The sequence below is a fragment of the Camelus bactrianus genome, chromosome 11 (genome assembly GCF_048773025.1).
Source record: "Camelus bactrianus isolate YW-2024 breed Bactrian camel chromosome 11, ASM4877302v1, whole genome shotgun sequence".
In the NCBI taxonomy this organism is placed as follows: domain Eukaryota; kingdom Metazoa; phylum Chordata; class Mammalia; order Artiodactyla; family Camelidae; genus Camelus; species Camelus bactrianus.
Genome location: NC_133549.1, coordinates 84,578,892 through 84,700,787, shown reverse-complemented (window position 1 = coordinate 84,700,787; position 121,896 = coordinate 84,578,892). Strand labels below are relative to the sequence as shown.

The following is a 121,896-nucleotide window of genomic DNA, read 5'->3' as shown; positions in this document are numbered from 1 at the left end:
TTTGAGGACATTTTTCTGCCTACCACATCACCCAATGTGATATATCATAAGGAGTTTGTGGTGAGAGTGAAAAGTGAGATAATTATATTTTAAAAACAAATAACTCTGCGCCTTGGTTTTATTTACACCTGAACTAAAGATGTCAATTGAGTGGTCAGGGTTCATACAATGCACACCTATGGCTGTACATTATCTAGATCTATCTGTCTAGGGAGGGACCAGCTGAGTTTCTTCTACAAAGGGGTCACTCTTGGTGGAAAGTGGGCAGTGTAAGGCAACAGCAATGGAGATGCAATGGGTCCTGGGAAGCCAGAGAATTGCAGTCCTGGCTTCCTGCAGGGGCTGAGAGGGGTGAAGCTGGAGGGGCTGCTTAGGGCTGGAACACAGGGCTCAGAGCCCCTGGGGAGGTAGGTGCAGAATGAAGGTGAGCATCCCTGTAAGTGAGCAGCCCTTCCCAATCACCCTCCTTCTTTCCCAACCTCCGCCCTGTCTAGGTGGCTCTCAGCTCTAATGACTCCAGCTTCTCACTTCATCCTTGTTCAGGACAGTCATCTTTCCCCAGACTCTCATGCTCTCTCCCTAGACTATTGGGAATGTAGGGAAATTTTGTTACTTCCCCAAGATCTGGTCAAACACGGGCCCAATTGGAGCTTATTTTTCTCTCTTGAAAAAAACCAGTCCAGGTTTATTGGCCCCAAAGTGTGTATTTCATACATGATTAGGACTATTTTTTTTCCAAATTAACACCTTTTACTATAAATACAGACAACTTGATGTTCCATCCCTAAAGACTTTAGTATGAATCTTTAAACACTAAGTGCATTTTCCTACAAAGTCGAATCCACATTTTCCACTTAACAGAGTTAAAAATGACTCCTTCATACCAACTAATACCCAGACCAAAATCATATTTCCTCATTTCCAAGAATATTTTTGGTGGGTTTGTCTCCACTGGGTTTCAATCCAGGACTGCATGCTGAAACTGATTGTGATACACCTCGACTAAGAGACCAGAATTTGTGCAGACTCTGGTTCACATAGCACTAGACTTCATGGAGATACTTTTTGGAATGTCTCAGAAACTGTACTTTAATCCTTAATTACACTCACAGCCTCAAATTTGGGAACTTAGTCTTTAAAAAAAAAATACAACAATGACACAGTCCTGGTGGATTGATCACCAATGGACAATCAATTCTGAATATTTTCATTAACTCCTCTTCAAATCCTCCCACAGCATTGACATTGTGAGCAGCCACCCCTATCTATAGTGGCCAGTGTTCTGTCTGGAGTTCTTCGAACTTCCATAAAACCTCTGAAAGTGTCTATGCTTATGAGTTAAGTGCAGGTGACTTGTGGAGTCTTAAATACTTGGGATAACTTTAGAAGTACCAGCCAGCATAGGATCCTGGACCAGCCCATGGCACACCATTAAAGAGTTTAGAGGATGGGGAACCTGATGGATTTCAGGACAAGTTTGTTCCAGGGTCCAGGGCTCTGAGGATCTGAAGTAACAACTTCTCTAAGGCACTCTGAGATGAGGGTAATTTGAATGCCCATTGAAAATAAAAACATGCCCACATTGTTTTCTGTTAAGATCTTTTCTACAAGCTGATCTCCCCAAAAAAGAAGAATTCTAGGCTAGCCTGAGGAGTCATTTTGCCAGAGATAAGGTTTCTGGGTGGGAGTCAAGGCTGCTGAGAACATGCCAACCTTTGTTGCTTGGTTGAGCAGTTTCTTGTTCATGGTGCCCAGTTGGCTGCAGAGATGAAAGCTAAGAAGCATTCTGCCCATCAGCAAGGCAGGAAAACACCCGAACAGATACTGCTCAACTGAGCCAGACCACAGTAAGGGTGATTCTGTGATTGACATCTTCCACCAAAACTGCCTCCAAATTATGTTCCGAATCTACAAGCCTGTCTGAGGATGGTGTTTCTGGGCCTTTGGGTAAATATTTCCATGTCCAGATCTGATTAATCTGACACAGTGGTGAGCATGGTGGGAGGCTCAATACAGGGAGACAAAGAGATCAGATCATGAAGGTAGACAGGTGAGCTTAGCATCAGAGAAGAGAACCCAGAACACCCACAGATATAGTCCACAGCTGACTTAGAACGATGGGGCCAGACCCACCTTTCCTGGCTCATCCCTGCAAAATTCCATTAGTGCCTTGGATATGGTGAACAGAAGAAGAGGAATTGAGACCACTAGCAGGCAAGCGCTGTAAGACAGCAGCTTGGAAGGGAAAGATCATGGACTGAGATTAGAAGTTGGGGCAAACTAGGTCCCTTCCACCTCTGGCCAAGAGTTTTGGGTGCAGGCCATTGATTCTCCAAAGCTATAACTTCAGAAGAATTCCACTTGTCTGCCTCCCTCCACAGGCACACTATAAGCATCAGTCAACTCCTGGAGACTATGATGGCCATACTGCCAATCTAAATCCTCACAATGGGATGCAGTTTGAGAGACAGGGAGACATCCAAGATTCCTTTCTTGGCCTTATCCCTCTCTGTGCTTCCACTCCCAGTATGCACATGCACACACACACCACTTGTACACAATTTACCTATGTTTCCCTTCAGTGTGTATTAAGTTTGATTCTCAAAAGAGATTGTTTGTAAGAGAGAAAAACACAAACATCATGTCTAGTTGTGATTGCAAAATCAACATGAGTAAATGTAGTTATAAAGATAAGAGAGATGTTATACAGAGTAAGAATGTAGTCACAAGTAAATACTTTGGGCATGCAAAATGAAAAGAAAGAGTGCTAAATTTTTATTCTAATTGAATATTTGTAGCTCATTTCCAGCTGGCAAAAAAATGCCACAAATGAGATGAGAGATAAAGCATGACTCTCCATTGGAATTGAATGTCACCCACAAAATCTGTTTTTATATACTCACAAGCTATAATAGTACAGATTTCCACTTTTTGTTCTTGACATTTGGAAATTAATTGTCTACACATGCGAAGACTTGAAGTGCTTATATTTAACCGACTAAAGTTTCTTTCTTTTCAGAAGAGTCTCCACTGCTGCTTCATGTCGGGCTTTGGATTGAAAGTCTCCTCTGAGTGCCAATTAAGACCAAACAGACAATATTTTCAACAACTAAATTGACAAAAATTTAAATGAAAGTACATTAAAGTCGTTCTAAACTATGTTAGCCATAGTATAAATTGGTACAATCTTTCTGGAAAGTAATCTGAGATTAGCCATCAAGAGCCTTAGACTCTCCATTTCTTTTTACATAATTCTACTGCCAGGGACCTAGAAGTCTGAAAACATGCACATGTCTGGTGCTTTACATAGACATATGATTCAATACTCACCAATTTATCAAAACCCTGGGTTAGGTCTCTAGCTATTCAAAGAGAAGAATGCCCATGATATGTTGATGATAGATAAAAGTATATGTGTACATGCGAGTTTGTGTTTGTAAGCACCTCTCACTCATAGGCATAAGTACAATGAAAGCAAACTGGAATCGTAAACAAAATCCTACTATAACATATGTACTTAATTTGCAGATGATTTCATTTATTTTGATGGTTTCAATTATTTGAGGTCTCAGAGAATTTATTATATTTTTAATTAGAAATAATAAAGTTATTTTCATTTATGATGCACTTATTGTTGAAAATTCAGAAAATAAATGAGAACTGCAAAACTAAAATATCACCAACAGATACCAAAATAGAGGTAACATCCATGTGTACTTTCTGTTTTTCATTCCAGATTTAGATGGATTAGAAATAAACATGAATGTTCGTGCAGGTAGAGACAGATACATATATGAGAATATACACGACTTGAATTTCATTTTTTTATTTTAATTGATACATAATAATTCATCAAACTGATGTGACTGCCATTATTCAGGCAAAGTTTTTCTTATTGTTAAATATTTAACTTGTTTGCAAATATTTTGAGATTATAATAACACAGTGATGGAATATTAGCGTATGTCTCCTTGTATACTCTCTGGTTAATACTTTTGGATAAAATAGAAAAAAATTGACAAGCTGAAGTGCATGTACATTTAAATTTATATGTTTACATGCTCAATATTGCTAATTATCAGAGAAATGCAAATCAGAACTAAAGTGAAGTCTATCATTAAAAGTCCACAAACAATAAATGCTGAAGAGGGTGTGGAGAAAAGGGAACCCTCCTACACTGCTGGTGGGAATGTAGTTTGGTGCAGCCATTATGGAAAACAGCATGGAGATTCCTCATAAATCTAAAAACAGACCTACCATATGATCCAGGAATCCCACTCCTGGGCATCTATCTGGAAGAATCTCTAATTCAAAAATATACATGCACCCCAATGTTCATAGCAGCGCTATTTACAATAGCCAAGACATGGAAGCAACCAAAATGTCCATTGACAGATGACTGGATAAAGAAGTTGTCATTCTAAGTGAAGTAAGCCAGAAAGAGAAAGAAAAATACCATATGAGATCGCTCATATGTGGAATCTAAAAAACAAAAACAAAAACAAACAAACAAAAACAAAGCATAAATACAGGACAGAAATAGACTCACAGACAGAGAATACAGACTTGTGGTTACCAGAGGGGTGGAGGGTGGGAAGGGATAGACTGGGATTTCAAAATTGTAGAATAGATAAACAAGATTACACTGTATAGCACAGGGAAATATACACAAAATGTTATGATAACTCACAGAGAAAAAAATGTGACAATGAGTGTGTATATGTCCATGAATGACTGAAAAATTGTGCTGAACACTGGAATTTGACACAACATTGTAAAATGATTATAAATCAATAAAAATGTTAAAAAAAAAAAGAAGTTGTGTTATATTTATACAATGCAATGCTACTCAACTATAAAAAAGAATAAAATAATGTCATTTGCAGCAACATGGATGGACCTGGAGATCATTATGCTAAGCAAGGTAAGCCAGAAAGAGAAAGAAAAACGCCATATGATATCACCTATATATGGAATGTTAAAAAGGAGGAAGGAAGGAAGGAAGGAAGGAAGGAAGGAAGGAAGGAAGGAAGGAAGGAAGGAAGGAAGGAAGGAAAATGAAGACACTAATGAACTCATCTAAAAACAGAAATAGACTTGCAGACATAGTAAAGAATCTTATGGTTACTGGGGAAGGGGGATGGGAAGAGATACATTTCAGAGTTTGAGATTTGCAAATGTTAACCACTATATATAAAAACATATAAAAAACAAATTTCTTCTGTATAGCACAGGGAACTATATTCAATATCTTGTAATAACCTTTAATGGAAAAGAATATAAAAATGAATATATGTATGTGTATGTATGACTAAAACATTATGCTGTACACCAGAAATTGACACATTGTAACTGACTATACATCAATAAAAAAAAATCAAAAATAAATTTAAAATAATATTCTGGAGATCGTCTTTGTCAGTTCACCTTTGGCAAAAATTTTCTCCCATTCCATAGGTTGTTTTCTTTTGTTTATGGTTTCCTTTGCTGTGCAAAATCTTGTAAGTTTAATTAGGTACTGTTTGGTTATTCTTGCTTTTATTTCTATGCTTGGGTAGACTGCCCTAGGAGAACATTTTTGAGATACATGTGAGATCATGTTTTGCTTATGTTTTCTTCTAGGGTGTTTATTGTATCTTGCCTTATGTTTAGGTCTTTGATGCATTTTGAGTTGATTTTTGTGTATGGTGTAAGGGAGTGTTCTGGCTCCACTGATTTACATGCTGCTGCCCAGTATTCCCAACACCATTTGCTGAAGAGACTGTCTTGATTCCATTGTATATTCTTGCCTCCTTTGTCAAAGATTAGTTGACCAAAAGTTTGTGGGTTCACTTCTGGGCTGTCTGTTCTGTTCCATTGGTTCATATGTCTGTTTTTGTACCAATACCATACTGTTTTGATTACTGTAGCTCTGTAGTATTGTCTGAAGTCTGGGAGGGTTATTCCTCCAGCCTCCTTCTTTTTCTTCAGTAATGCTATGGCAATTCTAGGTCTATGGTGATTCCATATAAATTTTATTATGATTTGTTCTAGTTCTGTGAAATAAGTCCTGGGTAATTTGATATGGATTGCATTAAACCTGTAGATTGCCTTGGGCAGTGTGACCATTTTAACAATATTGATTCTTCCAATCCAGTAGCATGGGATATCTTTCCATTTTTTTAAGTCTTCTTTAATTTACTTAATCAATGTTGTATAGTTCTCTGTGTATAAGTTTTTCACCTCCTTAGTTAGATTTATTCCTAAGTATTTTAATACTCTGGGTGCTATTTTAAAAGGGATTGTTTCTTTACTTTCTTTTTTTGTTGATTCATCATGAAACTGAAAAAAGCTTGATCTCCAGAATATATAAGCATCTCATGGGACTTAATAACAAAAACACAAACAACCCAATCCAAAAATGGCCAGAAGACCTAAACAAACAGTTCTCCAATGAAGACAAATGATCAATAGACAAATGAAAAAATGCTCAATATCTTAATTATCAGAGAAATGCAAATCAAAATTACAATGAGGTATCACCTCACACCAGTCAGAATGGCCATCATTCAAAAGTCCATAAATGACAAATGCTGGAGAGGCTGTGGAGAAAAGGGAACCCTCCTACACTGCTAGTGGGAATGCAGTTTGGTGCAGCCACTGTGGAAAACAGTATGGAGATTCCTCAAAAGACTAAAAATAGACTTATCATATGACCCAGGAATCCCGCTTCTGGGCATATATCCAGAAGGAACCCTACTTCAAAAAGACACCTGCACCCCAATGTTCATAGCAGCACTATTTACAATAGCCAAGACATGGAAACAGCCTAAATGTCCATCAACAGACAACTGGATAAAGAAGAAGTGGTATATTTATACAATGGAATACTATTAAGCCATAAAAAGACAACATAACACCATTTGCAGCAACCTGGATGCTCCTGGAGAATGTCACTGTAAGTGATGTAAGCCAGGAAGAGAAAGAAAAATACCATATGAGATCACTCATATGTGGAACCTAAAAAAAAAAAAAAAGAACATAAATGCAAAACAGTAACAGACTCATAGATATAGAATACAAACTTGTGGTTGCCAGGGAAGAGGGGGGTGTGAAGGTACAGACTAGGCGTTCAAAATTTGTAGATACTGACAGGCATATGTAGAACAAATAAACAAGATTATACTGTATTGCACATGGAAATATATACAAGATCTTGTGGTAGCTCATGGTGATAAAGTATGCAACAATGAGTATATGTATGTTCATATGTAACCAAAAAATTGTGTTCTACACTAGGAATTGACACAACATTGTAAACTGACTGTAACTCAATAAAAAATAAATAAATATTTTTTATATAATCATAGAGAAACATATACAAATAAATGTGAAGTGCATGCACCTTTAAATTTATATATATATATAATCACCAGTTATTTTTCAGAAAGTTTTAAATCAATGAATGTGCCCATGTACAACATGTTGAGAATAATAACAATAGTAATTTTATAGTAAGTATAGTGTAGTAAGATAGTTAATGCTGTGTAGTACTTACTACATGCCAGGCGCTCTTGTAAGCACTTTGTATGCTGACTTTTATTCTGTCAAGAACCCTCTGAGGCATCATTAATCCCATTATACAGATGATGATGTGGAGGCACGGAGACATTTAGTGACATCCAGCAACGAGAGTTCAAACCCAGGTGGACCTGCTTGTATCAACGCTGTGACCATCCTGCTCTAAGACCTGCCACAGTACAGATGCTGCCCTTTCTCCTCCCTCTGTCCTCACTGTTCTTAACAATCTCTGTTGTCTTTTCTGACTTGACAAGTAAACATTTTGTTATTTTCATTTATGTTTATTTTACTATAAAATAGGCTAAATATATTTTTATATCTCTACTGGCCACTTTACAGATCTTTTCCATTTTTTGTTCCTATTAGGATCGAATAGATACTATTTTTCCTATTAGAGTAGCATCTCTATAGATTAAAAGCAATAATACTGTTTCTTGGATACTGTATTTTTTCTCTTGGTTTGTTCTTTGTTTCTAAACTGCATGTATGACTTACTGCCTTCTACAGAAATTTCGCTTTCTTTTTGCAGTCATAATTATCATTCTTTTCATTTGTGGTTTCTGCTCAGATAATAGTCTGTATTTTATTCTACACACATTTTACTCTAATATGTTTTTAGACACAGTTATTATACTCTATCTGAAATATGAGTGTAAGGTGTGAGGTAAGAGTCCTACTTTTTTCCCAAGCGGCAAAGTAGGAATCCCAACTGTCATTTGATAAGTAGAAGAAATCAATTTTCTTGTAAAATGAATGATAACAAAGTGCCAGAGAGGTGTGACAAGCAAACACAGGGGAGAAATTGTAAGGAAATGAACACTTCTTTAAAATCAAAACCCCATACTCCCAAATAGCACAAGGAAGCCATGCTGCAGAAGAAGGGGAAGTCTAACTGAAGACACCTGTCAAAAAGTGCTCCTCTGCATCCTGAATCTTTCTTCTCCTTGGAGTCTTCATCCAAGTCCCAGTACAATCCTCAGCCACTCACCCACCACTGCATATGGGACACCCATTTAATTTATTTTTGGTAGGGGTGAAACACTTCCTTCTTTTTAATTGATTTTATTCTTTTCCAGGGATTGTTATTCAATATGAAAATGATTATTCTTTTACCTGCAGCAGAGGCAGGCTAAAATTCTATTTATATATACATTTTTTAATTGAAGTATAGTCAGTTACAATGTGTCAATTTCTGATGTACAGCATAATGTTCCAGTCATGCATATACATATATGTACAAATGCTTTTTTCATATTCTTTTTCATTAAAGGTTATTACAAGATATTGAATATAGTTCCCTGTGCTGTACAGAAGAAATTTGTTTTTTGATAGCAGGCTCTTTTCTTTATTTGGTTTATACCAAGGATTTGAGTAGCCTTTTCACTGAAAACTTAATAAAGACCAGAAAAGAAAATGTGGGTAGCCTAAAATAGCATGCTTCTAAGAGGTGCACCTATCCTCAGACCTCAGTTCCTGGAGGAGGCCTGGCACCCTAGTAGATGACTCTCCACATCAACTCTCATAGACACAGTTTGGTCCTTGACCATATGGCCCAGTCCCTGAGGCTGCTTTCCTGTCCCTGTGCTTTGCTCCTCCCTGTAGATAGTCACAAGATCCAGAGGCGGCTCCTCGAGTGTGTGACTCACCTTAGCAGAGCCTGGAGCACCACCTAGGCTCTGCATGGAAGAGAAGCCACATTTCCCATAGGTGGAAGCCAGCCCGCAGCTGGGGCTCATGGTGACTGCCCAGCCCTCTCCTTGGAAGCATCACATTCCCTGTTTATTTCCAACTTGACCTTCTCTTCATATTCCACATTCTTCGCCCATTTGTTTTGTGTCATTTTCCCCTTGTTGACCCATTTCAATTTAACATTTATAGCTCATTTTGTCTTATACCAGCATCTCCAGCATATCTGGACTCTTTGTCAGAGTTTGCGGGTGCCCAGGAATATCCCACTAAGTGATCATGAATGTACAGGTGTTTTTAGAACTAAAGCCCTAGCGTCCTAGGAAAACTGTTTCTCTTAAAACAAGAATGAAACCACCACAAACTCTTTTTAGTTAAATGTCCCTTATAGCTCAGGCACTTAAAATGTTATTTCATTGAATGGTCATACTCATTCTCTGAGGTAGAACGTATTCCCATTTTACAGATGATGAATACTGAGTTCAGAGAGGTTGGGTAACTTGTCCAAGGTCACTCAGCTTGTGTGGTGGAGCAGGGATGCCAACCAGAGGTGACTTCCTCTAGAGCCAATGTTCTTTCCATGATTCCATGTTGCCTCCCTGAATCTCAACTATGAGAATTTGTCAAGATTTCCATTTGTGATGAAGAAGGGAAGGGTTTGTTAACCCATAATGAACAATATCTTCTTTTAGTTTATTTGGCCATTTATGGGTTTTTCACATCTTCAGAGCTTCAGTGAGAGATTTAAATCACCTCAATTTGAATTTTAAACACAGGACTGTTTAAGTCCAATGCACTTCAGGAGGATTGACAAGTACAGAAGACTGATCCCTGCTGCAGGGATCAATAGAAGCAGTAGAAGGGCCCCTTTCTCCAGGCATAAAGAGTGGGCTAAATGAGACATCAGAGGTCCAGGCCCTGCTGTAAGAAGCCCTTGTAAATCCCAGCCTTCCTAGGTCTCAAAGTCCTTCTTAGTAAAATGGAGAGGGTTTGACCATCTAGAGATAACAAGTTAGTTTTAATTCTCATGCCAGTTCTGTGCACGTGGCCATAGCTCCCTGGAATGCTGTGTTGGGAAGGGCTCTAAGGCTTTTAGGGAAGAGTTCTGTGGTGATAATGGAAGCCCACCGATTTGGGCATGGAAGACCAGAGTGCATGCATCTTCCACTCCCCAGATCGGAAAACCACCAAGATTCCTTTAAGCTTTGACATTCATGGCCATGTAAAGCTGCCCATTTGGCCTCCTCTAAATTCAACAGCCTTATAAACATAAGCCCACCTGGACCGTCATGGATATGGGGCATCATGGGACATGAAAACAGGGAGACTGATGAGCTGGTCCTCACTGGGCAGGGGGTGCAGGAAAGGTAATAGGAGAAATACTTTCAGACCCCCTCTTACACTGGAGCTGGGCTGGAGCAGTGGTGCAGCCTTTGGAGCTAAGAACACATGTCTCAGGAATGTCAAGTTTCTTCAGTGGCAAAAACTTGAAGACTTGGGCTTTCACATTAAAACAAACAGAACATCAAGGAGATTTATTGCTTGTCCAACCTGCTCTGCTCCCAAGAGCCTACATGATCTTCCTTTTTCCTGCTATTAGTTTTCTGTGGGGAACTTGGAGAGTACCAGGAGAAAGAGGACCAGGAAAGTGATGACCAAAGAGTTCAACAGGAAAAGGAGAAACCCACGGAGGCCCCTGGAGCTTGTCTCTATTGGGAAATGGCACTTGGCACTAAGAGCCAAGCCATCGTGCCCAGGAAGCCCAGGTCCCCATGGGGCCCGTGGGACATAGTAGCATGAAGACTGTTGAGCAGTCTCTCTGAACTGGGGCTGTTGTGCTGATGGGAATGGCAGAGAAGAAACCTCTTTTGTCTCTCCCCTGCACAAGCCCATGGCTATTCATTAGCTATAGTCCCCATCTTCCAAATGGCCTTCAGGTCAACATGTCCATTGTGCAAATATTTATTAAGTGCCTACTGTGCACCGAGTGTTATGTAAATTCAGTAATCTATTCAATAGCCTACAAGTATCTCAAATCCATTTCATCCATTACTGTTTCTAGTCTGGTCTTCCTCTGCCCATTTTAGTAAATGCCACCATCATCACCCCGTGATCCAAACCAAAAGCTGTGCACCATTTTCTTTCCCCCTCTGGTCAACTCTTTATTACCTAGTCAATCTCTCAGTCCTGCCATGTGGGGAGCAACTTAGAATCTAGCAGAAAGAGCCTTTCAATGGTCTCTTCTCTGTACTTTTGGAGCTAAGACTCAGCCAATCATAGCATCTGCTTCCTCTTCTGAAAACTTCTGATACTCTCTTTTTTTTAGTGTTCTTTTTTTTTAATTGAGGTATAGTCACTTTACAATGTTGTGTCAATTTCCAGTGTACAGCACAATTTTTCAGTTACATATGAACATACATATACTCATATTCTTTTTCACCATGAGCTACTATAAGATACTGAATATATTTCTCTGTGCTATACAGTATAAACTTGTTTATCTATTTTACACATACCAGTCAGTATCTGCAAATCTCCAACTCCCAGTTTATCCCTTCCCACCTCCCTCCCCACTGGCAACCGCAAAACTGTATTCTGTATCTGTGAGTCTGTTTCTTTTTTATATATAATTTCATATGTCTTCTGTTTTTTTTGTTTTGTTTTGTTTTGTTTTGTTCTTTTTGGGTTTTTTTTTAAGATTCCACATATGAGTGATGTCATATGGTAATTTTCTTTCTCCATCTGGCTTACTTCACTTACAATGACATTCTCCAGGGCCTTCCATGTTGCTGCAAATGGCATTATGTTATCCTTTTTTATGGCTGAATAGTATTCCATTGTATAAATATACCACTTCTTCTTTATCCAATCATCTGTCGATGGACATTTAGGCTGTTTCCATGTCTTGGCTATTGTAAATAGTGCTGCTATGAACATTGGGGTGCAGGTGTCTTTTTGAAGTTGGGTTCCCTCTGGATATATGCCCAGGAGTGGGATTGCTGGGTCATATGATAAGTCTATTTTTAGTCTTAGGAATCTCCATACTGTTTTCCATAGTGGCTGCACCAAACTGCATTACCAACAATGTAGGAGGGCTCCCTTTTCTCCACATCCTCTCCAGCATATAAATGATAAATAATACTCACTTTTGATGGGCTTGGAAAGCAACCATCCTTTTCACTATTTGCTCTGGTGCCAACAAGGCTGCGTTCCTGGGGGCAGCAGCAGTGGGTTGACCCCTGTGACTGTGGCCAGCATTGCTGAGGCAGCAGGGCAGGCAGGGCCTCCAGGTGGGACAGCTGTGGCCACAGGGGTCACACCAAACCAGCCCTGGGTCTGATTCTGGCACTTCTTTTGCCTGTGGTTTAGCTTACCTAGTGCCTGATCATTGTCTAAACACTGTTCCATGGTCCTCCTAGGGGTTCTCTGAATCACTTAGCAGCCTTTGCACAAATTCCTTTTCTTGATATAATCAGCCAGGGTCAGTTACTGTTGCATGCAGACAAGGATTTTGCTCAAACAAGTATTTCAGGGTTCTAGGTATCATTTCCTGGTAAAGAGAAGGGAGGAGACAGAACCACAGGTGATGCCTGGGATGTGGTCTTAGTGATAAAGACTGAGACAAAAAAGGCACAGGCTGGGACTATGCAGCAGCAGGTGGATTCCGACAGGAAAATGGGGAATCTAGACAAATGCTCACAGTCGAGCTACAGAGGAGGGATTGGAGCTGAGCTGAGTCCCCAAGAGTCCTGTGAAACTGGGGTGAGACGTGAATATCCAGAGCAGCGAGTCAGTGGGCAGAAGCACTGGCCCGAGAGGCTGAGAACAAAGGCAGGGCAGCCTAAATCATCCTGTAGATGCTCCTGGGTCAAAGTCATGGGATCAGAAACTCGTGGAGCCCCCATCACATCCTTAGCTCCCTTTGACTTCCCTTGGTTCCTCCATGTCTAGATTTACCTTCCTTTATCCTTAGTTCCCCATAAGTCTCGAGCCTCTGAATCATCCACACACAGACTCAGTCATTCCTGGACCTGATGCTCTGTTATCCCTGCTGATGTGGTCATTTCAGGAATGTCAGTCTCTCCCACTGGACTCCAAGTTGCAAGAGGGAAGAACCCATGTCTGCATTGACTCACCACCATATCCCCAGGGGAAGCCAACAGTAGACACTCAATAATCATTGGTTAAGTTATTATCTAAGAGAGGAAAATGCATCGCTATGATGATAACTAACGTAGCCTTAATAGTCCATCCTACAAGTCAGTGAAGTGGTCATTACTGTGCTGTCTCACAGCTGAGATATCTCACACAGGTAAGGTGATGCCATTGGCCCAAGGTCATGCAAACTTGATCCAAGTCTATCCTCACTCCTGTTTTACTGTCTCCTGCCAGCCCCTGAACACAGATGTAACACAATGAAAGGGGCCCAGGACTTGAATTAGGTACCACCCCCTTTCTACCGATTTGACTTTAGGATAAGTTACTCTCACTCTCATGTTCTAATCCATGGCCAAGGAAGTTAGGCTTTCCACAGACTCTTTTGTTTCATCAGCATAAAGTTGAAGAGCTCTACTATTTTCAAGCTGCTCACCCCAACTCAAGCCTCCATTTTTAATTGCCAGGACCCAGTTCAAGTCTTCGTGTCACCTGCTTGGAGTTTGTAAGCTTTTAAACCTTGAACTCCTGGACCAGCTGCTTCTGTATCTTAATTACACATGACTCCACTGATGTTTCTGTCCCTCCCCCCACCCCCACATTTCTTGATGAACTCAGCATCTGCTAGAACCCTGGCCCCAGGTCTAACAAGAAGACAGTGTTACAGTACTGTTGTCTTCTCATGTCAGTATATCTAAGGGTTATTTTGAGTATTTTTAGGATAAGCACTCAAAGATGTGAGACCCTCAGGGGAAAAAAAAAGATGCCTACAAAAATACCTCGTATTATTCAGAGGAATTCAAACCATACGTTTCTGCTTCTTTTACTGATTCTTTTACAAGTAAACCATTAAAATGCACTCCTCTAAGAGCTGTTTGATGTCCCAAGAGCTCCCAAACATTTTACAAGCTGTTTTCCTTAGAACCAAAGGATATATTCAACTTACATAAAAGATGTGGAAATCTGAAAAATTCTTTCACAATCTTTGCATTAGATGCGATAAATTGCAAGCCTCTAACACTCCATTATGGATGAAATTTGTAACTGTTCTTGTGAAACCCCTCTGATTTAGTTTCTGGGAGCATGAGAAGGAATGTGCATGGAGGGAGCCAAGAACTTTGGAAAATTGTGAAGTTTGTAAATGTGGCTTTTTCTGATGCTGGACGTTGCTATGGAGCAGACAGAAAACAACTGAAAGCCAATTTTCCTAACCTGTTCATCCCAAGAATCCCCCCCTTCATATTTTCTTTTACAGGTTTGTTTTTCCAAACAAGTGACATTTCTTTTTCTGTTCTTATCAGAAGATAATAATCATCTCATCTCATCTCATGCAGTGGATTTGAGTCCAGCAGAAAGTGCAGACCCATTCCAGCTGCATCAGCCTGTCCTATCTCACTGAGCCTCAATGCATGACTTCAACTTGGCTCGAGCCAAGGAGCTTATGATTGTTCCATCTCCACTTTCTGGGGGCTCCTAACAGGCATGGTTTCCTCTTCAGGTATTATTTTTCATTCTGAAAAAAAAATACAATAGATTTTAAACATCTCACTTTGTTCAGAGGTTTAGTCTTCATAAATTCCCCATGAATTCCCTTTTTAAAAAATATTTTACTGAGATAAAATTTACATAAAGCACATTAGTTTCAGGTACACCCACATAAAGATTCATTTGTATATATTGTGAAATGATTACCACAGTAAGTCTAGTTAACATGTCACCACACACAGTCACAAAATTGTTTTCTCATCATGATAAGAAATTTTCTCTTAGCAACTTTCAGATACACACACAGTATTATTAACTGTAATCACCATGCTGTACATGACATTCCCATGACTTTTTTATTTTTTAAGTGGAACCTGTGAATTCTCTTAAGTCTTACATATTACTATTACAATAGCCCTGGGACAACCTTCTCAGCCTCTCACCATCCAGAGAAAATAAGCAATGTTCTAGTGGAAAGAAATGACACAGCTGAAGCTTAGGTTCTTTGATTAAAAAATGACTGCACCTTCTACTTTGGGGTTTTCAAGCACAAAACACTTAATGGGGCTCCACAGCACAGTGAATCTATTGTATGAGTATCTGTGATAGAGTCCATAAAGGCATGAGTGACTCTCTAGCCCTAAGGAAGCTGGGGTGAGGTGAGGGCTACTTTAGAGGTGGGCATCCAACTAGCTTATTTTAAAGTTAGCCAGATGGGAGAACTAGCCTTTCAGGTGAGTTGATGAGAACATCTAAGTCTGAAGGAAGAATACAAGTAAGGCTGAACAGGTTTGTTATCCTTTAGGATAAAACCAAACTAGTTAAGAGACTTCAAGAACTGTTTAATTATGTAAAGCAAAAAATAGCCTTGGGCACCTGGTTCTTTTCACGGGGGTAGAGCTGTTAGGGAAAAGTCAGTGCTTTGCCATAATTACTGGTTATCCAATACTTTGCAAAAGGCCTTGCTGTTTTCAGTGCCAGGGTCATTCAATACGGAATACAGCTTCGCTCATGCTTTGGTACAGATGACAAAAAACACAGGTGCTCTTTCGGGCTCCAGCAACGCTCCTGCCCTCATTCAAGTCCAGAGCAAAGGAAGAGGGTGACCTAGTGAACTGGTAAGTCCCGGGTCCTTGAAGATCCAAGAATGTGTCCTTCTGAGCCCAGTGACGAGCATCCACACAGAACAGCACCGAGCCCTTTTACAAAAGTTCCACCAGCTTCAGCTTTAGCTTAATATTCATCCATCCAGTCTAACATCTCTTGACAAAGAAGGAGAAGCATTACAGTTGAGGGCTTCTGCTTTCTGTCTGTCATCCATCAAAATTGCCTTTACTTCTAACAACAGGCTCATACTTTCCTTGAAATTGGGATGCAGAATATCCCTTTAAAAAAAACATGGAAAGGACTTATTGAGATATTCAATGTAGTGGTCACTGCCTCAAATTATCAAAAGTTCAATACAGCCCATGCCATTCTGGTGGGTCACCCACCTCACAGTTGGTGTCTCATGGAAGGGAATCTCACAGAAGCTCTTTTTCTGTCCACAGCCTCAGCCTTGAGTTCCCAGCCTCCTTCATCTGGCACCATCCTCTCATCCAGTTCTCTTATTTCTCATACCTTCTAGACTTCTCTCACTTTTCTTGTGTAAGACTTAGTTCTACCCTCCTACCTAACACCCTCCCAAGACACATGCGTGCACGTGCACATGTACTCACACACACACACACACACACACACACACACACACACACACACACACACACACACAGAGTCCTCTCTGAACCCACCATTTGTGAATGTCCATAAATATCCAGAATGCATTATTATGGTGATGCCTGTTGCTCAGGGAAAGCTGTCACTGGTTTATCCAGGCATCAGATGCAAACCTTGGCCAAGTCATCTTTTATTCAGGTGGCGCTCCCATACACAGTTCCCTGTACTGAAGACTGGGCCCCAAACATCACAAGCATTGCATGTTACTGATGAGCACAGGTTTAGGGGCCAGAGAAGCTTGTGTTCTGATCATGGGAGCACTGCACTGGATCCGTGAGACTTCGAATGATTTCTCGGTCCCCTGGCCCCATTTTTGTTTAACACAAAGACAACTTACTTATCTAAACTGTTGTTAACAAGGATTAAATGAAATTATCCATGCCAGGACCTGACATGGTTGTCCTCCTTTTCCTTCTGTGCAGTCTCAGCCTCCTGTGCCCACAGTCAGTGTGGCACTGCTCAGGGGCAATCTTTTGTGCTTTCTCTTCTCACCCTGTGGTCTTGTCCTGAGTGATGCCATCCAGCCCCACAGCGTCAACATACAACCCACAATCAGGTGATTCATGGATGTGAACCTCCAGCCATGCCCCTTCTCTAAGCTCTTGTCTCAAGGTATTATTTAATTTCCTCTTTGATTTCCTTTTTGACCCATTGGATTTTTAGTAGCATGTTATTCAGTCTCCATGCAGTCACTTTTTTTTCTCATTTTTATTTCTGTGGTTGATTTCTAGTTTCATGCCATTGTGGTCAGAAAAAATGCTTGATATAATTTCTATCCTCTTAAATTTGTTGAGGCTTGTCTTCTGTCTGGAGATGTGGTCTATCCTAGAGAATGTTCCATGCACCCTTGGAGAGAATGTATATTCTCTTTTGGAGTTATGTAATTTCCTGAAAATATCAACTAAGGCTAACTGTTCTATGGTGTCATTTAGTGCTTCCATTGCCTTATTAATCTTCTGTCCCCTTCTCTGAGCTCCGGATGTGGACATGGTACCACCACCTTGATGCCTCCTCCCAGATGACCCAAGAGCTGTCAAGTCAACATTTCCAACATTGAAGGCAACATCCCCCACTCCTGCCAGTCAGCAGTCTCTCTCTCTCCATGAATGGCAGCACCCCCCACCCACTTCTGCGAGGCACAACCCTCATCTCATCACCTGCATTGCTCACTGCCTCTCCAGACACAACCATCACCACCAACTGTCACCTACTGTGATAGCAAAGGGGACCCTCGGGCTGTAAATGGCATCCAGCTCCCCACACTTTCGCTGAATTATTGACTCACTTCATCCACTGATTCTTTGGAGAAATATTTATTGAGTGTCTACTAGTACACTGTTCTTTTAAAATAAGTGAAGCTATATTTTGTCACTTTGATTCTTAGTAGTCTTAAACACTTAATTAAAACATAAATTACATTTGGATAGCATTTTATAGTCTCCAAAGGGTTTTTTCATTTCTCAGAACAACACAGTGGAGTAAGGAAATTCTAGAGACCCATAGACTCATTTTTCATATGAGGCAGCTGAATCCAGCCTACTCAGGGTTACACCACAAATTCCCATCTTGGGTAGGATGGAACCCAGGTGGCAGGTCTCACGTTCACTGTACTTTCAACTCTACCCTGCTTCCTCCTCCAACTCACCAGGGGCCAAGTTAATGGATCCTCCCTCAGAATCTTGGCCAGTGGTTCTCAAATTTAGCAGACATCAGAGTCACAGGAGTCTGGTCAAGGTGCCGAGTGTTGGGCTTGCCTGGAGTGAGCCTGAGAATCTGCATTTCTAACAAGTTCACAGTGATCCTGATGCTGCTGGTCCAGGGACCACACCCTGAAAACCACTGATGTTGTAACAGGGAAGAACAAATCTGACTCCATGTTGGATCTATTTCTCTTACTTTAATCTCTGTATTCTATTGCTTTTGCTACAAGTTAATCACTGAAGGGATGTTGTCAATGAGCTTAAATTATACATAATGGCCCCTCAGCTCCCAGGTATGAGTGTTAAGCTAAAATGCCTTTGTTTAGCTCACAGGAAACATCCTGACCAGGCCTACCTGTGAATGCCTGCAGGAAGGAAGCAATGAACACAACCCCTTCGAAGGCTGAACGGAACCAGGAAATATTTGACTTTACTCCCTCCCTCTTTTAGTATAAAAGAAGCCTGAATTCTGCCTTGGGCAAGATCATTCTTTGGGACACTAGTCCACCATCTTCTCAGTTTGCTGGCTTTCTGAATAAAGTTCCTTGGCCCAACAACTTGTCTCAATTTATTGGCCTGTCACGTGGGCGAGCAGCACAAGCCTGGACTCGGTAGCAATGTGGGCTAGTTAACTCACCTGTGCTCTTTACTGTTTCTTTTCACTTCCTTTGAGGAGAAATTTGACCCTAACTATGTTTTTCTCCCTTGACTCACTTTTGAACAGAAAGGAGCACATTTCTTCTGTACAAGGACCATCTTTTGCATCCCTGATGTTGACAAGAAGATATGAAATTGTGCCCACATGCAAGGTGCTTGGTTCTCCATGCCTCCATTTGACCACCTAGGTGCCTGTCAAACCCCATGGTTATAACCTCACTACCGGTCAGAGTCGTTCAAAACATGGCTGAGAAAAGCAAAGTTTGTGGAGAATTTAGAGACTCTTGCTCTATTTTTCCAGATACTCAAAGATTCATTCCTGGATTGGGCCAAATCAGCTGACACTCCCCTCTGCCACCATCAGCCTGGCCCCACCTGCTCCCATTGGTATCTCCTCCTCTGCACAAGGCCCTAAGAAATACTGGTTTAGTGACTTGAGCACTGGGCTGGGCCATGATGCACACCTGGGGCCCTACAGGAAACTGCCTCTGACAGGTGTGCTACATGTGCTGATGGATACAGCCCACAATGATACACTGCAGCCTTATCGCTGGTACCATGAGGAAAGTCTCCTGTTTGTACCCAGCATTGTAGTGCTTTTTCTGAGCAGAAGGCTTGGCTTTGCCTCAGGGGCACTGCAGTTCTTGTAACTAGTTGTGACTGAGTCTCCTTTTTGGCCACTAGGGGACTTCACACCAGCTCTGTGACCCTCCCTGGAGGTCTACGGACCACAGTTTCCTGACTTAAACGTCTTAATTTCTCCCATGTTTCATTATCACACTTATTTGGGATGGGTGGTGTTTTGCTATGCTATAGGACAACATTTGACCCTTCCTGAGGCTTGGCAGATAAAGGAAGGTAGGTGGAAATGTGCACAGATAGCCAGACAGGCAGAGAGATGAGTGCATAGAAGGCTCACTGCTGGTCAATGGCACACACTCTCCCCATGATGCAGGAGGCAGCTCACACAGCAAAGAAGAAAGTAAATGATCCACTGTCTGATTTGGTTTCAGATCTTCAAGATGTCATGTTGCAGGGAGGGTATAGCTCAGTGGTAGAGTGTGTGCTTAACATGCACAAAATCCTGGGTTCAATCCCCAGTACCATCATTAAAAAATTTAAATTAAAAAAAATGAGTTACCCCCCACAAAAATACATAAAACATATTTTAAAATTTTTAAAAAAGATGTTATGTTGGAAGGGGCTTTCAAATGTGAACAGACACTGGATATGCACTTTTTTCTAGCTAAAATAGCTTAGTAAGTTTGTTAATTCATAAATAAACCTAAAACTGGCTCTGAGCTTTGTGTTTTAATATTTTCTGGTAACTTTGTAATTGGTCCAACCTTTTCCTAAAGAAATCTGCCAAAATATATTATAGCAAATACAAAGGTTTGTATTGGCCTTAGTATCTAATGTAAATATGAAAAAGAAAAGAAATAATTGCATGCTGTTTATCATAGCCGTATTTCTCACAATATGATGAAAAGCAGAATAAATAATGACACATATTTACATGGAATATTAGGAAGTAATCAAAAGTATTGTTCAACAAAACTATAAAGCCACATGAAAAATATAATTTAATATTAAATAAAATCAAAGACATAAAACTGTTGGATATGAGAACCATTATGATAAGACAAATTCCTGGAAGAAATGATGATGGTGTTTATTGTGATGAGATTTAGAGTGATAATTTCATCTTCCCTCTATTTTCCAAAACATTATGGTATGGGGTTAGATTCATTCACTGTAGACAAGTACATTAAATGAAGTTTTAAATGTTACCATTGAGAGAAGAAACTCAAGTTGTTTTAGAGCATAAATAGGCAACCACAGGCCTGGACTCGGGGCACATGCAGGGATATCAGAGGCAGAAAGATGTAAACAAAAGTATAAACTGTGGCTCCTGTGGGCAGCTGCCACCAGGCCCACAGGAGGGTCAGAGAAAATGATTGCCCAGTGTGCCAGAGTCTCCAAGTGTTCATGGGTCGCATCTCACATAGCAGCTGTCATCACAGTCCATAACCTCGTAGAACACTCGGCCCTGCCCTCCAGGCTGTGTTCTATAGACATTTACTGGCTGGACTTCTCTAACACAGAAATCAGCCAATGGCAGCCAAATCACATATTTGAACATGGAGCAGAATTTATCTCATCCTGGGTGGCTTTGATTTTCAGAATTCTGGGAAGAAAAGTATGACTGACTAAGAAGCATTGTCTGTGTGATGGTCACAGCAAGATCTTGGAGAGCCATCCCAGCCTTCAGAACCATATACAGGGAGATGGGTGGTGGGCTGGGGCCTCCTTCTCCCCCTTAGGTGTCCTTCTGAAAGTGACATTTTGAGGCCAAGTGATCCTGGGAAGACCACACACTACATGGAACACAGATGTCTTTAGGTTCCCAATGATGTTCATGGACACATCTCTTTGAATATTTTCTCCTACTTCTCACCAGTAGGGTAGCCTCTGTTATATTTTGTTTTAAAGGGAAGCTTTCTGCTCTGCAGAAAACTCAAAGTTGTGAATCGGCTCTCCTGGACAGTCCTGAGTGGGCTGGAATCTGCAGAATCCACTAGGTCCAGCAACGTCCATCCATGTAAGGCAAATCAGATAGCCAAGATTCCTCATCAAGACCTCACTTTTGATGAGCATCCTTGGCTTGGGAGCTCTAGGAAGATCAAGTCAAAGATAAACTCCTAGCAAGGGCTGTGTTTTCCAAGGGGAACACCTTCTCCTGAAATGAGAAAAGACTTGGAGGCTCAGTCAGTCAACATGGGCCTAGTACTGCCTGACCTTGGGACAGAATGGAGAGAATATTTTCACTACGACTTTCTGAGCCAAGTCCGGGCTCCATGAGCCTATTTCATTCAGTGTTTACCCAGGTCCTTTGCAACCAGAGGTTTATGTTCCAAGTTAAGAATTTTGAAAGCAAAATATCAAGCATCCACCATCTCATTCTCATCCTTCCTCTGATCCTCAGAGCCCTTCCCCAGAAGTCAGGTATCAGCAACCCACATTGCCTGTAAAGCAGTTAATACTTAAACCAGAACAAAGGATGGGTATTATTCCTGGTATTCAACACCTGTAGGATTCAGCCTTACTTCCTGCCTGCAAGCTCCAAGGTACCTACATCCTCAACCAAACTATGCAGCAACCAATGAACTCTCTGGACAGGGGAACACTGATTGCATTTTAACTCTGAGTTTTCTTGAGGGAGAGTGACTTTCTCCATTGTCCTTAGTGAAACTACTGAAACCCTCTTGCTTTTTTTCTAAGCTCCATCTTTCCGGGCTCTTAATCATCTCTGGGACCATTCCCAAGAAGATCTCTGGCTTCTCTAAATCTCTCCTAAAAGCCTTCCTTTTGACCTAAATGAAAGCAAGCTGAAACATTCCTTGGACCCAGAAGTCTCTAGCTTTACATGGCCTGCAATTTTTCAAAAATTAAAAAAATTAAAATTAAAAAAAAACCCACGTCTTTGAGGAATGAGCCAGAGGCATTAAAGTAACTCCCTATGCAGTGAGTGGATTGTCTCCACAGGCTTGATACCTTGGCCCTGCGCTAGACATTTCACATGCTGGAGAAAGGTCTGAAATGTTAATGCCTTGGGACCCTGCCACAGTTTACAAAAAGCACCTTTGCCTTCAAAAGCTTCTGTGTTAACCAAAGGTGATTAAAACCAGGTCCTTGCCAAGGGCGTTCTTTCACAGTTCTGAACAAGTAAGGGAAAGCAGAGATGATTATCTGGCCAGCTCAGTGGAGACTTGCTCCTTTCTATAAAAATATACATGCTGACAGAACAACACTTGTAGATTTACAATTTGTCTGATTTGATCACCTTTCAGCACAGGAAACCTGGCTTGTATACTCCATTAGAGGGGCTGCTGTGGGAGTTGTCATGGGAGACAAGACCCAGCTCGGGACCTGGACCAGAGATCAAGCTGGGGTGTCATCTGGAACATCACCTACAAGATTTGGTTGGAACATCCCAGCCCCTCAGGCAGAAAGGGCCCCTGTCCTCTGTGTTCTTGCAACTCCATGGTGGACTCTTTCACAGCACATCGCGGGGTGTGCTGTGATGTGTGCATCTGTTCACCTCATCCAATAGTTCATGAGTTCTTTGTATTTCAGTGGGAGTCCCGTTAAGCCTTTCCTGAATCATGAATAAGCTTCTCCCTGGAAAACCAAGAGAGCTTCTCTTTCTTTTAAAGAGACATAAAATGGGAAGAATGGGTATCTTCATTTCCATCTAGACACAGCACTGCCTATCCCAGCCACTGACGAGACAGTAGTAGGCATGCCTTAAAGGTGTTGCAGGTTCAGTTCCAGAAAATGGCAATAAAGTATCACAACACAACAAGTCACACAAATCTTTGGTCCCTGAGTAACATATGTTTATGTATGTTTATATTATACTGAAGTTTATTAAGTGTGCAATAGCATTAGGTGTAAGAAAAACTCAGTTGAAAAATATTTTATGGTTAAAAAATACTATCATTTGAGCCCTTGGCAAATTGTAACTTTCTTGCAACAGTAACATCAAAGATCATCAATCACAGATCACCATAACAAACTAATAATAATAATAATAATAATAATGAAAATTTTGAAATATTGTGAAAATTACCAAAATGTGACACAGAGACACAAAGTGAGCAAACGTTACTGGAAAAATGGTGCCAAAAGACTTGCTCAGTCTAAGGTTGCTACAAAGCTTTAATCTATTTTTTTAAGTATATCTGTGAAGCACAATAGAGCAAATCCGAATTAAATGAGGAACACCTGTAATTATAAGACACATCCAAAGACATTTCTCTTTATGGGCAGAGTTCAACTAATGGAATCTAAGCTCATGGATATGGAAGATACACAAACACCAGCGGGGTGAGAAGATGCTCTTGCCCAGGACCTTCAGTCATCCAGTAGCACCAACCTTCCCCAGAGAGGCTTTAGGAAAGGATCTTCTCAGCCAGATTAGAAATCAAAGACATGCAAATTAAAACAACGAGATGCTATTTTCAATCTATAAAATTAACATAATTTTTAAAAATAACAATTTTCATATAGCCAAGTTCTAATGGATACTCTTATACTACTTTATGTGGGGGGGAAGGGGCAGGGAGGAGGTGTACTGGTCCACATTTTCCAAAAATCAGAACATATATTCAATGATTTTGGTCAGAGATATAAACAAAAATATTTGCTTTAATATGTTCACGGGAGCTCTACTGCAAAATAAGACATTAGAAAATGAACTCAGCTATGCAATACATGTGGTGGTTTACTAGTATATGCTAAGCTCTGCAGAAGTAACAAGTACATGCTGACTTTTTAGTGGCTCAATGCAACAAATGTTTATTTCTTACTCAGAGTCTGATGTTATGTTGAGCCTCTCCAAGCAGTTTGTCCCCCAAGCAACAACTCTCAGACCCAGGCTGCTTCCATCTGCCATCTGCCATCCATCGTCACTGATGAGGGGACAGATCAGCCTGGGGAGCACATTTCATGGCTGCATGATGTTCCCTCATCTAAACGTGTGATGTTTCACTAAGCCACTTGTGGCAAGGCAAAGTCGTGGGTTCTCCACATTTCTTCTCCCTGAGCATTTGGGAGATGTGTTTCCAGAACTCCTCTGCAGTTTGATTTTAGACAAGCAGGTCGAATCTCAGACAATGGGATGTGTGCAGAAATGAGGATGGTGCTTTGTCCCTGGGACAGCACTACAGGATGATCTGTCTGTCTCATTGCACCCTGAATTTCATGTTTTTAAAATGAGTTTCCTCTTGCTCACCAAACCCTCAGAGTCATTTTTTATTTCTCTATTTCACATTCCACATAGTCCATTGGCATAGCCTCTCATGTTTATTTCCAAAATACCTCCTGCATCTCACCCTTTGTCATCACCTCTACTCCGGTCCAGATACTGCCACCTCTTCCTGGATTTCTGCAGTAGCCTCCTAACTGGTATCCCTGCCCTTCGCCCCCTATGCTCTAATCCCACACAGCAGCCAGAGTGAATTTGTTAAAACAAGAACCCAGCCATGTCACTCCTCATTCAAAAGTCTTCAGTGGCTCCTCATTAGATGCAGAATAAATGTCTAAGTCATTATAGTTTCTGAGTTGTTCACTGATGTATTTCCAAACCAAAGGAAGGGGTGGGGAGAGGGATCTGTGGAAGGAGTGGAGGGGAATAAATAAGCAGATTTTCAACAGTGTGCTTAATCACCGAATGAGAACACATAAAATGGTCCAAAGGATAAAGTTGTACTCACAGACAACTCACAGTGAGACAGCTCAGAGGGGAGGAATCAGGCAGAGGGAAAGTGGCATTTTTCCTGATGTGAAACTGCCTTATTCACAACCATCCATCTGAGTGTCCCCCTCACAGCTCTGCAATCAACTGAGATTCTCCTACTGTGAAATTAGAGGGTGGATATCATAAAATATGAAGATTTTAAAATTCTTCAGGAACTAAATTTTATATGTATAAGTGAGATATTTGTATTTGGAAAATGGGCTCCATGGAGATGAAGCAGATGCATTGCACTAAAGCACATTTTGGGAGCAGTCTCTTGTATACTGCATTCAACAGAAAAATTACATCAGACGAGCAAGATGGATATCACTAACCTTTGCTGATGCTTGGATACTTTTCAATATGATTTCTTAGTTAATCTTGAATTGTTGACAACAAATTCTTGAGAAGGACATTGGGGGACAGAAAGGCTAAGTTTTTGGAGTTAGATGGGGTACACACCTAGCTAACATTCAATTCCTTGCATCCTGATCTAACTTGAGTTGTCATCGGACTTGTGAGGCATGGCCTTTTGGGAGGTCATGCTCCTTCAGAAAAAAAAAAACAAAATAAAAAAGTGCCACAAGTCTTTGCTTTTCTTCACCAACTATGGCCTAAATACAAGGGGTCTTTAGAAGACAACAGGAATGACAGACAAGAACGAGGTGGAAACAATTAACCCAATATCCTATCAGCTCAGGTGGCTCCAGGCCCAGACACTCCATCTCCATCCACCAAACCATTATGATGGATAAAGAAGGCCAGTTCCTAAAAGATGGACCTTTGAGATTCTAGGTCATGCCTTCATGTCACCTTTTAAAAAGAACCAACTTGAGACCAGAGGGCCTTTTCTGAAATTACGTTTCCTGTCCAAAGTGGACTCTCCAGGCTTCTGGTGAGGACTGTGATCAGTGGGTTCATTGAATACAGAACAGAATCAGATGATGATGGTGTGAGGTTTTAGTGCTGCCATTGCCTTAAGAGGTGGGACCTGTCATCCCACCCAGAGAAGACAGCTACATCTGAAGACCCCTAGAGTCAGTGTGGGCCAGCTCCTCTGCATCCTGCCTCCACAACTTAGCTTTCTGATGTTCTCTCCTAGAGACTGAAGAATGCGGACCTGCTCCAGAGAACTGATGGAGAAGCCACAGCCCCTGTGCTCCTAGATGAAAGCTGCCCCAGGATCTCAAAATCTCACAGATCAGTAGAACTCTGCACACATTAGCTGTGGAATCCTTCAGATGAGAAGCCACTTCGAGTGCAATGGAGATGCATAAGGGAATATCTAAGGTAGAGAGACTCAGGCACCGGGCAGAAGAATAAAACTTTACCTGACTAAATCAACAAACTAAGGAAAGACAAAAAATCATGACTAAGTACAAAGGTAGTAAGCAAAATTGAAGAAATTGATTGATCAGTATCTGTCTTTGAAATCAATGTTAATGAGCTGCATCTCCTTAACGAAGCATAAAGACATTAGGATAATATAAAATTAAAATTGAGCAGTAAGCTATTTAGGAAAAAAAAACATTAAAAACAAAATAACAGAGGACTTCCATTTCCACAATGATAAATATATTTATTCCTATTCCTCCTGCTGAGTACAGCTAAAAATCTGGTCATTATAAAAACAAACATAAGAAGTAGAGAGAAAAGGCAAATTGCCTAGAAACCTCAGAACCCAAAATATGATTTGGTGGTGAGTTTCTTGGGTCTTCTTTTGGTTTCACATATCCCAGACTAAGTTCTAGAGAAGGCAGCATCTGGAAATGCCAATAGGTGCCGAAAACAAGGGAACCCCAAGGAAAGCCTTTTTATAGCCAAAGGACCAGAACTGGGGTAGCATCCCAAGACAGAAAAGTTTTTGACAATAACTGTTTTACTCCAGGCAAACACCATAGAAAAGACTGCACCCCTAATCCCTGCCAGCACAGGCTAAGTGGACAGCCAACACACCCACTCTCACTCGAGTGTAATAAGGCTCCTCCCCAACCCCCTAAGACGATGGCAAAGTAAACTAAGTAGGGGGCATGGGATTTCATCTTTGCTGAGCAATAATGAGCTCCTTCCCACTCCCTAGAGTCCGTGGACACTACATCAGAGCCTGAACTTTAATGCCCACCCAGCAATAGAGGCACCCGTCCCAGTCATGACTGGGATGGTGTCAGAGGATGCCTACAAAAACACAAGATTTAGCACATATCCAGAGTTGCATAACACAATAGCTAAAATGTCCAGGATTTGATCAAGTACACCAAGATTCAGGAAGACCTTAACTTAAATGAGAAAAGACAATCAACAAATGCCAACTTTAAGATGACACAAATGTTGGAATATTCTGATGAGGATTTCATAGCAGCCCTCATTAAAATGCTTCACGGAGCAATTACAAAGATGCTTGAAACAAATGAAAATGCATACATGAAGTCTCAGTGAAAACTAAAAGATGTAAAGAGGAAAAAAATGGAAATTTTAGAACTGAAAAATATATAAACAGAAACAAAAATACAACAGATGAGCTCAACAGCAGAGTAGACAAGACAGAAGAAAGAATCAGTGAATTTGAAGGTAAATAAAAACTATCAAATCTGAACAACAGAAAGGAAATACATTGAAAAAAATAAGAAAAGAGATCCTGGGACAGGTGGGACTGTAACTGAAGAGTTAGTATTTATGTCAATAGAGTCCCAGAAGGAGAGGAGAAAAGGGTTGGGACTGAAAAAATATTCAAAGAATAATGGCAGAACATTTCCTAAATATGGAAAAATATATAAACTTACATATCTAAGAAGCTGAGCAAACACAAACAGAATAAAACCAAAGAAATTCATAGCAAGATACACCATGGCCAAATTTCTGAAACTTAAAAGAAGTCTTAAAAGCAACCAGAGAGGAAGAATGAGTGAGCTGGAGGGGAAAAACAATTCAAATGGCAGTAAATTACTCATCAGAAACCACTGAGGCCAGAAGGAAGTGGCATATAATATAATGTAATACCTAAGCAATCACTAAAACAATCTGCATATAAGATACACTGAAACCCACTTTAGAAAAGTCAAATGGAATTATAAAAAATGTCAACTCTCCCAAAGGAAGTAAATACAAAAAAAAAAAAAAAGGAGAACAATCATAAAATAAAAAAATAAAGTGACACACTTAAGTCCTAAGATATCGATAATTATCATAAATATAAGCAGTCTAAATACAACAATTAAAAATAGATTTGCAGGGTGGATTAAACAAAAAATATGATTTACACACCATCTACAAAATAACTCACTTCAGATACGACATAGGTAGTTTGAAAGTAAAGGGTGACCTGAGCAGGTTCTCAAATGTTGACAGTCTATTTGTTGAAGAAAAGTGCTGCCTTGAACACTGTGCTTCCTGAGGATTCAGAAGATTCTGAGTTGGAAGAGGAAGTGGAAGATGAAATGAAGGAGGTAGAATGACCACTTGAAGTGAGTCCACAGGTCCCTCTGACATCTTTGAAAGGGAGGTTTTATCACGATGCTGGGAGAATAATCAGGATGCCAGCTGAGAGCTCTGTCCCTCCCAAGCTTATTGTCTGGCCCACCAGAAGTAAGTACAAGTTAAAGCACAGTGAATATGAGCACATCCTTGTGGTTTACAAGGTGAAATGACAGGATGGCCGTGACAGCGCTGGTGGAAGGCTCTGAAGCAAACACACCATGACCAAGCTGGAGGCACTGGAATCTAAAAGAGTCTCTCATAAATCAGCGAAATGCCTCTGATCTCATCCATCAAGGGAAGGAGCACTCTGGCCAGACTTCCAAATGTGGGTGCTTAGCAGACTGTCAGTTGTGGGGATATGGAAAGATCTGACTCACGTATCAACATCCTTCAAGGATGTCACCAACTGAGTGACTTTGGATCCTGGAGGTTTTACCACTGACAGTGCTGAATACTACCTGAAAAGAATGAGGGTAGAGAAATCTCCTTTCATGACCTGGAAAACAGCTTACAACAACAAAACACCCTTCCCCAAATGACTAAGGTAAAACTCAAGGATGCCCCATTGTTGACCAAAGACAAGGCTAGACATTGATCCTACAAAGTCTCATTCTTTGCCTCAAACGATTAGCTGAACTGTTTTAGCCCCGTTGATCAGTTAGACAAAATGCTTGCTAGCCAAACTGTAGTTAAGCTTCTCTCCTTCCTCTAGGCCTCTGAACACTGGCCCCCTCTCAGCCTGGGCCAGCATACAGCCTCTCCTGAAAATTGCCTGGGCTCAGGGTAAAAAGTTCTCTAGCCTTGTTACTCTTCTATAAAACAAGCACTTTTTGCCTAACTCTACACACTTGCATGCTTCCTATGGCAATAATCCCTTTCCCCTTGCAACAATCCTTTCAAATAAAGTCTCTTCTTGAATGAATGAATGAATGAATGAATGAATGAATGAATGAATGAAAGAAAGAAAGAAAGAAAGAAAGAAAGAAAGGGAAAAGGATGGGAAAAAAAATGTATCATGCATGTATCAATCCAAAGAAATCAGGAATGATTACATTAATACCAGACAAGCAGACTTTAGAGAATGAAAATTCAAGGGACAGAAAGATACATTACATAATAATAAAAGAGTCAACCCACCAAGAATATCTAGCAATCCTAAAGTGTACATACCAAATCACAGAGCTGCAAAACATATGAAGCAAAGGCTGATATAACTAAAAGGGGAAATTGACAAGTCTACAGTTATAGTTGCAGGCTTCAACAGACCCCCACCGGTCTCAACAATTGATAGAAAAATTAGACAGAAAATCAGCAAGAATATAGAAGAACTCAACAGCATGATCAATCAACAGAATCTAATTGACATATGTATAGAACACTTCACCCCAAAATAGCAGAATATACTTCCTTAAACTTTTTTTTTTTATTGAGTTACAGTCATTTTACAATGTTGTGTCAAATTCCAGTGTAGGGCAAAAAAGTATACATTCTTTTCAAGAATCTAAAGAACTTATACCAAGATAGACCATAGCCTGATCCATCAAACATAACAAACAAATGTAAAAGAATTTAAATTATGCAGAGATTATTGTCTGATGTCAATGGAATCAAAGTAGAATTCAATTTAAAGAAGATAACAAGAAAATCTCCAAACACTTGCAAACTAAACAGCATACTTCTAATTAATCCATGAGTCAAACAAAATAATTTTGGAATAAGTGAGCTCAACAAGGTCACGAGGATAAAATATTAACACAAAAAATTAGTCATATTTCTATAGACCAGCAATGAACACATGGAAGCAAAAATTACAAATACAATACAATTTACAGTGGCTTCCCCCAAAATGAAATACTTAGATGTAAATCTAACAAATCATGCACAGGACTTGCATGCTGAAAACTACAAAACACTAATTAACATAGTTTTTAAAATGAGCTAAATATATAGAGAAACAATCTGTCATGGATTGAATGACTACATAGTAAAGATATCAATTCTCCCCAAACTGATAAACAAGGTTAATAAAATCCCTACCAAATTCCAACAAGAGTTTTTGTAGATAGAGACAACCATATTCAAAAGTTTATATGAAACACAAAGGAACCAGAATAACTAAAACAAATTTGAAAAAGGAGAATCAATGGGAGAAATTTCTCTACATATGATATAGCTTTATTACTCAAGAATATGTTGTATTTTCAGAAGGACTGACACATCAGTCAATGGAACAAGATAAGAAGACCAAAAATAGGTTAACAGTGCAGCCAACACATTTTTGAGAAAACTAAAAAGGAATTCAATGGAGGAAAAATCATCTTTGAAATAAACGCTGCTGGAACAATTAGGCATCCTAGGCATAAAGTTAACTTCAACTTAAATCTCACACCTTATACAAAATTAACTCAAAATTCATCATAGATTTAAATGTGAAATGTAAAACTATAACATTTAAAGAAGGTGGAATAGAAAAAAAAAATCAGTTCCTGATCATGGTGAAGAGTTCTTAGATATGACAACAAAAGCATAATCTATAGAAGAAAAGAATCAATAAATTGTTTTTTTCTTATTAAGTCATATTAGCTGCTTATATATTCTGGAGATCAACCCTTTGTCGGTTTCATTTGCAAAAATGTTCTCCCATTCCGTAGGTTGTCTTTTTGTTTTACTTACGATTTCCTTTGCTGTGCAGAAGCTTTTAAGTTTCATTAGGTCCCATTACCAGAATTAAACACTTAAGCTCTGTAAAAGAATGAAAGGACAAGATACAGACTTGGAGAAAATATTTTCAAACTGCATATCTGACAAAGGTATCATATCTGGAATTTATAAAGAACTCTCAAAACTCAACAGTAATTAAAAAAATTTTTTTACAATTCAAACACAGGCAAAAGACAAGACATTTATCAAAGATACATGGCGAGCAAACAAGCACATGATAAGATATTCAACATCTCTAGCCACTAGCAGAATGGAAATTAACACCATTTCAAAATATACAGCACACCTCTGAGAACAGTTAAAACAAAAAATAATAGCAATACCAAATGGTGGCAAGGATGTAGAGAAACTCTCTCACACATTGCTAATGGAAATGTAGGAATGTGCAGCCACTCTGGAAAACTGTTCAGCAGTTTAAAGAAAAAACTAAACATACCCATTTCACATAATCTAGCAATTGCACTCCCGAGCGCTTATCTCAATGAAATAAATACTTATGTTCACACAAGTATTTATACATGATTGTTTATAGTGGCTTTATTTGTAATAGCCCAAATGTCCTGCAGTCAGTGAATGATTAAACAAATTGTGGAACACCAATACCACGGAATTCTATGCAGGAAAAAAATAACTATTTATACATGCATAACTTGCATCTCAAGGGAATTCTGGGAAAAAAAAGTCGATCTGAAAAGTTCATATACTGTAAGATTCCATTTACATAACAACCTTGAAATAACAAAATTATAGAAATGGAAAACACATTAGTGGCTGCCAGGGGTTAGGGCTGGTGGGGCAGAGGGCGGCAGTGATGAGTACAGAGTTTCAACATAGGGGTGATGTTTATGGTGATGAACTGTACCTGCCATAAAGTGACATATAACCATACACACACATTGTATCAATGTCAATTTCCTGATGTAACCATTGTGGGAAACTGGATGAAGGGTACAAAGAACCTCACTGTATTATCTGCAAATTCCAGTGAATTTATAATTATCTCAAAACAAAACATTAAAAATGGCAAAAAAATACCCCAAAAACCAACAGTGGATTGAAAATGAGGGGATAAGCAAAACCATAACAAGTAGACTACAACACAAAAGAAACAGGGTTACTCAATGTTAAAATCAGATAAAGTAGAAGTTAAAGGCAAAAGCTTTAAATTGATAAACTTAATAATAGCACCAATCATAAAATATATAATCCATAAAAATGTATACCGGTCATTAACCTTTTTATACCAAACAACCCAGGAGTTAAATAAATAAATTAAATAACATTTTATGTAAACAATTTTAAAACATTTAAAAATAGTTCAATCATAGGAGATTTTGATATATTTCTTTCTGTTCAGGTAAAGAAGATTTTAATAATAATCAAGGGAATTTGATTATGAATATATAGAATGGTGTCTATTAGAGTCCTACAGAGAATGTTTTCTTATCTATTTTCATGAAATATTTACAAAAGCAAACCAGGCAATTGATCACAAAGAAAATCTCAATGAATTTCCAGAAGTAGGGGTTGCACAGTAGTGTTCATAGTCATTATTCAACAAAATCAAATACAACCAAAAGATGACTAAAATACCATCTGAAAATTCAAAAAGAGGTCCTTAAGCTATCCCCTGAATCAAAGAGGGAAATTACATATAGATGATTACCTATAATTCAGTGAAAAGGAGACTGTTTCATACCAATGTCTATGTCTCACAACTAACACCATATTCAAGGACAATGCTTGGCTTTAAATATTTTTATAGTTTTAAAAGGCTGACTAAAAACAATTCAACCACAAAATATCATTCAGTATCTATATGAAAAGGTCTAGAAGGGAATACACAAAACTCTAACAGTTACCTCCCTGGAGGAAGTTGGGATTGAAATTGATAGTTGAAGAAGGCTTTAGCTAATCTACAATGTTTGAAGTTCAACCCTGTGTACACCCATGATTTATTCAACCAATCCATAGATTTTTTAAATAAGACAAAAGTTGATTAATACATTGCACACTTAAGGGAAACGGAAAATAAAAGATTAAAAAAATTAGAAGGAATACATAAAGTCATAGGTGATATTAAAATAATATAAAAGAATATCAAATACAGGTGAAATCAATCATAGTCAAGTAGAGTGTGGTGGCAGTAGAGCCTGGTGTGTCTCCCTAGTCCTTTGTCCATGTTTGCCAAGGTTTTTCTTAATTCCAGTAACCTGAGGACCCTTGTAGTCAAACAAAGGAGCTGCAGTGCCATAGGAAAGACAGATAAATTTGGATAACTCCTGGGCATATATCTGGAGGGAACTCAAATTTGGAAAGGTACATGCACCCCAGTTCATGGCAGCACTATAAATAATAGCCAAGACATGGAAACAAACTAAGTGTCCGTCAACAGAAGAATGGATAAAGATGTGATATATTTATATAATGGGAGAGTACTCAGCCATAAAAAGGAATAAAATGTCATTTCCAAGCAACATGGATTAACCCGGAGATCATCATTTTAAGTGAAGCAAGCTAGAAAAAGAAAAATACCATATGATATCACTCATATGTGGAATCTTAAAAAAAAGAAAAAGAAAAAAGAAGAGACTAATGAACTTATCCACAAAACAGAACAGACTCACATAGTAAATAAACTTATGGTTACCAGGGGGAAGGGGGTGGGAAGGGATAAATTGGGAGTTTAAGATGTGCAAATACTAACTACTATATATAAAATAGATTAAAAAAGCAAATTTCTCCTATATAGCACAGGTAACTATATTCAATATCTTATAATAAACTATAATGAAAAGGAATATGAAAACAAATATATATGTGGATATTTATGACAAAAACATTATACCATACATCAGAAAGTGACACATTGTAACTGACTATACTTTGATTTAAAAAAATGGGATAACTCTACCTAGGTTTAAATTCCAGCTCCAACACTTAGCAGTTTTGTGGCCTGGACAAGTCATTAAACACTCTTCATTTCAATTTGGTTTTTTAAAAATTAAGATAAAAATAAGAATACTTCACAGAATGGCTGTGAGGATGAATTTTGACCACTTATATGAAACCATAAGGTATATATTTACACACACATACATTCACATGTACACACACAAATGTGTGTTTACGTGTGTGTATATATATAAATGCTTTAAGATATACATGAAGGGTTGGGTTGAGACTATTAGTGGTGATCATCTTGGGATGGTGTGAATTCAGGTGTTGCCTACCCCTTTACAGAAAACAGGAGCAGGATAACTTTCTGGTTGTCCCTGTGTCCTCTGAGCAGTAGTTCCCGGGAAGTGATGCCTGCAGTTGTCCTATGGGCTCTTGCGAGTGGAGGATGCTCTAGGGAGAGGCGAGCACACTTTTTCTGTTGGCACCACTCGAGCATCACTGAACTTGCCCCTGAGAATTGTCCCTGAGAAATGGTATATTTTTTTCCCCACATCTGGGGTCATGTCAGAGGCACCCATGCTGTACTCTAAATACCTCAAAGGCAGCCTGGGGCTGCAGTCAAGTCAGGCAAATGGTTGTTTGGGTGCCAGTCTCCCTAGGGGCATTCTTGGAAACTCTGGCTGAGTCCTCAGAACCTGGTGTCCCCTGTGACCCAGAACCAGGCAGGAAAGACTGTCATCAGAACCCAAGTACCAGTACAGGCCAGAGGTCATGCAGAGGCTGGAAGAAAGAGGCCAGGATGTGGTGGCTGAGATTGTGTCCTTTTTAACCTTAAAAGAAAATCCAAGTGTCTTTCTGCAGGCCCTTAAAGAAGTAGAAAAAAACCCTAAGAAGCCTTCACTGACACAAGTAATACTTCAGTTAAAATTCAATTGTCAGTCAAACGTTTTTCCAACAAACCAAGTTCAATGAAATGGAAATATCCTACAATCTATTGACTCTTTTGAGAAACCACAGACATCCTAGGAAGCAGATAGGCTGCAGGGCAGGAATGGAACCACCCTGGATGGGGAACACAGATGTGGAATGTGCTGGCAGAGGTCTGGGGATTAGTTTCCTGGAGCATAAACCCACCAGGTGAGTCACAATCAGCCAGCTCCTCAGTAATCAGAGGACCATCACACAGGATAAGAAATAAGAAAGCACCTGTAAGAGAATGTCCACTTACTGACTCCTGTGTTTGTGTGGAGGTGACTATTCTTCAAGGGGTGTGCATGATTATGTGTGCATGTGCACTATATGTGAATAATTTTTGTGACTCATTTTTTTCACTTAGTAGATCTTAAATATCTTCCCTTCTGCATAGGTATAGATTAACCCAACCTTCCTCAGCTCTTGGGAGAATTAGGGGTTCCCTGCAGGGCCGAGTCATCGGGTTGGTGCTTCCTGGTATATGGTGCACACCACAGTCAGCCAAGATTCCCTGTGTCCCTGTTCACTAGGGCTCAAAGCCTGCAAGCACATCATCCTCCTCCTCCACACACAGGCTGAACAAAAGGGAAGCTCAGCAAGCCATTAGCAGAGTCCCCAAAGTCCTTCCCTCTGACCATGCTTTCTGCATGGTCCCTAGCGCTCCCAGCCTTGCTGCTCTAAGCTGGGTGGTTTATGGGCTCTCTGGGGAAACCCATCCCTTCCCTCTCAGTGCTTAATCCTGAAAATCTGGAAATCACTGGCTCCAATGCCATCAGTCTCCTATCATCCAAAATTTCCTTGATGTCTTGGGACTATCTACGGCATCATTTTCAGTCTTCCAACTGCTTTGCAGACTTTTTCCAATTTCTTCATCTCAAAGATAAACACATGGACCTAATTTACTGTTACCAAATCCAAGCTCCTACTGCTTGCTGCATGTCAGGCCGATAAGTTGAGGGACAAGTTGTTAGGGCAAGGAATAGCGACTTTATTCAGAAAGTCAGCAGTCCAAGAAGATGGTGGACTAGTGTCCCAAAGAACCATCTTGCCTGAGTTAGAACTCAGGATTCTTCTATACTAAAAGAGGAGGGAGTAAAGTCAAACATTTCCTGTTTCCAGTCAGCCTCCAGAGGGGATGGGTTAATTTCTTCCTTCCTGCAGGCATTCACAGGTGGGCCTGGTCAGGATGTTTCCTGTGAGCTAAACAAAGTTATTTTATCTTAACATCCATTACCTGGGAGGTAAGGTTCCCAGGGATGGGCCATTATGTATAACTTAAGAGTACAGGCAACATCCCTTTAGTGATGAACTTACAGAAAAAGCAATAGAACACAAAGGTGAAAGTAAAAGAAACATCCAATATGGAGTCAGACTTGTTCTTCCCTGTTACATTACGATTGTGAAACTGGAAAATGTGGATTCTTAAAGCAACATGGGAAGACAGAAGAGCTAGTTCAAAGATTCAAACTCATGAAAGAACATGATGTAGCCAGAGAATCTTAAGAATGTGGGATTTGCAGATACTAACTACTATCTATAAAATAGATAATCAACAAATTTATACTGTATAGCACAGGGAACTACAGTCAGTATCTTGTAGTAACATATAATGAAAATGTGAAAACAAATATATATACATATGTATGACTTAAACATTATCCTATACACCAGAAATTGGCATAACATTGTAAACTGAATACACTTCAATTAAAAAAAAATGTGGGTGGCAGAAAGAGCAGAGGAGACTGGGAATGTTCACTCAATAAGCATTTACAGAGCACCTTGTGGGTGCCAGGCTTCTGCTGAGTGGCAGAGGATGAAGTGCAAAGGACAGCCAGGTGTCAGACAGTGCAGGACCCTGCACGAACCACGTGACATATCTTCTGTGGTGTTAGGGTCTTCTGGAGTGGCCCTTGTGACATGATGATAGATATCTCTGACCAGACCCTGCAGCACCATGGGGACCAGGTGCTATTCTGGTCCAGCTTTACAAAGTGAGAAAAGCAACCACAGAGGTCACAGTCCTTGGCCAAAGAAAGAGCTCAAATAAGTGTGAAATCTGAGTAAAACTCAACTATTAATTTTTTTAATTTAAAAAAACTTTCATTTCAGTTTTATTGATATAATTGACATACAGCACCATATAGATTTATAGATTTAAGGTGTACAGCATAATGATTTGACTTATATGTATCATGAAATGATTACCACAATATATTTAGTGAACACCTATCGTCTCATGTAGATACAAAATAAAGGAAAAAGAAAAAAATTTTTCCTTGTAATGAAAACTCAGGATTTGCTCTCCTAACAACCTTCATATATAACATATAGCAGTGTTAATTACATTAATCATGTTGTACATCACATTCCTACATTTACCTTGTAACTGGAACTTTGTACCTTTTGACCACCTTCATCATCAAAGATATTACATTATTATTGCCTATATTCCCCACACCATATATTTCGTCCCTGTCACTCATCAGTAAAACTCAATTTTTAAGTAAAATTATCAATCAGATCCAAACAGCGAGCACTTAAGAGCAAGAAAGTATGAAATAAGAAGATGCTGCACTGGGCACTTTTTTGTACGGATGAGAGTTATGGCCATTGTGTTTTTGGTGCCTCAGAAGAATTATCAATAGCCAAGGGAAAGGGATTTTCCCATATGCTCTTTCAAACACACACACACACACACACAGACACACACACACACACACACACACTCATTTTAACACTTGATTTTTAAGATGTCCCAAAATTTAAAACAAAGCAGTTACTTGGATAGAGACGTGGAATGTGCCAAGTTTTCACCAGCAATGAGTTACACCAAAGGAGCCAGAAGTATGAACATGTGAAGCAGCTTCAGGACACAAACCAGGAGTCTGATCCTTGGTGGAGAGAGCAGGTCTCCCTCAGAGTCAGGTGCCTGGGAGGACAGACATGTGAGGGTCCCCATGGAGGAGCCCAGCTTCACTAACTGGACAGAATACTTGGATGCAGGATTATGAACAGCCACCCTTCCTGGTGTGCCCAGATGGCTCCTTCCATGGACAGGCCCCAGTGCCCAGCTGTGAGGAGGGGGAGCTCTGGAAAGTCAGGAGGGCATTCTTGTTTCTCATCCAGGCTGGTCTCTGGGACCTGTGGGGTGGCAGTCAGATCTGGAGGGACATGTCTTACTTTACCATGAGTCTTAGGAGGATCCTTCTCCAAAGGAAGGTGAGGATGGTCAGGGCTAGAGACCAAGTCCCTGGAAGGGAAGACAAGAGGCAAATCTGGAGGCAGATCTTGGTGGCTAAGTGGCACGTCCCCTTACTTCATCTGGGGACCATTCCCATCGCCACTTACCTCCCCTGGTGGATCACTTGACAAGCTTCCAGGCAGCTCCGGCCCCATGCTCTGGCTCTCCCTGAGACCCACTAATTCACAGAATTCCCCAACTGGAGAAAACGCACAGGAGTAGAAAACCTAGTCAGAGGTATGACCGGGTCAGGGATTCATTTTCATTTTCATCTACACCATATACAAGGAAAATCAGAACTTTCTCTCATTCAGGGTCCCCATCCACAGGCTCGTTTCCAGAAAAAAATAAAACGTCAAGCTAGGAGAGAGTTCAGGATTCCACAGTCATGTCTTTTATGTACACATGATTCATTCTTTTTTTTTTTTGCACTTAAAAAGCAGTTAGGCCATTTATTGGCATTAGGAGAGCATTCCTTTCAACAAGGGTACTCTGAACACTAAAATCTCACCCATTTTATGAAAACTTGAGACTAAACCCTCCACCATTTGGATACCGCTTAATCACGAACAGGAGCAAGAATTTGAGTTAAATAAATTGAACCAAACTGTCCAGGTACAAGATAATGAAAGCAAAGCTGGGCGCGCGGGTAGGGGAACCCCATAAAATTTTTGCTTTTACACTACAATGTTTCAGGTACAAGAATCTAACAATTCCCTAGTGCAGTACAAAACCGCTTCCCATTGTCTCCTAAGGCAGTCATTCAATCATCAATTGTCCAAAGGCTAAGAAAATTTCATGGAAAACGGGCGTACCCTTTGGTTCTGTGTGTGGCTTGTAGCTAAGAAGCCAAGTTCTTAAGAACAGCCAGTTGGCTGACACACCCTTGGGGAAAGCGCCTTCATAGATTCTCGTGCATCAAGTCTCTGCTTCCTCATCTATAAAATGCAGTCCTGGGAGGGAAGACCCTCTAGGCTTCCAGATCGAAGTCATCATGCTCTTCATTGTACTCCAGTACGTGCCGCTTTATCTTGGACGAGTCAACCCAGGTGACGAAGTCCTCCATGCTGCGCGTGACAAGGCAGGCAGGGTCGGTGACCACGTCGGGACCCACGCGCACGGGGCCCTGCTCCACGAATGTCACGGCGGCCTGGAAGTGCTGCGCCATGCGTAGCTTAAGAAGCACGGTGGGCAGGCGGCGGCGGCAGAAAGACGAGGCCGTGACGAAGTCGCATAGCTCGAGCGACCCGCGCGTAGGCACTAAGCCGATAGCATACAGCTTGTCCAGCAGCGCGGCCGAGGCGCGCACGCGAAACGGGTCGCGCTCTGGCAGGTCGCGCAGACGGCGCGCCAGCTCGCGCACAGCACGGCTCAGCTGGTTGTAGCGCGTATAGTCCTCGCGCCGCTGCAGCCGATAACGCCTCAACACGCGCAGCTCGTGCAAATTGTGGTCGGTGACCTCCCAGTTCAGGAAGTCCACCTGCTTCAGCAGCTTCTGCTCGTGGAACTTAAGCTTCCGCACCATGATGGCGGCTCACATGATTCATTCTTGTCCTGGAGATAATCAAAGGGAACCCGCTTATAAACAGTGCTGCCACGGGAGCAGAACCAGAAGGAAGTGTGGGAACAGGTGTTCTTGTGGCCAGGTGCTGCTTCACCATGCTTGGAGGGCATTTGCAGTAGGATGAACAATCAAAATACATACATATTTATCAATTCACTTATATATTTATTGTTTAATCAATAGCTATTTTCCAAGCATGTTGGACACCGAGGGCAAGGGAACAGACAATTAATTCATTTGACAAATACACACTGAGCACTTACTATGTGCCAGGCTCTGTGTTACGGGCTGGGGATCAGAGGTGAGTAAGACTAACAGGCTTCCTTCCTTCACGCAGCCTGCATTCTGTTGGGGAAGACAGGCAATGGAGAAATGAACACACAACTAAGCAAGATAATGACCAATGGGGAAGTAACAGGGCAGTGAGAGGATATTAACTGGGAGAGGCTACTTTGGAAAGGATGACATTGCCTCTAAAATCTGATGGCTGAGAGGGAAGTAGTCACATAAAGAGCCAAGATGAGCATTTCAAGCCTAGGGAACAGTACAAACAGATGTGGGAAAGGTCACAGTGTGTTCACAGTAATGAAGGGAGCTGGCTGAGTACCAAGCAAGGAAGAATGATGCTTGCATGAGGCTGGAAAGCAAGGGAGTGGCAGGTGTGTGGGTCTACTGTAGGGGTGGTGGGCAGTGACTGAGCTTTAAACAGTGGAGAAATGGGCCTGGAGGCACGTTGGCAAGGTTGCTCTGCTGTTGTACAGTGAGTGGTTGGAGGAGGAAAACAGAGACAGGCAACTCAAGGGAGAAGGGGAGAGAAGGTGGTGCTTTTCCATGGAGGCTGCTGATGAAAACAGAGACATGGAGGAGCATGGGGTGTATTTGGATCTGACCATGGATTCTTTGTGGAAAGGGAGGTGAAAGAAGACTACGGAGCCAAACTCTTAGATGCTTTCAGTGATCAAATAATTGATAGCAGTGACCCTTCCTGAGATAAGGATGCCAGGGGAAGGCTCAGGCTGGAAGGTGGGGAAGGAGGGTTGTCAGTCCCTGCCTTGAAGGAGCTGAAATGTTAAGTTATGGCGCTAGACATCCTCTGTGGGTGGGTGTGAATGTGATGTGAGTACATATTGGAAAAGCTGTTGTTCATCGGTCCACACAGCTTACTTCCTTACTCCCAGTCTGGTTCATTCAGACTCCCACTAAAGACTAGTGATACTTTACGTAGCCATCTGTCAAAAAGCAGTGACAGAGAATATGGAATGGGGCTCTAAGATTCTGCTTTTCAGAGATTCACCCTGGACTTATGAGTACAGCCAAAGGGAAACTGGAGGAGCAAAGTCTGTACTCCTTGTACAGACTTTGTATTTTCCCATGTATTTTTCCTTAGTTCTCCACAGAACCATGTATTTTCCCTTAGTTCTCCACGGTAAGAAAAGGACCCACACACTGACTTCTTCCAAGTTAGATCACAGACCCAGCAGCAATAGGATGATTTATGACATTAAGGGGCATTGAAAATGAATGTAGCTGTTTTCCAGGAGATGTGGCTGCCCATGCCTCACCCCACAGAATAAGGTATGGCTTCAGAGGTGGTGATGTCTCCAGAGCCCTGCAGTTAGTATATGAACCCATCCAAGGTTCTGAAGGTCTCTCTGTGGTGAATAGACCACCGTATTTTACACAAAGCACAATGTTTACAAGGGAATCTCAGAGAAAATTGTAAAGCATACACTTTTAATATGGGTAGGATCTTGTTTGCTGAGACAAGGGGAAAAAACAATAAATATTACCAATGTCACTAACACAGGATTACTACACCTCTTTGACCTCAGAGAAAATTGTAAAGCATACACTTTTAATATGGGTAGGATCTTGTTTGCTGAGACAAGGGGAAAAAACAATAAATATTACCAATGTCACTAACACAGGATTACTACACCTCTTTGACCTCCACAAAAAAATGTTCTGGCAACATAAAAGACTTATACTCCCCCATCTCCCATATTTGTGCCCCCAGGAGACCCAACCTGCAAATCTATCATGTGAAAATTGGGACATGTTTGGAGTCTTTCATTCAGAAAAAATGCAAAGTTTGTATCCATCCTGGTCAGATGATGAGACTCTGTGCATGAAATGTTAACCATGAAGTTCACTTCTTTAGAACTAATTTTAATAAAATTACAAGTAATTTGCATTTCCAAAAAAATTAATTATTATTATGTGTCTTCATTTGGACTCCAGTCACACCTGGGACTGTCTAATGCTCCAGGTAGTAAAGGTGCACCTGCATTTGTGAGGTTATATCTGGACCCCCAACTTTGGGGGACCTCATGCAGATTTAGCCAACAGTCATTCCTTCATGATAAAGTTATGATGCTATGGAATTAAAAAGCCACTGCTGTGTTGTAATAGCTTGAACAAATTTGATGAGAGAGGAACTTCCCACTACAGGGAGCAAATGCTGTGTTTGTTACCTTGCAACAAACGGAGAAAGTGCTATAATCTGCTCAAACACAAAGCACAGTCTCACTTGTGATGCAATTTGGAATTCTGGATCTACTGAGCCTTATGTTATGTATGGATGTGTGCCTGCCAAAGAGACAATTTTCAACGTGAAATTGGATCTTATGTTCTGGACCTGGTGCATTAGTCTTCATGGCCATATATAAATGCTAGCTAGATTTTAAAATTTGAGGGACAAAGGCAATCATGGGACGTTAAAAAATGCAACCGTCATTCTAAGCCTCTGATCCTACATCTTTTGCTTGGTGCCCAGATGGAAAGCGCATTTTAACAGCCACACATACTCCCCAGTTGCGTGTTTATAATTGGTACAAATTTTGGTATTATGCTAGCCCTATCCTGGCAACCACTTTTGGATGGACTATTTCCAATAAAAACAGTTTCAAGCAAAGTACCCAATTAGGAACATACATTTGCAATGGTTGATAGATTCCCAGCTTTAAGAAATAAACTAATCACCAGTTCCAAGTGGCCTGAGAACAAACCATGCCAGAACAAGAAAATCACAACCAGGAAATGATAAGCCATTATCAAGAATGGCCCTTAAAAAAATCAAAAGAAATATGAGGGTAAGAAAACTGTAGAGCAGGAAGAAGGAAGTGACAAGAACCAAGATCTGGCATCCACCCTTGCCCCACAGAGCACACCACGGACAGAACACTGTGTCTCAGTCAACATCTGGAGACCGTGAGACCGATGAAATATTCAAGGTCCTAAAGAAGAGTGGAAAGCAACTGAACCTTGAAAGAACAAGCGACCACTGAAACAAGGCTAGAAAAACAATGACTTGGAGAAAACTTAAAAAAATCACCCCTTCTGCAGGAGCTGGAAGATTTGAAATTGGTTACGTTGAAGATTCACAGAAGGCAAGTTGTTAGCATAAGTCAGTGGAAACACATCCTATGTGAAAAACCCTAGGGAGCCCCAAGTGTCACCTGGCCACCACATACCCACACTTACTGCTTATCTATAACTCAACAATTTATCCAAGCTTCAGCATATATCTGAAATTAGTTAATATTGTCCACTAAATTGGCTTTTCCTGTCTCTCAATACATGTTATAAAAAAAGAGATGAGAATTTCTTAGCTAAGCCCGAGAGCCTGAGAGTCAAATATCTTTGTTACTCAGTATGATTTATCATATATGAATAAAGGCATTTTAAATTTAAATAAATGTATCTATTAGATTGGTTAATAGTAGTGCAAAACAAGCCAACTGAACAAAAGTTTGTTTAACTTTAGAGTGAATCTTAGTTTCTTTCTCCTGAATTTGTACTCAGCTGATCAGCATAAACTCAATAGAGTAATTTTGTAGAAAACTGAATTGCTTTATAGTCCACTTCCTTTGGGAATCTTTAAAGTTTTGATTTTTTAAACCAAGACTCTGGCTTTGCTCTATCCAATGAGGACCCCCAGAAGAGCCTGAATATATACATGCATAGGTGTCATTTCTCCTCACGAAAAGGAATCTAGGTGATCTCTTTGGTGGTCTGGAATAGTCAGAAATGGAGTTGGACAAGGAATTCTGGTGTATGAAGCCTCCCATTTATTTATGTATCTGTATTTGTGTCTCCCATGAGCTAAGCTTTGTCTAAACATAGTCAAGATATATATATAAAAAAATCTCAGGAAGGATCTTAATAAGTTTCTAGTAGGTAAAAGAACTAAAAAACAAACAAAAAATGGAATCCACTTAAAGTAGTAGAACACAGAGAAGAGAATATGATGTGGTAAGATAGGGACACTGGCAGAAACTGGGGAAATGGGAGGGAGGGCTGCCCTCAGCTCCTGACTGGTAATGTCACTTGGAGAGAAAGCCTGAGAGAAGCTGTGTCTCCTCCAGCTTTCTCCAAGTTCACCGTGGTCTGGACACAGAGATGCTCTGCAGAAGCACGTCTCTGGGAAGCATCTGGCAGAGGCTGAAATTTGTGGGGAGGGTACCATCTGCCCGCAGAGTGGTAGGTCTTCGGTGGTTTGCCTCTGTTTTCAGTTTTTATCTTGAATACAAATTTGCACTGTTGCAGGACACAGGATTTCTTTTTCAAACTTTATGGGGTGGACCCAGGGTACAATCCATACTGTACCTCATTCTGGAGAATGATGCTACTGTCCACAGTGGGCAGCAGGAGGCTGTGCTCAAACTTCCTAAAACAGAAGCAGACTGTGTGACACTGGCAGTGTGTTCCTACATTCCAGCTCTTCATTGCTGCATTGATGATGACCAGGCAAACAGGATGCTGATGCCACAGGACACCTTCAGGCTGAGGTCACTGGGAACTAAATGGTTACTTAGAGCAAGAGTTGCTGGGAGAGGTGGGAATCTCTCCCAAAGGGAAAAGGTGATTCTTGTGGATGAAATAAAGGCTCTAAGGGCAAAATTTCTTGCCATTGCCCAAGGAGGAATAATAGAAGAAAAGGAATAAAGAAATGAAAATATAAATAAAGATAATAATGTTTTTAATAGTAATACATAAAATTGTTTATATTGTTATAATTTATATTATATAATGTATTTATATATAATACTTTATTATAATTATATTATTGTTTTATAATAAAATAAAAATAAAATAGGAATAAGTAAAAAATAAAAATAATAGAAATAAAGAAACAATAAATTAGGGTTTTTTTCCTGTATATCTTAGAATAAGCAAACCAGTCACTAGCATTGTTTTCCCAGCACAGAACCTCTGATGAGGTGATCCAGGCACCCCGTGGAAAGCAAAGGGCAGCGTCTACTGAAGGAAAACAGGCCTTTCCTCCAGTCCTGGAGAAAGTCTTGGAATTCCTCCTTGCATTGCTGTAGCTCTATGACCCACATCCTTTCCTTAATTCCTTGGCTGAAGAATGTGCAGGAAAAGCCTTTCTTTCCCTCAGTGCCTGGAAAACTATCTGACATCTCATTCCTGTCATCCCTGTAGCCAGATCCTTTCTCTGGGAGAACCTGATTGAATAGCATGACCAAGAGATTTATTCTCAGGACTGAAATCAAAGATAAAGGAAGGGGCTGGGATTGCGAAGGAGAGTAAGAATTACATTAAACTCAAAACCATATTGAACTTCATGTGTTCCATTTGTGGTTTGGAGGGGGATGGAGGTAGGGGAGGAGAGGAAAGAAGGAGGTTTCTGCCTTCACTTCTGCTCCACTCCAGCTGAGAAACCATACAGTAGTCCAACATGTCTGACTCCTCATGCTGCCCAGGACATTGGTGGGGGCATGGCGACCCAGGTAGCATATTTGTCATTCATACTCTTTTAGAATCAACATCACGCAATCCGAGGAATCTGCTCTCTATCCATTCTGTAATTAGCTGTCATTTTGTTCACATACAGTTTACAGAGTCCTTTCACATTTGTTCACTCTAATCAGTTCAGTGAGAGACAACCTGGGGAAAGCACCATGGGAGACTCTGAGGTCGTTTCCACTGATATACATATATGTTTTATAGTAACAGCTTTAGGATAAGAACCAAATTAAGGATGCATTATGCAACTGAGGGGGCCAGAGCTAGAATAAATTATTTACAAATCAGAAGCACTGATCTGCTCTGGGATGCTATGGATATTTCCGCTCCTTGGAGGATGGTATGAGAGCTAATACAGTTTGATTTCTTTCAGTGTGGAAATGATTTACACATGTGTAGCTAAGCTATTCAAAAATAGCAACTAAGAGCACATCTGATATAAACCATACATGTCCCAATATGAAAGGTAGTATAACCATTATTTCCTTGGAGTAGATATGGAGGGAATGTAACCCTGAGCATTGGTTGCTATGTCCATCATTTCCTTCATAATCACAACCCAATATACAATTTTCCACCATTTAATTATATAAATGTCTTTTGGTAAATAGTTGCTAATTCTGTTGAATCATGTTTATGACCAGTGTGTAGTGAAATAGTATAAATTATAAAATATCACAAACTTCAAGCCCATGGTATGTCACAGGGAAGAATAAAAATGTAGAAAAAGATTTTGCTATTAAAATCAATTGTCATCAGTATGTGGAATATTTAAGAAGATACTCAAGCATAACAAGGTGAAAAATGGCCTTGAGGAAACAGATCTTCCTTTGCTGGGGAGGTGCAGAGAGCAAGTGAGGCCTGCCACAGACTTTCCACTAGGACCCTGTGGACTGCTACATCGCCTGGAATGAAGACAAATGGTTTTCTAAAGCTTTACACTCCAAGGTCATGTGATTTATCTTGATATCTGCATCCTGAATATCATCTCCTCTAGAGCCTGATGGACCTGCTTGTTTCATAGAGTATAGGTGACAGGGTTCAGCAGCGGGGTCACCACCGTGTTCACAAGGGCAGCCTTGCTGTTGGAGCCCAGCCTGTTTGTTTCCTTTGGTTTCATGTATATAAAAACACAGCTGCTGTACATCAGAGAGAGGACAATGAGGTAAGAGGAGCAGGTGGAGAAAGCCTTCTGTCGCTCGTTGGCTGATGGGAGTTGCATGACTGTGATTACTATGTTGCTATATGAAATGATGGTTATGAGGAGGGATGTCAAAAGGACACACAAAGCAAGGACAAAGTGCAACATTTCAATAGATTTGGTGTCAGGACAGGAGAGATGGACCATGAGGCTAAGGTCACAGAATAAGTGAGGGATGACATGGAGGCCACAGAAGGATAACCGGGAAAGCTTCACCACTGGACCAGTGATGAGACTGAAGCCCAAAGCAAAGCAGGTGGTGACCAGAGGAAGCAAGTCCTCAGGTTCATGATGGTTGGGTAATGCAGAGGCTTGCAAATGGCCAAGTACTGATCCAGAGACATCACAACTATGAGGAGGAAACCTGCTACTCCCAGAAATAAAAAGGCAAAGTCTCATATGAAACAAGCATCAAAGGAAATTGTTTGCCTAAAAGAAAGATGATCAACAATTTAGGAATAACAGTACTTGTGAAACAACACTCAATGAAAGAGAAAGTGCTGAGGAAAAAGTACATGGGTGTCCGGAGTCTGGAGTCAGCACAGGTGACGGTGCCCATGAGTGTACTGCCTGCAATGGATGCCAGGTATGCCGGCAGGTGCACCAGGAAGAGGACTTTTCCCAGATGCTGGACAGCAGGAAACCCCTCCAAAGTGAATGCTTGGACAGCTGTCCCATTCCCCGTTTCCATGGACATCTCTTTCCACAGCAGCAACACCTGTGGATCTTAAGCTACAATAAAGACATCACAGTGAGCACAAAGGATTTGAGCATAAGACCAAGCTATCTGACTACCTGAGAAGGTGGCTTCATGGATTGTAAAGTAGTCCAGTCAGTTGGTTATTGAATCAGACGGACCTGCTTTAAATACTAGTTCAATACTGAGTTCTAATCCCTGAGAGAGAGGGTATCTTTGGAAAATTATTTAACCTTTGTGAACTTCATTTTCACCCCATGTAAAATGAAGATGACAGGATCTACCTGTTCATGTACTTGTGAAAATTAGGTAAAATAAAGCACGTAATTCACTTGTCATATGATATCAATGATTTCTATGTGCTCTTCAAAGTATAATTTTAATATTTAAATCATAGTCTATTCTTAAAAATAGCATAATGAGTAGGCAGGGTTGTTCACATTTGTATCCTTATCAAACACTTAACTGTGTTTACAATACTACCAATTTATAAATAAAGACAATAGTAATATACCAATATTCACTTTGAAAATCCCTTGTACAAAATGCAAAAATCCTAGGTTCAAATTATCAACATCTTCTTCCTCATCCTCACCATTTGCTGAGGACTCTACTCGTGCTTGGGATTATACTGGTCACTGAAATTCAGTGTTTCTATTACTCTTTACAATAATCATGAGTGTTAGTTTGCCCCTACCCCTTCTGCTTAAGGACAATTAGAGGCTTAGAGGAGTTCCAGAGAGGTTCTGTCACACAGCTGGGACTTTAACTAATTACGTCCGAATCCAAAGCCTGTGCTGTTTCCAAATGCTGCAACACAATATTTAAAATAGAAACAAATCTCTTGGTGATGATCTCTTACCCTTAAGTGAAAGTTTAGCTTTATTTATCTTTATTTTTCTATTATTCAGTTAACCTAATTGATGAATTACTGACCCACAGAATGACATTGGCCTTAGAGTTGTTCTAGTTTACTATAATCAGTCTAGAGAAGAGTCTGGAGACCAGGGATGTTGGGAGTTTCTCCATGATACAATATAAGTTGTAAGCCTAGGATTTACTCCAGTCTTCTGAGGCCCCATGCTGGTAGGAAAGAGAGACAGGGAGTGACAGTAGTTCACAGGATTAGAAAGTAACCTCGGCACTTAAGAGGTTACTTAAGAAAGTAACCTCCGGACATAGCATTCATGCATTTACTTTTACATCAATGCTCAATGAACATTCTCTTTCTCTCCTCAGTCCCCTCAGTAAATTACTTCTCTTATGATGCCGTTTGGCTGTAGCATCTCGATACTAAGGTGAAAATCTACAGTGTGGAGTGTCTTCCTTTCTAACCTGCCATGGACTAAGTTCTCAGAAGTGATGCTCATGCAACCAAGCTGCTCCCCCTAGAGTGGCACTGTCCCCAGGGTAGCCTGGAGGAGCTGCTGCTAATGTTTCAGTGACAGCAAGAGATCCTCCAAGTTACCACTGTCCTGGCCCAGGCACACCAGAGTCACCTCAGGGGGGAACAGGGCTTCCTCCTCTTGCAGTCATTCTCTTCCAAGAAATCAACAGCTTTCTCTGCACTGAGGGGAAGGAGAGGAAAAGGAAATGTATTTGTTACAGCCTGTTGTTCCAGAGTGGGGTGAAGATGCCTCCTATGTTCTCAGTGTTCCTGGCTGGCAAAGCCCTGTTTTAATAACCCAGAATTTTTCATAGGCAAAGGTCACATGGCAGCTTTGACCCCTGAAACCTAGAAAAGGAGCAAATGGGTTATAACAGCCACACTTCACTGCCCCAAATTCTGGGTGAAAGCTTGATTCTGGGACTAATCAAGGTTCTAGGGCTAATTAAGATTCTGATGGAAGTTCTGCCTCTGCCTCCCTCAGTAACAGCTCATCTAATATACAACAGTGTTGTCCTCCAACTACACCAGCTAATGGGAGCAGGCAGCTTCTTCTGAGTCCAGCCCTGGGAGATGCTGAGACAAGTCTCCTTCTGCAGAGGTACATCATTTTCTTGGTCACATCTGCTCCAAGACACCTTCAATTGCACTCCATCTGCCATTATATCCTCACCTTTCTGTTTCTAAGTATCCTTGTTTCACTGAATCAATGATGAAAAACTCCAAACATATAGTCCTGAGGCCCCTGTGATAGTTTTCCTACAAGACTGTGGTCACTGTGCAGGATGTACCCAGTGAGCAGAGAGCACAGGCTCTCAAACCTCATTAGGAGCTGAAGGGACCAGAGTTAGAAAGCAAAGGCAGGACTGGTGCTCAAAGGACAGCTATTGGTCACTGTTGAGAATAAGGGTTATTGGCACAATCTTTATGTTTATATTTCCATTGTTTCTGGTAATACGGGCCCAGATTTCCACAGTGTTTCCAGGATAGAAAAAAATTTCAAGATTTGAAAGTCAGCCAGGGTTCTTTAAAGAAATTATATGACAATTTCCCATGGGTTCCTAAAATCCCAATTTGCATGTTGCTAATGATTCCGAGTAGAAGTCCAGACTACAACTTTCTATATGTGACGTGTACATTGAAGCCAGAGCATAGAGGGTAAGAGAACATTTCTGTCAAGAAAAAAAGCTGGATTATATTTAGACTTTCATCAGGCTTTTGGAAATGATGGTTCCCAAGGAAGGAGATGGGGGAGGGGGAAAGCCACCTTCCTCTCTTAACTATTCTTCAAGCCTCTACCAACATTTTAATTTTTTTTCATAGGTTATATTTGTCTGAAGAGTATTTTGGTTGTTCCTGCCTCCAAGCTCTTTGGAAAAGGGAAGCATATGCTTCTTCCTCTTCAGGGGAAAAAAGGAACACTAGGTAGTTTGTGTGATATCTCTAACCTGGCCTGCATCTCTATAAAAGAATCTGTAAAGTGGATCCCCTGATTACTTCTAGAGCAGAACAAGAAGGGAGATATAAGAGCTCCATGGTGGAAAAGCTGTTGCCATGGCAACCACTGGCTTGGAAGGCTGCTTCTCTCCCTGGGTACCCCAGCTGGGCTGCTGCAGCAGGACTGACTTATTTTTTGCGGCCTCTGGCTTCCCATCAAAAGCCAAGAAAGACTAAACTCCCAAAGTGTATTTGCAGGAAACACTGGGGTATATGGTAGCTATCTGGAAATCTGTTCTGCCTAAATCGTCCCTTACCTATCTTGATCATATCAAGTCAAAGCAAATGTCATAGAAATTTTCATGCGTGTTCACTGAATCCCATCTTCCCAGAAATGAACAAAATTATTTTTGTAACATTTGTCTATCTAAACATTGTTTTCAATCCAGGTCAAACCAAACCTGGTCCTCATTGTCATATTTTCAGTTAGAAGGTGGGGGATATAAAGAATAATAGGAGATGAATTATAGAAGCTGGAACAACTTGAGACTCTACAAAGTAAAGAAATGTTTTAAATTTTCCTTGGTCTATGTTTTTCTTTTCTGGATAGTGTCTTCACAGTCCTCCAACAATCACTATTTTTACACTTTTAATGATACTTTGAGTTTCAACTTATCTTTAAGTTTTTCAGTATTCCTTGTGGTTTGAGGATTTAATTGGCAATTAGAGCAAATAAAGGGATAGTTTGTAAAACTGTATTTGTGATTATCTAAACATGGAAGAATAAATCAAGCATCATTGTGTGGATTTATTCTCTGCAGAATATTATATTTACCATTCTGTCTGAGCCACTTTTCAAAAAAATTAGACTACACTAATATTCAGAATCTAGGTAAGAATTTTTTGGTTGTTTAAAATGTACCTGGTTAATATGATCTGTTCATAGAACAGTTTTAATTTCTAGCATTATATCCCTGAGTAAGAAGGCTATGTAAGGACTAAGGACAGATAAATCCTACTGTCTATGATATTGTCAGAGAGGAACTAGGGGATGATGTGTTGAACAGGAAATGGGGGTTGGGGTGGGCAAAAGCACTGTCAACAGACTGAACTCCAGTCTGAGTGTGACCTTGTTGTAACACCAAACTGTCTCTTCACAGAATATCCATTAAAATAAGCCAACAATCCCAATGGGGACCAAAAACACATCAGTTCTGATCCAGAGGGCTCATTAATATCAAAACTAATAACATCCATCCATATAAGAATAACCATATTAATGTAGGTATTTTCCAACTTGGGACCAGGCGGGGAAGCTGACAGTATAGGGCAATTATCATATCTAGATTTATTTTCTTTTTCATTCATGCATGGAAAAAAATCTTTTTAAACAAATTTCCACTTTAGAATGATAAGTAAAGCTGAATAATGTGGGTGAGACAAGAAGAAGTGGAAAAAGCTATCTGTAAATCTCAGAGATAAAGCAATTTTGTAAGGTTCTGGATCCTTCAGTTTCTATTAATTTCTTGGTAGGGTTCTCATGCTTATCTCTGATGTGTGAATATTCCAGCTGTTAGAGAGAATATCAGTGGTTCTAAGTGGTGTCTCTAACACCAAGATTCCACAGCATCTTTATCTCAGGACCTTCCCAGCATGGAATGGTAAATGTTGCTTTGCAAGGTAAAGATTTTACATATAGTATAGAAGAACACCTCAAATCAAATTCCTTTGAAATGGGGGCAAAGTTCACATTTACAAATTCACATATCTCCTGATAACACCCTCACAGCTTACTACATGACATACAATTTTACAGTTGTGGGAGGGGAATCTACCAAGAGAAGATGAAAGATGTGCAATGGAGGGAGAAAAGTAATTTATATAATCCCCTTTTAGGAAACACGATCCTTTTGTCTGGACTTGAGACATCACCTCACCCATTAGCACCGTACTGGTCAATATCATGAAGTCAGTTTGTAAGATTCCTAAGATTCAAGAAACCACATTCATCTTCTTTCCACACATGTAACTCCAGGGATCTCAGAGAGATCAGAGCTGTTTGTACACTTGTGGGGGTGATGCTACCCATAACTGTCCTCTTATTCAGCACTTGTCACTGCTTAGAAGCAAATACTTGCAAAGAATTATCAGGAACCAGAGGAGATACACTGGATTTTTTCCAACCTCCTAATATGACTGGACTGCTCAACTTTGGGTGGAAGTAGCTATCTGCATCTCCCTTACTTGGGAGGTCAGGCTAACCACAAGGCAGGGATGGAAAGGGCCAGTGCAGGCATAGTGGGGGAGCCTGTGTCAGACTTATTGAGAGGCACACCCTCACCTCACTGTAACACCTTAGAGAGGTTCAGCCTCATCAAATGACTCCACCTGGGCCTCAGGTGCCCAGACCAGTGGTGGACACTAGCCCAAGCTGGAGCAGATTATCTTCCCCAGGAGTCAGAGTGCTCTGAAGGCACATACCTCTGGGAAGCTAGGGTCTGCCAAGTGCATGGGGATGTGGTAAAAGTGAAAAGAGAAGAATCAAAAAACCAGCTGTGCAGAGATGCAGGGTGCAAGAAGATTTTGTTAATGTAAAGAGGGAGGGGAGAAGCTACCTTGGTCTAGTTTTAGTTCCTGATTACATCCATATCTGAAGCTTTAACTGCTCTTCCTGTCTGTGCAACACCATGAGAAATATCCCTGGATCTTAATCACGAACTCCCCAATGTCTACAGCCCATTTGCTACAAGTAGTGCCTGAAATGCTTTAGCACCCTTCCCTATCTTTCACTCAGCTAGCTCCAAGCCATTCTCCAGGTCCCAGCTTAACAGCACTTCCTGCAGGAAACCCTCCCGGACTACTCCTCAAACCTTGGCTCCACTTTTTATGGGTATAAAAGGTAGCACTCTGCACCTCACCATAGTTAGGAAATGTGACTACTTTCCTGTTAGACTGTAAATACCAAAGCATAAAAACCACTTCGATCCTACTGCTTAGCACACAGGGCAGGTACATGCTCAGTAACATTACTAAGTGAATGAAAATCAAGAAACTGGTGGAGGTACGTAGGAGGACTGAGAAGGATCAACACTAATAAACACCCTTCTGATAATGAAGCTGCTTTGACCCTACCTTACTGACCCTTTCCAAGTTTCTGGTTCCTCCCTCTTCCATCTCCACAACAGGCCCAAGTTGGCCATGAAAATCATCATATTATACTTTGGGGCCAACACATTCAGGAACCCAGGCTGGAGGAAGCACGTTTCCAGATAATTCACTGAAACAAAGGAAAGTCTATAGGAGTTTAGGAAGAAAGAATAATGACAGGTTTTGAGGTCTAGACAAATCTCAGTTCTGCTCTACATTTACTGGCTATGAACCCTGGACAAGTTACCGGAGACCTGGTTTCCTTATCTGTAAAGTGAAAAAAAATAATACCTCAAAGGTGAGGATGAAAATGACTTTGAAACCACAGCACCTAAGACAAGCTTGCAACTAATGTTAGTCAGCTGGTCGTGGTGAAGTCCACGCAGACCTCACCCCTACACCCCTACCCCCAGCTCCTACCAGCCACAGACAAGTTCAGAGCCCAGAGCCTGCCCTAAGACTGCGCATCTGAGAGAGGCGTTGGAGAACATCTATCCTGTTGGCTTTCCAGTGTATGAGAGCCCCAAGAAGTGAAAGAGAAAAAAAGAAGCAAAAAGAAAGAAAGAGCATCTCGGGGCCAGGCAGGTGGGCGGGCAGAGCAGGCTGGATGCGTGGTGGGGAAGCTCAAGATGTTTTTTGGGGAATCACTTGTTTTTTACTTAGTAGGTGCATTACTGTGAGCAAGGTGAGGAATAAACTATACATAGTTCCTGGAGAACTCAACTGGGATGCTTTTCATAAGAATATTTTATTAATACTTGAGAATTGAAAACATACAAATTAAATTCACCAGAAAGGCATATAAATTATAGCTAGCCACCAGGAGCACATTATTAGAGATGTTACTAATATCAAAATGAATTTTGTTTGCATTTTACTTGCCCTCAAAACTGTTCAGAAACTCTAGATTTTCTGTTGCTCATGTAAGATGGTCTCACATCTTTGAGCTCCAAAAACCAAACAAAAGAATTCTTTATAAAAAAAATCAAATTAATAGTTAAACCAGCACAACTAGGAATCTGTTCTGGAGCCTCTGTAGATGACTTATAGCACTGCTGGTCCTGCCTTTCAAACAGGTGGTACCAACACCCAGCAAAGTCCCAGGGAGGGATGGGGAGTGCTAGAGCTGAGAGTAATAAGGACAAGTTCATGGAGGAGATGTATCTCAGAGGAAGGCAGGACCTGACTAGGGCCCAGCCTTTCTTGGGGATGGGCTGGAGGGAGACACCACTGGCATCTTAACAGGATGCTCCTCCGGTGCAGGGACTGAATGTGCTGAGCACACATTGTAGGCAGGTCATTTGGCACGTCCACCTCCACCACATACACACTGAAGGACAATACCATCTCCAGTCAATGTAACAACAACAAGCAAAACAAAACCCACATACATTTCAAAATGCCCCTGGAGCCTGGATGAAAATCACACCCACCGAGTACCCCTAAATAAGTAGAAAGAAGAGACAAGAACAGCAGGTAGAAAGTCAAAGAGAGACAAAGAGGGAAACAAAAAATTTGATGAGGACCCAGCAGAAAAAGGACATCCTTCAGTGACTTTCCCTGCCAAATCAAGTCCCAACTCCTTAGAAAATAAAGCCCTCCAGAACTCGACCCCACCTATCCCAGCTGCCTCCACTCCAGCTTTCTCCCCAAGGACACTCACCCCCACCCTCCCTTCCCAGACAACTCCTGGTTTTCCTGACCGGAGGTGCCATGTTCAGACTTCTGTGCCTCGGCGTGTGCATTCTCCTCTACCTGGAGTGCACTTCTCAAGGCAAACTCCCAGTCATACATCAACACCCGGCATGAAGGTTTGTGAAGCCAGACACAGACAACCCCACGCAGGTGCACAGCAATCAGACCTACGCCACATAAGCAATGCTGTGGGCAGTACTGTCTTTCCATTACCTTCTAGGACCTTGTTTCTTTTAGGACTGACCTAATTTAATTCCTCTTGTGGCTCTTAGCCTGCTGAGTTCACGTGAATCTTCCCAACTGTGTACTGTGAAGCACACTGTTCCTGAAGAGAATGAAAATATTCAAGTATTTTTTAAAAAGAATTTTCACTAGTCTTTATACCTAGCTAGCATATGTAGTAAAACATTCCCTATATTTCTAAAATTACGACCAAATTTAAATATGTTTCTGAAACAAATTTGCTTGTAAGAGTAAAATATGCTAAAGTTCCAAAGTTATTAATAACACTAATTAAGGAAAACAGGGCGTAATGAAAAGAGCTCTGGCAACTGAAAGACGATCTCAGTCTACAACCTCAAGTCTGACTCTTTAGTTGTGTGACCTTAGAACCTGGCTTCACCTCAAAATACTTTCTCATCTGAGAGAGAGAGCACTGCCCTTCCCTCTCTGCAGGGGTCTGTTCAGGTAACAGGAGACAAGGTACCTAGCACAGTACCTGACAGGCTGTGTTCATAAACAGTCTGCTGCCTTCCTTCAACACAAAAGACACGCTCACATGAAGGTTTAGGTGTGAGGGAGTCCACACCTCCACAAGTCTCCATCAGCACAAAATATCACAGCAGTTAGTTCTAATAAAAAAAAAAAAAAACAATACCGTCACCCCCAACCCACGAACATTTCTGAGGGATCTGGAGCCAGACAAGGGAGCCTGCATGTGGTTGTGCAAGAACTCCATCAGGGCCGCATACACACTGACCACTCGAGCATTAACAGGAAAAGTACACAGTCATTGTGCTAAAACCTCAGGATACCTTCATGTTAGAGCTCATGCAGGTTAAAGGGGGGAAAAAAGTCAAATTAGGCCCAACTCCAATAGACTCCTTAAATAAATCAAGACAGCGATGCTGACTTACCCTTCCTGAAAGGCGAACAGTACCATGCCTAAACCATTTAAACACTTCAAGATTGAAACATTCCACACCGGAACTGGTGCCACTACATGACTCAGAAAGCCTGCGCAGGGGACCACCAAGGGCACCACGGAAGGTGCTGAACCAATGCAATTCGCGGAAAACGCAGGCGAGGGGGCAGAAACAGGACGATGATTTCTGGGTTGTGCACACCCGCACCTGCGAACCGCTTTCCAGACCACGGCCGCCTCCTCAAGCATTTGAAGTAATTCGCGGCTTCACTATGGGGACGGCAAGGGAAGGCCGCGAGGCGAGCACCCTGGGGCTGGGGGCCCTTCCCGTCCCGACGTCCCGGGGTCCCCAGTTCCCGGCCGCCGCCCCCCGCGCCCCTCCCCCACTCCGCGCGCCCAGCGAGGGCCGCCCGGCAAGCGCCGCGAGTAACGCCCCAGCCCGAGCGGCCAGGCCCCGCACGAGACCCTCGGCGCGCGGAAGGCGGGGCAGCCCGGCTGCGGTCCGCCCTGGCTCGGGGTCGGGGTCGCGGGTCGGGGCCGACGTTGCGTCTGAAGCGGCCTAGGCCGGGGGGAAGCCGGGCGGGCGCGGGGGCACGCGGGGCGCGGACACTCACCACATCACGCCGGAGGAGCCCTCGCCCATGAGGTTGCTGGAGCGCGGCCCCACGGCGACCAGCTCGGGGCCGCGCCCGCCGCCGCCGCCCAATACTTCGCGGCCGCCGCTCGGCCCACGCTGCGCCTCCCGGAGGGACTGCGTGTCCGCAGCCGCTGCAGCCGCCGCCTCAGAAGAGCTGCTGAGCGGCGGAACCGCCCGCCGCTCGGACCGACTGCCAGCTGCCCCTTCCCTGCCTGACGAACTGACGGACGTGTGGCGGAGGGAGGGGCCCGGCCGAGGAGGGCTCCGGGGCGGGGCCGGGCAGCGAGCGCGCCGATTGGCTCCTGTGGTCCAGGGGCGGGGCTGCGCACTTAGTATAGACAAGTGTGTGAACCGGTGTCCTCATAATTTGTATTCATTTTTTTCAATTAGGAATAATTTTGCTGTGAACATTTGTATACCAGTTTTGGGGAGATCTATATTTTCATTTCTCACAGCTATATGCCTGAGATTGTCATGGCTGCGTTATAAGGAAACTCTATGGTTAGCCTTTTTGGAAACCGCCTTTTTCCAAAGTGCCTGCACCATTTACATATTTCCACTAGTAGACTATGAGGGTTCCAATTTATCTCTAAATTATACCCTACACCTGTATCAGCTGTCTTTTTGATGACAGTCATCCTCATAGTTCTGAAGTGGCATCTCCTTGTGGTTTTGGATTCTGCTTCCCTGATACTGAGATTCTTTCATATGCTTTTTAGCCATTTGTATTGTCTTCTTTGGAGCAACATGTATTAGCAATTATGTAGTCTAGGTGAAAGACTCTTCAGAAATATGATTTCTAAAAAACATCTCTCACTCTGTGGGATGTCCATTACTTTCTTGAGAATGTCCTTTGAAGCAGAAAAATCATTTAATTTTGGTAAAGTTTATTTCTTTTTTCTGTTCTTGCTTGTGTTTTCGTGTCATATCTAAAGCTATGTTGACTCCCAAGGTCCCATTTTGGGTCTTTTTACCTTCTAGCCTGGCACTTCCTCTTCCCTTCTCCAACCCCCTTGTCTTCTTGAATCAAAACTAACCATACTTTACTTTGATTGACCATCCTAGCTCCAAAGTGGAAACATGTGATAAGGGTTTAAGCATCAGCCTTTCCTACAGAATTTGTGTGTTAATGGCAATTACTGGCCTAATGCTGAAAGGATAAACCTGAGCAGGTGGAACTAGCCTTTCAGTGAGCAGGTGGAACTAGCCTTTCAGTCAGCAGGTGGGAGAGGATTTGGGCAAGGAAGGGGCAGGCCCAGGCTGCGGGGGGAGGACAGGGGGGAATAGCACTCCCACCTCCCTCTTTAATTCCCCTTCATTGACCTTGAGGTTCTGCATCCGTAATGGGATAATACAACCCAATCTGGCAAGGTGGTGATGACACTTTACTCGTGTCATTTATGAGCAAGTTCTTGGTACTAAGTAGTGGTCGGTTAATTGTGACTTTTCATCTTGGCCTGGCTGATAAGTGAAATGGGCACACCCTTAGCATGAGATTCAAACTCCTTTTAACTCAGTCTTCTTAGCCTTCCCACATGCTCTAGGGTGTCCTGGTCCTGTCATGAGACAGAGAGCTTCATCTTCAAGATCTAAAGTTGTATACAAAGAGTATCCAGGTGTTGGTTGTGAGGAAAGAGCCTTGTCAAAGCTGGCCACCATGATGGAGGGGAAGTGCCCTGTGTGGGATGCTGTGGCACAGGAAGGGCAACACTTTGGAGCTAAGCCCCTCTGAATAAGATCCACTGTCCATTGCTTGCTGGCCCCTGAAGACCTTAATTAGCACTTCTGAGACCCAGGATTCTCACTTGTAGAATGGGCTCAGAAAGAAACCCTGCTTCACAGGGGTTCTGTGAGGCTTAAAAGAAATGACAGTTCAAAAGGGTTTTGCATAGCGTTGGTGCTCAATAAATGTTAGCATCCTCTTCTCCTTGTCAAATATAGAAGTGTAAAGAGATGTTTTAAGAATTCTCCATATTTTGGCTTCTGGCCTTGGCAATTCAAGATGGCAGCCTGTGCCCCAGCTGGACTTGCTACTGTCATTGTGTTTCCCTTCCTGCCCGTCAGAAGAAACTAGTGCAAACTTCCACACCCCTGACAGCAGGCAGGGAGGGGAGGGTCGGATGAGGACCATCTGCTCCTTATTCTCCTGCAGAACGGCACTGCCCAGCCATGTTCAAGCCTCCCCCCTGTCAGGTCCCTCGGGCTTAGATCTCATATCCTGATGCTTTCAGAGGCAGACAGGGCAGGAAAGCTGGATCCCGCACCACTGTCACTTGAGCCCAGCACTTACCAGGTTTCACGGGTGAAACTGGAGAGGAGCCTGGGCCCTGCTCTCATGCCTGAGCTCATGTCCCAAGCTCAGTGACTTTAGACAAATTGCCTAACCTCCCTGTGTCTCAGTTCACTCATCTTTAAAACAGAAGTCACAGAGATGAAAGTAACTCCCTCACTCAATTTTTTTTTTTTTAAAGACTGAGTTATGCAGGCAAAGTGCTTCATCTGGTGCCTGGAAAATGGTCAATAGTTAATAAATGTTAGCTGTTTTCTTATGTTACTCATATCATCATCCTTGATCCCCACAAGCTGCCCAGGGCTTAAGCAGGCCATATATGATGTATTCCTTTTCTAGAAAAGTAAACCGAGGCTGCAAGTTTCATGGCCAGGGAGCCCACAGGAATGAGTGGCCGAGCCTGGATCCCTGCAAGACACTGCAGGACAACAGTGTCCACACCACTACTTGATCGTGCCCAAACACTGTTCCACAGGCCTGCCTGCACAGGAAAATGCAGATTCCTGGGCTAATCTTCAGATCTACTGAGGAGCCAGAGCCTGGAAATCTGTTTTTGTAAAGTGCCTCTCAAGGAATACCAATGCCCAGTTGCTGTTGGGGTCGCCATCTTTATCACCGAGCCCAATGCTCACTGGGTCAGTGCAGGGCAGGGGGACAGGACAGGTGCTCCTGAAATAACAAACAGCTTCACAGCCAGCAGCCCAGGTGGACAGTGCTGCCTGCACATTAAGTAGGAGCTTACCGAGGTGTCGGGGAAGGAGATGGTCACTTTAATGCACACCAATTTTTTCCAGGTCACTGATTTCTTTCTAGATTAAATAATTTCATTGCATCCTGTGGCTTTGTAGAGAAAGTCTATTTGCATTGAATTGGAACATTCTTTGTCAAGATATTATATTTGTACAAAGCTTCGGGTGTGGCATTTCTTGGACACCTACCTGGAAGATGGTCCGTTGGTGGGCACTTGTGTTGTGAGACAATGGTTGAGCAATAGGACGCCTGTGCCCACTGAGGCTCTCCTGGCTCCTGGTTGAGGGCACGGGGCTTTGCAGAGTGGGGCTGGAACAGGGTTACAGGTCGCCTGCTGGTTCAGAAGCTGTCAGAGCTGGAGCCTCTGTCCTAGTGCAGAATGACTGGTCCCTGATTCCCAGGCAGAAGGCTGTGTCCTGAGTACTTGAAGGAGGTGGAGGGGAGGTCAAGAGTGTGTCTCTGACCTCCCAGGAACCCGGATCCTTTTCCTGCCCTCCCAGAAGATATTCTCTTCAGATTTTCAGGCAAATTATCAGGGACTTCAGCAAACCAACCATTTCCATTTGGAATTTGAAATTGATCATGGACAATTTTCTGACATGCATGTCTCCTGCCATTTGCAAAATGTGCATCATAGGCCCCTTCTGGAAGCTGGGCTAGGCAGGCAGTGTTTCCTCTGTCCCCAGCCATCACTGCAGGTTTCCCGGTTTGTCGGAGCCAGGGTTGTGGTTAGAGAGGGAGAGTCCTCAGGGAAGTCTCAGGGAACTTGGGATGGGAGCTTGGACAGGTGCAAGGCCACTCGGTGCCTGTCACTGTCCACACCGCAGGCCAGAGGTGACTGTGCATCATTCATGTACCATCTGTGGAAGGAGCCCATCTGTCAGGGTTTCTTCCTGCCAGCCCTGGGCAGAGGGTGAACAGATGCCTTAGACATGACCCTGCCTGGAGGAGCTCACAGATCAGAGAGGGAGGCAGCTCGGGTAACACAGAGGAGAGATCTGTGAGAAACCAAAGAAGACTTCCTGGAAGAGGTGAAAGTTGAGCAAATTCTTAAAGTATGACTAGCAGTTTATAGTGGCCAGAGAGGAGAGTTCTGCAGACGGAGGAAACAGGGTGTGCAAAACTACAAAATCTTGGAGGGTGAGGTTGTTCAGGGAACAGTGAGTATTTCAAGTGTAGAGATAGAAGGTAATGCAAATTTCCTTGCTCTGGGCTTGGTGCTGACGGTGGTTTGCCCAGAGGTGATCAGGTGAAGTTGTATGAGCTCTGTCTGCTGCCCTTTAATTGTGCATCACGTGACCGAGGGGCTTCTGGGACAGGTGAGGCTGCTGGGAGAGGCGGCACAGGAATTCCTGGGGTTCATATCCCCACTTGGACGTTCATTTCCTCATCTGTGGAATGGAGGTCATGATACTAACTCCCACAGAGGGCCATGAGTGTGACCAGAGACAAGTGGAGACCGGTGGTGGCCTCTCTCCTCCATCATTCAAGTTAGTATCTCCCAACCCTGGGGGCTGGTGAGGTGAACAGAGGCTCGGGGTTGGGGCAGGAACTGTAGGGAAAGGCCAGGGAGGTATGGAGCTGGGTTTAGGAAGGAGGGACAGGATGAGCTGTGTGAAGGGGTGGGTGGGCAGAAGTGCCACAGGCAGGAAAGAGGAGCATCGTTGAAGTGGGCCCCAGGAGCTCAGAATACCTGGAGAGTGTTGCCCTGTCACTTACCGGTGGTTATGTTTTCAGTCAACAAACACCCCATGAGGCCTGCTCTGTGCCGGGCTCTGGGGATTCTGAGATGAGCCAGACAGGTGTGGCCAGATGCTGAGAGAGGGACAGTGGAATGGGACAGTGTGAGCTGACGGCATCCTATAGAAGTTGCAGCCCAGACTGGTGGCTGGAGCAGGTCAGGGAAGGTCCCTGGAGAATGGTGTCCAGGGAAGGGAGGCATTGAGAACATAGTGCCCGTGGACTGTCCTGCCCCAGCAGCACTCCTGGGGGATGCAGAGATTGGGGGCGGAGTGGGGGTGCCTGAGAACTTGTTCACTCAGTAGAGCATGACTCGGAGTCTCCCTGAAGCCCACACAGTAAAGCAGAACCCAGGAAAATTCTGTGTCCCCAAGCAGTGACAGGCCAGGTGCTGAGGAGACGCTCTGGATAATCCTGTGCTCCAGGCAGCACTGGGCACTCAAAAACCAGCTTGGGAATTCAAACTCTCGAATGACAGGAGTCCACTCTTTCCCAGAAGTGCCCCCGCCGTCATAGCTGGAGGCCGCCCTGGGGGTCCAGCTCTAAGCACTTCACACTGTTCACTCACTCAGCCCTGTGAGGGGGGCCTGTCATTAGCCCATTTTGCTGCTGTGGAAATTAGGCCCAGAGAAGTTATGTGTCTTGCCCAAGGTCACACACATTCAGTGGCAGAGCTTGGCTTTGAGCTTGGCAGCCTGGCTCCCATGTATTTATGCTGAACCCTACAATCTCCTTATGTGGTGCCTGATGTTTTGGGGGGCCCTCCCCTGTGGCCTGGGAGGAGGGGCACTGGCCCTGTTGGCCCCATGCACCTGCTGGGGCTGGGAGACTGGGGTGACCATGGGAGGCACAGAAGGTGTATGGCTGGAGAGATTGAGGGGCCAGGGGCCTGGGAAGGGGGATCAGAAAGTAGAAGGCCCAGAAGGGAGCACAAAGAAACCCTTTCTGAGCTTCAAATGGTCCTTATTTTGAGGATACTGGGCCCCCTTCCCCAGAGGAGCCCCTCCCCACTGGGTGTGCTAGTTGCCTCCATATGGCCCACCCTTGTTTGGGGTACCCCAGGCAGGTAGGGCATCTGGAGGGGATGTGCCCCTCTCCCTCATGCCCTTGGATAGTGATTGGGATGCCACTGTCATTTTGTGGTGTTGAAGAGGCTCCTTATTCCAATGTGCAAAGCCCTTAAAGATACCAGCTCTCTAGAGCCACGAACTGCAGGGTGCATGTGTGAGGAGAGTGACCAGGGCCAAAGGGGACCCACACGTCTGTTTCCTGAGGTTGACCAGCTCCCTTGGGGGAGTATGGTCTCCTGGGATCTCCAGGTTGTGCTCTCACAGCAGCTCATGGGCATGGTTGTCCCCACTGGGCTTTGGGGACCCAGGAGGGTGACTTTGCTCTGGCCTTGGCTGAGCAGGCCCAGCCCCCGCTGATCCCTCATTTGGGGCTGACACCTGGCGGCTCCGGGTTTCCTGGCCAGGGTGTCATGTGGAATTAACTGGCAGCAGGGACAGGTGGGTGCTGATTGAGGCTGATTGCTGGGAGGCAGCGGCTGCAGACTGCACAGAGCTATTTCCAGCCACTCCAATTGTGTCAAGGAGGCTTAATCCTTCTAAGTGCCTTTGTGCTCTGGTGGTGTGCAGTGAGGGCGGGGGCCAAGGCCGGAGCAAGGTCAGCCTTCCCCTCCCCTGGTTGTCTGCATTTTCTCTCCCTTCTACTCACCCATCCACCTACCCATCCACCTACTCATTCATCCATTCACCTACCCATCCATCCACCATCCATCCATCCCATCCATCCATCCCTCGGTCACTCCCTCCCTCTGTATTTAATGTAGGTCTACCATGTGCCAGGCACATAGCTGGGTCCCAGGGTCCTAGGTCCTCCAGTGGCTCACAGTCTAGTGGTGGGGGCAGGGCACCAAGGACCCGTGATGGAGGGGAGCATGGCTACCATAGGAACACTGGCTCGCCTTGGGAGATGACCTTGACTTGAGCTGTGTTTTGGGGACCAGGCAGGGAATTCATGGGTGGGACTTGGGCTGACAGTCTTCTAGGCAGCGAGCTGGTGTGGGCGAGGGCTCAGCGACAGGGAGAAGGGCAGCAGCGGGCAGGAAGTCATCTGCGTGATGCAGCGTGAGGGGTGGGGCGGGCACTGGGGAGTGGAATGGGGAGCTGGGTGAGGCTCAGCTCATGAGGGTGTTGGTTCAGGCCTGGGAGCGGCTGGTCCCAGAGGGATGGGAACTCCTGAGGGTCCTAAGCAGAGGAGGGTTTTAGGAAGATGGCCTGGGTGAGGAACATGCCAAAGAGGCAAGGCTGGAGGCAGAAAGATGAAAGGACCATGGGCTTGACTTCAGAGCCCTGCTCCCTGCCTCTTGCTGGGGCCTCCTTTCTGCTTTCCTTGAAGTCCACGGGCTCTGCTCCCATGGATCCAGCTCTGCAGGAGTTCTTAGGGAGGGTCCTGGGGCCTTAGTGCCGGGCTTATGGACTCCCCAGGGTGCCAGGACCCACCCTTCACCCCAGAAAAAGGGCCTCATGGAGGGGATGGAGGGGCTTCAGCTGCCACTGTCCTATGACCTCTTTTTCCTGGCCGCACCTTTCCCCAACTTCTCTCCCTGGGATCTGTCCCGAGTCTCACCCCAGCTGGGAGAGGGACCTGGTATGGCCGCACACAGGCCCAGGGGCAGCCAGGGGAGGCATATCCTGGAGATGCCCTCATTCTCCCGGCAGTTCCCTGTGCATCGGGGGCTGTTCCCCTGAGCTGCACAAACAGCTTAGTGGCTCCCACTCCAGGTGTGTGATACTGCAGAGAAAGAGGAACTGGGTAGGGGGTACACAGCACCAAATCCGAGAAAATGGCAAGGCCAGGGCTTGCTAATTCTCCCGCTTGTCTCCAGGTGACCTTTGGCTTCTCAGTTTCCTAATTAGTGCTGCTGAGCTTCGGGAGGGACTGTGTCTGGCTAAGGGGGCTGTGGGAGTGGTGAGGTCCAGCCACTCCTCTGCTGGGAGTTCTCCCTGAGCTGCTCGTGGAGGGCTGCAGAGAGGAGCCTGGGCCAGGACTCAAGGCGCTTTCTGGGGTGGCTCCTGCTGTTGCAAACATCCCTTCTCTTCTGGGAGCACAGAGGGTGGGAGGCTGTGCTGGGTGGGCTCCGTCCACGGCTCCAGGAGGTGTCAGCTTGGAAAGGAGGCTCTTCCAGTAGCTTTACATATGAGTGAAGTGTGTGTGTGTGTTTGCATGTGTGGCCTGTGTGTTGTGTATATGGGATGTGGTGTGTTTGTGATATGTGTTGTCTGTGCCGTGTGTGTGGCACATGGTATATGTGTGTGGTGTGGGTATGTACAGATGCGTGTGTGCGATGAGTGCTATGTCTTGTGTGTTTGTGTGTACGTGGTATGTGTGTGTGGTGTGTATGTTAATGTGAAGTATGTGTGTGTGTTTTCTGTCTGGTGGCCAAGGATGGGCGGGTCCCAGCCTGGTCCCCTTTCCCAGTGTGTGTATGTTAATGTGAAGTATGTGTGTGTGTTTTCTGTCTGGTGGCCAAGGATGGGCGGGTCCAGCCTGGTCCCCTTTCCCAGTGTGTGGCTCTGTGACTCTCCTGGGATGCTCTGGGATGGATTCTTCTCCTTCCTCCTTACAATCTTCTCATGCCTCATGTCTCTGCCCTGTGCCCCATCAGCCCACCTACCCATCCTCAGGTCTGACCCCTTCATCAGGCAACTGTTAACTGAACCAGGTCTGTGGAATTCCAAAGCCCCATTGAGTGGGTCCCCTGGGGGCTCCAGCTCTATAGAAAAGGGACATGATTCCATGAGTGCCCCGAGCCTGACCCTGGCACACACATAACCATGATGTCCGCAGTCAATACAACAACATGCAGATTCCTTTACTGCGGGCTCATATGCTCATAGTGCGGGCTCTGAGTCAGTGGGTACTAACTGAACAACAACCTCAGGGAGGGGCCAGTTTTGAATTAAAAAAAAAGGGTCCCATCCTCAAAGAGATATGGGGACCTCTACGCTGGGACACTAGTTAAGGCACCTTCCAGACCCCACTGTCTTCAGGCTGACTTCCAGGCATCAGTCCTTCCCTGCAAAATAACGTGCTTTGAGCAGAGTGTGAATTGCACTGAGCAATGTACAGTCCTCATCTGAATATGATTATGCTTAAACACTATAAATATTCCTAATTCTCCGCCTGGAGTAGTGCTTCCCTTGGTGTTACAGCCTTTTCCAAACCTCTTGAGAAGGCGACCATTTAAGGTAAAAGCGCTGTGCTGGCTCTAGGCAGCCGCCTTCACTGGGGCCAGGGCTGCAGAGGGCAGGGGACAGAGGGGGATGGTGGGCGGTGCTTGCATCTCAGTTCTGTGATGTGCCAGGGCCCTGGCCAAGTCACTGGGTGGTTCAGCTGGCCCCATGGCCTATGGGAGGGACTGGAGATGGCACCCCCTCCTTCCCCACTACCCCTTGTTCCATCTTCACCCCTGGATCAGCTGGAAAACTTGAGCCACAGTTCTGTAGGGCAAAGGCACTCCTTTTATGAGAAACCAGTCCTCAGCACCTCAGCTTGATCTAATTCAACAGTTTCACTCCCTCCTTCAATAAACATTCCCCGGGGCAGCTGTGCCTTGGGGATGCTGGAGTGGCCTCGACATGGTTTCTGACCTCCAACAGTTCACTGTTTGGTGGCAGAGACAGAAGATGATCGTTCAGAGTGACAAATTCCAGGCTGAGCTGAGTTGGGGGTGTGGGGGAGGGTGAGAAGTTCCCAGGAGACTTCCTGGAGGTGGGCACTCGAGCTGAGCTTTGAAACGGGAGGTAGAGGGGGACACGGAGCTTGGGTGTTGGTGTGACAGTGGCCAGTGCTCTGGATGGCTGTGTGCCCTTAAGATGTCAGCTGGCTGCCTCCTTGGTGGGTGTCGGGTCCCCTGGAGCATGATGGAGGTGCAGGGGTTGGGGTGCCACCTGGAGGTGGCGTCTTTGGAAATGGGCTGTGTCTGTCCTATTTGTGTGTTCCTTACGTCCCATCATACCCAGTCTCCATGTGGCCCTGTCAGAGCAGAGGCAGCCGTGCTGGGAGGACCAGGGCAGGGCTGGTGGGGCAGGATGACCATGGATCTGACCGTAACCGGGTGGGCTGCAGCATCCCAGTGCCCATACCTCCTCACATCTCCCTCCGTCCATTCCTAGGCTCTGAGACTTAGGGATTATCTTCCCATACACTGCGTGGAAGTGTGCACGGCTCCCTGAGAAGGAGGAGGGGTGGGCTAGTGTGGGAGAGGGGTGCTCCTCTCTGATAAAGCTCTGTCTCGGCTCCTAGGTCTGCCCACCTGTTTGCCTCCCACTCTGTGCTTCCAGCCTAATCTGTTCCCTGAACTCCAATGGCTCTGACCTAGGTCCTGCCAGGATGAGGAGCCGAAGGAGGCCACTGAGCCTCCTGTCCTCTTGCTGTGTCCTCACTGGGGCTGCTCTTCCAAAGTCAGGTTCTGAACAGGTCTCGCCAGTACTCAGGACCCTCCCAGGCTCCCTGGGGCAAAGCAAAGCATCCAACCAAAGCAGATCCCTCAGTGGAGAAGGCAAGACCTCCACAGTGAACCCAGTGCCTTGTGTCCCCCTCCCCCTTGAGCATGAGTGGCCCATTCCTGGAAGGTCCACAAAACTCATGTGTGTGCCTCGGTTCTCACCCGCCACTAGGCTGGTTGCTTCTTTTTCTTGGTCCCCCTTTTAATCTGTGTTTTGCCCTGGCATCAGTGGCTCTGTCTTTCATGAAGCGCCTCGCCATCCTGGGCCACATGACCACATACCCACACTCCTCCTGCCTGACGTCCCTCTGTGGACCCTGAACTCTGTCCCGGCCCATGGCCCAGGTCCCCTTCTAGATGACATTTGCATCATCTCTGTGATCCCAGGGTGGGCCCCAGCTGGCCACATAGTAGGTGCTCAGATGTGGGATGAACTCCGGGGAGCAATTTCATTACTCGGTAGGGCTCCCAATGGGTCTTCTTGTGGCTGGAAATATGCCAGTGGGAAAACTGAGCCCCACTGATCACATCTGTCTTAAGTTCTTTTCTGGTTTGTGAATTTTGTTGCATTGTTTTTTAATTTTCTCCTAGCATCTGCTACTGTGAAAATTTTCATCATCACTGGCAAAGATCCCTTCTCATCCCTGCTGGCTGCAGGAGATTTCTGATTTCTCTCTGCGTCTGCGCCAGAGCACCTGGGAGCTGAGCTGGGTAGTGTCCCTGGGCCAGCCAGGCTCTTCCTTGCAGATCTCAGGAGTGAGCTGGCCTCTGAGCTGGGATCAGCAAGGCTGGCCTGAATGGCGAGGACGGCGCAAGCCTCAGCTCATAACCTGAGGGTTTTGCCAGTATTTCCTTGGGATGCAGGCTGGTCTGGCCAGGAAGGCTGCCTTTGGGGGCCAGGCCAGCACTCTTACCATCTCCTTTTCTGTTCTTGAGGGACCCTCAGGTGGTGGCCACAGGGAGCAGGGGCAGCTGCCTTTTCTAGACTCATTCTCTAAAAGTGGCACCGTCTCTACAATTTTCAAGGCTGAATTTTGTCACGATGGTTGTTAGGATGATGATAAGATGTTAGAGCTCAGGGGCAAGCAGGGCCTTGGGGTGAGTGAGCCAAGCAGCCTCAGGCATTGGCAGGCACCCAGGCTGGGCGTCGGCCCGTCTCGCCCCTCACCTGCAGGGCTGCACCCGGCACCCGGCTGGGCACATGCACACGTGGGCAGCAGATGGCTTTGGGCATGTCCGCACTAACCCTCAGCCCAGGCCCAGCTCCCCTGGCCTGGTTCCAGGTTTCCCTGTGTTTGAATCTGGCTGGGTGGCTTTCTTCTCTGTCCTTAGCTCACTCCTCACACACTAGAGGACCAGTTAGCTGCACTTACTGGTGCTGGCGGAAGTGCTTCCCAAGTTCAAACCCATCTGATTCTCATTAGTGTCCTGTGAGGGAGGGACTATGTTTTGTTGTTGTCCTTTTGTTTTGTATGCTTGGTTAAATGCATTTATTATATTTGAAATCGCTGTCGTAGTCCCTTTTTTAAGGTGGCCCAAAGTCCCATGTAGCTGTGAGACACAGAACAGGGGTTCGAGTCCAGGCACTTCAGCGCCAGAACCTTTCCTCTCACCCCCGGGCTGTCCCGTCTCTTCACAAGGGAAAGAGTGCTTCATTTCATTCTGTTTTAGCCCCTAGAGGACTGGATGGTGGCTTGCCACCTTCCTTTGTGTGTCATTGGATGTCCTCTGCACTCTTGTAGGTTTCAATTTAAAAGAGGCTGTGAAGGAGGGTGCTAAGTGCCTGATAAGTCAGTGAATGAAAGGATGCTTCCCAAAGGGAAGAAGTGAGCATCTTAGAATGGATTCAGGATGTAGTTTGTGCCAGAGGCTTCTTTTCATGTCTTCTGCGTAATGCCAGTGCTGTGACCCATCTCTCCCTGCCCTCCTCCCCTTAAAAAAAATTAGACACTGACATCTGACAAGTGTCCAGCTCAGCTTTCTGGACTCTAAGGGACAGAATGTGGCTTGGGTTTCTAGACTGCTGTCTCCCAGAGGAGTATCAGTGGGGTGGACGGACAGAAGTTCATTTGTAAGAGACACATCAGGAATTTGCAGGACCACTTTCCCCGTACTGCTCTGTTCACAGTCAGCTGTGGGTTTGGACCAGTAAGTGTGGACAGCAGACTTCCCCACGCCAGACCAGGATGAGGATGTGATGAACACAGCAGGACCCAGGTTGTGTAACATCTCCATCTGCCACCGCCTCTCCCCCGCTTTGCCTCAGCTTCCCACCTCCTGCTGTCATCCTAGGGGCCGTGTGATGAGGGCTGGGGGAGCAGTGTACAGAGACGGGAAGGACTTGCCCCTTGCTGGTGATCATCCTGGGCTTGGCTGTAAGACTTGGGGGCTGGGTGGCAGCCAAGGGGTCGGTCAGTTAGGAGGGGCAGAGTGAAAGAAGGGACTGAGCTGTGGAGGAGTGGCCCCTGAAGAGGGCTCGGCAGCCCAAGCATCGCATTTGAGGGACATCTTGCAGTTGGCAGGTAGAGCTCAAGGCTCACTTCTGGAGGCTGGGCGTGGCTCTCCTTGTCATGGAATCAGGTAGGGTGATAAGATGGACTCAGGGGGATTTTCTGTACCAGTAGAGCCCAGAAGCTTGGGGTTCAGCAGTAATATCCTTCCTGGAGAATGGGCTGACCCTGCCCTTTGGGAGGGCTTCAGGCCTGGCCCCAACCAGGTGACTGGCCCAGGAGTGGCACAGAGAGCTGGATCCACTCATGCCTGAGGCTGCTGGAGGGGGGCTGAGATGTGTGTGGGCATCCCTACAGATGCTCACCCTAGGGACAGCCCCACAGGGTGGTGACAGCCTGTTGCCCTCAGGCTTGCCTGATAAGAGCAGCTGTCTCGGCCTGTCCCAGCGATGGCGGTGGACCAGGGCCAGCATCATGCTCGTCCAGCACTGTCCTATTGTTGCCTCCTCCCCTGAGGGATCTGGGTGTCCAGTCCCAGGCTGAGTGCTAGGGACAGAGAGGTCTTTAGAGGGCTCAGTTCCCAGAGGGTGACAGAGACCCACAAATGAACAGTGAGACTATTTGAGCTGTAATCATGTACAAAATGGGCAGACAGCAGGGGGAAGGCCTTTGTTGTTTTGACTGGGTGAAGAAGGCCTCCGGGGAGGAGGAGGTGCTTGATCTGGGTCTGGAATCATGAGGAGGGGATAGAGATGTGAATTTCTGGTGGAACGCAGGTGCAGAGATTTGCGCCTGACACAGCCTGGCCCCCAGGCCCCCTGCTTTGCATCTTGGAGCCCAGAGGTTGCCTTTTAGATGCCTGCTGGCAGGCCAAGCTGCCGGATTAGTTCTAGGTCTTCGAGCTGGAGCTTTGTAGGGTGGGGAAGCTTCTGTGGCTTCCAGATTTCCAAGAAGGGGCACTGGCTGAGAGGTGATGCTTGCTTCTGCTACACTAACCCCTGGGGTGGGAAGGCCCGGAGAGCTGAAGGCCTGGCAGGCGGGCATCCGTGGGTCAGCTTCCAAACCCAGGATGGAGACTGGGTGCCAAGGCTGAGACATGGGGCTCTGTTCCTTTGTGGCAGTCAGTCCTACCAGGGAGAGAGGGCATAGGCTGGTGGGGGAGTGAGTGAGATACACACACATATATACACAAACACACACATATATACACACACACACACGCACACACTCTGGAAGAGCTGAGACTTAGAGATTAGGAGGCAATAGCAGGAAGAATAAGAGAGAGAGAGCGAGCCAGAGAGAGCCAGACAAAGTCAGACAGAAGTTGGGATGGGAAGGAAGAACTAGAAGCTTCACCGAGCCTCAGTTCCCCATCTGAGAGGGCCCTGGGCCCTGGAAGGAGCACCCAGGCCAGCCTGGGCCTGCTGTCTGGATGGCCTTGGCTTTCAGGAGGCCAGTGCAGGTGGAGGGAGGGGAGAGGCAGATGTGGAGCTGGCTTTGAGCAGCCCAGGGATGTTGGGAAGGCTGTGGTCAGGCTCCGTGGTCTGGCACATCTAAGTACATCCAAGTGTGGCCCCTGGTTTGTGAGAGCCCGAGAGGTAGGGACTGTTATTAGCCCATTTACAGGTGAGTGATTGAGGCTCAGCAAGGTGGAGTGACTTGCCTGAGGGCACACAGCTATAGCAGCGGGTTGCCTGCCTCCTGGGCTCATGTGCTTAACTTCAAATTCAGGGCAGCTCAGGGTTTCAACCCAGGTGCCTCAGTGACTTCAGGCAACATCTTAATCTCATCTCTCTGCTTCTGTGCCTCCTGACTAGGATGGGGTAGCAGAACCCACTTCTCAGAGAGGCCGTGGGGTTCAGGAACAGTCATTTGGGCTCCACATAGCACCTGGTCCCTACTATGCCTTTCAAACTCCTACTCATCCCCCAAGACCCATCCCAAATGCCTCTTTCTTGATGGAACTTTCCTTGACATCCCTTTGGTAGGCAAAAATCATCATTCTTTTTCCTGCAGGATCCTGGCACACTTGTGTTGAGTGTGTATGATTTGACTTCATACTGAATTCCAAAGATCCCAAGAAAGGGGCTGAGTTTCATGGCTTTCTGTATCTCCAGGCACAGGACCTGATACAGCGATGATCAGGGGATTTTGGGGTGAAGGAATGAGTAAGTGAAACACAGGTGCAGGGTCAGGGGAGCCCAGGAAGAGACGCCTGGGCTCCAGGCAGAGATGCTGCAGGAGGCCCCTGGTGCTTGGCTGCTTTCGAGGTTCTCCACATCTCCCAGGATTCGTCCTGTCCTGATTTAACTTCCATAGTGTAGGCTTCCGGTGAAACCCGGCCGGGGAGACTGCGTTCCATTGGCGGAGCAGTAAAAGTCATTAACGAGGAGCCAGAGAGCTATAAATAAGCCAGCATGATCCCACCCAGTGTTCCCTGTGTTTCCAGTCTTTGGAAGCAGGGAATCAGTTTTGATTCATTAATTGGCATAAGGATGAGGCCCCAGAGATTGGCATGGTGCTGCCAGCCCTTCCCCACCCTCCTGATTGGCACCATGCATCCTACCCACACTAGCTGTCCATCTGCCCCGGGCTACAGTCCAAACTCCAATGTGACCCTTTGGCCTCGCTTCCATCCACTCTCCTGGGGCAGGGCTGACCCTGAGGCCAGAGGGGTGAGCCTGGAAGTGCTCCAGAAGAGATTCCCACCCAGGCAGTGCTGCCAAGGCCAGGCCTCTGGTCCAGCCAACTTTCCCCTCCACTGTCCTCTTGGCACCCTCTAAGCTCTTGGTGAAACCCACCTTAGAGTGGAGGGTTGGCTTTAAGAAACTCCCCTTCTCCAAATTGTGGGATGTGGCTTCACTGTGTGGAAGATGTGAGCATCTGGGAACCTTAGCAAATTTGAAAACTCTGTTCACCAATGAACTATGGACACCAACAGTGCTTGTCTTGTGGAGTCATTACGAGTATTAGTTTGTTGCTCTGCTAGGCTGTGCCGGGTGCTGGGCCAGCAGCTGGGAGGGTGAGCAGTACACAGGTGCTTCTGCTTATGGGCTCGTGGTTCAGAGAATGAGCCAACTGGCAGCGGCCACACAGAACAGCCCACAATTGCAAACATCAGTGGGTGGTCTGCAGGCCAAGTACCATGAGGGAAGACTGGGGAAGTTCTTTTGAGGAAGTCACAGTTACCCACAAGAAATACAGAATGAGGAGAGATAGCCAGACAGCAGTGGGAAGTGGGAGGAGCGCTGCAGGCAGGGGGAGAGTGTGTGAGGAGACCCACAAGTGGGCAGGAGCTTGGGTATCTGAGTTGCTGCACAGAGGATGGTGACTGGGAACTCAGAGCATGGGTGTGGATTATGTGGGGACCTGATGGGGGTGTGGGCTTTATTTTAAGGACAATGGGAAGCTAATGCAGTTTTAATCAGGGACAGCACAGTCTGGTGTTTCATGAAGGCTCTTCCACCACAGTGTGCAGAATGGGTGGCACATGGATCCAGGGGAGGTTGGGTTTGTGGGGGCTCAGCGGGGAGATGATGGTGGTTCAGACCAAGGTAATGGCAGTGGAGATGGAGGCAAGTTGACACATCCAAGATATGTCTTGGAGCTAAAACACCCAGGACTTGGTGATGGCTTGGGTGCAGAGAGCGGGTCAGGGAGAGAGAAGAGTCAAGAATAAGGGGGTGGGTGGGGGTGCCCCTTTATTGGACTGGCAGACCAGAAGGGACAGGATCACACCCCAGGGAGCTCGGTGTTGACACACCAAGTTTGAGCTGCCAATGTACTCACCATGGGAGACCCCCTGGCTGGGGGTCAGGAGCCCAGGGCAGGCGGTGGGCTGGACCAATAGCAGGAACCATCAACAGGACTGGGGTGTAATTTTGAAGAGATGAGTTAAATATACAAGGAAGGTTGATGATGCCATAGAGAGAGGACATCGTGATGGGCCTGGGTCTGGATCTGGGTCTCAGGGAAGGCAGGAGGTGGGAGCAACCAAAGCTGATAAGCAGGGGCCAACCTAAGATGGGAGAAGCTTTCTACCTCAACTTTCAGGACAAAAGCAGGCAGTCGTATAGATCTGGTGGGAAGAAGTGGAGTGAGTTCTCTGTGATGGTGGCTTCTGTTTTTATCCATGAAGCGTGAGCAAGGTCATGAGTTGGACTTGGGGGAGAAGCCTGGAAGGTTGGAGGAGAACGGGCACGGGGGGTGACGGAGAGGGCACAAGTGAAGGTGGTGGGGCGGCGAGCCCTGCCGAAGTAGCTGACACAGCTCTCAAGGGTCCCCTCGTTGCTGGGTGCGTGGGTCTCTCTGACTCTCTGCTGTTTGCTCACAGACATGGAAGAGTAGGTGGGTAAGTTGACCTTGGGTTTGGAGCTCACCAGGCGTGCTGCTTAAGGAGAGAGAGGAGCAAGGGAATTTGCAACACAGTGACTGTAATGACGGATGGACAGAAACCAAACTGAGCAGGGAGTCGGGAGTGAAGGCAGGAGGGTGCTGGCGGGAGAGCCATTTAAGCAAAAGGTCTGAAGGACAGGATGCTTGTCAAGTCTGTCCTGTGCTCAGGAGGGAGGCAGAGTCTTGGCGACCCTCCCCACTGGGGGCCTTTTGATGGTGAGGGGCGTGGGGCTCAAGGCCCTGCAGGGCCCGAGCACTCGCACGTGCCTTTGTGTGGCACTGCCACCCGTCTCCCCCCACTTCCTGGTTTTGTTTACCTCTTAAATGTCTTAATAAAACATGAAAAATATTTACTCTCCATAGATCAATAATTTACTATGAGTTATGGCAATACTAAATTTAGTCAATTATTCATTGACTATAAAGTATTTATAAATGCTACCTTAATTTAAAGGATTCACCATTAGAATTCAAATATTAATAAAGCCGGTGCCAGCTTAAAGGAGGAAAGGAAGGGCCCAGATAATGAGGGTGGCTCAGGAGAGGGTGAGCGCTCCTGGGTGTTAAGATTATTGGAGTAGCTAGTGAGGTGGTGGTACCCGGAGCCTGAGTTGTAGGGCAGGCAGAGGTGCTGGAAGGCCTGGGGCTGGCCTGCTGGGCCCCCGCAGAGAGAGATGATTCTTTCTGGAAGGACAGAGCTGAGCCTGGGGCTGCCCAGAGCCTGGCTCTCTCTTCTGCTTGCCACCTGCTGAAATCAGCAGGGCCTTGCCAGTGTGCTTCTCTGACGTGTGGGCACCTCTACCAGGCTGCTTTTCCCCAGGCTGAGGGCCCTTTCTTGCCTTGTCCATCTGGAAAAGTCCTGTCACTCTTTAAGGGGTTCCCCGGAGGCCAGTCAGCACATGAGGCTGAGAGGGTTTGTGGCCTCGGCGGAGCAGGGGCTGCAGGGGTAATCCGGGGCCCTGTCGGCTCTTTCAGGAGGGGCAGATGTGGATGTGCTCGGGGCACGATGCATTCAGGGCACGCGGTGGAGGGCAGGGCTGGGGTGGCCGCGGCCAGCATCATCAGCAGGTGGTGGCACCAGGAATTGTGCGTCTCTTCCAGCACAAGCCTTCTGGGGGTGTGGCTTCCCCCAGTCTTGGCCTGAAGATTTTCCAGGAATGCCCATGGACATGGAGAAGATGGATCAGTAGTGGTCCCCGGGTGACCTCAATGTCTGGGAGCGCCTCTGTTATCTCCAGAGCCCACCTGTGGGCACTGAATGACTTGACAAGCCAAGGATTTGCCTTTAGCAGAGGGAGGCCTTGTTCGTGCCCTCTGGTTCCTTCTGTGGGGCTGGCATTAGGCGGTGGATCTGCCCCAGGAGTTTCTACCAGGGAAGGGCTGGGTAGAGTCAGCCATGGAATTCCAGGCTCTGTCCTCTGCTGGCCACCATCACTTTCTGGGACTGGCTATAGAGGTACCTGGTGTCTGGTTCTGATGCTCTCATTGCTATTCATTCTCTGGTTGTGTGGCCCTAGCCAGACGGTCAGCCCTCTCTGTGCTTCAGTTTTCTTACCAGGGGATCAGAAAGCTCACCTGGGTGAGAATTAGGGAGACCTCGTTTGTCCTGTGATGGGGCCAGTGCTAGGCCTGGCACGTCCACCCCTGAGAGTCGTGTATCTGGAGCATCCTCGACCAGCAGGACGCTGACATCTCAGGAGAAGCTGGCAGGGAGGTGATTGTGGGGCTGTCTGAGAAAGCTGGCCGAGCCCCCTGGATCCTCTTGTCTGGGCTCAACCCTGAGTCTGGGCAGCCTGTTCTTGAGTCCTGGGGAGCCATTATTTTTCTCGACCACCAGGCTCGGGTCAAGGGGCTTGAAGCTGCTTGTTGCTTTCATCTCTACTTCTTACTTTCCCAGCTGATGAGCCATTCTTGGTGAGCTCTTATCAGTCCATCAAGCCTGCATTGTTATCGTCAAGAGAGAGAGATCAGCTTTGTGACTGTATGACACTGTAGGCAAAGAATTATAACAAAGGCTGCTATCTTCCAGTGAGCTGCAAAAACACCTCCAAGCTGGAGAGGCGAGCAACAGGGTTGACTTCTACATTCCTACTATGCACCCGGTGGCGCCGAGTGGCTCTTCCCACACAAAGGCCTTTCACAGAATGTGCACAACAGCTCTGTGAAGTGGGTGCCGTCATCTTTATCTGATAGAAAAAACACAAAAGCCCAGAGAGGGGCAGTCCCTCGCCCAAGGTCCACAGCACGTACGTGGCTGGGCCCTGATACAGACCCAGGCCATTGGACCCCGGCAATGGGGTTCTGCGTCTCTCTCCAGAACTAGGGCATGAGTTGTGTGATGCCCTGTCCTGGGAGTGAGCGCACAAAACCTTGTTTAAGCTAATAGCTGATGTGGCTTTGATCTGATGTATTTTGATCTTTATTTTTATGTTAGGAGCCTCTAAATAACCATCATTTCAACAGTGCCCCAATTAGCAGGTCATTCACGGTGGATTAGAAATTGATTTGCATCAGGCCTCTCCATCAGGGCCTGGGAGAGGCTTCCAGCCTTAATAACCCACCCTGTACACGGAGGAGGTTGGAGCCTTGAGGAGCTTCCGTGGTGCCTCAGGTGGCCATACCAGGGGCGGGGCAGGGTGCCCACCTCCATGGGGAGGGCTGGTCAGCAACAGGAATGAGGCCACTCTCTGTTGTGACTGATGTTTCTTGGGATCCTGGGCATGATTTGGGTGGGGACTTTGATGGGGGGCCAGGGATGCCCAAGGAGAGGGGTTGGGGACTGATATGTATTTGGCATCTTTCTTGCGCACAGCATGAGGTTTGCCCTTGTGGTCCATGTTCTAAGTCAGTGCTCCCATAGCTCTGCTGGGTAGAGATTTGTATCCTCAATGAACAGAAAATAGGGGCTTGGGAAGGAGACACGGCTGCTGGCCAGAGGAGCTGTCGGAACTTCAGTCTGTGAGGTTCTAGTGCTCCTTCTGCTGCCCCTGGTGAGGCGGTGAAGCTGGTTCTCTGAGTGCCAGTGGGGCTGGAGCAGGAAGACCAGTTAGGCAACCACCTGTTCCCTGAGCGTGTTCCCGCTGCCCGGCCCCTGTGTCTTTGTCACACAGCACCCCTCACATGCACCGCCCCCTCCCCGTCTCTCTTGATCTAAATCCTTCTCTTGCTTTGAGCCCCTGATGCTCACCCTACATGAGTTCACCCCCTTCTGGGTCCCAGAGAGCTTCCTCTTACCTTCCTCCCAGGCTGAGTTGTGGGGGTCTGTCTGTTAGGTGGATCCTAAGCTCCTCAGTTGGGGTGTGTGTTCATCCTGCCCTTTGCCTCTCCAGTGCTCAGTGCAGGGATTTGCGCTTAGCGGGATGCTGAGTGTATGTATGAAATACCCCAGAGGGAGGAAACCAGTCCATCCATAGTCAGCAGTGGGATGTGTGCCCAGATGGGGAAACTGAGGCCCAGAGAGGTTCAGCAATGTCAGAACCCAGCATATATGAAGTGGGGATGGAGCTTGCCTTTAGAAGTCAGGTGGGAGGGAGCCAGGTGGGGTGGACCACAGGGAGCCGGGACCCAATGTTGGTGCGATGAGAGCTCTCGCGGGCATCCTGGGCTGTGACTGAGGTCTGGAGTTCCTGGACAACCTTAAACTCCAGTGCTATACACTGTATTTCATCAGATGACTTTTTAAAGGCGTGAACGCAATGTATTAACATTAAAGAGAACAGGCACAAGAGAAGATAGAAAAATCCATTCGCTATCCCAGACCTTGGCCTTTAGTGTTTTCTCTTGCCTTTTTCAAAAGCATGCTTTCTACCTAGTTGTAATCCTGGTGAGCGTAACATGTCGTGTCCTGGTTTTGCCCTTCATCAACTCTCAGAAGCATTTTTAGACTGGAAGGCGTCTCAGTCCAGCCCTTATCTTTTGTGCAGCCTCACATCGTGTTATCTGGGAAATAGACACAGCGATGCCTGCTGTACAGGGATGTCATGCAAGTAATGGGAATTCATATATAGAGTACCTGCCAGAGTGTTTGGCACAGAGAAAAGTCTCACAAAATAGTCTGTCCTCCTACATAGCTTCATACTTGCCCAGAAGACTATTTTCCTTTTGTAAAAAAGAATGACCTGTTTACAACATGAAATTTTTAGCAAAATGTAGAAAAGAAGGAAAAATGCAGCTACCTTTAACATTTTGCAGTATTTCTTCCTGGTCTTTCATGCATGTTAAGTTTGATTTCATTGATATCGTAAAATACGCACAGTTTTGTATGACTTGCACATAACTTTTATGACAAGTACTTTCCCATGTTACTGTAGTATCTTCAGACATAGTTCTAGAGGCTGCATGTGCTTTAAAGCAAATGGAACCCTTTTATATTTCTCACCTCTCTGCATCTTTTAGATCGTTAGCAATATATCAAGACTCTGAGTAAGTATCCTCTGAATGTTTTTGGATCTCAAGCCATATTCACAGTTTGCATAGATGTCCAAAGTGATTTTCCCGTCTTGCTGGACTGCTGTGTGCCAGGCATATGGTGTGTCTGGAAAAGGATGGGGAGCAGAATGGGCGTGTCCCCTTGTCCCCCTGGAGCCTGAGGTCCAGTGGGAGAGACAGTTACACAGACAGTGCACAGTGTGGTGATGGGGGAACTATGGGATGCAACTGAAGCATGTGACAAAGGGTCCTAAGCCAGCCTGGGGGTGCAGAGTCTGAGTCTTCAAGCAAGAGTGGATATGAAGCTACAGGAGGCCACGGGAAACGTGACGGGTTCGAGGGGCCGAAAGGTGGGCAGTTGGCTGGAACGAAGAGGGCAGGGCTGTGTGAGGGCTGCAGGCATCAGGGGGCCTGCAAGACTGCCCTAAGGAGTTTGACTCTATGCCCAAGGCCCTTGGAAGCCACCAGAGGGCTTTAAACAGGAGAATGACACGACTGGATTTCAGTTCAGGAGTGAACTTGGCCATGTGGAGCCTGAATAGGAGGGGCCAGAGCATTTTGGGTGGCTGCGTGATTTTCAAGACAGGCCAGAAACAGACTCATAGATGTAGAAAACAAACTATGGCTGCCAAAGGGGAAAAGATGGGAAGGGATAAATTAGGAGTTTGGGATTAACATATACACATTACTTTATATAAAATAAGTAAACAGCAAAAGGCCTACTGTATACCACAGGGGACTATATTCAGTATCTTATAATAACCTAGACTGGAAAAGAATCTGAAAAAGAATATATATAAAAGAAAACATATATAATTATATTATATATATAAAAGAATACATATATAATTATATTTTATATATAACTGAATCACTTTGCTGTACACCTGAAACTACCCAACATTGTAAATAGTATACTTCAGTAATAAAATAAAATAAAAAATTTAAAAGAGAGAGAGACTTCAGAAAACCTGTTGTTTAACCGCCCCCTTCCCCTGCCTTGTGTTTGGAGGCTGAGGATTCAGCAGGGAGAACTGTGGGCATTTGAATTATCCTCCTGCTGAAGCTCAAGAGTGTTCAAGGTGAAGGTCCTTGCGTGGGGGGCAGCTGGCCTTCGGGGTTTGCGAGCTGGAGGTGTCTGCCTCTGCCCACATCTGCCCAGCCTCACACCACCTTGCTCCTTCAGGTTGCTGCCCCTGCTCTTCGGCTCCTTCTCCCAGCCTTGTCTGAGGCATTACATAAACCCAAGCGCTCTCAGCCGAAAGAACCGCATTATCAAAGTTGTTCAGAAGTCTGCCGTCGGCAGCAGATGGCCTGCGGACATTCACAGGCTGAGTTTTGAAACTGCATCTGCTTTCCCACATTCCTGCCATCACATAAAGCATCATTAATAAATGTTTGCTTCAAAACTGGTGCAGTGGGTTGCAGTGTCGGGAGGTATATCTTTCTATTAATTGGTCTGATGTCTCAAAAAAGGCATGAAGTGTGTGGCTAAAAAGGGGTTACTGGAACTCACAGTTACTGGATGACTTCAAAAGGTGAGCCCTGAGTGCAGCCACCCTGGAAACCCGCTGGCTCCTGGTCGTGTTCCTTCTCTCTACCTGCGGTTACCGCCCCAGCTGTGGGAGCATCTTCCTTTGTTATTGTCAAGTGGCTTTTGAATAATCCTAGGCTTCTGCAACCAAACGCTTCATCAAGGGTTTGACCCAGTATTTTTATCATGTGAATCAAGTGGACTTGGCCAGGAAACCTAGGATTTCTGTTTTATTTTTGCCTACACTTTGGGTCCTCGGGGGTGTCTCCCTGACTTTCCACAGTAATTCATTCCCTTCAGCCCCGATCAGTTTAGTTCAACCTACAGCTGTAGAGCACACAGAACATTCTTGGCCTGTGGCTTGGCCTTGGGGGATACATGGATCAACAAAATGAGTTCACACCTCTTAAGGGGCTCACAGCCCAGGTGGGAAACAGGATGCTAATTCAGTAGCCCTGATGGGTGTCTCAAGCAAACATGGCTTGGATCTCTGTTCTACTCTTCCTGCTTGAGTAGCCTAGGACAGGTGATTTCTACCTCTCTTGACTTCTGTTTTCCCATCTGTTGAATGGACACAAGGACATCTAGCTGGCAAGATCACGAAGGGCATCAGTGAGACTGTGCCTGTGAGAGCCTCTGGCCTGGCCCCCCATGGGTTCTTGGGCCCCGGAGGGAGGCAGCGTTTCCTGGGACCCTGGACATGAGCTGCTTGGCATGAGCTGCACAAATTGAAGCCAGGGCAGCATCGTCCCCATGCTGACCCCCTCCCTCTCTCTCTCCTCTCTTTCCAGCCTGTGACCTCATGACCCAGGGGATTTTGGCCTTGGTCACATCCACTGGCTGTGTGTCCACCAACGCCCTGCAGTCCCTCACAGATGCAATACACATCCCACACCTCTTCGTCCAGCACAACCCAGGGGGGTCTCCGTGTACCGCCTGCCACCTGAACCCCAGCCCAGATGGCGAGGCCTACACACTGGCCTCCAGACCGCCCGTGCGCCTCAACGATGTCATGCTCAGGCTGGTGACAGAGCTGCGCTGGCAGAAGTTCGTCATGTTCTACGATAGCGAGTATGGTGAGTTGGGGCCACGAGCTGCTCTGGGGCTCCAGTGGGGGCACAGCCGGGCACTGGGAGACGTATGAGCTGGATCATCACCCTTGGCAGCTGAGTGTTTATGGAGGGGGCTGGGTGTGGACGGCAGTTGGTGGTCTGAGCTGAGTGGGCCTCTGAGTGGTAGGGCCCAGCCTTGAGTTTCGTTGAGTGGGGGAAGAGCTCTGAAACCAGATCTGTAGACAGGCACTAAAGTTGCCTAGCAACAACTCCTTATCATGTCAGCTGAAGTTTGAATCATCTTAAGAGTTTTCAATAAAATATTAAACTGCTGGCAGGGATCCGAAGGGCTGCACCTAGGCAGCGGTGGAGGCTGGCCAGCATGGGTCCTCCCAGAAGCCTCCTCTGCAAAGAGTGCCCCTCTCAATGGATGCCCTCTTGGCCTTCCCACCTCCTTGCCTTCCCACCTCCTTGCCTACCTCTGCCCTGAGCTGCTCTCAGTTTCAGAGTCTCAGGCTGGGGAAAAGGTCAGGGGGAGGGACACCCTGAATGTCATGGAGCCAGGCTGGGGTTGTGCGGGTCTAGGGACACTGGGCATGGCTAGACATGGCTTCTCTGAAGACTTCCCACATGAAAAAATAAAATCATAATTTGCTTGTTAGGAAACCAGAAAAATGGACTTTGAAGGAATTGCTTCAGGTTTTCTTACGGTTGCTCTGTGAAAACAGATCAATTCTGGTCCCAAAATAAAACAGTTTCCATGTTATGAGATAATTGAGATTCACATGCAATTATGAGAAGTAATGCAGATATCCTGTTGCCCCAACACCTTGCCTAACTGTCATTCCATGTCCTAAGCAGGATTGACCTTGTCCATAGGCTGTGTTCACGTTCACCAGCTTTCATGCACTTGGGTGTGTGTATTCACTTCCGCGTAGTTTGTCACATGTGGATTCATCACCACCACAGTCAGATGCAGAGCAGGTCCCTCACAAGGATCCCCATGCTACCCTTTTATAGCCACAGCTACCCATATTACATGTCTTTAAAGGGTGTGCAGGACTGGGGAGAGTCAGCAGCCACATAGCTGGGGCCAGGATAGCATGGGGTGGACTCTCGAAAGTCCTGTTTTTCTCTCTTGGAGAAAGAATTCCTTTGCCAAGAATGCGACAAAGAGGAGAAACCAGCATATGTTTGCATTTGCCTAAACACTCTGCGTCCCTAAGGTGGGAAGGCTGCCCTCAGCTCTCGAGCAAATATGCTGTTTGGAGTCTTCCAGGAGGCACTGAAAGAGCAAACAGTCACTGTGCTCAAATAAAGACGAGGTGGTGATGGGGACAAGGGAGGCTGGAGGCTCTGGGCAACTGAACTGGACTCTGTCCAGGACCTGGCCTCTCTCTCCCACCCCCATCCAACCCCTGGCCCTGGGGAGGAGTTGGAGATTGTCTCACAGCATCTCTCAGGGGCCCAACCTGCCCCTGAGAACCCCACGGGCTCAACCCTGACTTTGTGGGTGCTCTGAGGCTGGGTCCCTTGGGGAGGTGTAGACACTGCCAGCGCTGGAGGGGTGCTGTGGTCCGGTGTCTGCAGGCCCTTCCCACCTCTCTTCTCCTGGCTCTTTTGCTGCCCTTCTTCTCTGATGTATAGAAACTCTTCAAGCCTTGGCTCCTCCTAAGGCCTTGAGGTGGCTTTGAGGGGAACCTCAGCCACAGGAGGCAGGTATCAGCTTACAGCCTGCCCACCCCATCTGGGCTCCTGTTATTCTTGCAGACTGAATGACGCCTGATGGCACTTGCTCAGACTCACTGTTTTCTTCTTATTACATTGCTTTCTCCCCTTGGCTCTAAGATCCAGCCCCCCAGGAAGGACACCCTGATCTCCACTTGTCTGCAGACTCCTCCCTCTCCCACGAAGCTGGTTCCTTGGTTACATGCTCTCATAGACACGCATCTCCTTCCCTCAGCCTGCTCTCAGCTTGTTCCAACACACTCCAAGGGCTGATCCTTGATGGACACTTACTCCTACTCAGACTGTGAGCTCCAGGAGAGCAGGCCATGGGCTGTTCACTGCTGTGTCCCTGCTGCATCCCTGCTGCTGAGCATGGTGGCCAACACAGAGTAGGCCCTAAGAAATTGTCACTGTGTGAATGAACCAATTCATTTATGAGGACATAGACTTTTCAAACAAGTTTTTGTACAAGGAAATGGAGATATACAAGGGCACTGCATAGTCTTTACCTCTGAGGTCAGGAAGGTGAGCTAGGAAACAGATGTTTCATTCTGTTGATACTCTCCCCTGCCCCTCTCCTCTCCTCTCCCACCAGAACCTCCAATCAAACCAAAAGTTATGCTTTTCTTTTCTAACATGGAGACCTTGCTACCTTCATGGGGTTGAAGTTAGTTTTCAACAAGACTGGCCTTTATTAGTGATTCTATAAAGACACAGGATGACCAATGGCTTTTCTTTGGTAGACACTGCAGGCAATTTGTCAAGCCTTGAATGCTGTGTTGGAAAGGATTCTGAGGATGCGTGTGGGCTCAGCAGTAGAAACAGCTGGGATTGCTCTAAGAAGGATCATGGTGCAGGGGAGAAGCTGGCAGCAACCTGCTCTGTTTGCTGAGTCTGATCTTAAGGTGGGGGCAATTAAAGCCTCTCTGAGCTGCCTTACACTTGGCTGCCTCTGTCCAAGGTGCTGATCCATTTGGCTTTAGACTTTCTGGAGGCCAGTGTTCTTTCATAGGGATCTGTGCAGGACCTCCTGTCTTTGCCTGCCCTGGTCATTGGCCCCCTGATTTGAGAACCTTTGAGACCAGGTTTCTACCCCAAAACATTGTCTGTAAACCTTTAACCATTCCCAACTCCTCTTACTTGTTTTGGCCATGCGCCTCATGCACAACCCAACCTCTGGCCCATTTTCAACATGTTAGGTGAATCCAAGTGTTATGGTGTTTGATGCAGCCCCAAGAATGAAGGGTTTGGGTGCTCCCTCAGCTTGGTTGGCACTCGTCTGTCCGAGGGCTGTGGATGGGTTTACATTGCTGAAACGCCCAAAACAGATGGTGTCTCCCTGATTCCTTGAGGCCCTTCCTTCACCCTACCACTGCAACACTAGCTGTGATGAGCCTAGTTAAAAAGCAAATTGAGTGTAAAGACTGTTTCATTCCTTCCAAAGTCGAACAGAAGTGGTTTGGGGGATATAGTGACTTTTTTTGATGTTGATCTGCAAGTATCTTTGCATGTTTTATTTTATTTAAGCCATTCTATAGCTCTCTGAGGTAGGATTGTTGCCGCATTTTACAAGTGAAGAGCATGAAGCTCAGAGAGATTCTTTTTGACCTTGATGCCCATGCACTTAGCCAAGGCACTGTCCTATTTCTGCAATCTGGGGCTTTCTGGCTCCAGCTTTCTTCTCCTGTCCCCAGCTGGGTAGAGTTGATGCCGAGGAGATGTGTGGAATGGACTTGGCATGCCCTATGTTGGTGCAATCAGTCACTTTAGTGAATGTCATATGTAAGTTCTCACCCTTGCAGGGTGAGGACTGACCCTCCCTCATTTGCCCCTCAACCTCCCTTTAAACAGGGGAAGGTCCTGCCCTGAGTGGAGCCTGAGGATTGGGCATTTGAGTCAAGAGCCAAGGGCCAGAGAAGCAAAAGCAAGTTCTAAGACAGAACTTGGCAGAGAGGTGGAAGAGGAGTTTGTATGTGGTTTACAAAATGTAAGATCTGCCATTTGGTAAAATTCCATTGAAAATACTTGTATGCTTGTTGTGACAGCGAAAGGAAAAGTAAAAGAGAAGCTGACATTTGGGAGAGAAAATCTGTAACATTAAAATACCAAAAGTTTGGACTGAACAGAAGAGAGAACTTTCTGACTTGCCACTTCAAATTCTGGGATATTCATGTGTGTGCTGGGGAGGGTGTGCTAGAAACTACAGCCACAATTTCTCCCTGGTGAACACATTTGGATGAGGGGCATATTTATGACGGGCTCTTAGAAATCACTGACTCATTCATTCAACAAATATTCACTGAGTCCCTAGCAGGCACAATTATTTTGCTAGGCGCTCATTTTAGATGAAGGAACAGATGAGTGGAGTATCTTGGTTAAAGCTCAACAGTGCTGGGATGAGAAGGCAGGACACCCAGGGCTCTGGGTTGTCATGGTCCCTCTTGGCCTCTGAGCCAGCTTATAGGCCTGGGATGTGCTGGCAGCTGGGATCCCACAGAAGTAAAAGCGTGGGGCTCTAAATGTGGGCCCATTTTCTATCCACGCTTGTTTTCAAATTATTTTAAAAACCTTAAAACTTACACATGCTTACAATGTTTATGTCTAATTAAAACAATGATAGTAAAGTGAACTCCCATGAACCCAAACCAGTTTAAAACATGTAAAAGAGCCCTTGTGGGTCCTAATCCTATTATGTCCTCCCCTACCGAGGGGGCATAAGCACTACCTTGGTGGTGTTATAACCAGTTCTTGCTTTTCTTTATAGTTTATCATACAAGTATGGATCCTAACATACCTATTGCTTGGCTTGGCCTCTTGGTGAACCTTAAATATGTGGAGATACACTTCTGTACACCTTGGTGATGGTTTTTTTCATTCAACGTTAGGTCTTTGAGAACTGTTCATTTGATGCCGGTGGGAGTATTCAATCATTTTTATTCCTGCGAAGTCATCACCTGATTTATTATCCATTTTGTCACTGTGGGCATTTGAGTTGTTCCCAGGTTTTTGCTATTACAAATGATGCTGATAAGAAGATTCTTGCTTTCTGTGTTTGTGTGCAAGAAGTTTTTGAGGGTCTCTCTCAAGGAGCAGAATTGCTGGACTGTTGGGTCTTTGCATGTTTCACTTTATTAGTTTATTCCAAACTGTTTTCCAAAACATTACTACCTATTTTGACTGCTGTCTGCAGTGTACAAGAGTTCTCGAAACTCCCCAACCTCACCAACACCTGGTATTGTTTTTACTTTTAAGATTTTCATGTGGAATGGTGTCTTACTCTGATTTTAATTTATGTTGCCATGATAAAAGGTGAGGGAGGTTGAGCATCTTTTCATATATTTATACATTATTTTTGTTTGCTCGCTTATGAAACACCTGTTTAAAGTTATTATTTTTTTTGCCTGTTTTTAAGATTGAGCCCTTTCTTTTGTAAGTAGGTTAAATATCATCTTTGAGTGATTTGTCTTAATTCACAGTAATTCTGTATTGTATTGTTGTCAAATTTATTCATCTTTTAGACACATAGCTCTATTTCCTGTCACATTTAAGAGGCCCTTCCCTATCCAGATGACATAAAGATAGTCTCCTGCTGAAACCTCACTCTGTCCTGAGAGCAGATGTTGTCCTCCTTCCTGGGTGTCCGCAGCCTAGGTTGTGGCACTGCGTGCACATGGATCCCGATGCTAGACCATCTTTGTCTGCACCCAGTTGCCTGACATTCCTCCCTGACACTGCTCCACTCTGCCGTGGCCACTGGGCTGATCTTATTCTTGGTGGTGATTGCACAGGTTGTGGCATGGTGGTTAGGGAGGGCTTCCTGGAGGAGGTGGCATGTAAGCAAGAGTCTAAAGGTCTAGTAGGAGATAGATCAACGAAGGGCACTGCGGGGAGGAGGGTAGGAAGAGTGTCCCAGGCAGAAGGCAAAACATGCTGGAAGGCCTGGGGGCAATGCAGAGGAGAAAGAGCATATGGTTGGATTGTGGGCAGTGGCCATGGGTGTGGCTGGAGCTATGGGCCAGGCAGGCCTTAGAGGCCTCACTGATGATCTCAGAACCCCCAGAAATCTTTGGGAGCCATACCTTGCTACCTCAGGTGGTGCCTTTAGGTCCTGTTCTTTACGCCCAGGCAAGAGACCTGAGGACACATTTGGAGTCTTCATCTCCAGAGGGCCCTTTAGCCTGTGTCCAGACTCATTGACCACCTACAAAAGGAAAGAAACTGATGCACAAAGAAGAACTGTGATCTGAGGACAAACCCCAGACCCAGAGTCCAAGGCAGAGTCAGGACTTGAACTTCCCAGACGAGCCAGGTAGTCCAGATGTCAGTGAGAAACAGCTCATGTTTCTCTAGCCCTCACTCCAAGCTGGGCACTGTGTAAGCGCCTTAACTGCACCAACTCACTTCATCATTAATACGGCAACCCTTCGAGATGGGTTCATGCAATCCTTGTTTTACAGACAAGAAAATTATGGCTCAGAGAATTAAAGGGACTTGTTCCAGGCCATATGGCTGGTGAGTAGGGGGTTGGCCAGGTCTGATTCCCAAAGCCCAGGTGTCACAGCTCTGCTCACAGCCTAACGGTCTTCATGGCAAAGCTGTGGGGAGCGAACACTGCAGGTAGACTCTTTTCTTGATGCATAAGGACTTACTGTAGCGTTGTTGGTAACAGCAGACATTGCCAACAACTTAAATGTCCCTCCCTTAGCAGATTGGTTACATATATTATGATACATACATTTATTGGAAAATTGTGGTTCTTCATGTATTAAGAGGCCATAGTTCCAACACACGGTACTGTTAGCTCACGAAAGCAAAGTGAGAACAGTGACATGAGTATTGCTCTGTGTAAAAGCAAGCTCACGCGTGTCTATTTGAGTACACACACACAGACCTAAGGAAGCGCTGTGCTAGGGAGGGAGGCACAATGACTTGGGACAAGGATGGAGATATATTTTTCACTGCAGATTTCTAAATACCTCTTAAGTTTTGTGTCAAGTGCAAAGAAAGAAGTAAGTAAAAAAGGAAATGTGAGTTTTCATCCTTCCCTCCTACTTAACCGCCCATGCTGACTTCTCTGAGCTTCTGCTTCCTCATCTAAGGAACAGGGATGGTCTTTTCTGAGCTGCAGAGTAAAACCCTGCAGAATTCCTGGCACATGGCAAGTAGTCTCTATGATAATAACAAATCACACTAGGCCAGGGAGGAGGCTGGGCGGGGGAGCATCGGGGGCACGCGGGGCGCGGACACTCACTACATCAGGCCGGAGGAGCCCTCGCCCATGAGGTTGCTGGAGCGCGGCCCCACGGCGACCAGCTCGGGGCCCGCGCCCGCCGCCGCCGCCGCCGCCGCCGCCGCCGCGCGCGCTGAGCTCAATGCATCGCGGCCGCCGCTCGGCCCACGCTGCGCCTCCCAGAGGGACCGCGCGGCCGCAGCCGCTGCAGCCGCAGCAACCGCCGCCTCGGGAGAGCTGCTGAGCGGCGGAACCGCCCGCCGCTCGGACCAACTGCCAGCAGCCACTCGCCTGCCTGGCCAACGGAGGGCGTGTGGCGAAGGGAGGGGCCCGGCCTAGGAGGGCTCCGGGGCGGGGCCGGGCAGCGAGCGCGCCGATTGGCTCCTGTGGCCCAGGGGCGGGGCTGCGCCCTTAGGATAGACATGTGTGTGAACTGGTGTCCACATAATTTGTATTCATTTTTTTCTATAAGGAATAATTTTGCTGTGAACATGTGTATACCAGTTTTGTGGGGATCTATATTTTCATTTCTCACAGCTATCTGACTGAGATTGTCATGGCTGCGTTATAAGGAAACTCTATGGCCTTTTTAGAAACTGCCCGTTTCCCAAGAGGCTGCACAATTTTATATATTTCCACTAGTAGACTATGAGGGTTTCAGGTTATCTCTAAATTATAGCCAACACCTGTTACCATCTGTCTTTTGATGACAGTCATCCTCATGGTTGTAAAGTGGCATCTCCTTGTGGTTTTGGATTGTGCTTCCCTGATACTGAGCTTCTCTCATATGCTTTTTAGCCATTTGTATTGTCTTCTTTGGAGCAACATGTATTAGTAATTACATATTCTAGATAAAAGACTTTTCAGAAATATGATTGTAAAAAATATTCTCTCATTCTGTGGGTTGTCCATTACTTTCTTCAGAATGTCCTTTGAAGCAGAAAAATCATTTAATTTTGGTAAAGTTTATTTCTTTTTTCTGTTCTTGCTTGTGTTTTCGTGTCATATCTAAAGCTGTGTTGACTCCCAAGTTCCCATTTTGGCTCTTTTTACCTTCTAGCCTGGCACTTCCTCTTCCCTTCTCCAACCCCCTTGTCTTCTTGAATCAAAACTAACCATACCTTAATTGACCCATCCTATTCCAAAGTGGAAACACGTGATAAGGGTTTAAGTGTCAGCCTTTCCTACACAATTTGCATGTTAATGGCAACTACTGGCCTAATGCTGAAAGGATAAACCTGAGCAGGTGGAACTAGCCTTTCAGTAAGCAGGTGGGAGAGGATTTGGGCAAGGAAGGGGCAGGCCCAGGCTGCGGGGGCAGGACAGGGGGGAATAGCACTCCCACCTCCCTCTTTCCCTTCCCCTTCATTGACCTTGAGGTTCTGCATCTGTAATGGGATAATACAACCCAATCTGGCAAGGTGGTGATGACACTTTACTCATGTCATTTATGAGCAAGTTCTTGGTACTAAGTAGTGGTCGGTTAATTGTGACTTTTCATCTTGGCCTGGCTGATAAGTGAAATGGGCACACCCTTAGCATGAGATTCAAACTCCTTTTAACTCAGTCTTCTTAGCCTTCCCACATGCTCTAGGGTGTCCTGGTCCTGTCATGAGACAGAGAGCTTCATCTTCAAGATCTAAAGTTGTATGGAAAGAGTATCCAGGTGTTGGTTGTGAGGAAAGAGCCTTGTCAAAGCTGGCCACCATGATGGAGGGGAAGTGCCCTGTGTGGGGCGCTGTGGCACAGGAAGGACAACACTTTGGAGCTAGGCCCCTCTGAATAAGATCCACTGTGCATTGCTTGCTGGCCCCTGAAGACCTTAATTAGCACTTCTGAGACCCAGGATTCTCACTTGTAGAATGGGCTCAGAAAGAAACCCTGCTTCACAGGGGTTCTGTGAGGCTCAAAAGAAATGACAGTTCAAAAGGGTTTTGCATAGAGTTGGTGCTCAATAAATGTTAGCATCCTCTTCTCCTTGTCAAATATACAAGTGTAAAGGGCTGTTTTAAGAAAATTCTCCATATTTTGGCTTCTGGCCTTGGCAATTCAAGATGGCAGCCTGTGCCCCAGCTGGACTTGCTACTGTCATGGTGTTTTCCTTCCTGCCCGTCAGAAGAAACTAGTGCAAACTTCCACACCCCTGACAGCAGGCAGGGAGGGGAGGGTCGGATGAGGACCATATGCTCCTTATTCTCCTGCAGAACGGCACTGGCCAGCCATGTTCAAGCCTCCCCTCGTCAGGTCCCTCGGGCTTAGGTCTCACATCCTGAATGTTTCAGAGGGGACGGGGCAGGAAAGCTGGATCCCGCACCACTGTCACTTGAGCCCAGCACTTACCAGGTTTCACAGGTGAAACTGGAGAGGAGCCTGAGCCCTGCTCTCATGCCTGAGCTCATGTCCCAAGCTCAGTGACTTTATACAAATTGCCTAACCTCCCTGTGTCTCAGCTCACTCATCTTTAAAACAGAAGAAACATTCAATTTTTTTCAATTTTTTTTTTTTTTATGAAGACTGTTATGCAGGCAAAGTGCTTCATCTGGTGCCTGGAACATGGTCAATGTTAATAAATGTTAGCTGTTTTCTTATGTTACCCATATCATCACCCTTGATCCCCACAAGCTGCCCAGGGCTTAAGCAGGCCATATATGGTGTATTCCTTTTCTAGAAAAGTAAACCGAGGCTGCAATTTTCATGGTCAGGGAGCCCACAGGAATGAGTGGCCGAGCCTGGATCCCTGCAAGACACTGCATGACAACAGTGTCCACACCACTACTTGATCGTGCCCAAACACTGTTCCACAGGCCTGCCTGCACAGGAAAATGCAGATTCCTGGGCTAATCCTCAGATCTACTGAGAAGCCAGAGCCTGGAAATCTGTCTTTGTAAAGTGCCTCTCAAGGAATACCAATGCCCAGTTGCTGTTGGGGTCGCCATCTATATCGCCGAGCACAATGCTCACTGGGTCAGTGCAGGGCAGGGGGACAGGACAGGCGCTCCTGAAATAACAAACAGCTTCACAGCCAGCAGCCCAGGTGGACAGTGCTGCCTGCACATTAAGTAGGAGCTTACTGAGGTGTCGGGGAAGGAGATGGTCACTTTAATGCACACCAATTTTTTTCCAGCTCACTGATTTCTTTCTAGATTAAATAATTTCATTGCATCCTGTGGCTTGTAGAGAAAGTCTGTTTGCATTGAATTGGAACATTCTTTGTCAAGATATTATATTTGCCCTGGACACGGCTAATTGAAAGGAGGTTGCCAAAACAAATGTGGCCCCTTGCAAGGGGCCCCTGGGGACACAGGTGATACAAAAATGGCACTGTACCCACCCTCCACAGCCATTCTTCCTGTAAAGGTAGAGGCGCATCTCCCCGGAGGGAAGCGGCATTCATCCCACACCTGCTCTGACTTTGATCTGACCTACTTATTGAGAGGCCTGGACCCTTGGGCGCTTCTAGAAATACAGGGGCCCAAAGTCAGAGGGTGGCTCTGATTTTGAAGAGCTACACTTACCACAAAGTAACCTCGTGTCCCAGAATGCTAAGGAAACACATTATGGCTCATTATCATCCTTCTTCCATCACCCAGAGCTAGGAGATGATCCTCCAAAGACACACCCTCGGGAAAGTCATCAGGAGTAAAGGGCCTGGCAGCTGAGGAAGGTGCCTATGCATGATGACCTGCTGTGGGGACAGCTCCAGGAGAGCCCCTGTTTCAAATACATTTGCAAACCTGCCCTATTTTCCCTCATTCAGCAATGTGAGCACATCTCCTCGGCCATGTGCTGGGCCTGAAACCTTTAATATGCTCAAAACCTAGGTGAAGACTCTGCTCCCAGGTGGCTGAGCATAGGTTATAATATAATACAAGGAAGGCTGTTGTAGGCAAAGCATCACGTAATGAAAATCATAACCTGTCCCACTCCCACAGTTCCTATCATCACTGTTCTTTATTCTGACCCTGATGCTCCTTAAGGATACACAGGATTTTAGCAGAGCTCCCCAGGGGAAAGCAGAATCAGTGCTCTGAAGATACAAGACAGTGTGGACCCACCTTCGCTGTGCTGAGCAGATTTTTCCTTTGAAGTGACTCCCATTGAGGCCTACTGCCCTCCTTGAATTGCCTCCTAAGGACTGAGGGACAACCGCACTGTCCTGTGAGCAGACCACTTGCACCCACAGATCTACATCACACACACACTAAAGACAACATAATTTAAGTATACCTGCAACATTTCACTTACTGTCAAAGTGTTTTAATTAAATACTTACAGATGGCTGAAGGGAGAGAAAAAGGGTCAGAGGTAGACACAGATGTGGGCTGGACACAGAATTATATACATGTATATATGTCACAAGGGCACGGTCACAGGGAGTGTTGATGGTGGACCTGAGCTTGGCCCTGGGTCCACAGCAGACAAGAGAGAGGAGGTTGATGCCTCACAGGACCTGCAGGGAGAGAGTGGGAGCATGCTGGGGTCACTTGTCCACATCCCCGCCCTGTGTGTCTGGTGCAGAGGAGTGAGTCTATCCAAACAAAGACACGCATGGCCCATTGCTGTTCACATTAACAATAAAACATCAACGCAGTTTTGAAATGTATCACACAGCGTCTTTCTCCTATTGCATCTAAAATGATGTTGAACTTTAAAAAAATGAGATGACCTTCTATTACCGGTCACTTTGTCACTTACCAGGTGTAATGATCGTATCCACTGAAAATGCTAGAAAACATGACTTTCAAAACTGTGTCATGTTCCTTGTCATCCCTTGTCCTTAAATGACCTGCTTCTATTGCTCCTGCTGCCACCTTCCTCCACAACCATGTCTTCTTCCCCTCTGAAAGCGAAGTCCAGTCCTGTCCTCCCCAGCCAGCTTCTAAATCTAGGATCCCTCCCTGAAGTTCCCAAGCACGAGCCCTGTCCATTTTCCTAGGATGGCAGGCACTTCTCAGCATGTCTTCTCTCCTTCTCTGGATTCAGAGCTTCTCCCAGACCAGGAAGCTCCTCAATCAGTTGTCAGCCTGCTCTCTGCTCAGGGCTTGACATATAGTAAATAGTCATTCAAGATTTGGACATCAATCACCAAAAGAACTTATGCACTGTTTCTGATGTCATTCGAAAATTAGAATTAAATCCCAGAAAAGAATCAGGATGTCTTGAAGCAAAAGGGCTGGTTTGTTGTTTGCAAGGTCTGCAAACCAGGAACACAGAGTTTTCACCTGTAATGGACAGTATGAACCCCAGGGGTTTATGGGTTGAAGGATTGCTCAAAGCTAAACGACAGAAGACATAGGTGGGCAACTTGCAAGGGGCTTGGATGGCCCGTGCAGCCTGACTACAGATCCTCGCAGCTGAACCACAAGTTTTCCATGACTGGCTGACATTGGAGCATCTCCTTAGAGGTTTGACCAGGTGGGGCCCTTAGCAGAATCAGAAGTCTCACACGTGTTGTAAGTGGTTTTCTAAGAACTTGGAAGTATGTGAGTGAACTCCGGAGCATCACGAACTACACAGTATCTCAAGCTTCCAAAACCTCAAAGTGGACAAGGGGTGTCGGGGATTGTGTACTGAAGGCTTTTTCTCAAGGTGAATTTGGTTTTGCCCTCAGACTTGGGTGTGATCATTTCTGGCCAAGTCCTACAAAGCGACACTGAGCCTGTGCTCCTAAGCATCAAGGTTGAGCCTCAGCCCAGCGGGCCTTCACCTGGGTCCTCTGATCTCTCCTTTCTCTGCTCCCAATTGAATCAGGGACTTCTGTATTTCTGCCTTCTGGAAGAGCTCAGAATCACCTCGTGTGAGGAGCCATGTTGCGTGCATGGGGGCATCCATCTTCAGGTGGAGAAGAGAGAGGTCACTGAGCGTGGCCTCACTCAGTCACCTCAAAACACGGGATCCCCGGACTTTATACTGATTGACATCATCAGTGCACCCACCCCGTATTTCTGCATTTAGGGGAAATGCAGAGGTCCTTCATCTGCAGAAGCTGAATGCATGGATGGCAGTCCTATCGACTGGAGAAGGGCGGGGCAGTGGGTCTCTGCTGGGGGACCCTGAGGGATGGGAGGGCCTCTAAGCACCTCCCAGGACACCTGGCCTGAGGCTCAGAACTTCCTGCAGTTTCTCTGGGACCTGATATGATTTCCAAAGATTATTTCTGCTCATCTGAGCTCAAGTGGGTGCCGCTGTTCCAAATCAAATTTCCCCTGCAGGGAATAAATCCAGGAGCGTGCCTTAACGCAATGTCCTGCCTTGTTTCTAAGTATTAGGTGTGTAAAATTTAAACAAATAAACAATGATGATGATTGCCTTCATCCATTACTGAGCCAGACACAACAGGTGCCAAGGAATATGTTATCAACTGACAATAATCAAGAATTGTAAATTCACAGACACCTCAGGAACAGTGGGCATCCCAGACCTCAAGGGAAGGGGAGGCAGGAGAGCCTGATAGATACTTACAGCGCGTCCCTCTACTCTGGCTCTGGTGCTGTTGCAGGCAGGAGAGCTGGAACTGGCACCCTATCCAGAGGGGTTTCCCCAGAGGATTCAGGAGGTGGTGCTGTAGCTCCAAGAAGGGAAACTCTCATCAATAGGACTGCTTTCCCACGTGTCTCCCAAAGCCAGAGGAGCCCTCAATGCTACTCAATCAACTCTCACTCCCTGACTCCACCCCCAGGGAGTCTTCCCAGACTCTGCTCTGTGGGGTCCAGTGCCTTCCCCTCCCCACCCACCAGATCCCCCACCCTGCATCCTGCTCACCATCACTGTCTGCCTCTGGGAGCTCCAGTTGCTCCAGCTGTGCCAGGAGGAGGTGGGCCTGCTGCTCCAGGTCGGAGCCAGGCATGCTGAGCTCTACGTAAGCGACAATGGTCTTAAGGCATGGGAATTATGGAGGCTGGTGGAAATCGTCTGGGTACTGGAACAGCCAGGTGCCCAGGATGGAGGACGTGGCCCTGGGGGTAGTCAGGGGGACACCAGGGTCAGAGGCTTGGCCTTTCCTACCATGCTGGGCTCCAAGGGTAGCCCTGCGGGGTCCTGGGCCTTTTTGCCTTTGGCTCCTGCCCATCCAGAGGCCGGCTCTGCTCCATGTCCCATCTCCGCTGGCAGTGTGGGCAGAGGCGGGCTTGGACACAGAGGAGGGGCTGCTACCAGCCTTCTGAAGGGACAGCCCTGGCTCAATGGCGTGACCACCTGTCCACCGCTTCAGGGACAACTGTCACACTGCTATGTCCCTCTCCCTGCCCCTCCCCACTGGATGGCACATCTGTGAGGACAGGCAGGCTGTGCGTTCTGGGCACTGCCCTCTAAGGGACACGGGAGCTGCTCTATCAGTGCCTGAGCCAGGAGGGAACAGACAGGCTGTGTCGGCCATCCAGGCTGCCCACGGGCCTCCTAACTCCACAGACTTTAGCTCCTGCACCTGCTGGCTGCAGAATCCTCCAGGGACCCTGCCTGGGTCTCCTTCTGCCCCTGCCACTCAGCATCATCAGGATGGGCTCAGCTGTCCCCTGAGGCTCACTGGGTCCCCTGAGCACCAGCTGAGTCCCCACCATTGAGGCTGCACTAGATGGTGGGCAGGATGCTCTCCACCCCTTGCGTTCTGTGTCTCCCATAGGGCGTGTGGGCAGGGATGGGATGTGTAGGGGATGGTTGTGGGTTTTCTTCAGGGTTGACTCTGTCTTCTGACCTCCCAGCTGCCCCTCACAGCACCACAGTCCCATCCACAGCTCTCTGGGTCTCGTCTCCTCTTTGCCAGGGGAAGCCCTAGGACTTTTGCTCTCAAACCAGACTCACTGGATATGTGGGATCCTGGATTCCGCCCACCTTGGACCAACCAGAGAGCCCAGAGCTTCACACACTATTTGGGGAAGGAGTCCTTCCCGCTTCAATCCAAAAGACTCACTGTTTCAGCTGGTGCAGGGGTCCCCCGTCCTCTTCCATAACAGGGAGGATGCATCCGTATCTAGAGGAGAGCAGGAAGGCGTCACATGGACTGTCCCGAGCACACTAGCTGGATGTGCTGTCTAGTGTGACAGTGTGACACCCCAGAGAATGGAAGCCCTGGAGGGCAGGGCTGATGTCTGCTCGATGCATTAAATGATGGTTGTTCCTAGAAAAGCCCCTGGCCCTGGGGGCCCTTCCTATCCATTGGAGGAATGAGTGAGTGAGCCCACCCGGCCCCACAGCGCACATCTGAGTGGGCCTGGGACCCCACTTGTCCCTCCCAGGGATCCCTGCTCTCACTCTCCCAGGACAGGGACAGCTAATGGCGTCACAGATCCCCTTTGAAATGGGAAAACAGTTCCACCCAAGGCCAAAGTCCCAGTGACACAGGAGGCAGACGCTAGCTCTTGGGCAGGAGGACAATGACAAATTCGCACAACCACAGCCCCGCCAGCTGCTCTTGCCGTGAGCCAGGTCCCCAGAGAGCACCTTCCGTGAAGGTCTCCCTCTGATCCTACCCTCCTAGGGCCTGATCCTCTCTTGACCCCAGTGTGCAGGGGGGAAACTGAGGCTTAGGGAGGTAGAGGAACAATGCCTCATGGCACTGCTGGTAGGTGGCCAGGTCCCCAATGTCCCATGAAGACAGAGTGCTCACCTCCGGAACAGATGGTCCAGCACCTGCTGGGCGGTGGCAAAAGTTCGATAATTGCCCAGAAATGTGTTCACATAGGAGGGGTGGCCACCCAGGACGGCAGGCACCAGCTTTGCCACCAGCTTCTCCAGCCTGTGTCGCTGGAGGCTCCAAGCCCTGTAGGCTTCATCCCTGCTCCCTGATGGTCCAGCTCCACCCTGGGGTGGAAAGAGGAGAGATGTGAATCAGAGGCAGCACCGGGGACCCCCAGGCACTTGGGGCTGGAGATTAGACCGAATCCTCAAGCCTCAAGCTCTTGTGACTGAGGTGGAACAGGGGAGCCCTGAGCAGATCCAAGGTTCTCGGCATCACCAGTACAAGGGGCGAAGGGCGATGATGAAATGCATCAGTGCCTCAGATCCCTGTGTCAGCACCGCAGTGCCGGCCCCTCCCTGCATGCACCACTTCATCCCCGTGACTGCTGTCACACATCCCATTCTAGGGATGAGAACACAGCGGCTGAGCCTGGGGTGGGTGGGCTCAGGATCTTCAGTTTAATGTGGACACGTGGGGATGCAGAAGAAACAGGACAGCGTGTAGAAAAATGCAGAAACACCCTTGACTGTACATATACTGAAGTTCTGTCCAAGTCTCTTTCTCAGATTCGGACTCATATGTGGGCACTGACTTTGCGTCTGGCTAAGGCAGGGCCTGGGATGTGACGGCAGATGGGGGAGACGGGGCATCAGATCCCTTTGCCAGCAGCTCTCTTAAGAGGCAGCCCAGGGGAGAAGCGGGGCAGCAGTGGGGCCCGGGGCTTCCTGGGTGTGGAGTCTCCTCGCTCGCACTCACCCTCAGCGCGTCCTGGGCTCTGCTGCTGTCGTGGGGCACCTGCGCCTCCTGCAGGGAGGTGGCGCGGGGTTCTCCATGGACCAGGTCCTGTCCCGTCCCGTGTGTTGAGTCCTGTAAATACAGTGCCCAGAGGCCAGGCAGCAGCCTCAGAACCCTGTCTGGTTGTCCGACCCATAAGAAATCTCCAGTCCTGACACACATCCACCACTGTCTGCACAGACCTCCTTCAGGGGCAGAAAAGCTGACAAAGTGGGAGCCTTGTATTCCCATTGACACAGAGAAGATGCCCCTCAGGAGTCCTCTTTCCCCCTTCTCAGCCCTGTCCTTGGGTGCGGCCATGACAGGACCACCAGGTTACCAAGTGTTCAACAAGCCATTCCTGCCCAGAGGGGACACCTCCTCTCAAGTCCCCCTTCAGCGACATGGAGATGAGGGAAAGCGGGCCTGCCCAGGGAGGGCCCCCAATGGAGGCCGGTCCCACACTGGCCTTCTCCAGGCCACCCTGCGTTACCTTAGGTGACCTGCGCAAAATAGGCCACAGGCGTCTGGGTGGAGGGTTCCACAGACGCCTACAGCCACCGAAGAACCTCGCAGTCCAGGGTTTCCTGGCGGAGAAGCCCCGGGAGACCGGGAAACAAGAGGAGAACATCCTGTGTCTTCAACTGTCTCCAGCCAAGTGCGCTGGCTCTGGAGCCGTCACTAGAATGTGGGTGCCTGGTAACCAGGTTCCATTTCGGTTGGGGTCTGTGAAGGATGTGATGTCACTTCCTGGGGTCCACTTCCTGGAAGCCCCTCCTCAGACAACACCTCCACACACTGCCCTATGGGCCGCTTGCCTGCTCACGCCCTTCTCCACGCGAACCCGCATCTTGCACATTTATAGCAGCCCCGCCGTCTCTAGAGCTGCCGGGGAGGGTCTGCATGCAGCTTTGAGGAGACGCCCTGGCTTCCAGACTCCACCCCTCATACTTACCTATTCTCCATCCTGGGGAAGTCCTGGTGTGTGTCCAGGCCCGTGTGTCTCCCCAGCTGCACAGTGGGAATGATTCTAGCAAGTACTTCTAGGGACGTCCTGAGGTGCAAGTGGAATAAGGCCTAAAAAATTGGAGAGTGATGTCACCTGGAGGTGTTGCCTGTGACCCAAGTTATCTTCCTCTGACTTCCTCCTCCATGGCTGTTCCTCTTAGGATGTGACGCGATAATTCTTATTCAATGTCATTGTACACGGGTGTCTATGTGTGTGTCTTTGTTGGTATGTGTGTGTGTGTGTGTGTGTGTTTGTGTGCCTAAACCAGTGCTCACACTCTGTGTCGCCAGTAGGAAACTGTCCCCACACAGGAGAAATGGGCAATAGCATCCTGAGGTCTGAGGGTTTCAGTTCCCTAAAGCAAATGGAATGAGAAATTCTGAGGCCCTAGCTGGAAGTTTAGAGCTCGTGAGTCAAGGCCATGCAGGTAGCAGGGCTGGAACTGGGATTATAGACAGCCTGTGTCCACTGTGCACACTCAGTAGCACAGTCCTGGGAGCAGGAAAACTGTCCACTTCTCTGATTACACAGTCTGGCACGCTGAACTTCTCCAGCTGGATATGCAGAGACCCAGGGACAGATGGGCAGATGGAGGCTGACATCACTAGAGTGACGTGACCATCTCGTTTGCTGCTTCCTTGCCTTCATGGAGCTTCCGTCCACGTAGGAGGAAGGCCAGCGGGTAAACTGAATGACAAGGAAGGATGTAATCAGGAAGTAATAACTGCTCTGATGGAATACACTGGGGACGTGAGAGAGAGCAAGGCCACGGGCAGCATGGCACGGAGCAAATGACAGTAGGGACCTCATGACCTGGGGGCCCGAGATCCTCAACTCGGCATCAGAGATAGCAAGGTGAGGCCGAGAGAGGGTGCCCACCCACAGGGAGCTGGCCTCTACCTCTAGCTCCGTGTGGCGCTCTGGCCTAGCTGCTTACCATGGTCACTGCCTCCTGTTCGTGGGCACAGATGCGGCTGGACTCCATTTCCCGGCCTCCCTGGCAGTCGGGCGCGCTCAGCTGTTGAGGTCTAACGGTGGCATGTGAACTTCAGCACAGCCCATAAAGATCTCCCACACGTTCCCCTTCACGTCCTCCTTCACGTCCTTGAGACCTGAGAAGCCATATGTCGAAGATGATCGATTCAGCGGATAAAAAGAACCTGGATCCCCGAACTCTGGCTAGGAGAAGAGCTACCCACCAAGGAAGATAAACCCATCTTGGACGTTACGCAAGGGAAGAAAAGCCCGGGATTGTATTAAGCCACTGAGATATTGGGGGTTACACGTTCAGGCAGCTCACACGCCACTGAATCGCTGAAGCCACTGTGTCATTGCCACGGCTGCTCATTTGGCCCTTTCTCAGCCTTATCGTATTACCACTTACCTTTTTACTTTCAGGTCACTTTTCCTTCCTATAGGTCCCACTCCCTCAACTGGGATGGCAACAGGGCAGTCAGAGGTTTGCCCTTGTAAGGTGAGTGCTTTCTCTGTTCTCTGCTCCTTAAAGCGGATTCTGCCTTCACTGCTGTAGCATGTCAATGGATGCTCTTAGGGCCCTTGAAGCCATTTGTACTTTTAGGTGGAGGAATGCTTATTGCTCTGTCTTTCAGTTTGCTTAGACGACATGCTTTCTACACTACCACGAATACAGTCCTTATCTCAGTCCTTCCCCAAATTGTGATCATGTCTGAACTAGCGGGGCCCGGGTGAGTATGACAGAACCGCTCATACGCTGCTGTAGCTGCTCATTTCCATGTCCGACTGTACGCTTTTTCAGGACAGGGAGTATTTCCTGGGCACCAGGCACGGTATCAGGCACATAGGAGGCGTTCAACGAATGCTCGCTGAAGGAACGAATAGGGTCACTCCACGTCGTCAAACACACCAGGATGCTATGGAAATAACCCGCAGCTTTTTCTCCCCCCTGCACTTTTTGGTATTTTATTTAAAAAGGTTGATTTATATAGACAGGTATTTGGGCAATTAATGAATCTTTCTTTATAATTTTGTCAATTTCCCATGTAGAGCACAATTTTTCAGGGATACATGAACATACCCATATTCATTGGAACAATGTCTTTGGCTGTGAGCTACCACAAGATCTTGTATGTATTTCCCTGTGCTATACAGTATAATCTTGTTCATCTATTCTGCATCTGCCTGTCAGTGTGTGCACATTTCGAACTCCCGGTCTGTCCCGTCCCACGCCCCTCCCGCTTGGCAACCACAAGTTTGTTTTCTATTTGTATGAGTCTGTTTCTGTTTTGTATTTATGTTCTTTTCTGTTCCTTTTTTTCCCTTCAAAATCATCTTTAAAGCAACAGCCTAGGGAAGCCTGCTTCCAAGATGTCGAAGGCGTGGCCCGGGCTTCCCGCACAGAGCTTGGGGCAGGGGGCAGGGGCGGTATGGGCTGTGCGGGGAGGGCCAGAACAGGAGGGGAGAAATCTGCGGAGCAGGGGCAGGGGAAGGGCTGGGCCAGGAGCGGAGAGCCCGGTTGGGGCGGTCTCGGCTGTGCGGGGTGAGCTGGGGCGGGGGGCGGCGTCTGCTGCGCGGGGAGAGCCTGGGCAGTGGGCAGCCTCAGCCGGGCGGGGAGATCAGGGGCGGGGAGGACCGAGGCGGGGAGAGCCTGGGCGGGGGTCGTTCTCGGCCTCGCCGGAAAGCCGGGGCTTGTGGGGCGGGGCGATCTCGGCTGTGGCGAGACAGCCTGGGAGGGGGGCGCCCTTGGCCGCTCGGGGAGATCTGGTGCGGGGGTCGTTCTCGGCCGCGCCGGGAAAGCCGGGGCATGGGGCGGGGGGCGATCTCGGCTGTGGCTGGACAGTCTGGTCCGGAGGCGGCCTCTGCCGTGCGGGAGAGCCGTGGCGCGGGGAGAGCCGGGGCGGGGTTCGGTCTCCGCTGCGCAGATCGTGGCGGCTGGGGCCTGCGGGCGGGCTGCTGTGGACAGCGCTGAGCCGCCTGCCGAGACTGTTGAGAGGCGCGCGACTCCCGGAGGCTTGGCCTGAGGTGGCTGCTGGGGGCTCGGTGCCTGCCTGGAGGCCGCAGGGAGAAGGCGGGCCTGGGGCTGGGGCTGGCGGCCCTCCAGCTCCGACAAGGGACCTGTGCCCGCGCACTACCAGCTAGTCTTCACCTGCGATGTCTGTGGGACTGGGTACTCCAAGCATATCTCCAAGCTTGCCTATCACCAGGGTGTGGTCATTGGGACCTGTCCTGGCTGCCAGACCCACCACACCACCCCGGACAACCTGGGTTGGTTCTCGGACCTGGATGGGAAGAGGAATATTGAAGAAATCCTGGCAGTCAGAAGGGAGAAGGTATGCCAAGTGGCTGGCAAGGGGGTCCAGGAGCTTGTTTTAGAGGCTGCGGTGTCCCCCAAATCCACCAGTGCTGTGGCAGGGGCTGAGGACCAGGATCCCACCCACCCTGGCAAGAAGGAGACCAGCTGACTCACCTTCTGCCTTCAAGAACTATACTCTGGCCCTGGGCTGCTCTGGACGTGCCAATTTTTTTTTTTTTTTTTTTTTTTTTTTTTTTATCAGTAGCTATCGATTGCAGATGTGGGGCCTGGGGCTCTCCTGCTCTCCCTGGTTCTGGAGTCAGAAGGACTCCCGAGAACCCTCTGTGGGCTGCAGCTGGGGCCTTCTGCAGCTACAGGCCATGTCCCAGTGGGAAGGGGCTGGACTTGGAGTCTGCGCCCCTCCTGGCTGTGGCTGTGTGGCCTTGGGCAGGTCACTTTGCCCCTGTGGGCCTCTGTCTTCCTGTCTCCAGATGAAAATACTCAGAGCGCCACCTTGTCAGGAGGACAGGCAGAAAGACAAGACTCAGAACAGACATGGGGTGGCTCAGTCCTGCCCCAAATGTCAAGGTCCCCGTCTTGCTGGTTCTCAGGGATTCCAGGAAAGGATGGCCAGTTAGCCAGTGTACTTCCCGGGTGCAGGATCAGCACCCCCACACCCATCTGCAGATCTTGTCCCTCTGGCCAGACACAAGGAGGCCCCACAGATCCTTCTGTGGCACCTGCTGTCCCCTGGACAGCACTGGTGAACAAGTGCCAACTTCAGCCCTGACTTTTGGCCACTGGCCAAGCGGTCAGGAAAGCAGGCCACTCACTATCACCACTGACAGGCCAGGCAGCCGTGGTGACAAGGGGAGTGGGTGTGAGGGGTGCTTTCTGATGGGCGGTGGGCCGCGTGCCCCGCATTTGTCTCCCAGCCTTGTCTGACTGTCTTCTCAGGATGTTCCTGTGTTTATGAGAGCGTGTTTATTTCCAGAAGCCTTCTGGGCAGTGTGAGCTTCAGCATTAATCACCCAGCCACCATCTCACAGGATCCCAGCAGGATGCGCGCTCCCAGTTGCCGACCCCCTCGCCCCCGGGCCTCAGCATGGTTCTCGAGGCACTGGCAGTCTGTGCTCTGACTCGGTTACCCCCGTCCTTCCCCTTGGCGAACAAGCCTGGATTATTCCAGCCCAGAGCCCCCTGTTCCATTTGTGAAGTCCAACCTGGAGGCTGAGCCAGCAGCCCCACCACTGCCTGTTCTCCTGTGCCACAGAAGCCCCAGGCGACCCACTGGCCTTGAAATGCCTGATCTGCAGGGCTGGGTAGTGGCATGGCTGCTTTGCTGACCCTAGACGGTTAGGACCTGAATTCGGGGAGGTCCTGGCGGCTGGCTGGACTCTGAGAGTGCAGGGCTGGACCTTGGAGGGCCACTGGGACCAATCCCGCCCTCCACGCATGCGGAAACAGAGGCCTGTGGTTTGGACATGTATGCTAGCCGTTTTTATTGTCTGTTTTCTGACACTTTGACATCTGGGTCCCACTGACCCTGGAGGGGCTGCCCCTCCCAGGGCTAGTCAGTTCCTAGAGACAGTAGAAGATGCCAGTGAGCACACCCAGGGCGGGGACAGACAAGTAGGGGCAGCCCCTCCACCCAGAGATGCTGATTCCTCCCACATGCTAGCCCTGCCTCCCTGTTGCTCGCCAGGGAAACCACAGGAGAGGCTCTTGCCCACTTTTTCCCCTCCCCTGCCTCCTGACCCGCGAGGGCCCTGCTGATGCTCCTCCAAGGGCAGTGCCCCATCTGCACGGATGCTTCTCAGCCCAGCCAGGGCCCAGTGGTCCAAGTGAGCCCACTTTGTGCGAGGCCAGGCTGCCACTGACTTCAAGACTTCAGAAAGACATCTCAGATGCGAAGGGACCCATCACAGGAATGTCCATATGTTTTTCCTTCTAAGCCATGACTCAGGAGTAAAAGCAAAATAACATTGTGTTCAGATCCAAGAGACTCAGAGAGTTTGCCGCTGTCAGGCTGTCACTGAGAGTGAGGACGGTTGGATTGAAGGAAGAAATGAACGGATCCCACAAGGAACGAGTGGAGAGTGAGACACGAGGTGGGGAAATGGGTGAGTGCAGGTCTGTCTGACAGTCATGACTGTGTAAATCAAGCATCGGGGGTTAGTAAGAACGATTATCATGAGTAATGAGAAGGCAAAAACCTCTGCGGTTCGGTGTTGTGTCCTGGCCATCACCGGCCACCCTACCAGGGCTCAGGAAGCCTGAGCTGAGGTAGAAAGGGCAGAAAAATACCTATATACTAGTCACTCATATCCATCTGTGTAAGAAGAATTGTGCACCATGAACAAGTGGGAAAGATTCCTGGAATGCAGGGTGGCTTCACCCTAGAAAAATGCATGAGTATATACTCCAATCCATTAACAGTGTGAGGAGAAAAAACAGGATCATCCCAATGAATGCCGAGAAGGAAATGGATAAATTCACCACCATCTTCTGAATTTCATGGAAACATGAGAAATTTAAAGGGTCATATACACACAATGTTTTTTTTTTCAATAACTCTAGCCCAACTGGATAATAACAATTTTTAGAAGTATCACAGCATTATATACTGCGTTATAGCTCAATATCACTTCAAACTGTTCCTCATGCTGTGCGTCAGGTCTTTTAGAGCCTCATCAGAGAAATGGCTCCATTTAGTAGGGATGCTCATTGCAAGAAAAACATGCTTCCTTTATGCCATCGAATTTAACATAGATTGTTCAAGGAAACCCCCCCCCATTATGACAGTCATGTAGAGCGGAATTTCTCCACGTGGTGACTGATTCCTAAATTCAGTCCCATAGTGAAACTACAGGTCTGTAGGATCTAATATTCTGACTTTGGATCCCTGAGGGAGTCAGAGGTGTCCCCTGAGTCCTAGAGTGGAGAGCCACACAGCAGGAGAGTCAAGGGGGCCAAAATGAGAACGGAAGTGAGAGCAGATGGTGAGATGTGATGTGGGAGAGCCCTGGGATCATGTGGGTCCTGGCTGAGGGGCTCTGTGGGAAGGCCTTCAGGAGTAAACGGCCTGGCAGGTGAGGAAGGTGCCTATGTATGATGACCTCCTGTCAGGAAAGCTCCAGGAGTGGCCCCATTTCAAATATATTCCCGAACCTGTCCTATCTTCCCTCCCAACTGTATTCACTCAGCAATACGTGTACATCTTCTTGGCCAAGTGCTGGGCTGGAGATCTGTAATATGCTCAAAACCAGGCATAGACTCTGCTCCCAGGTGGCTGAGCGTTCGTTATACTACAATCCAGGGAAAGCCGTTGTAGGCAGAGGAGCAGGTAATTGAAATCAAAACCTGTCCCTCTCCCGCAGTTCTTATCATCACTGTTCTTTCTTCTGACACTTTAGGATACACAGGATTGTAGCAAAGCGCCCCAGGCGAAAGCAGACTCAGTGCTCTGGGGATAGAAGTCGATGCGGACCCACCTTGGCTGTGCTGAGCAGGAGAACTTCCCCGGTGAGTGACTCTCACCGAGACCTACTGCCCTGCTTCAATTGTCTCCTAGGGATTCAGGGACAACCCCACTGTCCTGTGAGCAGACCTCTTTCTACCCAAATCTACATCACACACACACAAGGCAACATGAATTAAAATATCTCTACTACATTGCACTGATTGTCAAAGTCTTTTATTTAAATAGATATTTACAAACGCAGACGGTTGGAGGGAGAGAGGAAGGGACAGAGGTGGACACAGATGGGTGCTGGACACAGACTAACACATGTCTGTGTATCCCAAGGGACAACTTCCACTCAGTGGCCAACTTCTTTTTGTGAATTACAGTGTATTGAGATTAGACCTGAAATGAGATTGAAGGAAAAAACCAAAGCTCTATAGCTTAAAGAAATCCTCACTTTCTAAAACATGTTCTGAGGGGGGCTAAATTGGGAAGGACCACGTTGGAATGGAACAGTGTTTCTCAGAAGCAGTGACACCCCTCCCTCTGGTGGCCATATGGGAATGGCACGTGAGCTGCTGGCTCCATGGATGTCGGACAAACAGGCAACATTCACACAAACACAACATCAGTCTCACTGCTGGAAAAAAACAAATCCTCTAAGATCAAAATTCGGGGTTGCCTTCTATGTCCTTGTCTTGATCATGACATGACCGGCCACTTACCAAGGGCGGGGTCTCAGGCAGTGTTGATGGAGGCCCTGAGCTGGGCCCTGGGTCCACAGCAGACAAGGGAGAGGAGGCCGCTGCCTCACAGGACCTGCAGGGAGAGATTGGGAACATGCTGGGTTCACTTGTCCACATCCCCACCCGGTGTGCCTGGTACAGAGAAGTGAGTGTATCCAAACAAAGACATGTAGGGCACTTTGATGTTTCTATTAACAATAAAACACAAACACAACAGGCCGCAAGGAATATGTTATCACCTCTAAGAGTAATCCGGAATTGTAAATCACAGACACCTCAAGAACAGTGGGCGTCCCGGGCCTGAAGGCGACGGGAGGCAGCAGAGCCTGACTGATACTTACAGCGCGTCCCTCTGCTCTGGCTCTGGTGCTGTTGCAGGCAGGAGAGCTGGAGCTGGCTCTCCATCCAGAGGGGCTTCCCCAGCGGGTTCTGGAGCTGGTGCTGTAGCTCCAAGAAGGGAAACTCTCATCAATAGGACTGCTTTCCCACGTGTCTCCCAAAGCCAGGGGAGCCCTCACTGCTACTCAATCAACTCTCACTCCCTGACTCCACCCCCAGGGAGTCTTCCCAGACTCTGCTCTGTGGGGTCCAGTGCCTTCCCCTCCCCACCCACCAGATCCCCCACCCTGCATCCTGCTCACCATCACTGTCTGCCTCTGGGAGCTCCAGTTGCTCCAGCTGTGCCAGGAGGAGGTGGGCCTGCTGCTCCAGGTCGGAGCCAGGCATGCTGAGCTCTACGTAAGCGACAATGGTCTTAAGGCATGGGAATTCTGGAGGCTGGTGGAAATCATCTGGGTACTGGAACAGCCAGGTGCCCAGGATGGAGGACATGGCCCTGGGGGTAGTCAGGGGGACACCAGGGTCAGAGGCTTGGCCTTTCCTACCATGCTGGGCTCCCAGGGTAGCCCTGCGGGGACCTGGGCCTTTTTGCCTTTGGCTCCTGCCCATCCAGAGGCCGGCTCTGCTCCATGTCCCATCTCCGCTGGCAGTGTGGGCAGAGGCGGGCTTGGACACAGAGGAGGGGCTGCTACCAGCCTTCTGAAGGGACAGCCCTGGCTCAATGGCGTGACCACCTGTCCACCGCTTCAGGGACAACTGTCACACTGCTATGTCCCTCTCCCTGCCCCTCCCCACTGGATGGCACATCTGTGAGGACAGGCAGGCTGTGCGTTCTGGGCACTGCCCTCTAAGGGACACGGGAGCTGCTCTATCAGTGCCTGAGCCAGGAGGAAACAGACAGGCTGTGTCGGCCATCCAGGCTGCCCACGGGCCTCCTAACTCCACAGACTTTAGCTCCTGCACCTGCTGGCTGCAGAATCCTCCAGGGACCCTGCCTGGGTCTCCTTCTGCCCCTGCCACTCAGCATCATCAGGATGGGCTCAGCTGTCCCCTGAGGCTCACTGGGTCCCCTGAGCACCAGCTGAGTCCCCACCATTGAGGCTGCACTAGATGGTGGGCAGGATGCTCTCCACCCCTTGCGTTCTGTGTCTCCCATAGGGCGTGTGGGCAGGGATGGGATGTGTAGGGGATGGTTGTGGGTTTTCTTCAGGGTTGACTCTGTCTTCTGACCTCCCAGCTGCCCCTCACAGCACCACAGTCCCATCCACAGCTCTCTGGGTCTCGTCTCCTCTTTGCCAGGGGAAGCCCTAGGACTTTTGCTCTCAAACCAGACTCACTGGATATGTGGGATCCTGGATTCCGCCCACCTTGGACCAACCAGAGAGCCCAGAGCTTCACACACTATTTGGGGAAGGAGTCCTTCCCGCTTCAATCCAAAAGACTCACTGTTTCAGCTGGTGCAGGGGTCCCCCGTCCTCTTCCATAACAGGGAGGATGCATCCGTATCTAGAGGAGAGCAGGAAGGCGTCACATGGACTGTCCCGAGCACACTAGCTGGATGTGCTGTCTAGTGTGACAGTGTGACACCCCAGAGAATGGAAGCCCTGGAGGGCAGGGCTGATGTCTGCTCGATGCATTAAATGATGGTTGTTCCTAGAAAAGCCCCTCGCCCTGGGGGCCCTTCCTATCCATTGGAGGAATGAGTGAGTGAGCCCACCCGGCCCCACAGCGCACATCTGAGTGGGCCTGGGACCCCACTTGTCCCTCCCAGGGATCCCTGCTCTCACTCTCCCAGGACAGGGACAGCTAATGGCGTCACAGATCCCCTTTGAAATGGGAAAACAGTTCCACCCAAGGCCAAAGTCCCAGTGACACAGGAGGCAGACGCTAGCTCTTGGGCAGGAGGACAATGACAAATTCGCACAACCACAGCCCCGCCAGCTGCTCTTGCCGTGAGCCAGGTCCCCAGAGAGCACCTTCCGTGAAGGTCTCCCTCTGATCCTACCCTCCTAGGGCCTGATCCTCTCTTGACCCCAGTGTGCAGGGGGGAAACTGAGGCTTAGGGAGGTAGAGGAACAATGCCTCATGGCACTGCTGGTAGGTGGCCAGGTCCCCAATGTCCCATGAAGACAGAGTGCTCACCTCCGGAACAGATGGTCCAGCACCTGCTGGGCGGTGGCAAAAGTTCGATAATTGCCCAGAAATGTGTTCACATAGGAGGGGTGGCCACCCAGGACGGCAGGCACCAGCTTTGCCACCAGCTTCTCCAGCCTGTGTCGCTGGAGGCTCCAAGCCCTGTAGGCTTCATCCCTGCTCCCTGATGGTCCAGCTCCACCCTGGGGTGGAAAGAGGAGAGATGTGAATCAGAGGCAGCACCGGGGACCCCCAGGCACTTGGGGCTGGAGATTAGACCGAATCCTCAAGCCTCAAGCTCTTGTGACTGAGGTGGAACAGGGGAGCCCTGAGCAGATCCAAGGTTCTCGGCATCACCAGTACAAGGGGCGAAGGGCGATGATGAAATGCATCAGTGCCTCAGATCCCTGTGTCAGCACCGCAGTGCCGGCCCCTCCCTGCATGCACCACTTCATCCCCGTGACTGCTGTCACACATCCCATTCTAGGGATGAGAACACAGCGGCTGAGCCTGGGGTGGGTGGGCTCAGGATCTTCAGTTTAATGTGGACACGTGGGGATGCAGAAGAAACAGGACAGCGTGTAGAAAAATGCAGAAACACCCTTGACTGTACATATACTGAAGTTCTGTCCAAGTCTCTTTCTCAGATTCGGACTCATATGTGGGCACTGACTTTGCGTCTGGCTAAGGCAGGGCCTGGGATGTGACGGCAGATGGGGGAGACGGGGCATCAGATCCCTTTGCCAGCAGCTCTCTTAAGAGGCAGCCCAGGGGAGAAGCGGGGCAGCAGTGGGGCCCGGGGCTTCCTGGGTGTGGAGTCTCCTCGCTCGCACTCACCCTCAGCGCGTCCTGGGCTCTGCTGCTGTCGTGGGGCACCTGCGCCTCCTGCAGGGAGGTGGCGCGGGGTTCTCCATGGACCAGGTCCTGTCCCGTCCCGTGTGTTGAGTCCTGTAAATACAGTGCCCAGAGGCCAGGCAGCAGCCTCAGAACCCTGTCTGGTTGTCCGACCCATAAGAAATCTCCAGTCCTGACACACATCCACCACTGTCTGCACAGACCTCCTTCAGGGGCAGAAAAGCTGACAAAGTGGGAGCCTTGTATTCCCATTGACACAGAGAAGATGCCCCTCAGGAGTCCTCTTTCCCCCTTCTCAGCCCTGTCCTTGGGTGCGGCCATGACAGGACCACCAGGTTACCAAGTGTTCAACAAGCCATTCCTGCCCAGAGGGGACACCTCCTCTCAAGTCCCCCTTCAGCGACATGGAGATGAGGGAAAGCGGGCCTGCCCAGGGAGGGCCCCCAATGGAGGCCGGTCCCACACTGGCCTTCTCCAGGCCACCCTGCGTTACCTTAGGTGACCTGCGCAAAATAGGCCACAGGCGTCTGGGTGGAGGGTTCCACAGACGCCTACAGCCACCGAAGAACCTCGCAGTCCAGGGTTTCCTGGCGGAGAAGCCCCGGGAGACCGGGAAACAAGAGGAGAACATCCTGTGTCTTCAACTGTCTCCAGCCAAGTGCGCTGGCTCTGGAGCCGTCACTAGAATGTGGGTGCCTGGTAACCAGGTTCCATTTCGGTTGGGGTCTGTGAAGGATGTGATGTCACTTCGTGGGGTCCACTTCCTGGAAGCCCCTCCTCAGACAACACCTCCACACACTGCCCTCTGGGCCGCTTGCCTGCTCACGCCCTTCTCCACGCGAACCCGCATCTTGCACAGTTATAGCAGCCCCGCCGTCTCTAGAGCTGCCGGGGAGGGTCTGCATGCAGCTTTGAGGAGACGCCCTGGCTTCCAGACTCCACCCCTCATACTTACCTATTCTCCATCCTGGGGAAGTCCTGGTGTGTGTCCAGGCCCGTGTGTCTCCCCAGCTGCACAGTGGGAATGATTCTAGCAAGTACTTCTAGGGACGTCCTGAGGTGCAAGTGGAATAAGGCCTAAAAAATTGGAGAGTGATGTCACCTGGAGGTGTTGCCTGCGACCCAAGTTATCTTCCTCTGACTTCCTCCTCCATGGCTGTTCCTCTTAGGATGTGACGCGATAATTCTTATTCAATGTCATTGTACACGGGTGTCTATGTGTGTGTCTTTGTTGGTATGTGTGTGTGTGTGTGTGTGTGTTTGTGTGCCTAAACCAGTGCTCACACTCTGTGTCGCCAGTAGGAAACTGTCCCCACACAGGAGAAATGGGCAATAGCATCCTGAGGTCTGAGGGTTTCAGTTCCCTAAAGCAAATGGAATGAGAAATTCTGAGGCCCTAGCTGGAAGTTTAGAGCTCGTGAGTCAAGGCCATGCAGGTAGCAGGGCTGGAACTGGGATTATAGACAGCCTGTGTCCACTGTGCACACTCAGTAGCACAGTCCTGGGAGCAGGAAAACTGTCCACTTCTCTGATTACACAGTCTGGCACGCTGAACTTCTCCAGCTGGATATGCAGAGACCCAGGGACAGATGGGCAGATGGAGGCTGACATCACTAGAGTGACGTGACCATCTCGTTGGCTGCTTCCTTGCCTTCATGGAGCTTCCGTCCACGTAGGAGGAAGGCCAGCGGGTAAACTGAATGACAAGGAAGGATGTAATCAGGAAGTAATAACTGCTCTGATGGAATACACTGGGGACGTGAGAGAGAGCAAGGCCACGGGCAGCATGGCACGGAGCAAATGACAGTAGGGACCTCATGACCTGGGGGCCCGAGATCCTCAACTCGGCATCAGAGATAGCAAGGTGAGGCCGAGAGAGGGTGCCCACCCACAGGGAGCTGGCCTCTACCTCTAGCTCCGTGTGGCGCTCTGGCCTAGCTGCTTACCATGGTCACTGCCTCCTGTTCGTGGGCACAGATGCGGCTGGACTCCATTTCCCGGCCTCCCTGGCAGTCGGGCGCGCTCAGCTGTTGAGGTCTAACGGTGGCATGTGAACTTCAGCACAGCCCATAAAGATCTCCCACACGTTCCCCTTCACGTCCTCCTTCACGTCCTTGAGACCTGAGAAGCCATATGTCGAAGATGATCGATTCAGCGGATAAAAAGAACCTGGATCCCCGAACTCTGGCTAGGAGAAGAGCTACCCACCAAGGAAGATAAACCCATCTTGGACGTTACGCAAGGGAAGAAAAGCCCGGGATTGTATTAAGCCACTGAGATATTGGGGGTTACACGTTCAGGCAGCTCACACGCCACTGAATCGCTGAAGCCACTGTGTCATTGCCACGGCTGCTCATTTGGCCCTTTCTCAGCCTTATCGTATTACCACTTACCTTTTTACTTTCAGGTCACTTTTCCTTCCTATAGGTCCCACTCCCTCAACTGGGATGGCAACAGGGCAGTCAGAGGTTTGCCCTTGTAAGGTGAGTGCTTTCTCTGTTCTCTGCTCCTTAAAGCGGATTCTGCCTTCACTGCTGTAGCATGTCAATGGATGCTCTTAGGGCCCTTGAAGCCATTTGTACTTTTAGGTGGAGGAATGCTTATTGCTCTGTCTTTCAGTTTGCTTAGACGACATGCTTTCTACACTACCACGAATACAGTCCTTATCTCAGTCCTTCCCCAAATTGTGATCATGTCTGAACTAGCGGGGCCCGGGTGAGTATGACAGAACCGCTCATACGCTGCTGTAGCTGCTCATTTCCATGTCCGACTGTACGCTTTTTCAGGACAGGGAGTATTTCCTGGGCACCAGGCACGGTATCAGGCACATAGGAGGCGTTCAACGAATGCTCGCTGAAGGAACGAATAGGGTCACTCCACGTCGTCAAACACACCAGGATGCTATGGAAATAACCCGCAGCTTTTTCTCCCCCCTGCACTTTTTGGTATTTTATTTAAAAAGGTTGATTTATATAGACAGGTATTTGGGCAATTAATGAATCTTTCTTTATAATTTTGTCAATTTCCCATGTAGAGCACAATTTTTCAGGGATACATGAACATACCCATATTCATTGGAACAATGTCTTTGGCTGTGAGCTACCACAAGATCTTGTATGTATTTCCCTGTGCTATACAGTATAATCTTGTTCATCTATTCTGCATCTGCCTGTCAGTGTGTGCACATTTCGAACTCCCGGTCTGTCCCGTCCCACGCCCCTCCCGCTTGGCAACCACAAGTTTGTTTTCTATTTGTATGAGTCTGTTTCTGTTTTGTATTTATGTTCTTTTCTGTTCCTTTTTTTCCCTTCAAAATCATCTTTAAAGCAACAGCCTAGGGAAGCCTGCTTCCAAGATGTCGAAGGCGTGGCCCGGGCTTCCCGCACAGAGCTTGGGGCAGGGGGCAGGGGCGGTATGGGCTGTGCGGGGAGGGCCAGAACAGGAGGGGAGAAATCTGCGGAGCAGGGGCAGGGGAAGGGCTGGGCCAGGAGCGGAGAGCCCGGTTGGGGCGGTCTCGGCTGTGCGGGGTGAGCTGGGGCGGGGGGCGGCGTCTGCTGCGCGGGGAGAGCCTGGGCAGTGGGCAGCCTCAGCCGGGCGGGGAGATCAGGGGCGGGGAGGACCGAGGCGGGGAGAGCCTGGGCGGGGGTCGTTCTCGGCCTCGCCGGAAAGCCGGGGCTTGTGGGGCGGGGCGATCTCGGCTGTGGCGAGACAGCCTGGGAGGGGGGCGCCCTTGGCCGCTCGGGGAGATCTGGTGCGGGGGTCGTTCTCGGCCGCGCCGGGAAAGCCGGGGCATGGGGCGGGGGGCGATCTCGGCTGTGGCTGGACAGTCTGGTCCGGAGGCGGCCTCTGCCGTGCGGGAGAGCCGTGGCGCGGGGAGAGCCGGGGCGGGGTTCGGTCTCCGCTGCGCAGATCGTGGCGGCTGGGGCCTGCGGGCGGGCTGCTGTGGACAGCGCTGAGCCGCCTGCCGAGACTGTTGAGAGGCGCGCGACTCCCGGAGGCTTGGCCTGAGGTGGCTGCTGGGGGCTCGGTGCCTGCCTGGAGGCCGCAGGGAGAAGGCGGGCCTGGGGCTGGGGCTGGCGGCCCTCCAGCTCCGACAAGGGACCTGTGCCCGCGCACTACCAGCTAGTCTTCACCTGCGATGTCTGTGGGACTGGGTACTCCAAGCATATCTCCAAGCTTGCCTATCACCAGGGTGTGGTCATTGGGACCTGTCCTGGCTGCCAGACCCACCACACCACCCCGGACAACCTGGGTTGGTTCTCGGACCTGGATGGGAAGAGGAATATTGAAGAAATCCTGGCAGTCAGAAGGGAGAAGGTATGCCAAGTGGCTGGCAAGGGGGTCCAGGAGCTTGTTTTAGAGGCTGCGGTGTCCCCCAAATCCACCAGTGCTGTGGCAGGGGCTGAGGACCAGGATCCCACCCACCCTGGCAAGAAGGAGACCAGCTGACTCACCTTCTGCCTTCAAGAACTATACTCTGGCCCTGGGCTGCTCTGGACGTGCCAATTTTTTTTTTTTTTTTTTTTTTTTTTTTTTATCAGTAGCTATCGATTGCAGATGTGGGGCCTGGGGCTCTCCTGCTCTCCCTGGTTCTGGAGTCAGAAGGACTCCCGAGAACCCTCTGTGGGCTGCAGCTGGGGCCTTCTGCAGCTACAGGCCATGTCCCAGTGGGAAGGGGCTGGACTTGGAGTCTGCGCCCCTCCTGGCTGTGGCTGTGTGGCCTTGGGCAGGTCACTTTGCCCCTGTGGGCCTCTGTCTTCCTGTCTCCAGATGAAAATACTCAGAGCGCCACCTTGTCAGGAGGACAGGCAGAAAGACAAGACTCAGAACAGACATGGGGTGGCTCAGTCCTGCCCCAAATGTCAAGGTCCCCGTCTTGCTGGTTCTCAGGGATTCCAGGAAAGGATGGCCAGTTAGCCAGTGTACTTCCCGGGTGCAGGATCAGCACCCCCACACCCATCTGCAGATCTTGTCCCTCTGGCCAGACACAAGGAGGCCCCACAGATCCTTCTGTGGCACCTGCTGTCCCCTGGACAGCACTGGTGAACAAGTGCCAACTTCAGCCCTGACTTTTGGCCACTGGCCAAGCGGTCAGGAAAGCAGGCCACTCACTATCACCACTGACAGGCCAGGCAGCCGTGGTGACAAGGGGAGTGGGTGTGAGGGGTGCTTTCTGATGGGCGGTGGGCCGCGTGCCCCGCATTTGTCTCCCAGCCTTGTCTGACTGTCTTCTCAGGATGTTCCTGTGTTTATGAGAGCGTGTTTATTTCCAGAAGCCTTCTGGGCAGTGTGAGCTTCAGCATTAATCACCCAGCCACCATCTCACAGGATCCCAGCAGGATGCGCGCTCCCAGTTGCCGACCCCCTCGCCCCCGGGCCTCAGCATGGTTCTCGAGGCACTGGCAGTCTGTGCTCTGACTCGGTTACCCCCGTCCTTCCCCTTGGCGAACAAGCCTGGATTATTCCAGCCCAGAGCCCCCTGTTCCATTTGTGAAGTCCAACCTGGAGGCTGAGCCAGCAGCCCCACCACTGCCTGTTCTCCTGTGCCACAGAAGCCCCAGGCGACCCACTGGCCTTGAAATGCCTGATCTGCAGGGCTGGGTAGTGGCATGGCTGCTTTGCTGACCCTAGACGGTTAGGACCTGAATTCGGGGAGGTCCTGGCGGCTGGCTGGACTCTGAGAGTGCAGGGCTGGACCTTGGAGGGCCACTGGGACCAATCCCGCCCTCCACGCATGCGGAAACAGAGGCCTGTGGTTTGGACATGTATGCTAGCCGTTTTTATTGTCTGTTTTCTGACACTTTGACATCTGGGTCCCACTGACCCTGGAGGGGCTGCCCCTCCCAGGGCTAGTCAGTTCCTAGAGACAGTAGAAGATGCCAGTGAGCACACCCAGGGCGGGGACAGACAAGTAGGGGCAGCCCCTCCACCCAGAGATGCTGATTCCTCCCACATGCTAGCCCTGCCTCCCTGTTGCTCGCCAGGGAAACCACAGGAGAGGCTCTTGCCCACTTTTTCCCCTCCCCTGCCTCCTGACCCGCGAGGGCCCTGCTGATGCTCCTCCAAGGGCAGTGCCCCATCTGCACGGATGCTTCTCAGCCCAGCCAGGGCCCAGTGGTCCAAGTGAGCCCACTTTGTGCGAGGCCAGGCTGCCACTGACTTCAAGACTTCAGAAAGACATCTCAGATGCGAAGGGACCCATCACAGGAATGTCCATATGTTTTTCCTTCTAAGCCATGACTCAGGAGTAAAAGCAAAATAACATTGTGTTCAGATCCAAGAGACTCAGAGAGTTTGCCGCTGTCAGGCTGTCACTGAGAGTGAGGACGGTTGGATTGAAGGAAGAAATGAACGGATCCCACAAGGAACGAGTGGAGAGTGAGACACGAGGTGGGGAAATGGGTGAGTGCAGGTCTGTCTGACAGTCATGACTGTGTAAATCAAGCATCGGGGGTTAGTAAGAACGATTATCATGAGTAATGAGAAGGCAAAAACCTCTGCGGTTCGGTGTTGTGTCCTGGCCATCACCGGCCACCCTACCAGGGCTCAGGAAGCCTGAGCTGAGGTAGAAAGGGCAGAAAAATACCTATATACTAGTCACTCATATCCATCTGTGTAAGAAGAATTGTGCACCATGAACAAGTGGGAAAGATTCCTGGAATGCAGGGTGGCTTCACCCTAGAAAAATGCATGAGTATATACTCCAATCCATTAACAGTGTGAGGAGAAAAAACAGGATCATCCCAATGAATGCCGAGAAGGAAATGGATAAATTCACCACCATCTTCTGAATTTCATGGAAACATGAGAAATTTAAAGGGTCATATACACACAATGTTTTTTTTTTCAATAACTCTAGCCCAACTGGATAATAACAATTTTTAGAAGTATCACAGCATTATATACTGCGTTATAGCTCAATATCACTTCAAACTGTTCCTCATGCTGTGCGTCAGGTCTTTTAGAGCCTCATCAGAGAAATGGCTCCATTTAGTAGGGATGCTCATTGCAAGAAAAACATGCTTCCTTTATGCCATCGAATTTAACATAGATTGTTCAAGGAAACCCCCCCCCATTATGACAGTCATGTAGAGCGGAATTTCTCCACGTGGTGACTGATTCCTAAATTCAGTCCCATAGTGAAACTACAGGTCTGTAGGATCTAATATTCTGACTTTGGATCCCTGAGGGAGTCAGAGGTGTCCCCTGAGTCCTAGAGTGGAGAGCCACACAGCAGGAGAGTCAAGGGGGCCAAAATGAGAACGGAAGTGAGAGCAGATGGTGAGATGTGATGTGGGAGAGCCCTGGGATCATGTGGGTCCTGGCTGAGGGGCTCTGTGGGAAGGCCTTCAGGAGTAAACGGCCTGGCAGGTGAGGAAGGTGCCTATGTATGATGACCTCCTGTCAGGAAAGCTCCAGGAGTGGCCCCATTTCAAATATATTCCCGAACCTGTCCTATCTTCCCTCCCAACTGTATTCACTCAGCAATACGTGTACATCTTCTTGGCCAAGTGCTGGGCTGGAGATCTGTAATATGCTCAAAACCAGGCATAGACTCTGCTCCCAGGTGGCTGAGCGTTCGTTATACTACAATCCAGGGAAAGCCGTTGTAGGCAGAGGAGCAGGTAATTGAAATCAAAACCTGTCCCTCTCCCGCAGTTCTTATCATCACTGTTCTTTCTTCTGACACTTTAGGATACACAGGATTGTAGCAAAGCGCCCCAGGCGAAAGCAGACTCAGTGCTCTGGGGATAGAAGTCGATGCGGACCCACCTTGGCTGTGCTGAGCAGGAGAACTTCCCCGGTGAGTGACTCTCACCGAGACCTACTGCCCTGCTTCAATTGTCTCCTAGGGATTCAGGGACAACCCCACTGTCCTGTGAGCAGACCTCTTTCTACCCAAATCTACATCACACACACACAAGGCAACATGAATTAAAATATCTCTACTACATTGCACTGATTGTCAAAGTCTTTTATTTAAATAGATATTTACAAACGCAGACGGTTGGAGGGAGAGAGGAAGGGACAGAGGTGGACACAGATGGGTGCTGGACACAGACTAACACATGTCTGTGTATCCCAAGGGACAACTTCCACTCAGTGGCCAACTTCTTTTTGTGAATTACAGTGTATTGAGATTAGACCTGAAATGAGATTGAAGGAAAAAACCAAAGCTCTATAGCTTAAAGAAATCCTCACTTTCTAAAACATGTTCTGAGGGGGGCTAAATTGGGAAGGACCACGTTGGAATGGAACAGTGTTTCTCAGAAGCAGTGACACCCCTCCCTCTGGTGGCCATATGGGAATGGCACGTGAGCTGCTGGCTCCATGGATGTCGGACAAACAGGCAACATTCACACAAACACAACATCAGTCTCACTGCTGGAAAAAAACAAATCCTCTAAGATCAAAATTCGGGGTTGCCTTCTATGTCCTTGTCTTGATCATGACATGACCGGCCACTTACCAAGGGCGGGGTCTCAGGCAGTGTTGATGGAGGCCCTGAGCTGGGCCCTGGGTCCACAGCAGACAAGGGAGAGGAGGCCGCTGCCTCACAGGACCTGCAGGGAGAGATTGGGAACATGCTGGGTTCACTTGTCCACATCCCCACCCGGTGTGCCTGGTACAGAGAAGTGAGTGTATCCAAACAAAGACATGTAGGGCACTTTGATGTTTCTATTAACAATAAAACACAAACACAACAGGCCGCAAGGAATATGTTATCACCTCTAAGAGTAATCCGGAATTGTAAATCACAGACACCTCAAGAACAGTGGGCGTCCCGGGCCTGAAGGCGACGGGAGGCAGCAGAGCCTGACTGATACTTACAGCGCGTCCCTCTGCTCTGGCTCTGGTGCTGTTGCAGGCAGGAGAGCTGGAGCTGGCTCTCCATCCAGAGGGGCTTCCCCAGCGGGTTCTGGAGCTGGTGCTGTAGCTCCAAGAAGGGAAACTCTCATCAATAGGACTGCTTTCCCACGTGTCTCCCAAAGCCAGGGGAGCCCTCACTGCTACTCAATCAACTCTCACTCCCTGACTCCACCCCCAGGGAGTCTTCCCAGACTCTGCTCTGTGGGGTCCAGTGCCTTCCCCTCCCCACCCACCAGATCCCCCACCCTGCATCCTGCTCACCATCACTGTCTGCCTCTGGGAGCTCCAGTTGCTCCAGCTGTGCCAGGAGGAGGTGGGCCTGCTGCTCCAGGTCGGAGCCAGGCATGCTGAGCTCTACGTAAGCGACAATGGTCTTAAGGCATGGGAATTCTGGAGGCTGGTGGAAATCATCTGGGTACTGGAACAGCCAGGTGCCCAGGATGGAGGACATGGCCCTGGGGGTAGTCAGGGGGACACCAGGGTCAGAGGCTTGGCCTTTCCTACCATGCTGGGCTCCCAGGGTAGCCCTGCGGGGACCTGGGCCTTTTTGCCTTTGGCTCCTGCCCATCCAGAGGCCGGCTCTGCTCCATGTCCCATCTCCGCTGGCAGTGTGGGCAGAGGCGGGCTTGGACACAGAGGAGGGGCTGCTACCAGCCTTCTGAAGGGACAGCCCTGGCTCAATGGCGTGACCACCTGTCCACCGCTTCAGGGACAACTGTCACACTGCTATGTCCCTCTCCCTGCCCCTCCCCACTGGATGGCACATCTGTGAGGACAGGCAGGCTGTGCGTTCTGGGCACTGCCCTCTAAGGGACACGGGAGCTGCTCTATCAGTGCCTGAGCCAGGAGGAAACAGACAGGCTGTGTCGGCCATCCAGGCTGCCCACGGGCCTCCTAACTCCACAGACTTTAGCTCCTGCACCTGCTGGCTGCAGAATCCTCCAGGGACCCTGCCTGGGTCTCCTTCTGCCCCTGCCACTCAGCATCATCAGGATGGGCTCAGCTGTCCCCTGAGGCTCACTGGGTCCCCTGAGCACCAGCTGAGTCCCCACCATTGAGGCTGCACTAGATGGTGGGCAGGATGCTCTCCACCCCTTGCGTTCTGTGTCTCCCATAGGGCGTGTGGGCAGGGATGGGATGTGTAGGGGATGGTTGTGGGTTTTCTTCAGGGTTGACTCTGTCTTCTGACCTCCCAGCTGCCCCTCACAGCACCACAGTCCCATCCACAGCTCTCTGGGTCTCGTCTCCTCTTTGCCAGGGGAAGCCCTAGGACTTTTGCTCTCAAACCAGACTCACTGGATATGTGGGATCCTGGATTCCGCCCACCTTGGACCAACCAGAGAGCCCAGAGCTTCACACACTATTTGGGGAAGGAGTCCTTCCCGCTTCAATCCAAAAGACTCACTGTTTCAGCTGGTGCAGGGGTCCCCCGTCCTCTTCCATAACAGGGAGGATGCATCCGTATCTAGAGGAGAGCAGGAAGGCGTCACATGGACTGTCCCGAGCACACTAGCTGGATGTGCTGTCTAGTGTGACAGTGTGACACCCCAGAGAATGGAAGCCCTGGAGGGCAGGGCTGATGTCTGCTCGATGCATTAAATGATGGTTGTTCCTAGAAAAGCCCCTCGCCCTGGGGGCCCTTCCTATCCATTGGAGGAATGAGTGAGTGAGCCCACCCGGCCCCACAGCGCACATCTGAGTGGGCCTGGGACCCCACTTGTCCCTCCCAGGGATCCCTGCTCTCACTCTCCCAGGACAGGGACAGCTAATGGCGTCACAGATCCCCTTTGAAATGGGAAAACAGTTCCACCCAAGGCCAAAGTCCCAGTGACACAGGAGGCAGACGCTAGCTCTTGGGCAGGAGGACAATGACAAATTCGCACAACCACAGCCCCGCCAGCTGCTCTTGCCGTGAGCCAGGTCCCCAGAGAGCACCTTCCGTGAAGGTCTCCCTCTGATCCTACCCTCCTAGGGCCTGATCCTCTCTTGACCCCAGTGTGCAGGGGGGAAACTGAGGCTTAGGGAGGTAGAGGAACAATGCCTCATGGCACTGCTGGTAGGTGGCCAGGTCCCCAATGTCCCATGAAGACAGAGTGCTCACCTCCGGAACAGATGGTCCAGCACCTGCTGGGCGGTGGCAAAAGTTCGATAATTGCCCAGAAATGTGTTCACATAGGAGGGGTGGCCACCCAGGACGGCAGGCACCAGCTTTGCCACCAGCTTCTCCAGCCTGTGTCGCTGGAGGCTCCAAGCCCTGTAGGCTTCATCCCTGCTCCCTGATGGTCCAGCTCCACCCTGGGGTGGAAAGAGGAGAGATGTGAATCAGAGGCAGCACCGGGGACCCCCAGGCACTTGGGGCTGGAGATTAGACCGAATCCTCAAGCCTCAAGCTCTTGTGACTGAGGTGGAACAGGGGAGCCCTGAGCAGATCCAAGGTTCTCGGCATCACCAGTACAAGGGGCGAAGGGCGATGATGAAATGCATCAGTGCCTCAGATCCCTGTGTCAGCACCGCAGTGCCGGCCCCTCCCTGCATGCACCACTTCATCCCCGTGACTGCTGTCACACATCCCATTCTAGGGATGAGAACACAGCGGCTGAGCCTGGGGTGGGTGGGCTCAGGATCTTCAGTTTAATGTGGACACGTGGGGATGCAGAAGAAACAGGACAGCGTGTAGAAAAATGCAGAAACACCCTTGACTGTACATATACTGAAGTTCTGTCCAAGTCTCTTTCTCAGATTCGGACTCATATGTGGGCACTGACTTTGCGTCTGGCTAAGGCAGGGCCTGGGATGTGACGGCAGATGGGGGAGACGGGGCATCAGATCCCTTTGCCAGCAGCTCTCTTAAGAGGCAGCCCAGGGGAGAAGCGGGGCAGCAGTGGGGCCCGGGGCTTCCTGGGTGTGGAGTCTCCTCGCTCGCACTCACCCTCAGCGCGTCCTGGGCTCTGCTGCTGTCGTGGGGCACCTGCGCCTCCTGCAGGGAGGTGGCGCGGGGTTCTCCATGGACCAGGTCCTGTCCCGTCCCGTGTGTTGAGTCCTGTAAATACAGTGCCCAGAGGCCAGGCAGCAGCCTCAGAACCCTGTCTGGTTGTCCGACCCATAAGAAATCTCCAGTCCTGACACACATCCACCACTGTCTGCACAGACCTCCTTCAGGGGCAGAAAAGCTGACAAAGTGGGAGCCTTGTATTCCCATTGACACAGAGAAGATGCCCCTCAGGAGTCCTCTTTCCCCCTTCTCAGCCCTGTCCTTGGGTGCGGCCATGACAGGACCACCAGGTTACCAAGTGTTCAACAAGCCATTCCTGCCCAGAGGGGACACCTCCTCTCAAGTCC

At 47.5% G+C, this 121,896-nt stretch overlaps 1 protein-coding gene, 2 long non-coding RNA genes, 1 other non-coding gene and 1 pseudogene across 7 annotated transcripts; 3 read left to right on the top strand and 2 right to left on the bottom strand.

The window, feature by feature from the left end:
• Positions 1-3,025: 3,025 nt before the first annotated feature.
• Positions 3,026-57,529, bottom strand: LOC141579214 (U3 small nucleolar ribonucleoprotein IMP3-like). 4 transcript variants are annotated; one of them, XR_012510385.1, is made up of 5 exons: positions 57,288-57,529; positions 40,460-40,541; positions 31,468-31,536; positions 15,763-16,271; positions 3,026-14,914 (listed from the first exon to the last, which is right to left on the bottom strand). XR_012510385.1 is itself a non-coding variant. In XM_074374443.1 (2 exons), the coding sequence occupies exon 2, from the start codon at positions 40,155-40,157 to the stop codon at positions 39,603-39,605; it is 555 nt and encodes a 184-aa protein (XP_074230544.1). In that variant the 5' UTR covers positions 40,158-40,186; positions 57,288-57,529; the 3' UTR covers positions 39,004-39,602. The 4 variants fall into 4 exon arrangements, 1 of the variants encoding a protein (XP_074230544.1); XR_012510383.1 differs by lacking the exons at positions 3,026-14,914; positions 15,763-16,271 and adding an exon at positions 38,740-40,186 and having other exon boundaries at positions 30,199-31,536; XR_012510384.1 differs by lacking the exons at positions 3,026-14,914; positions 15,763-16,271 and having other exon boundaries at positions 30,199-31,536.
• On the top strand, positions 20,057-20,128 carry TRNAV-AAC (transfer RNA valine (anticodon AAC)). The gene has a single exon. It is a non-coding gene; the product is annotated as a tRNA-Val (tRNA).
• Positions 40,554-49,996, bottom strand: LOC141579213 (olfactory receptor 6C75-like; annotated as a pseudogene).
• A 44,617-nt stretch (positions 57,530-102,146) lies between the features above and the next one.
• Positions 102,147-105,825, top strand: LOC141579210 (uncharacterized). The gene is made up of 2 exons (XR_012510382.1): positions 102,147-102,184; positions 103,105-105,825. It is a non-coding gene; the product is annotated as an uncharacterized LOC141579210 (long non-coding RNA).
• Positions 105,826-113,965: 8,140 nt separating this feature from the next.
• LOC141579209 (uncharacterized) lies at positions 113,966-117,643 on the top strand. Its single transcript, XR_012510381.1, has 2 exons — positions 113,966-114,003; positions 114,923-117,643. It is a non-coding gene; the product is annotated as an uncharacterized LOC141579209 (long non-coding RNA).
• Positions 117,644-121,896: the final 4,253 nt, after the last annotated feature.

What these genes read in the sequence shown, in the direction of transcription:
- LOC141579214 (XM_074374443.1), bottom strand. Translation starts at nt 40,157, where the DNA reads ATGGTGCGGAAGCTTAAGTTCCACGAGCAGAAGCTGCTGAAGCAGGTG.